The sequence below is a fragment of the Nicotiana tabacum genome, chromosome 11 (genome assembly GCF_000715075.1).
Source record: "Nicotiana tabacum cultivar K326 chromosome 11, ASM71507v2, whole genome shotgun sequence".
In the NCBI taxonomy this organism is placed as follows: domain Eukaryota; kingdom Viridiplantae; phylum Streptophyta; class Magnoliopsida; order Solanales; family Solanaceae; genus Nicotiana; species Nicotiana tabacum.
This window is the reverse complement of record NC_134090.1, coordinates 95,030,433-95,174,611: the sequence shown is the minus strand read 5'-3', so window position 1 is coordinate 95,174,611 and position 144,179 is coordinate 95,030,433.

The window sequence follows — 144,179 nt, the reverse complement described above, 5'->3', positions numbered from 1 at the left end:
GATAGAGATATGGGCTGGCATTTTGTTCAACTGATCAATGACTGAATACTCTTTGGCCTGTATCTTCCTCCAGAGGTCGTCGGGCCCAGCTTCAGTAATGGATGGCTGTCCAGATGCCTGCTTACTCGACTCAGCCAAGTGTTCTAGAGTATAAACCCTGTCGGTCCTTGTCATACCCTGTGCCGCAACTGCTTCTCCGAATTTGGTTTTCCCTTTCCTTCTTGCCTCAACTGTGTAATCCCATGGTATGGCTTTTGTGTGGAACAGTGTTATGGCTGTCATTGCTACCGGAATGGGCACCCTTGCTTTGGAAGGTAATACAACAACCTCAAATGGTACAGGTGCCTTTGGGGACCCAAACTCGACCTCAATTGGTGTTGGCATCTTTGCAGGGGGTGGTGATTCAAACTCAAGTGGTACAGACATATTCACCTCGGTGTCCCCAGAAGGCTGAATCTGGACCACAATCGGGTTAAGGGTGACTGTTGATTTCTTTGGCTTGTCACCCTCTATGATTAATCGGATCGATCCTTTGGGGTCACAATTATCCTTTGTCTCAATCATGTGAATGCCTCCACCCTTTTGGTCTGGTAGAGGGTTGCTGCAGACGTTCGGGGCAGGCTTTTTTTCCACGATGATCTTGTTGTCGATCAAATCTTGTATCTTATCCTTTAGAGATCGGCACTCATCAATGGTATGCCCTTTCATGCCGGAATGGTATGCACAAGTTTTGTTTGGGTCGACCCATTGGGAGGTCTGCGGTCGAAATTTGGTCGGGGTATAGGAAAGTTTTGTCTAGGGGGAGGTGATTGATAGTGGGCTTGTTGGGTGTTGTAGGCTTGGTAGACGTGTGTGGGTTATGAGTATCTGGGTGAAGTAGGTTGATGTGTGGGTGATGGAGGTGATTGGTAAGTAGGTGGTGGAGCTTGGTAAGAGGGCGAGGATGCTTGGTAATTTGGGGTAGGTTGATATGTGAGTGGAGGTATTGGGTAGGTTCGGTATTTGATTAAGGATTTTATTCTCTGTGCAACCATCACGACACTTACGTCCCTTTTTTTGGACGTGCCACCAGACTGTAGAGCCTTGTTGGTATCCTGAAAAGCTTCAAGGTTTATGACCATGCCACTTTTGATACCTTCCTCGATTCTCTCCCCCAGCTTGATGATGTCAAAAAATTTCTGGCTTTCAATTAGCATCAACCTTTCGTAGTACTGTGTGTCTTGAGCTCGGACAAAAAACCTGTTCATTTGTTCTTCTAAAGCCGGTCTGACCTTAGCAACCTCTGATCTCCAACGAGTGGCATACTCGCGAAAAGTTTCTATGGGTTTCTTCTTTAGGTTCTGGATGTAGAATACATCTGGCGCATTCTCCGTGTTGAACCTGAACCTGTCCATGAAATCGGACGCCATACTTACCCAATTCGACCACTTCTTCGGGTCTTGGCTAATGTACCAAGACAGAGCATCTCCTTTCAGACTTCTCATAAAAAGCTTCATGCGAATCTTTTCGTCCTTCCCTACTCCGACCAGCTTGTCGCAGTATGTCCTTAAATGGACTCTGGGATCCCCTGTACTATCAAACATTTCGAACTTATGAGGTTTTTACCCCTCGGGCAGTTTGACATTTGGTTGTATGCAGAGGTCTTCGTAGTTCAATCCCTCTATTCCCTTACTTCCTTCAACACCCTGAACTCGGCTGGTCAACTTCTTGAGTTCTGCGGCTAGGTTCCTGATAAGGGAGTCTTTGTTATAGGACTCAGGTGTGCTTGAGACGGGTGGAATAGAGTGTAGTATGGTTTTCACATAGATGGGGGTGTTATGGTGAGTGTGGAAATGATCATTTGCGGAGTTCAGTGGTTCAGGGATGAGTAGCGGGGTGTTGTTGGAAGTGTGGAAAGTGTTACAGTGGTGATGGGGAGCGGGATGGTTTTGTGGTTTTGGGATGTTTTGTGGAGGTGTGGGAGTTTTGAGTGTTAGGAAAGTTGACATCTGGGGTGGTGAGGGAAACGACAAGCTTGCCAAATTCCGGACTTGATCAAGTTCCTCCTGAAATTTTAGCAGTTTCTGCTCGAGTTGGGATGCACCTTCTTTGGAGACATGAGTACCCTAAATGATTTCTACCCGTTCAACCGAGTTTTCCTTTCTGATGTTGCTCAAATCTTCCATTTTTTCCTTGTTCCTGTTTCTGACGGGACTAGGAGGAGGAGTGGGTGGAGGGCCCTTGGATCTTGTGGAGTATGATGACGTTGCCAGAGTGCACGAACTAACCTTTAGGGAGGGGAATAAAACAAAAGTAAAAACAAAAAGGTAGCAAGTTAGTGCGGATTATAAGGAAAAGATGTTGCGATATTTAAACACATAGTGCGAGAATATAAGCCGTGTCCTAATTTGGGAGCCTTGTTGTGCCCGAGGTAGGCCTAGTGACAAGTTGATTTGGAGAACTTATAATGCTAAATGCCTCATTTTATTGATAAAAACAAACGAATCCTAAAAACTAAATAACAAGGAATAAAATGTCACTAGTGGCCAGTGGCCTTATTACATTTCATAAAGTAAAAGAAAACTCCTATCTATTTGGTCCCAGAAGGACCTTCCTCAGGTTGAATGCTCTCGTTAATCAAATCCTCCAGCTCGCGTAGGTTCACCAGTAGAAATGCCTTTTCCATGTGTTCTCCTTTGTTTCCTTCAGCGTTCTGGCAGTCGGTGACTCTTTTCCTCACTTTCCCTTCCAATTTCAGCAGACTGTACTCTAGATATTCCAACTTTTCGCTAGCTTTGGCGGCCCTCTCTTTCCACTCGTTGATTTGGTCATTTGATGGAAGACTCCTCCACCAGTCTAGCAAGAGTGAGGGTGTGCTAACTATACCGAAGTTGGGGGACCTCATTCCTCATTTTCTGCAAAACAAAAGGGTTAGACCTTACCCCCGTCGGACTCGACTATTTAACTATCAATAATTGGCATAAATAGCATTTAGTTCTCCAAATAAATGCACAGAACATGGTAATGTCTGTTTGGGTTCCAAGGAAACCCAATGGACTTTGGACAAGGCTATCTTAAAGAGTCATTATGTGGACAACTTAACTGACTCGGCTAGGTTTTGACAGTGATGCATGCACAATTAAACAGAGTAGGGTTTCTATGGGGTATTAGACTGGTACCCTTGAGCAGACAACTCAAGTGGGAAAGGCATGGAACCGTCGACTACATCGTTGATCGACTGGTTTTACCGCAAATACTCCTTTGCCAAATTTAGGGGTAATAATATCGGAAGGGCGCAACCACTCATTATAAGCGTTGCTATGGTATTTTGTTTGGCAGGAGTGGAATATGATGTTGAATATGCAGTTACAATAATTAAACAAATTGTCATGTATTTGCACATTCATAAGGTAATAATTACAATAATTGCTCAAAATTACAACAGTATTAAAGGAAAGTGGTAAAAGAAAGCATTAAGAGAAATAAAGATAAGAAACGAAGAGCCAAGTCAGTTTTCGAAGTAGGAGAGCAAAATAAATACTTAAAGGCATTAAAGACATTCAAGGAAGCATAAAGTCACAAATAGCATGAAATGGTAAAAGCCTTAAAGAAGTCCCCAGCAGAGTCGCCACGCTGTCGCGCCTCCTTTTTCTCGTGAAATCGGGTTTATGATATTTGGGAAGACAACTCATTCCCTTTTGGGAATTGGGTTTATTGATTTGAAGAGTCGCCACCTAATGATTAAGTGCATTAGGACACTAGGAGGAATTTGTTTAGGAAAACCAGAGTTTGGGTAAGGGCTAGAAATTATCTCGAGGGGAAGGTGTTAGGCACTCCTCAAGATCCACTAGTATGGTTCCCGGCCATGCTACAATTATGACTTAAGTACAAACAATAAATAAGCAATTAAGGGTTTCAAATATGAGGGGTTGTCACATTGTAATTGCAAATAAGTTAAAGTTTGAAGAAACAATGAAGTTGAAATTTGAGAAAAAAGAGTTTGAAATTTTGAAAGTAATAAAATAAACAAGTAAAGGGAATGACGGTACTAGGTTTATAAATAATATGGATCACATCAATTCAATACCCGGTAATCACTCCTCAGAAGAGGGGTTACACGTGATATTAGCGCACCGGTCATCATATCCATATCTACCACCCCGTTGAGGTATTTAAACGCGGAATGGTTTCATTACTTATTGCATGCTAGTACCCCACCCAATCCTATCAGTCTCGGAGGTATTTGGAACTATTAGTCCTAAAGGGAAGGGAGATTTGGGCTTTGCATGGTTTAAAAGGATAAAATTCTAAAGCAACAAACAAAAACACATAAGGCAGATATGGGAAACACATAACAATATAAGAGGCTCAGATGGACCTCCTCACTTAATGACAAATTGTTTAGCATGTCTTGCAGATACTGGTTATGGTCTGAATTAAAATTAAACGTTAAGGAGGCAGACTGGTCTATTACACATTTCAGATAAGAAACCGGAATCAGACCTGCCTACTGGTTGGAATTAACAGAGTCTGATTCAATTAGCTAATTTTACCTTATAGCTTGCCTAAGTGAAACCTACAGGCATGACATCTAATAATGCAGAAGTGTATTGATTTTTACAAGAAGAAGGCCTGTTGATTATAGAAAACATAAGTTTTGCAAACATTGAGTAACGTTACTACTGATTTTAGACTTGTAAATGATTCAGACCAGTTGGTTACTCCTATAGACATGCTTTCTAAGCGTTATCGAGTTTAACCTTTACGAAAATGCAGAAGTCCTATAGGCATGGTGTTTAAAACGCTGATTTTTATTATTTAAGCCTATAAATGCATTTGCCTAGTGATAGATGTATATGCAGAATTCAGAAAACTCTATAGACATGTTCTCTATGTGATAGGCAGAGACGCAGAAACCTATAGACATGGTCTCTATGTAGGAAATGCAGAAGCTATAGACATGTTATCTATGTATGAAATGCAGAGGCTATAGACATGGTATCTACGTATGGAATGTAGAACCTATAAACAAGATTTCTATATGAAATGCAGAACCTGTAGGCATGGTTTCTATATGAATAATGCAGAAATGCACGACTTGTAAACATGATTTCTATATGAAAAATGCAGAAGTGAAAACAGGACATGATTGCAACAGTAAATACCTATGAACATGATATATACCCTTATGCATACATGAGTGACCCTTCCCTTTTCACTAAAACCCCATAAGTTATTACAAATTATTACAGCCTAGAATGAATAAAGAAAAGTAAAATAAAATTACATCAGAAAGCTAAAAATCCCAACCAAGGAGAGCCTGATTCGGACTTTTATCTGAAACATGAAATAAACCAACTTAAAAGATCAAATTCCAAAGCCTTTCTCTTATTTGGGATGTGTCAAAGTTCCCTAAGAGTCTCAAGTGGACTCCGGACAGTGCTTACACCCAAATATATTACAGAATTGGATTATAGTGCAGTGTGGAAGGGCCAGCCCTCAAATGTCCAAGTTTAGAGGGAGCTCAAGGTCCCAAAGCAAGGCTCATAGGAGGGGGGAAGAACTTAGAATCTAAGAGAGAGTACAAGTGCATAGAGGGGATTTTGGGGAAAGCCAAGACAGGCTGGTGGTCATACCTAGCAATTGGAAGTGCTGGCACACCCAACCGGCATGTTAGCCACATTGTTTGGGAGTTAGGATCCATTAAAGGTTCAAGTCCAGACATGAGAAACAATTTGGATGTTGCCATGCTTTGAACTTTAACTCAAACACATAGAAGGGAATAAGGGTATGAAGGATTCACACAGCAACAGATGCAAAGAGACATTATATTCAATACAGAACATAAATAGCAAAATAGACAAGATTGTTGAAACTGTAAAGCAAACACATAGGGACGAAGCTGAAAGTTAAATTAGAACATACCAGTTTGAGGGGAATAAGAAGAGAAGAGCAGTAGTAAAGCCAAATTGCAAACACACAGCTAGAAGATTTCAGAAGAGAGTAGAGTGTTGAATTGAGAATGTAGGATTATTGAAATTGAAAGTGTTCAATAAGTGTTGTCAGAGTATTGAACTCAAGGTCTTAAAGAGTATTGAATTGGAAGTGTGTAAAAGTGCAGAAGGGTCGTGCCCTTTATAGTGTAGAAAGCAAGTAAGAAAAGGTAAGAAAATAGTTTCGAAATCAATTACATAAGGTCTCCCTTCAATTAAGGGATTCTGATTTCAAACAGGCAAGATAATTAAGGAAAGTGTTTGATCAAAATCTTTTCCAAAGTAGCACAAGAAGGGTAAATACACAGAAGTTATTTAAGGCAAAAGTCTAGTGGTACATGGTTTGTGAAAATAAGGAAAGGCGATCACTCAACAACCAGTAAAATCAAAATTGCAGGCTTTGTTCGAATGAACCAAGTCAGGAAAAATGAGGAAAGGGTTTTACCTAAGGAAAATCAGTAACAATCAATCAAACCTTATTAAGATGAATTCCGAATCAATCACAAGTTGACAAAACCTTTTGAAGGCAAAATTTCTCATATATAAAGCATACATACATATCGAACAAGAAAGAAATATCATGCAAAAAAGCCTAGTATAGAAGAGTTTCGGGTCATAACAAAGAGGCTCAAATCTAGTACATAGACTCAGAATAAGTTTGAGAGTGTCCAGGGTCCCAAATAGAACCCTAGTCCAAACATAAGATAAAACTCGCCAAAAACCCCCAAATCCCAAGGTTTCAACTCGAGTCAGATACAGAGAAGAGAAGACAAATAAGTGAAACAGGCTCAGAGGTCTCTTTCAGGGATTCATGTGAAAACAAATAGATAAAATAGCAGGTTCAAGGCAAATAGAATGAAGAACTGATTTGAAGCATAAAGAACACATTTTAAGAATGCTCGGAACTTAAACAAGTTTCAGAAGAGAAACGAGATAGTATAACACTTAAGAGAACAATAGAGGAAACATGTTTAATAAAGAACTTAAACAAAATCCAGAAAAAGGCAACTAAAGGCCTAAAAGCTTAGTAGAAAATACAGTAGAGGAACATAGGGGTAAACGAACACATAAGATAAACATGTGAAAGCATGATATAGAAACCAATGGAAGAAAGAACGGAGCACAATAGAAGGATATGCAAAATAAGGCAAACATAAGAACACAAGAGAAGGACATGCGAGGTAGAAAAGAGAACATAAAAACATAGCATAGACAGATTCACACAAAGAGAAGAAGAAGAGGAGTCAGAAAACATTTTAAAACCTTTTCAGAGACCCTAAATCGAAGAGAAGTAATTTTTGAAAGAAAATTAGGGAAAACGTTTAAGAGCTCAAGTAGAGCACAAACATAGCATAGATATAAGAAAACAACCAGAGAAAAACCTCGAATAGCTTAGGGTTTTAGAGAAACCCTAGAAATGAGAAAGGCTTGGAAGAAGGTCCGATCTTGAGTCAGAGAGGTTAGAAATAGGCTTCTGATGCTTGAATACACCGGAGCCAGGCCAGAGAGTCCATAGAACCTTGGATCTGTAGAGATATGAAAGGACACCATCGAGGTCGTACCTCGAACTTCGAACACCCAGGGTTTAATGGTGGAGGAGGGTGAGTACAGACCATCCATGGCCTGAGAAGCCATGGGTTCCGGTGAGATTGCGGTTGAAGGGGGGTGAGAGAGGCTAGGGTTTCACGAACCTTCGAGAGAGTTTGAGAGAGGGAGAGTATTCAAAGGCGGCTGAGAGATGGAAATGAGGGGATCGAGGTAGGGTTAGTGAATTAAAAAAGGTAAGGGGTAATCGTGGTCATTGATCTAAATGATCAACGGCCTAGATTGAAAGAAAGGGCCATGCGGGTTAATTGGTTAGGTCGGGGGTCGGGTTAGATTAGAATTGGGCCGATCCAATTGGGTTTCAAAATTGGGTCAATTAGGGGGGGGTCAATTTGGCTATGATTGAAATAAAAATGGGTCAGATTTTAAATAGCCAGTTGTTCCCTTTTTATTTTATAAAAAGTAGTAAAATGATTTTGAAAGTAAATTAAGAGTACTGGATCAGTTAATAACATATAAATATTGATTTAAAAATGTTGGAACCAATTTTATAATTATAAAAATGCTATTAAATCTTAAAGTAGGCTAGAATTGCAATTATATGAAATTTAGCTTTAAAATTACCAAATAAATTTGTAAAAATATATAAAAATTACCTTAATATATTTTGGTATAAATATGGGAAATAAAACAAATTATCCACCAAAATAATAATTTTGGGAATAATTATTGGTTTTTATACTACTAAAATGAGCAATACATATGTCATTTTGAAAGTATTTTGTATATATGAAAAATATACAGGGAAAAATTGGGTATCAACACATATCAAGTAGCTTCTTTACCAGCCCATGCATTACTTGGTGTGCTTTTCTAGCTTTAGCTATTGTGATTGGCCAGATGGTAAATATAGATCCTTTATTGCAATTTCGTCGAGCATGCTCGAATTAGCCTTGATCTCGGCCCCAGCCCCTACTCCCGGTAGTGTCTACAACCTGGGGCTTCGGCTCCTGACCAGCCATGGATACCATGCGTGTCCTCACCATCTTTGAGAGAACAAGAATAAAATGGTTCAAACTTCAATGATAGAATAATGTCGCACGATAGAGAAAGAAAGAAGTGACCTTTCCTAAATTAGTATAGCCTCTAGAAGGTAAGTACATGTCTCTATGCCGATCCTCTAGACTCTATTAAGCTTGCTCATGACTCGTGAGACCTAGGCAACTTAGTGCTCTAATGCCAACTTGTTACGATCCAAAATCTCCAACCGCGGGGCTGTGAAGGTGCCTAACGTCCACTTGCTAGGCAAGCCAACATTAGTACACAACTAATCATTTTTAAACAATTGAATGCAGTATAATAAGAGTTAAACTTATAGAATTTCAAAATAGACATAATAATTTCAACACCGACTAACCGAAACTCGGAATTTGGTGTCACAAGTACATGACCATACTAAAAGGTTCTACAACAAATGTCTCAAGGAATCAACTTTTCATATAGAATAAATAGTAAAACTTGATAAGGAAGGGGACTTCAGGGATTACGATCATCATGCAAGTCTACCTCAAGTATTCAAATGCAGATGTAATTCGGGCAGCAACTCCACTAATTAAATGCCGCTAGGACCAACTCTAGAATCTACACAAGAAGTGCAAAAGTGTAGCATAAGTACAACTGATCCAATGTACTCCGTAAGTGTCGAGCCTAACCTCGATGAGGTAGTGACGATACTATGATAAGACACTTACTAAAAACTTGTGCAGGTATATATATAACAATATCAGAATTAATAGGCAGAGCATTTAAATATTAACGGGGAGGGAACATGTAAAGAGGGGGAAAGATCAGAACATAAGTGAAAATCATCGATTATCCTCTTTCGAAAATAAACATAAATGCAGCCAAATAATTCACAAATCCGTAAACCAAGTAAAGCAATGAAAGCATCAATGGCACTATATTACCCTTCATGCTTTTACTCTCATCCTCACTATATAATAAGATAAATGCAATGGCATGGCATAATCCTTTGTGCTTTTACTCTCATCTTTACCATATGTTAATGATATGATAAAAGAAATGACACGGTATCACCATTCGTGCTTTTACCCTCATGCTCACATGATATAAAAGATGATAATAAAGCAATCAAGTGCACGACATCACCCTTCGTACTTTTATCCTTACATTCGCTCATTCAATAATAACAATATGCAAATATGGTACGACAACACCCTTCGTGCTTTTCACTCTTTCTCACCAAGCAACAATAATAACCCAAAGTATCAAGTAACGTAGAAAACTGATTTCAACTTCAATCATGGTATTATGATAAACATATTCAACTTCCATATCATAAAAAATTCAAGTTAATCTTTAACATGAAAGCGAACAATCAAGAATTACAATCTAACAAAAGCATATAAGGCATAGTAAAAGAAGCAACATGGTACAATAAATCAATTTTTACCCGCATGCTTTTAATCTATAACGATGCATATATACTCGTCACCTTGCATATACACCGTCCCCGCACATAATTCACATAGCTAATAGACTAACTAGGCCTAATTTCCTCAAGTCAAAGTTAAACACGATACTTACCTCACTCCACAATCAAATAGATCAATCCACCACGACCTTGTGTTTTGAACAAGCCTCCAAACTAACTAAATCTAGCCAATTAATGATTAAAAAATCCAAAATAAGCTTTAGAAACTACCCACGAATGAAAAGGTTAAATTTTGATCATTTTTAAAGTCAACAAAAGTCAACCCTGAGCTCCCTTGGTCAAAATTTGATCCGAGATTTTGTAATGCCCCGACTAGTCATTTTGTGTATTTGCACCCTATTTCTCTTTTTTATGCTTCACACATGTGTATTTGTATTTTTATGACTTTCGGGGTTGGTTAGTTTCGTTTCGAGAAGGTTTTAGGTTGATTTGGACCCTTTGGTTTTTGGATTAGAAGGCTATTAGAAATATTGACCGAAATTTGAATTTTGTTAAAATGATTCCGGAACGGTATTTTGATGGCTTTGATAGGTTTGTATCATGATTTTAGACTTAGGCGTATGCCCGAAATTTAATATGGAGGTCTCTAGGTTGAATTAACTTGTTTGTCGAAAGTTGGCACTTTGAGGTTTAGAAGTTTTTTCAAGTTTGACTAGAAGTTAACCTTTTGGCTATCAGATTTGGGATTTGATTTTGGGATTTAGAATAGATCTGTTATGCTATTTGGAACTTGTCTGCAATATTTGGTGTCATTTGGAGTTGGTTTGATAGGATTTGGACGCTTGATTGCAATTTTAGAGGTTCTTGAGTTTTTGTTGAAATTCATGTATTTCGATGTCCAAAAAGGTTTCGAGGGCTCGGGTGAGTTTCGGACGTGTTTCAAAAAGGTTTGGACTCAAATAGAGGTTGCTGGTGTGCTGGCACTACAATTGACGCAATTACGAGCACCAGCATCGCAATTGCAAACTTGACAAGGGGGACTGAGATATTGTAATTGCGATATCTGGTTCGCAATTGTGAAGGCTAAGCTTAAGTTGGGCAGGTTGCAATTGCGACAATTTGGTCACATTTTTTAGGAGGGTAGACTTCACATTTGCGAGGTCTATATCTCAATTGCTACATCTCCTGTGCTTGTCAGCCACCGCATTTGCAAAGATTTCTTCGCAATTGCGAGGGTTTGCAAATACAAATCCAGTGTCACAATTGCGACATCTGAAACTGAACAAAAGGGTTGGGAGTCGAGATTTCATCTCATTTTCTCTTATTTTAGAACCCTAGGCTCGATAGGAGGCGATTTGGAGAGGGGATTATCATCTACAATCATTAGGTAAGTAATTCTAATCAATTTTCAACTAATTTCATGATTATATATTAGATTTAACATCAAATTTATGATAATCAAAGAGGAAATTGTGGGGATTTTTGTCAAAGTTTTGGAAAATGAAAATTTAGGTTTTGAGAGTCTATTTGGACTCAAATTTAAAAATAAAACACATATATGGACTCGTGGGGTTATAGGTAGTCGGAATCCACCCTTGGACTCGAGTTTTGACCGAGCGGGCCCAAGGTTTGACTTTTGTTGACTTTGGGGGGATTATGTAAAGATCATAGCTTTATCGATTGAAATTTGTTTCCCTTGCATTGTTTGATGATATTAAGTCATTTTTTGTTAGATTTGAGCCATGTAGAGGCAAATTTTAGGGGAAAAGCTAATTTTGAGGGTTGATTCGGTCTAGTCGAGGTAAGTATCTTGTTTAACTTTGTATGAGGGAAATACCCCTTATGACTTGGGTTAATTTGTGTTATTTAGATTACGTGAAAAACGTGCACACGAGGTGACGAGTGTGTACACATGCTTATATGTGGTATTTTTACCGGTTTAGACTCTTAGGATCTTTCATACATTTGATTAGAAATAGTAATATCATGTTATATCATCCATTGTTAAATTGCTATTACATCACATGCTCTATTTGCCGTTGTTAACACTTGTTCTATCTTTTATTGTTATATTTTCTCTTATATGGTTCAGTTGAAGTTGTTACCTCTCTTATTATCTTATTACCTCGTTCATTGTTGAATTACTCTTACTTGAAGTTGTTATTTCGTGGGAATATCTTCTTGTTGGGTTATTGATGTTGAAGTTGTGAAAGCTACTATCACATTGAAGTTGAAGTTGTTGATAGTTGATTTCGTTATTATTGAGATTCTTGTTCACATTTTGGTTGAGCCATGGCTATATGTAATGGTAATATTGGTATTGTTGATTTTGGCAAGTGTTGTGGCATATGGGCATGTGTGGTGCGAGTTTATTATTGTGTTGAGATATTAATACGCATGCGGTGGTATAAAAATAGTGGTTGATACACATGCGGTGAGTTTAAGGATAAGGGTTGATACGCATGCAGTGAGATTAGGTGGGATTGATACACGTGTTGCAAGTAAGGTAATTACTTGAAGCCACGCGATGAAATAAGGGGCTAAAATGCGTGTAGCTATTTCGGGAAAAATATTTTTAAAATAAATGCAAGGCTCATACAGTGATATAAGGAAGATTGTGATTGTGACTTGTGAAATAGGATTATGAGGTGCGGTACCTCGGTTGTGATTTTGTTGTACTTTCTACATTAAAAGGCTTATTGGTTTAACAACTCTTGTTGTTTCTTCATTTGTCTTACTTGACATTTTCTGTATTTGATTACTTGTTGTTCATATCATGTGTTCACTCCTTATTGCCTTTATTGCCCTATTCTGTTGTTAGTCTACATTTTTTGTACCACTTTGTTATCATTCATTTCCTCCATTTCCATTATTAGTCTATATTATGCTCTACTCAGTTTTTCTTGTCCTAGTAGGTGTCTTGATCTGGCCTCATTACTACTCTACCAAGGTTAGGCTTGATATTTACTAGATATCGTTGTGGTCTAATTATGCTACGGTTTTGCATTTTTTTTTTGCAGATCCAGGTACATCTGCTCTAACCGAATGCTAGTGATCGTTCAGTTATTTTCGGAGACTTCAAGGTATACCTGCTCAATGCTCGTAGGCCTCGAAGTCACCTTATGTTATTCCTTTTTCTACTTTTTATTCTATTATCAGACATGTTGTATTAGAGATTTTTAGTATAGTTCTGTAGGGCTTATGACTCAGTTCCACTGGTTTTGGGATTTTATTATTGATGTACTATTTTGGAGTTGTTATGAGCTTACTCAGGTTATTTTATTATCTTAGTTTGTTAGTTCTGTTAAACTATCAATGAATGTTAGGCATACCTAGTCTTAGAGACTATGCACTATCACGACATCCTAGGTAGGAAATTGGGGTCGTGACAAGTTGGTATCAGAGCTCTAGGTTCATAGGTGTTAAGAGTCATAAGCAAGTTTAGTAGATTCTTGCGGATTGGTACAGAGATGTTTGTACTTATCTTCAAGAGGCTACGAAATTGTTAAGAAGTTCCACTTCTTAGCTTCTTTATCGTGCGAATTATTGATTTCGAAATCTGAGTCTTTATCTTTCTATTCTCTCACAGATGGTGAGGACACACACTGTTAGATCAGATGATCAACCACCTGCTCCCCCTGCTAGAGTTGCGCGAGTCCAGAGCTAGATCGGATGATTTCAAAATCTGAGTCTTTATCTTTCTATTCTCTCATAGATGGTGAGGACACACACTGTTAGATCGGATGATCAGCCACCTGCTCCCCCTGCTAGAGTTGTGCGAGTCCGAAATCTAAGTCTTTATCTTTCTATTCTCTCACAGATGGTGAGGACACACACTGTTAGATTGGATGATCAACCAACTGCTCCCTCTGCTAGAGTTGCACGAGTCTGGAGCTAGGGCTAGGGCTAGGGCCGGGGCTGAGGCATAGGCCAAGGAGAGGCACATACTACAACCCGAGTACCACCCTCGGCATCGACTGAAGAGCCACCAGTAGATCCGGTTGTGGGAAAATCACCCGAGATGCCTATTACCGCCCCTGGAGTTTAGGAGACCCTAGCATAGTTTTTGAGCATGTTCGACACTCTAGCTCAGGTGGGATTGATTCCCCTTACACCAGCTACATCTGAGGCCGGGGGAGGAGCTTAAACTCCCGAAACACGCACCCCAGAGTAGTTGGTCCACATTAATCAAGTCCCGGGTGTCATCCCAACATAGCCCGTTATACCGGTTCAGCCTGAGGTCAGGTTAGAGGCATGTGAGGAGGAGCAGAGGATACTTGACAGGTTCAAGAAGTATGATCCTCCTACTTTCAACGTCACAACTACTGAGGATGCACAGGGTTTTCTAGAGAAGTGCCACCGTAATTCTCTGCACCACAGGTATTATGGAGGTAAGTGGAGTTTCTTTTACTACATTCTAGTTGTCTGGCACAACGTATAGGTGGTGGCAAGCTTACGAGGAGGGTAGGCCAGCTGAGGCAGTCCTACTCATATGCGCTTAGTTTTCAAAGATGTTCTTGAGAGAGTTTGTTCCGCAGACCCTTCGGGATGCATGGTGCACAAAGTTTGATCAGCTCGTTAAAGGACCATGTAAGTGTTAGAGTATGCTATCAGGTTTACTAAGTTATCCTAACATATACCTGCCTTGGTTTCTATAGTCAAAGAGCGAGTCTGCAGATTCATCGAAGGGCTTAGTTATGGTCTTAGGTTTAGTATGGATCGGTAGCTGGAGACGGATAATCCATTTCAGTAGGTAGTAGTGATCGTGTAGAGGTTGGAGGGTATGTAGGGCCGAGAAAGAGTGGGCAGGGAGGCCAAGAGGCCTCAAGATTCTAGAGGATATGGTGGCGACCGTACTCCGGTTGTAGCCCATCATGGCAGAGGCTATGTGGGCTGCCTAGTTCATTCAGCAGTCTCAGCTACTAGCAGTGCTCCGGCTATTCTGAGGTCTCAATTTGCCCGACACGACCATTTGTAAACTCAAAACATAGGCCGACAAGGCCATACAAGTATCCATATACCTGACATCTGTCTACAAGCCTCTAAGAGTAAATAAAATCATAAAGGTCGGGACAGGGGCCCTCAATACCAATCAATACATATCCAAAACATACTGACCAAATAGGCAACTCCGGAGCAAGTGGAGTGCACCAACACCTTCTGCTGAGCTAATAGCCTACTTGGAGGACTGTCAACCTATCAATCAGGACCTGCGTGCATGAAATGCAGTGTCCCCAAGCTAAAGGGATGTCAGTACAAATAAAGTACCGAGTATGTAAGGCAGGAAAACTGTCACGACCCCAATCTTGGTTGTGATGGCGCCCAACACGATGCTAGGCAAGCCCGGCCAATTACCACTCACAATCCCTTCTTATTAGAATTCATTACCAATTTTCAGAAATAGATACCAATTTAATATAAGTAGAAGTCTGAAATAAAAGATTGAAATATGTGGAAGGCCATAATGAAATCTCTACAAATGCCCAATGATCTGGTGTCACAAGTTTGAGCCTCTAATACAAGGTTTCAACAGCCTAATGCAGAAATATGTCTAAAATGCGGAATAGTAAAGAAAGATAGAGGGAGAAATCGGGTGTGCAGACGCCATGCAGCTACCTCAATAACTCCGATGAAAAACTGAACGTCAGGAAAGCTCGCTCTACACCTCAGGGACACTTGTACCTGCACACACGGTGGAGGAGTAATGTGAGTACTCCGACCCAGTGAGTAATAACAATAAATAATGGCTGACGGTATGAAATCACGTAAAGGCACTAAGCAGTTCTATATCAAAGCAGTAAAACCATTTAAAGAGCAAGTAGTAGAAAATTGAATGAAACTCTTTGAACCAGGTGAAAACAGGTAATTTGACAGGCATTAATCCAGTATAAATTCGCTCATCGAGCATTTCTGTTCATTTACTTATTTCTTACCCTCAATACTCAATTCATATACTTCTCACAATAACCGAAATCGAAACATATATATATACCGCTGTGGTGTATAGCCCGATCCGTATATCGCTGTGGCGCACAACCCGATCCATAATAATAATAGTCAAATGCGCTCACTGGGGTTGTGCAGACTCAGGAAGGGCTCCTATAGCCTAAGCGCTATATCGCTGCGGCGTGTAGCCCGATCCATATATATATATATATATATACATATTTGTCGCGACGCGCAGCCCGGTCCATATAAGTATTTGCTGCGGTGTGCAGCCAAATCCAATATATGTATTTGCTGCGGCGTGCAGCCCGATCCAATATCATATATAATATCCTCACTATTGGGTCCTCAACCCCTCTCAGTCATTATAATGACAGCCTCTCGGGCACAATAATATAAGGTAGGGATCTCAGCCCACATATTTCTCTCATTTATGGTTAACATTTCATAACCCGATTCATATTATTTTTAAAAAATTAGAAACATGACTGAGGATATGATTTTTAGCAAATAAGTGGGGAAAACCAGTCAAAAATCACATAAGGGTTCTACAGGTCGGCACAAGTCCCCAAACATGGCAACTAGCCCAAGTCAGGATGACAATGCATAAGTTTCAGTCAAAATATAGTGAAAATATCAATTGGGATGGACCAAGTCACAATCCCCAGTAGCAATGAACCCCACGCTCATCACGCAGCATGTGTCTCATCTCAGTATAGCACTATGTTGTGCAAAATCCGGGGTTTCAAACCCTCAGGACATCATTTAAAATCATTACTCACCTCAAACTAGCCAAAACTCTAGCTCGCTATGCCCTTGCCTCTCAAATTGGCCTCCTCGCGCGTCGAATCTGACCAAAATCACAACGAACATGTCACATTATGCTAAATAAACAATACCCAATCGAAAACAATCAAAAAATATCAAAATTCTCGAAATTGGAAAAACCCGAGCCCCGGGCCCACTTCTCGAAATTCAATTTTTTTTTACATCAACAGATTCCTTATCTCTCCACGAGTTCATACATACCAAAAGTTCTCAAATCCGACCCCAAATGGTCATCCAAATCCCCAATCAAAATCTCAAAATCCCAAGTCCTATTTCTTCCATTTTTAGCAAGAATTCAATGATTTTCTAGGTGGATTTCACAATATAAATGAGTTTTAGGTCCGAACTTCTTACCTCCAAACGTTTTTCCTTGAATACCTCTTCAATCTCCTTCAAAAAGCTCTCAAAATGATCAACTATGGCTGAAAAATGGACCCAAATCTCGGACAAGAGGACTTAAAAACATTCTGCCTAGGCTTCATCGAGGTGTACCTTGCGCTGTGCAGGTTGTACATCCTCTTACCATTTTCCCTGCTGTACACCTTCTGTTAAAATGCCTATAACTCCTTGTGGAAATATCCAAATGACAAACGGTTTGAATATTTAAAAACTAGACTCGAAGATATTTCATTTGATAGGTTGTACACCATATAACTCTTTATATATTCCGAGATATGAGCTTCTAAATTGCATCAGAAAATTCTGTCAAAACTGATCCACTAGCCATATTCGATTCATCATAACTTTCTGATAGAATATCCAAATCATAAATGGTTTAACTTTCTGGAAACTAAAATGCAAGAGCTACAACTTTCATGTTTTGCACTTTTTCTGATTCCTTATATATTTCAAGATAAGATTCCAAACTGGACTCATCGCACTAGAAATTTTCTGGTGCACAGCGGAAGCTAAACAAAAATCTGCAACTTTTCCAAAGATGAAATAGTCTGTTTAACCACCCGAAACTCACCCGAGGCCACTGGCACCTCAACCAAAAGCACCAACACATCCTAAAACATCATCCAAACTTGTTCCAATCATCAAAACACCTCAATTAACACCAAAACCATCAAATTACATCAAATCAAGCTTAAGTTCTTCTAAAACTTCCAAAACACGCATTCGATCAAAAACCCAACCAAACCACGTCCGAATGACCTGAAATTTTGCACACATATACCAAATCACCTAACGAAGCTATAGAAACTCTTGGAATTCCATTCCAACTCCCGGATCAAAAATCTCTCCTATCAACCAGAAATCGCCAAAATACTAACTTCGCCAATTCAAGCCAAATTCTACACCGGACCTCCAAAACCACTTCCGATCACACAAGATATGGATAACGAAGCATGAAGAAACAGAAAATGGGGGAAATGGGGAGGTAACTCATGAGACGACGGGCCGGGTCGTCACATCCTCCCCAACTTAAACAAACGCTCGTCCTCGAGCGAGTCAAGAAACATACCTGAAGCCTCAAACAGGTGAGGATATCTTCTCCACATCTCCCACTCGGTCCCCAATAGCCTAGCCTCGCCGGGCTCGAACCAACTAACTGGAGATCTACACCGCCTCCTATACAAAGCCTCATACGAAGCCATCTGAATACTCGACTGGTAGCTGTTGTTGTAGGCAAACTCTGCAAACGACAAAAACTCATCCCATGAACCTCCAAAATCGATGACACAAACACGCAACATGTCCTCCAATATCTGAATAGTACGCTCGGACTATCCGTCTGCCTGAGGATGAAACGCTGTGCTCAACTCCACCTGAGTACCCAACTTTCTCTGAACGGCTCTCCAAAACTGTGAAGTAAACTGAGTACCTCTATCTGAGATGATGGAAACTGGAACATCATGCAACCGAACAATCTCCCGAATATAAATCCCTGCCAACCGCTCTGAAGAATAGGTAGTACATACATGAATGAAGTGCGCGGACTTGGTCAGCCAATCCACAATCACCCAAATAGCATCAAATTTCTTTGAAGTCCGTGGAAGTCCAACAACAAAGTCCATAGTGATCATCTCCCACTTCCACTCGAGAATAACCATCTGGTGAAGTAAGCCACCCGGTCTCTGATGCTCATATTTCACCTGCTGACAATTGAGACACCAAGCTACAAATCCCACAATATCTTTCTTCATTCTTCTCCACCAATAGTGCTGCCTCAAATCTTGATACATCTTCGCGGCACCCGGATGAATAGAATACCGCGAGCTGTGGGCCTCCTCCAGAATCAATTCTCTAAGCCCATCCACATTGGGCACACAAATCCGACCCTACATCCGCAACACACCATCATCACCGATGGTCACATCTCTGGCATCATCATGCTGAACTCTGTCCTTAAGGACAAGCAAGTGCGGATCATCATACTGGCGCTCTTGGATGCGATCATATAAGGAAGACCGAGAAACCACACAAGCCAACATTCGATGGGGCTCCGAAATATCTAGTCTCACAAACCGATTGGCCAAAGACTGAACATCAATTGCAAATGGTCTCTCCCCAACTGGAATGTATGCCAAACTCCCCATACTTACTGCCTTTCGGCTCAAAGCATCAGCCACTACATTGGCCTTTCCCGGATGATACTGAATAGTAATATCATAATCCCTAAGCAACTCTAGCCATCTCCACTGCCTCAAATTAAGATCCTTCTGCTTGAACAAATGCTGAAGACTGCGATGATCCATGAATACTTCACAAGATACGCCATACAAATAGTGCCTCCAAATTTTCAATGCATGAACTATGGCAGCCAACTCCAACTCATGAACATGGTAGTTCTTCTCATGGGGTTTCAACTGACGAGAAGCATAAGCAATCACTTGTCGACGCCCCCTTTTTCTACGGGTCAAAATCGAGTATACGACATTAGGAGGACAACTCTATTCCCTTTCGAGAATTGGGTTTTGGAATTTTGAAGAGTCGCCACCTAATGATTATAGTGCATTAGGACACTTTAAGAAAGGTTTGAGTTGGAAAAACCAGAGTTTGGGTAAGGGCTAGAAATTATCTCGAGGGAAAGGTGTTAGGTACCCTTCAAGATCCACTAGTGTGGTCCCGACCATGTTACAATTGTGACTTTACAAGTAAACAATCAAGGCTCAAATAAGGACTTGCATACAACATTGCAATTAGGTTGAAAATTTTTGAAGGTAAGTAGAGAGGACAGAAATTTATGAAAAAAAGATTTGAATGGTCTCACGAGAAGAGATGAAAGCAAATAAGGGGAAGGGGTCCTAGGTTTACGATTAATATAGATCACTTCAATGCAATACCCAACAATCACTCCTCAAAAAAGAGGGGTCGCACGTGATATTAGTGCATCGGTCATCATCTCCATATTCTACCCATCCCACCCAGTTAAGGTATTAAAGCGCGGAAAGTTTCGTTACTTATTGCATGCTAGTACCCGTCCCAATCCTATCAGTCCTGGAAGTATTTAGGACTACTAATACTAAAGGGAAAGGGATTTGGGGTCTTTTGAGAGCTTTCAAAGGACAAAACACTAGGCGTCAATCAAAACACATAATGCAAGTAAAAGGGGAAGCAGATAAGCAAGTAAGGCTCAAGTAAACCTTCTTAAGTCAGATAAGCCAAAGAGTTTAGCATGTCTTGCATGTGCTGGTTTGGTCTTTAAAATTAAAGCGATAAGTGGACTGGTTCAACACATACTTTTAGACAGGAAGTTCGCATTAGGCTCGCTCGAATGCAGTTCTTAAGGACTAGTCTACTTTCAGCTATGTGTTGGATAGAACTAACGATTTCGAAAAGCGAACTGGTTATGAAGAGTTACCAGTTTTTATCAGAGTGAAACGAGTTTCAGAAAAAGAATGTACCGTTTTGAAAAAGATTTAAAAGAAAAGAAAGGAGCTTCAGAAGACATGCAGACTAGTTGGAAAAAAGAGTTTCACGAACTTTATCGGAAAAAAGTGAGTTTCAGAAAATGCCAGTTTGGTTTAGAAAATGTTTGTTAACTTACGAGGTTCAGAAAATCACAGAAGACTACCAGTTTTACCAAAGTATATATTAATTTAAACGGTTGGTGCTGTTTTGAACAAATGAGACAGTTCCGACTCGAAGTTCCTATAGGCATACTTTCTGTACGTTAACTGATTTCAACACTTTTTTAACAGGAGTCTTACAAACATGGTATCTATATGCAACTTTATAATTAAGTCTATAGTTTGCCTAATGGTATCATTATGTGCAAAAATGTAAACCCCTATGAGCAGGTATCTATATGCATAGGTGCAGAAAGTTTAGAAGTTAAATCCTATAAGCATGGTCTCTACGTGTGAAATTGCGCAGTGTAGAAATTAAACCTATAAACATGATTTCTACCCTTTTGTGCATGAAAAGTAACCCCCTCCCCTTTTCACTAAAATCCTATGAGTTTATATAAATTATTACAGACCAGTAAAAAATAAGACAGAAATTAAAAATACATCAGAAATTACAGCTACATCCGAGCAGCCTAATTCAAACTTAGTATCAAACAATATGAGATTGAACTACTTCCGAGATCCAGATTTCCAAAGCCTTCTCTTATCTAGGGTGTTTCAGAGATCCAAGGAGTTTCAGGAACTCTAGGCAGTGCTTACACCCAAGATGTTAATTAGAAAGAGTTACATTGCAGTGTGGAAGAGCCAACCCTCAGGTGTCCAAGTTAAGAGGGAGCTCATGGATCCCAAAGCAAGGCTCACAAAAGAGGGGAAAAACTTAGGTTCTAAGAATGAGTGTAAGTGCAAGAGAGGGGGTTAGGGAATGCCATGATAGGCTGGTGGTCATGCCTAGCCACAAGGTAGGCTGGCACACCCCTGACCAAGCCTGTTCAGCCAACAAATAAGAGCACATACCTATTGAAGGTCTGACTATGGTCTGGGCAGTGATTAGGACACTGCCAGACCATGGTCTCAAGTTCAGAATACATATAAGGGGGAAAAGGAATGGGAATTGAAAGAGTTTAGGACTCAGGGAGTCCAGTCCATATACATGAACAACAATGTCAAGGGTTGTCATGTTTTCTGAACCATAACTTAGCAGACAAAGGGTTCAGGGATGTGGATTCATATAGGAGCAGGAATAACAGGCTTGCAGAAAGCAGCAAGATAAACAAAGAAAAGACTGAAGCATAAACACATAAGAGAGGGGGCAGAATTTAAACAAGAAGAGACATACCAGTTGCAGAAAAGTAAGCACAAAGAAAAGTAGGATACTTGCAACCAAAACACAATCAGAGAAGAGAGCTTATGAGTTCAGAGAAAACTTGAATGCTTTTTAGAAAACCTAAGTGTATTTGAGAGAAGAAGTGGGGACTTATGCTGTGTGTTCGAACTTGTTTTTTGAAAGAGAAAAGGTACGGGTATTTATAGTTTTGAAAACGAGTAGAGAATAAGGTAACAAATAAGATTTCAGCACAAACATGGAAATAAACACAGTCAGAATCAATTAACACAGGTATTCCCCTTTAATCAAAGGATTACTGCTCAAACGGACACTAACAAGATTAATATAAGGAAATAAGATCAATTTGTAAGTAGAATGATTGTTACCATAAAAGGAGCAGTAAAACCATATAGTAAGGGACTAAGTCTAAATACAGGAATGTACTTATTTTGGAAAGGATCTGGTAAGGCCAAACAAAGAGAGACAATCAATTAACCCTTAACTGGCGAGTAAAAAATTAGAATTTCATAAGGAGAAGGTTTGAAAATCAATCATGAGTTTGAAAATTAATCATAGAAGGGACTCAGTATATAAATGAAGTGCACAAGTAATAAGCATGTGAGGCCAAGCTATGGCTAGAAGGAACAACATATAGTAATAGCATAGAGCAAGCATTCATAGAATGATAGTCACGTAGGTCAAGTTTCAGTGATTTAGTAGTAGAGGAAAAGATCAGAAGCATGCGAAGAATCAAGTAAAAACCTTTCTGAAAACACAGTCGAGTTTGACAGATAGTCGGAACTCAGAACAAAAAGGAATCACATAAGGAAGAGAGATGCTGAAACAAAAAGAATCAGGCTGAGCAACTTCAGACAGACGAATTGCATGAATAAACTCAAGGGACTCGAATAGGCCCCAAAGAACTAGGGTTTTTGAAAATTAGTCAAGTTTAGAGGCGATAAACAAGTGAAACAAACAAGCGAATTCAGAATCTCAAATAAACCCCAAAAATTAGGGTTTTCAACGCTAATCAGGTGTAAACAAGGTAAATCAAACTAATACAAACATACAGACTAAGAAACTCAAACAAAATTCCAAAAATTAGGGCTTTTAACATGAACTCAAATAGAAAAACAACACAAGCAAAACACAACAAAACATGTCGAGAATCAGAGAAGAGATTCGAAATAACTTAACATGAAACCCTAGTTGAAGAATAAAGAGTTTTGAAAGCAAAATTAAAGAAACTTCGAGAAAGAATGCTTAGCAAGTTCAAAACACACATAGATCCGAAGCAGATCTGAAATAAAATCGGAGGAACCTTAGAGATTAGGGTTTCGTAAGAAACCCAAGTGATGAGGAAAGCTTTGAAAACCATCGATCTAAGCAGGAGAGTCGAAGGTCGAACTCGGATAGCCATGGCTGACCGGACAAAGGTTGAAGACGACTGGAGAACAGTCATCAAGCAAAGGATTGGTCGAAACCTTTCAAGATCTGGTCATAGGACCTCAGAAACGAGTACGTAGAAGCCATGAGAGGATGGTATAGGCCTCCAATGAGCCTGGGAAGCCATGTATTAGGGTTTCAGTGAGAGGTGACGGCTAGGGTTTGAGGTGAGTTGAGAGAAAGAAGGGATTCAAAGGCGGCGTCTCTGAAATAATGAGGTAGGGTTTAGGGTCGTTTGGATTAAAAAAGGTAAGAAACAATGGTGGCCGTTGATCTAAATGATCAACGGCCGGGATTAAAAGGGGTTATGGGCTGGGTCGGTTGAATAGGTGCTGGGTCGGGTTAGAGTGGTAATTGGGCTGGTCCGAATTTGAGTTTGAAATTGGGTCAATTTTAGGCTAAAATCGAAATGTAATGTGGCTACAATTGAAACGAACTGAGGCCAAATTTTAAATAGTCAGGTTTCCCTTTTTATTTTATAAAAATAGTAAAATATGATTTTGAAAGCAAATTAAAAGCACTGGATCCGTTAATAGTATATAAATAATAATTAAAAAATATTGGAACCAGTTTCATAATTATAAAATGCTATTAAATCTTAAAGTAGGCTAAAATTGTAATTATATGCAATTTAGCTTTTAAAATACCAAATTAATTTGTAAAAATATATGAAAAGTAACCTACCTATATTTTGGTATAAATATGAGAATAAAATAAGTTATTCACCAAAGTGATAATTTTGGGAATAATTATTGAGCAATAAATCAATTTAAAAACTCTTTTAAAAAATTGGAAAAATACTAAAGCACTTGGGCATACTTATATATGTATGTATATGATATTTGAAAGTATTTGCATGTAAAAGAAATACATAGGGAAAAATTGGGTATCAACAGCTGCCCCTCTTTACCCGGGAAGGATGAAAGAGTTGTCGGGTAAAGATATGATGGCCAATTTTGACCGAAAGAGACGATTTGCAAAGAATTCTGACCGAGCTCTGGCTCTTGATCTGCCTACATATCCCTGGTCTTATAGGAATCAAGCCATATGTAGTTCAGGATCCATCGGCAGAATATGCCGATAGAGTTATTGAAAGGAATGAACGCGATGCCTAAGTTGAGAAGGATAGTTGAAGTATTATAGGCTGCAAGAACCGGAGCGGGATCACTACTAGTGAGACAGCCGTTTTGCTAGCCGGTGTACCTGAAAGTGGGCAATACAGCATATATTGTACATAAATTTCAACGTGATGCAAGTTCCCATTGGACCATGAATGCTGTCTTTGGACGGTTAGGATGACGTCCTTGGACCATGATGTCCCGGGCTATGAAGAGCGTAAATAAAAATTCGCAGGCCATGAAATGATGTTCTCGGGCCATGTAGATGGTGCCTCCAAACTATGATGCCTTTGAATAGTTTGGCGATCTTTCAACCCATGAAATGCAAAAGGTGGCGATCTTTCAGCCGGTACAGAATTTAAATGAAGGTGGCGATGTTGCACCCGTGCGAGAAAAGTAAAGAGGCGATATTTCAGCCATGCAGGATGGAGACAATGCTTAGTCTCTAAAGGCAGATAGAGTAGCCTTATGCAGATGGAGACATGGCTTAGTCTCGAAAGGCAGATAAGTAGCCTTATGCAGATGATAATGGAGGTAGAGCTTAACCTCGGAAGGCAGAAAAGTAGCCTTATGCATAATGCAGATGGAGACAGGGCTTAGTCTCGAAAGGCAGAAGAGTAGCCTTATGCAGATGATGATGGAGGTAGAGCTTAACCTCGGAAGGCATAAAAGTAGCCTTATGCAAATGCAGATGGAGACAGGGCTTAGTCTCGAAAGGCAGATAAGTAGCCTTATGCAGATGATGATGGAGGTAGAGCTTAACCTCGGAAGGCAGAAATGTAGCCTTATGCAAAATGCAGATGGAGACAGGGCTTAGTCTCGAAAGGTATATAAGTAGCCTTATGCAGATGATGAGGGAGGTAGAGCTTAACCTCGGAAGGCAAAAAAGTAGCCTTATGCAAAATGCAGATGGAGACAGAGCTTAGTCTCGAAAGGCAGATAAGTAGCCTTATGCAGTGCAAGTATGTAAAAGGACGATTAGTAGTAAGATCTCTTAGCTGATAGCCGATTACGACAATATGACTGCTGGGGATATTGTGTACGGATAGTAATTGCTGGCAAGTGATGATTCTGAGAAGTTGCATTCTTGGGAAAGTATGCGTACATAAATATACTTAACGATACTGCAAGTCGAGTGCCTGCATCCAAAGAAAAATCGTGAGTTCTGTAAGGGGAAAAGGTTAGTTCGTCTTCCCCGGGCTCTTGATGTTGTGTATCATTGGGGTAGCGTCGCTAAACAACAGCAATTCAGATAATAGTTATGCATGATTTAGTAAATATAACGTAAGTATATAATCAAAAATAGTTTTCTTTAGATGAACCAACGACTGCGACGTGGTTCAAGACATTGCAACCTCTTTCGCTCCGGAATTTTGAGGGTCCTCCTCAAAATTCTGCCCTAATTTGCTAAGCGGACATTTCTGACGGCTATGCTGAATGACTAAAAAAATCGTCTTTGGAATTTTGAGGGTCCTCCTCAAATTTCTGCCCTAGTTTACTGGGCTGGCGCTTCTGGCGATGCATGGACTAAAATCAACTTCGGAATTTTGAGGGTCCTCCTCAAAATTCTGCCCTAGTTCCAATAGCGGGGAAAAATGGAAGTTTTATTAAATTGTGACCGAACCCATAGGGCTGCCTATGTATCCCCTCTTAAACGGGAATCAGGTCAGGCGTAGTTCAAATTACATCATAGAGGGAATCATAAGTGGTTACACATAATATCATTTTACTGCATCTGAATTGATCGACTTTGGCCAGACTTCTCCGTCCATTTCTGCAAGAATAAGGGCTCCTCCAGTTAGAACCCGATGAACTATGTACGGACCTTGCTAATTGGGAGAGAACTTCCGCTTGGCTTCATCTTGATGTGGAAATCTTTTCTTCAACACCAGCTGCCCCGATGTAAACGTCCTTGGCTTAACTCTTTTGTTGAAGGCTCTGGACATTCTATTCTGATACAACTGACCGTGGCAAACTGCATTCATCCTTTTCCCATCTATAAGGGCTAACTGCTCGTAGCGTCCTTTTACCCATTCTACATCATCCAACTCTGCTTCTTGTATGATCCTTAAGGAGGGAATTTCTACCTCGGCGGGGATGACCGCCAGCATGTAGGGAGTTGCTCCGGTCGATGTGCGGACTGTGGTGCGGTATCTCAATAAGGCGAATGATAATTTCTCAAGCCATTGTTTGTGCCTTTCGACCATCTTCCTTAGTATCTTCTTGATATTCTTGTTGGCTGCCTCCACAACTCCATTCATCTGAGGCCTGTAGGCTGTAGAGTTCTTGTGTTTGATCTTGAATGTTTCACACATTGCTTTCATCAAGTCGCTGTTGAGATTGGAACCATTATCGGTGATGATTGATTCCGGAATTCCGAACCGACAAACAATGTAGTCGCGGACAAAATCCGCCACAACCTTCTTAGTGACCGCCTTGTATGATACTGCTTCGACCCATTTGGTAAAATAATCGATTGCCACTAAGATGAACCTGTGCCCATTTGATGCGGCAGGCTCGATAGGTCCGATAACATCCATTCCCCAAGCGGCGAATGGCCATGGTGAGCTTGTTGCAGTAAGCTCGTTTGGAGGCACCTTTATCATATCTGCATGTATCTGACAGCGATGGCATTTGCGAACATACCAGATACAGTCTGTTTCCATAGTCATCCAAAAATACCCTGCTCGGAGTATCTTCTTTGCTAAGACAAAACCATTCATGTGCGGCCCGCAGGTCCTTGCATGCACTTCGTCCAATAGCCTGGATGCTTCTTTTGCTTCGACACACCTTAGTAAACCCAAGTCGGGAGTCCTCCTGTACAGGATTCCTCCACTGTGAAAGAAGTTGCTGGATAACCTACGAAGTGTGCGCTTCTGAGTAGCGTTGGCAAGTTCTGGATATTCCCCTGTTGTCAGGTACTCCTTGATGTCATGGAACCATGGTTTTCCATCCACTTCTTCCTCAACGTGGGTGCAATAAGCTAGCTGATCATGAATCTTTACTGGGATGGGATCAATGAAATTTGTATCTGGATGCTGGATCATGGACGATAAAGTAGCTAATGCATCAGCAAACTCGTTCTAGACTCTGGGGACGTGCTGAAATTCTGTCTTTGTGAACCTTTTCCTCAACTCCTGTATGTGATGCAAGTAGGGAAGTATCTTAGAGTTCTTGGTTTCCCACTCTTCTCGAACCTGATGTATGAGCAAGTCTGAATTCCCGATCACTAGCAACTCCTGAACATTCATGTCAATGGCCATTTTGAGCCCCAAGATGCAAACTTCATATTCGGCCATATTATTGGTGCAAGGGAACCTGAGCTTAGCGGATACCGGGTAGTGCTGGCCGATTTCTGATACTAGGACTGCTCCTATGCCAACTCCTTTGAAATTTGCAGCTCCGCCGAAAAACAACCTCCAACTATCATAGGATTCTGCAATATCTTATCCTATGAAAAATACCTCTTCATCGGGAAGATACGTTTTTAGTGGCTCGTATTCTCCGTCCACGGGATTCTCGGCGAGATGATCCGCCAAGGTTTGCCCTTTGATTGCTTTCTGGATCACATAAACAATGTCGAATTCACTTAGCAGGATTTGCCACTTGGCGAGCTTGCCAGTGGGCATGAGTTTCTGGAAGATATACTTCAAAGGGTCCATTCTGGATATGAGATAAGTAGTGTAAGCACAGAAGTAATGCCTCAACTTCTGCGCGACCCAAGTCAGAGCATAATAAGTGCGTTCTAAAAGAGAATATCGGGCCTCGTACGGTGTGAACTTCTTACTGAGATAGTAGATGGCTTGCTCCTTTCTCCCCGTTTTATCATGTTGTCCCAGAACACAACCGAATGCTCCATCCAATACCGCAAGGTAAAGCAATAGGGGCCTTCCTGGATCAGGCAGAACCAAGACTGGCGGCGTTGATAGGTATTCCTTAATTATATCAAAAGCTTTATGACAATCATCAGTCCACTTGGTGGCAACGTCCTTTTTCAACATTTTAAGTATAGGTTCACAAATGACCGTGGACTGAGCTATGAACCGGCTGATATAGTTGAGTCTCTCCAGGAAACTCATCACGTCCTTCTTGTTCTTTGGTGGCGGCAATTCTTGGATAGCTTTGACAGATCCAATTCTATTCCTCGACGACTCACGATGAAACCCAATAATTTACTAGCAGGAACCCCGAATGCACACTTGGCGGGATTCAATTTCAGATTGTACCTCCTCAGTCTGTTGAAGAACTTTCTTAGGTCTTCCATGTGATCTCTGGTTCTTGGATTTGTTGATGACGTCCTCCACATATACCTCGATCTCCTTGTGTATCATGTCATGAAAGATGGTAGTCATGGCTCTCATGTAGGTGGCACCAACATTCTTCAAACTGAATGACATCATTTTGTAACAGTACATTCCCCATGGTATGATGAAAGCCGTTTTCTCTGCATCTTCCTCATCCATCCATATCTGATGATACCCAGTGAAACAATCAATGAAAGACTGTAACTCATGCTTGGCGCAGTTGTCAATTAGAATGTGTATGTTTGGCAAGAGGAAGTCGTCTTTAGGACTGGCCCGGTTAAGATCCCGGTAGTCAACACAAACTCTAACTTTCGCATCCTTTTTTGGCACTAGGACGATGTTGGCTAACCATGTCGGATACTCTACTACCCTGAGAACCTTGGCTTTGACTTTCTTGGTAACCTCTTCTTTGATTTTCAAACTCATGTCAGGTTTGAATTTCCTGAGCTTCTGCTTTACCGGTAGACATGTTGGATCTGTTGGCAGTTTGTGAGCTACAATGGACGTACTGAGACCAGTCATATCATCATACGACTAGGCGAATATGTCTTCATATTCCTTTAGGAATTCCATGTACTCTTTCTTTTCTGATGGTGACAGGTGAACACTGATGCGCGTTTCTTTGACATTCTCTGTATCTCCCAGATTAACGACCTCAGTTTCGTCCAAGTTAGACTTAGGCCTATTCTCAAAATTCTCAACCTCTCTGACGACCTCTTCTGGTATATCATCCTCTTCTGAATCCATATCCGTTTGTTGCGTTGTCTCGTTGCAAGTCACAATCGTTGGTTCATCGTCAAGGCAAGTAATATTAATGCTGTGTAAAATAAAGTGAATGATAAAAAAAATAATAAGAGCAAGATATATAATAAACTGAAATGCTTCGATTGAATTCATAATTGTTTTGAATATCAGAGCTCTTTTCAAAATTAAAGACAATGCGGAAATAAAATCAGCTAGTAAAAAGTAAAAATTTGATGCATGGTGCTTTTGTTTAGCCTTGCTACCCCGAAGCTTTTCGGGCCCTGGTGGTTCTAATTGACCAATTACTGAGGTGTTCTCCTCGGTTCACAGCTTGTATAGAAGGGTCTTCCTCCCCTTCCTCCTCGAAAATAACACAGCAGTCCATATCATCGTCTTCCAGAAACAGATTCTTCATGGCTGCCAATGCTTCATCTTCCTCTAATCCATATATGATGTCTGCCGGCTGGAAAGTCTGCTCCAGGCGAGGTATCAGATGCTCCAGTGGATAGTAGGGACCGCGCCATGGTGGCGACCAGTCATTGAACTCCTTCCAAGTGTATTCATACCCCAAACCAAATGTAGTACCATGTTTCTTCGGCTTGATGGGTTTGGTGATTCCCCGGAGGTTTTTCCCGAGTCTCTTTCCAGGTTCGTACCCACACCAATTCAAGATACTTTCAATATTGTCATCCCACAATTTATCCTTGTCTATAGCATTGACCCTTTCAATGTGGTGGTATATTTCTCCGCCTATTCTCCTTTTGCCTCCAATCATCGGGATGGTCTGGCAACTATATATGGGGTTGCTACCATCGCCATGAATAATCACCTCTTGGTGATTCCATTCTAACTTTACTGCCTGATGCAGGGTCGATGCTACAGCTCCAGCGGCGTGGATCCATAGTCGTCCCAACAACAAGTTGTAGGATGCTGGGACATCTATCACTTGAAAGTCAACATCGAACCAAGTTGGTACCATTTGCACGCATAGGCTAATTTCTCCAATAGTAGACCTTTGGGACCCATCGAAGGCTTTGACATTGATGGCTCCATCTTTGATCTCGTGCAGGCTCTTTCCCAATGTTTTAAGAGTGATCGGCGGACAGATGTTGAGGGTGGATCCTCCGTCGATCAGGACTCTAGTGATGAAGTAATCCTCGCATTTCACGGTGATGTGTAGGGCCTTGTTGTGACTCAGTCCTTCCGGTGGCAGCTCATCTTCGTGGAAGGTGATTTTGTGGCTTTCCAGTATTTGCCCTACCATATTTGCCATTTTGCCTCCAGTTATGTTGCTGGGCACATAAGCTTCGCTCAATATCTTCATCAAGGCATTTTTGTGTGCGTCAGAGCTCTGCAGAAGAGCTAGGATGGAGATCTGCGCTGGTGTTTTGTTCAACTGCTCAACGACTGAATACTCCTTAGCTTGTATTTTCCTCCAAAGATCATCGGGCCTAGTTTCAGTAGTCCGTCCAGAGGCTTGCTTAATGGACTCAGCTAGGTGCTCTGGAGTGTAAACCCTGCCTGTTCTGGTCATACCCTGCGCAACAATTGCTTCTCCCATCTTGGCCTTCCCTTTCCCCCTTGCTTCAGCTGTGTAATCCCATGGTATGGCATTTGAGTGGAACGGTATTATGTCTGACATTGCTACAGGAATATGTACCCTTGGTGGTAACACAACAACTTCGAAAGGTTCGGGACTCCAAACTCAACCTTAATTGGTCCGGGCGCCTTTGTAGAAGAAGGTGCTTCAAATTCGAGAGGTATAGACATATTTACTTCATCGCCCTTTGAGGGCTGATTCTGCACAACAATTGGGTTAAGCGTGACCGCCGGTTTCTTTGGCTCATCGCCCTCAGCAATCAATCCTATCGACCCCTTGGGGTCCCAGTCATCTTCGATCTCGATCATGTGAATGTCTCCACCTTTGTGATCAGGCAGAGGATTGTTGGGGACATTAGGAGCAGGCTCCTTTACTACGATAACCTTATTATCAATCAGAGTTTGAATCTTGTCCTTCAACGAGCGGCACTCATCAATGGTATGTCCCTTCATGCCGGAGTGGTACGCACATGTCTTATTAGGGTTGACCCACTGGGAAGGATTTTCTAAAGTTATGGCAGGGATAGGGGAGACGTAACTAGCAGCTTTAAGTTTCTCATACAACTGGTCAATTGGCTCAACGATGACTGTATATTGTCTGGGAGGTCTGCGGTCAAAATTTGGTCTGGGTCTAGGGAAATTTTGGTGAGTGGGAGGTGATTGGTAGTGAGAGGGTTGGGCATTATAAGCTTGGTAAACAGGTGCAGGTTGAGAGTATCTGGGTGAAGTGGGTTGATATGTGGGAGGTGGAGATGATTGGTAAACGGGTGGTGGATTTTGGTAATCGGGATAGGCTGATATGTAAGTGGAGGTGGCGGGTAAGTGTGGTATTTTAGTGGTGATTTGGCTCCCTGTGCGACCATCACGGCACTGACATCCTTCTTCTTGGACGTGCCACCAGACTGTAAAGCCTTGTTGGTGGCCTGCAATACTTCAAGATTAGTAACCATACCATTCTTAATACCTTCCTCAATTCTTTCTCCCAGCTTGATGATATCGGAGAATTTCTAGCCCTCGATCAGCATCAACCTCTCATAATATTGTTGATCCTGAGCCCGGGCGAAGAATCTGTTCATCTGTTCCTCTTTTAAGGCTGGCCTGACCTTTGTAGCCTCTTATCTCCAACGAGTAGCATACTCGCGGAATGTCTCGGTAGGCTTCTTCTTCAAATTCTGGATGTAGAATACATCCGGTGCGTTCTCTGTATTGAATCGGAACCTATCCATGAAATCTGATGCCATACCTACCCAACTTGTCCATCTCTTGGGGTCCTGGATGATGTACCAGGATAAAGCATCCCCTTTCAGACTTCTCATGAAGAGTTTCATACGGATTTTGTCATTCCTTCCGACTCCGGCTAGCTTATCACAATATGTCCTCAAATGGACTCTAGGATCTCCCGTGCCATCGAACATTTCGAACTTGGGAGGTTTGTACCCCTTCGAAAGTTCAACATCTGGCTGAATGCAGAGGTCCTCATAATTAAGCCCCTCTATACCTCTGTTGCCTTCCACGCCCTGGACTCGGCTGGTCAACTTCTTGAGTTCTGCTGCCAAGTTTCTGATAAGAGAGTCCTTGTCATCGGACTCAGGTGCACTTGAGATTGGTTGAGTGTAGTGGGGTACAATATCTACGTAGATAGGAGTGTTGTGGAGGTGGTCGTTTGTGGTGTTCAATGGTTCAGGAATGAGTAGTGGAGTGTTGTTTGGAGTGTGGCATGTGTTGTAGTGTTGAGCATGAGTGGGTTACATCTGTGGTTGTGGGGTGTTCTGTGGAGGTGCGGGATTTTGAGCATTTGGAAAGTTGACATCAGGAGCGGTGAGAGAGAATGATAAATTTGCCAAGTTCCGAACTCGGTCCAGTTCTTCTCGAAACTTCAATAATTTCTGCTCAAGTTGGGCAGCAATTTCCTTAGCAATCAGGGTACCCTGAGGAATCTCAATTCTTTCAATTTCCTTTCTGGCGCTTGAATCTCCCATTCTACCTTTGTTCTTGTTCCGGATAGGACTCGGAGGAGGAGGAGGTGAAGGGCCCTTGGATCTTGTACTGTATGATGATGGTGTCAGAATGTACGAACTAACCTTTGGGGAGGGGAATAATAAAAGAAAAGAAAAACAAAAAAAGGTAACAAGTTAGTGCGGATTATGAGGAAAAAATGTTGCAATATTTAAACATATTGTGCAAGAATATAAATCGTGTCCTAATTTGGGTGCCTCATTGTGCCCGAGGTAGGCCTAGCGACAAGTTAATTTGGAGAACTTATAATGCTAAATGCCTCATTTTATTGACAAAAATAAGACGAATCCCAAAACGACACTAAAATAGCGGAAAGTAAAAATGTCACTAATGGCCATTGACCTTATTACATTAAAAGCGAAAAGAAAGACTCCGAACTACTTGGTCCCAGAAGGACCTTCTTCAGGTTGAATGTTCTCGTTGATCAAGTCCTCTAGCTCGCACAGATTTTCCAGTAAAAATGCTATCGCCAGACATTCTCCTTTGCCTTCTTCAGCATTTTGATAATCGATGACTCTTTTCCTCACTTTCCCTTCCAATTCCAGCAAGCTGTACTCTAGGTATTCTAGCTTCTCACTAGCCTTGGTGACTCTCTCTTTCCATTCGTTGATTTGGTTGCTCGATGGGAGGTTTCTCCACCAAGTCTGCAAGAGTGAAGGTATGTTCACCATACCGAAGTCAGGAACTTTGTCATTCATTTTCTGCAAAACAAAAGGGTTAAGACCTCACCCCCACCAGACTCGACTATTTAATACCAATAATTAGCATAAAAAGCATTTAGTTCTCCAAATAAATGTACAAAATATGGTGGTGTCTGTTTGGGTTACAAGGAAACCCAGTGGACTTCAGACAAGACTATCTTAATGAGTCATTATGTGGACAACATAACTGACTCGACTAGGTTTGACCATGATGCATGCACAGTTAAACAGAGTAAGGTTTCTATTGGGGTAATAGACAGGTACCCTTGAGCGGACAACTCAAGAGGGAAAGGCACGGAACCGTCTACTGCACCGCTGATCGACTAGTTTTATCGCAAATATGCCTTTGCCAACTTTAAAGGGTGATAATATTGGAAGAGCGCAACCACTCATTATAAGCGTAGCTATGGTATTTGTTTGGCACGAGTGAAATATGATGTTGAAGATGCAATTTACAAGAATGAAACAAATTGACATGTATTTCCACGTTCATAAGATAAATGATTACAATAATTGCAGTAATCACAACAGTATTGAAATAAAGCAGTAAAGGAAAGCAGTTAAAGGAAAGAAAAGACATGAAGAGCCAAGTCAGTTTCGTAGTGAAAGAATAAAAGACAGTAAATAAAGCAATTAATGAGATAGTAAAGTCACAAGCAACATGCAATGGTAAAAGCCTAAAGAATTTCCCCAGTAGAGTCGCCATGATGTCGACGCCCCCTTTTTCTATGGGTCGAAATCGGGTATACGACATTAGGAGGACAACTCTATTCCCTTTCGAGAATTGGGTTTTGGAATTTTGAAGAGTCGCCACCTAATGATTATAGTGCATTAGGACACTTTAAGAAAGGTTTGAGTTGGAAAAACCAGAGTTCGGGTAAGGGCTAGAAATTATCTCGAGGGGAAGGTGTTAGACACCCCTCAAGATCCACTAATGTGGTCCCGGCCATGTTACAATTGTGACTTTACAAGTAAACAATCAAGGCTCAAATAAGGACTTGCATACAACATTGCAATTAGGTTAAAAACTTTTGAAGGTAAGTAGAGAGGACAGAAATTTATGAAAAAAGATTTGAATGGTCTCACGAGAAGAGATGAAAGCAAATAAGGGGAAGGGGTCCTAGGTTTACGATTAATATGGATCACTTCAATGCAATACCCAACAATCACTCCTCAATAAAGAGGGGTCGCACGTGATATTAGCGCATTGGTCATCATCTCCATATTCTACCCATCCCACCCCGTTAAGGTATTAAAGCGCGGAAAGTTTCGTTACTTATTGCATGCTAGTACCCGTCTCAATCCTATCAGTCCCGGAGGCATTTAGGACTACTAATCCTAAAGGGAAAGGGATTTGGGGTCTTTTGAGAGCTTTCAAAGGATAAAAAACTAGGCGTCAATCAAAACACATAATGCAAGTAAAAGGGGAAGCAGATAAGCAAGTAAGGCTCAAGTAAACCTCCTTAAGTCAGATAAGCCATATAGTTTAGCATGTCTTGCATGTACTAGTTTGGTCTTTAAAATTAAAGCGATAAGCGGACTAGTTCAACACATACTTTTAGACAGGAAGTCCTCATTAGGCTCGCTCGAATGCAGTTCTTAAGGACTTGTCTACTTTCAGCTATGTGTTGGATAGAATTAACGATTTCGAAAAGCGAACTGGTTATGAAGAGTTACCTGTTTTTTATCAGATTGAAGCGAGTTTCAGAAAAAGAATGTACCGTTTTGAAAAAGATTTAAAAGAAAAGAAAGGAGCTTCAGAAGACATGCAGACTAGTTGGAAAAAAGAGTTTCACGAACCTTATCGGAAAAAGTGAGTTTCAGAAAATGCCAGTTTGGTTTAGAAAATGTTTCTTAACTTACGAGGTTCAAAAAATCACAGAAGACTGCCAGTTTTACCAAAGTATATATTAATTTAAACGGTTGGTGCTGTTTTGAACAAATGAGACAGTTCCGACTCGAAGTTCCTATAGGCATGCTTTCTATACGTTAACTGATTTAACAGGAGTCTTACAAATATGGTATCTATATGCAACTTTATAATTAAGCCTATAGTTTGCCTAATGGTATCATTATGTGCAGAAATGTAAACCCCTATGAGCACAATATCTATATGCATAGGTGCAGAAAGTTTAGAAGTTAAATCCTATAGGCATGGTCTCTACGTGTGAAATTGCACAGTGTAGAAATTAAACCTATAGACATGATTTCTACCCTTTTGTGCATGAATAGTAACCCCCCTCCCCTTTTCACTAAAATCCCATGAGTTTATACAAATTATTACAGACCAGTAAAAAATAATTCAGAAATTAAAAATACATCAAAAATTATAGTTACATCTGAGCAGCCTAATTCAGACTTAGTATCTAACAATATGAGATTGAACCACTTCCGAGATCCAGATTTCCAAAGCCTTCTCTTATCTAGGGTGTTTCAGAGATCCAAGGAGTTTCAGGAACTCCAGGCAGTGCGTACACCCAAGATGTTAATTAGAAAGAGTTACAGTGCAGTGTGGAAGAGCCAGCCCTCAGGTGTCCAAGTTCAGAGGGAGCTCATGGATCCCAAAGCAAGGCTCACAAGAGAGGGGCAGAACTTAGGTTCTAAGAATGAGTGTAAGTGCAAGAGAGGGGGTTGGGGAATGCCATGGCAGGCTGGTGGTCATGCCTAGCCATAAGGTAGGCTGGCACACCCCTGACCAAGCCTGTTCAGCCAACAAATAAGAGCACATACCTATTAAAGGTCTGACTATGGTCTGGGCAGTGATTAGGACACTACCAGACCAAGGTCTCAAACTCAGAATACATATAAGGGAGAAACGGAATGGGAATTGAAAGAGTTTAGGACTCAGGGAGTGCAGTCCATATACATGAACAACAATGTCAAGGGTTGTCATGTTTTCTGAACCATAACTCAACAGACAAAGGGTTCAGGGATGGGGATTCATATAGGAGCAGGAATAACATGCTTGCAGAAAGCAGTAAAATAAACAAAGAAAAAACTGAAGCATAAACACATAAGAGAGGGGGCAGAATTTAAACAAGAAGAGACATACCAGTTGCAGAAAAGTAAGCACAAAGAAAAGTAGGACACTTGCAACCAAAACACAATCAGAGAAAAGAGCTTATGAGTTCAAAGAAAACTCGAATGCTTTTTTAAAAAACCTAAGTGTATTTGAGAGAAGAAGTGGGGACTTATACTGTGTGTTCGAACTTGTTTTTTGAAAGAGAAGAGGTACATGTATTTATAGTTTTGAAAACGAGTAGAGAATAAGGTAACAAATAAGGTTTCAGCACAAACATGGAAATAAACACAGTCAGAATCAATTAACACATGTATTCCCCTTTAATCAAGGGATTACTGCTCAAACGGACACTAAAAAGATTAATATAAGGAAAGAAGATCAATATGTAAAGAATCAATTAACACAGGTATTCCCCTTTAATCAAGGGATTACTGCTCAAACGGACACTAAAAATATTAATATAAGGAAAGAAGATCAATTTGAAAGCAGAATGATTGTTACCATAAAAGGAGCAGTAAAACCATATAGTAAGGGATTAAGTCTAAATACAGGAATGTACTTATTTTGGAAAGGATCTGGTAAGGCCAAACAAAGAGAGAGAATCAATTAACCCTTAACGGGCGAGTAAAAAATCAGAATTTCATAAGGAAAAGTTTTGAAAATCAATCACGAGTTTGAAAATCAATCACAGAAGGGACTCAGTATATAAATGAAGTGCACAAGTAATAAGCATGTGAGGCCAAGCTATGGCGAGAAGGAACAACATACAGTAATAGCATAGAGCAAGCATTCATAGCATGATAGTCACGTAGGTCAGGTTTCAGTGATTTAGTAGTAGAGGAAAAGATCAGAAACATGCGAAGAATCAAGTAATAACCTTTCTGAAAACACAGTCGAGTTTGACAGATAGTCGGAACTCAGAACAAAAAGGAATCACATAAGGAAGAGAGATGCTGAAACAAAAAGAATCAGGCTGAGCAACTTCAGACAGATGAATTGCACGAATAAACTCAAGGGACTCGAATAGGCCCCAAAGAACTAGGTTTTTCGAAAATTAGTCGAGTTTAGAGGCGATAAACAAGTGAAACAAACAAGCGAATTCAGAATCTCAAATAAACCCCAAAATTTAGGGTTTTCAACGCTAATCAGGTGTAAACAAGTTAAATCAAACTAATACAAACAAACAGACTAAGAAACTCAAACAAAATTCCAAAAATTAAGGCTTTCAACATGCTAACTCAAATAGAAAAACAACAAAAGTAAAACACAGCAAAACATGTCGAGAATCAGAGAAGAGATTCGAAATAACTTATCATGAAACCCTAGTTGAAGAGTAAAGAGTTTTGAAAGCAAAATTAAAGAAACTTCGAGAAAGAATGCTTAGAAAGTTCAAAACACACATAGATCCAGAGCAGATCTGAAATAAAATCGGAGGAACCTTAGAGATTAGGGTTTCGTAAGAAACCCAGGTGATGAGGAAGGCTTTGAAAACCATTGATCGAAGTAGGAGAATCGAAGGTCGAACTCGGATAGCCATGGCTAGCCGGACAAATGTTGAAGATGACCGGAGAACAGTCATCAAGCAAAGGCTTGGTCGAAACCTTTTAAGATCTGGTCATAAGACCTCAGAAACGAGCACGTAGAAGCCATGAGAGGTTGGTATAGGCCTCCAATGAGCCTGGGAAGCCATGTATTAGGGTTTCAGTGAGAGGCGGTGGCTAGGGTTTGAGGTGAGTTGAGAGAGAGTTGAGAGAAAGAAGGGATTCAAAGGCGGCATCTCTGAAAGAATGAGGTAGGGTTTAGGGTCGTTTGGATTAAAAAAGGTAAGAAGCAACGGTGGCCGTTGATCTAAATGATCAACGGCCGGGATTAAAAGGGGTTATGGGCTGGGTCGGTTGAATAGGTGCTGGGTCGGGTTAGAGTGGTAATTGGGCTGGTCCGAATTTGAGTTTGAAATTGGGTCAATTTTAGGCTAAAATCGAAATGTAATGGGGCTACAATTGAAACGAACTGAGGCCAAAATTTAAATAGCCATTTTTCCCTTTTTATTTTATAAAAATAGTAAAAAATAATTTTGAAAGCAAATTAAAAGCATTGGATCCGTTAATAGTATATAAATATTAATTAAAAAAAATTGGAACCAGTTTCATAATTATAAAATGCTATTAAATCTTAAAGTAGGCTAAAATTGCAATTATATGCAATTTAGCTTTTAAAATACCAAATTAATTTGTAAAAATATATGAAAAGTAACCTACCTATATTTTGGTATAAATATGAGAATAAAATAAGTTATTCACCAAAGTGATAATTTTGGGAATAATTATTGAGCAATAAATCAATTTAAAAAATCTTTTAAAAAATTGGAAAAATACTAAAACACTTGGGCATACTTATATATATATGTATATGATATTTGAAAGTATTTGCATGTAAAAGAAATACATAGGGAAAAATTGGGTATCAATATCACTCTACCCTCCTGCATCAATACACAGCCAATCCCAACTCTCGAAGCATCACAATATACGGTGTATGAACCTGAAGCTGATGACAAAATCAACACTGAAGCTGTGGTCAAAGCTGTCTTGAGCTTCTGAAAGCTCTCCTCACACTCGTCCGACCATACAAATGGTGCACCCTTCTAAGTCAACTTGGTCAAGGGCGATGCAATGGATGAAAATCCCTGAATAAACCGGCGATAATATCATGCTAACCCAAGAAAGCTATGAATCTCTGTGGCTGAGGATGGTCTAGGCCAACTCTGAACCGCCTCTATCTTCTTTGGATCAACCTGGATACCCTCGCTGGACACTATATGTCCCAAGAATGCCACTGAACCGAGCCAGAACTCACACTTGGAGAACTTCGCATAAAGCTTCTCCTCCCTCAATCTTTGCAACACTACACGCAAATGCTCTGCGTGCTCCTCCTGACTACGCAAGTACACATGAATATCATCAATGAATACAATAACGAATGAATCCAAATAAGGCTGAAATACACTGTTCATCAAATGCATGAACGCTGCTGGGGCATTGGTCAGCCCGAAAGACATGACAAGAAACTCATAATGACCATATCTAGTCCTGAAAACAGTCTTAGGAATATTTGAATACTTGATCTTCAACTGGTGATAGCCCGAATGGAGATCAATCTTGGAGAACATACTCGCTCTCTAAAGCTGATCAAATAAGTCATCAATGCGAGGCAAAGGATACTTGTTTTTCACTGTTACTTTATTCAATTGCCTGTAATCAATGCACATTCTCATTGTGCTATCTTTCTTTTTCACAAATAAAACTGGCGCACCCCAAGGTGACACACTAGGCCGAATGAACCCCTTATCTAAGAGTTCCTGAAGCTGCTCATTCAACTCTTTCAATTCTGCTGGTGCCATACGATATGGTGGAATAGAAATGGGCTGAGTGCCCGGCACCAGGTCAATACCAAAATCAATATCCCTATCTGACGGCATGCCCGACAGGTCTGTAGGAAATACATCGGGAAAATCCCTCACAATTGGGATAGAATCAATACTAGGAGTCTGAGCTCCAACATATCGCACAAAAGCTAGATATGATAGACAACCCTTCCCAACCATACGCTGGGCTTTCAAGAAATAAATCCCTCTGCTAGGAACATAATCAGTCACACCACGCCACTCAATCCACGGTACACCCGACATAGCCAAAGTAACTGTCTTAGCATGACAGTCTAGAATAGCATGACACGGAGATAACCAATCCATGCCCAAAATAACATCAAAGTCCACCATTCTTAATAGCAATAGATCAACTCGGGTCTCCAGACCCCCAATAGTCATAACACATGACCGGTACACACGGTCTACAACAACAGTATCGCCCACCGGGGTAGATACGTGAACAGGTAAAGAAAGAAACTCCCGGGGCGTACCCAAATAATGAGCAAAATATGAGGACACATAAGAATAGGTGGAACCGGGATCAAATAATATAGAGGCATCTCTGTGGCAGACTAAAACAATACCTGTGATGACAGCATCTGAAGCAATGGCATCTGTCCGGCCTGGAATAACATATAAACGGGCCTGGCCACCGCCTGATCGACCTCCCCCTCTAGGGCTACCCTTGACTGCCTGACCTCCACCCCTAGCTGGCTGGGCGGGTGGTGAAATAACTGGAGCAGAAGTCGAGGGCTGACCCCTCTACTGATACTGAACATTATGAAGTCGAGGACACTGTCTCCTCATATACCCAAACTCTCCGCACTCGTAGCAACTACCCGGTGCTGGAGGTAGGGACTGAAGGGAACCTCTGGCACTAGAAGGACTTGTAGAATGACCTGCCACAGAATAACCCTGTACTGATGGAGCACGAGATGAACTCTAAGATGAGAGGGCGCTTAGTGAAGGCTGAGCCTGCTGAGAACCATGATAACCACGACCTGAAGATCCCCCGCGATACTCTGGACGGGCCGACTGAGCGAGCCTGAAAGAACAGCCTCTACCATGCTGGAACTGGCCCCTAGACGGAGCACCACTGAAACTACCAGAACCTCGAGGACTCCCTCTCCTCTTTATCCTGCCGGCGAGCCGTCTCAATCTCCCGAGAAATATCAACCACCTCCTCAAATGAAACACCCAAAACTCTCTCTCTAGTCATCAAGATATGGAGATGGTAATTAAGTCCATCAACAAATCTCCTGATCCGCTCACGATCGGTCGGAACCATCCAACTAGCATGACGAGCCAACTCAGAAAATCTTGCCTCATACTGAGACACAGTCATATCTCCATGCTTTATCCACTCAAACTGCCTACACAGCTCCTCCTTGCGGGACTGCAGTACATACCTCTCCAAGAAGAGAGTGAAGAACTCCTGCCAAGTAAGGGGCGCTGCACCAACCAGCCTATGCCTCTCATATGCCTCCCACTAAGTGAAGGCAGCCCTAGTAAATTGAAAAGTAGTAAATGCCACACCACTAGTCTCAAGTATCCCTGCTATACGAAGCATCCGCTGACACTTGTCAAGAAAACCCTGGGCATCCTCGCCCTCAGCACCACTGAATGACGGAGGCTGAAGCCTGCCAAACCTCTCAAGATGGCGCTGCTCATCATCTGGCATAACTGGTACTACAAACTCCTGAGCTGGTGCAATCGGCTGAGCTGGAGGTGCCTCCGGGGTCTGCAATCCCTGTACCACCTGCTCAGTTGTGCGAGCGGCAGGGGTCTGGTTGCCTCCCCCGTCCTGTGAAGTAGCCGCTGCTGTGGTAACTGAAACTGCCTGAGCTAGGCCAGTGCAAACTTTTAGGATCTGAGCCAAGGTATCCTGTAGACCCGGAATCACAATAGGCACTGCCGGTGCCTGGACTGGAACTAGGGCAGCTGGTGGATCAACAGGTGCTGCCCTCACTACCCTGCCTCTACCACGACCACGACCGCGTCCATGGCCTCTGGTGGCCTCAGTGGGTGGCACTGGTGGTCGTCCACCTCGTCCAGTAGCACGAGTCCTCGCCATCTACGAGAGAATAAAATAACAGAAGTTTAGTTCTCGGATCAACCAAAGTCGCACGACAAGAATTTCAAGAATATAAAGTTTTTCCTAAAGGTTCTACAGCCTCTCGAGGATAAATACAGACGTCTCCGTACCGATCCGCGAGACTCTACTAAATCGGCTCATGACTCGCGAGACCTATGTAACCTAGGATCTGATACCAACTGTCGCGACCCCAATCCCGGTCGTGATGGCGCCCAACACGATGCTAGGCAAGCCCGACCAATTACCACTCACAATCCTTTCTTATTAGAATTCATTACCAATTTTCAGAAATAGATACCAATTTAATATAAGTAGAAGTCTGAAATAAAAGATTGAAATATGTGGAAGGCCATAATGAAATCTCTACAAATGCCCAATGATCTGGTGTCACAAGTCTGAGCCTCTAATACAAGGTTTCAACAGCCTAATACAGAAATATGTCTAAAATACGGAATAGTAAAGAAAAATAGAAGGAGAAATCGGGTCTGCGGACGCCATGCAACTACCTCGATAACTCCGACGAAAAGCTGAATGGCAGGAAAGCTCGCTCTACACCTCAGGGACACCTGTACCTGCACACACGATGCAGGGAGTAATGTAAGTACTTCGACCCAGTGAGTAATAAGAATAAATAATGGCTGACGGTATGAAATCACGTAAAGACACTAAGCAGTTCTATATTAAAGCAGTAAAACCATTTAAAGAGCAAGTAGCAAAGAAAATTGAATGAAACTCTTTAAACCAGGTGAAAATAGGTAATTTGACAGGCATTAATCCAGTATAAATTCGCTCTTCGAGCATTTCTGTTCATTTACTTATTTCTTACCCTCAATACTCAATTCATATACTTCTTACAATAACCGAAATTGAAATATATATATATACCACTGTGGCGTACAACCCGATCCGTATATCACTGTGGCGCACAACCCGATCCATAATAATAATAGTCAACTGCGCTCATTGGGGGTGTGCAGACTCCGGAGGGGCTCCTACAACCCAAGCGCTATATTGCTGCGGCATGCAGCCCGATCCATATATATATATTTACATATTTGCCGCGGCACGCAGCCTGTTCCATATAAGTATTTGCTGCGGCGTGCAGCCCGATCCAATAGATGTATTTGCATATTTGCTGCGGCGCGCAGCCCGGTCCATATAAATATTTGCTGCGGCGTGCATCCCGATCCAATATATGTATTTGCTATGGCGTGTAGCCCGATCCAATATCATATATAATATCCTCACTATTGGGTCCTCAACCCCTCTCAATCATTATAATCACAGCCTCTCGGGCACAATAATATAAGGTAGGTATCTCAGCCCACATATTTCTCTCATTTATGGTTAACATTTCATAACCCGATTCATATCATTTTTAAACAATTAGAAACATGACTGAGGATATGATTTTTAGCAAATAAGTGAGGAAAACCAGTCAAAAATCACATAAGGGTTCTACAGGTCGGCACAAGGCCCCAAACATGGCAACTAGCCCAAGTCAGGATGACAATGCATAAGTCTCAGTCAAAATGTACTGAAAATATCAATTGGGATGGACCAAGTCACAATCCCCAGTAGCAATGAACCCCCCCCTCATCACGCAGCGTGTGTCTCATCTCAGTATAGCACTATGTTGTGCAAAATTCGGGGTTTCAAACCCTCAGGACATCATTTAAAATCATTACTCACCTCAAACTAGCCAAAGCTCTAGCTCGCTATGCCCTTGCCTCTCAAATTGGCCTCCTCGCCTGTCAAATCTTACCAAAATCACAACGAACATGTCACATTATGCTACAGAAACAATACCCAATCGAAAACAATCGAAAAATATCAAAATTCTCGAAATTGGCAAAACCCGAGCCCCGGGTTCACTTCTCGAAATTCAGAAATTTTTACATCAACAAGTTCCTTATCTCCCCACGAGTTCATACATACCAAAAGTTCTCAAATCCGACCCCAAATGGTCCTCTAAATCCCCAATCAAAATCTCAAAATCCCAAGCTCTATTTCTTCCATTTTTAGCAAGAATTCAATGATTTTCTAGGTGAATTTCACAATATAAATGAGTTTTAGTTCCGGAATTCTTACCTCCAAACGTTTCTCCTTGAATCCCTCTTCAATCTCCTTCAAAAAGCTCTCAAAATGATCAACTATGGCTGAAAAATGGATCTAAATCGCGGACAAGAGGACTTAAAAACATTCTGCCCAGGCTTCATCGAGGTGTACCTTGCGCTGTGCAGGTTGTACATCCTCTTACCATTTTCCCTGCTGTACACCTTTTGTTAAAACACCTATAACTCCTTGTGGAAATATCCAAATGACAAACGGTTTGAATATTTAAAAACTAGACTCGAAGATCTTTCATTTGATAGGTTGTAGACCATATAACTCTTTATATATTCCGAGATATGAGCTTCTAAAGTGCATCAGAAAATTTTGTCAAAACTGATCCACCAGCCATATTTGATTCATCATAACTTTTTGATGGAATATCTAAATCATGAATGGTTTAACTTTCAGGAAACTAGAATGCAAGAGATACAACTTTCATGTTTTGCACTTTTTTTGATTCCTTATATATTTCAAGATATGAGCTTCCAAACTGGACTCATCGCACTAGAAATTTTCTGGTGCACAGCTGAAGCTAAACAAAAATCTGCAACTTTTCCAAAGATGAAATAGTCCGTTTAACCACCCGAAACTCACCCGAGGCCACTGGGACCTCAACCAAAAGTACCAAAACGTCCTAAAATGTCATTCAAACTTGTTCCAATCATCAAAATACCTCAATTAACACCAAAACCATCAAATTATATCGAATTCAAGCCTAAGTTCTTCTAAAACTTCCAAAACATGCATTCGATCAAAAACCCAACCAAACCACGTTCGAATGACCTGAAATTTTGCACACATATCCCAAATCACCTAACGAAGCTACAACAACTCTCAGAATTCCAATCTGACTCCTGGATCAAAATCTTGCCTATCAATCGGGAATCGCCAAAATACTAACTTCGCCAATTCAAGCCAAATTCTTCACCGGTCCTCCAAAACCACTTCCGATCACACAAGATACAGATAACAAAGCATGAAGAAACAGAAAATGGGGAAAACGGGGTGGTAACTCATGAGACGACGGGTCGGGTCATCATAAAAACATAAACAGGAACAGTAATGTAATGAGAGATAGAGGAGATACAACATGTCACATTTGAGTGCCTCTTAGGGGATACCGACATGAAATGCATAATACATAAACTTTTAAAAACATACGCCTCTGTGGGCATAATCATCATCATCATATCATACCCAGCCTCAAAGAGGGCTCGGTAAAAACGTACCCGACCATCATAAGGCTTGGTAGAATAGCCGGCCACGTGGAGCTCGGTAAACCCAAACTTGTCGACTTTTAACGGAACTTATTTTCTTTAATTTGTTTAGCGTCTAAGCTTTCCAACCCTTTTGATACTTGTTATTCATGATCTTAAAGATTTGTAACCTCCAAGATAACATGATGAACTGATGTTATATACTTTCAAAAACGATCTCATTTCCTAACTTGCATCAATTGGCTTACGGCGTACTCTCACATACGAAAACATGGGATGCAACATCATTTCCCCCTTTGGAACATCCGTCCTCGAATATTGACTGATGCATTTATCAATCTCATAACCTGTTGCTCTTACGAATACTTTAATATTGTCCTTGACATCTTGGAAACTGTTCTATAAATAAATCCAAAGGCTAGGGTATTCCCCCCTTTAGGCCTCTTTCTCATACCACAACCTGTGGTCGGAATTCTTCCAATCTCGTAACTATTGTTACCTTCTGTCATGAATCATGTATAACTATGTACTTGTATGTGTGCCTATGCGACTCTTCTCTCCTCTGTTCCTCCAACTCTTAGCCAATCTCTAGGCCTCACTTTGTGAACATATACAGAACTATGGCAAGATGTCCCTCTAGGCATCTATAGGTGTACTAAAGTTCTTTGCTTGGTACTTTGTCGAACTTACGACTATTACTATACCTTGCTTTATAGCCTTGATTATCTATGCTTATGGTTTTATTACATCTAGGTAGGTCATACTATATCCTAACTCTTACTTAAATTTATTATTACTGAGGTTTGCTACCTAACTCTAGGTTACTCTCTCACCGCTGATCCTATATGTATAAATCTAAGCCCTTTAATACTTGCTAATTACTGTTCATCTTAATAATGACGGTCTAATCTCATCTCATACTTTGCAACTTTTATCCATCCATTGGCGATTCACCTTAATATTGATCCATAATCTACTACTGATAACTTGAAACCTCTTAAGTAATACATTATCACTAGGGCGCACGTCTCATCGAGGAACATCTGAAGTGGCTTTCCTTATCTACCTAGGGATGATACCATACTTAAATAACCGTATTTCATAGCATCCCAATGTGATTCATCTTATAGGGGTGTTCTAATCCCGTGCCATCCATAAAATCTCTTCTCTTTGAATCATTACTCAATTGAAGGCCTAAACATCATCCTTTTATAATTTACCACAATTACACCGTTATATTACAACTAGGGCAACATTCCATCTCTTCTAAATCTTAGACTCCTCCATGTTAATTCAAGCTATACTGAGCTTTTTGTAACATACATAAACCATCAACTCTCTTGTTTGATGGGCTTAATACCGAGATCTTACCTATTCTTGTCAGCTTCTAACTCACCTTTTCTTTTCCTTACTCCCATATACCTAAAATCTTGTCACTCTGCCATACTTTAGCTTGCGACCTACACATATCTATTTGTACTACTCACATCCTTCCATTAACTTGCTAGCACCACAAATTTCCTTTTGTGCCTTCTCAGTTGTCTTTAAATGTAAGCAATTATTTTTCCTAGTCGTTCTGCCACTTGTTGCATGAATACTTGGCTTGTCTTATTGCCCACAAATACTATAATTTCCTATACCTCATATGATCTCAAACATTAACTTTGATTTTTTTTCCATTCATTAGCCACTATAGGCACCACATTCTTATGGAGTGCATCCAATGTTTTAGTGAGACTATTGTTACCCGACCGATTCTTCTTCAAGTTAATATTCTTAGGTTGAAGCCCTCTTCCTTATTTCCCGAGCTAGTCTTTCATGGTAGTACTTAAGGGAAATCCTCTGACTCCTGTAAAAATACAAGCTTATTACACCGGATACCTGAAGAAATTTTTTATGTTGACAATTATCCTTAGTTACTTACCTTCGTGCCCTTGTGCTCGTAGGGTTGCTTCTGAACTGAAATTGTCTTCCTAGTGGCACCGTTTTTTATTTTCATAACACTTATACGGTACCTTTAACAACCCCAAATCCTATCTGAATATTTTTCAAGGATTACGACGTCACATCTACGAGATTGAATTCACTATGCTGGGGTTCACTACGATTATCTTGCACAATCTACTGATTTGTCTGTATCCTCTTGTCTAGCCATAACTAGGCCCTTTGTCAATCAACTACTACCTACTCATTGGTCCATTCTCATATCTATATTCTATGTAATGTCTCTTGAGTTATGTCCTTTGTCTTAACTTACCTTTCACAGAGGCTCTTTATGTGTCAAGTGTTCATTCGCACTTATTTATCAATAACATCTTGGGCGGGAAAACTTACTGCCCCGGTGTCGTGCTTGTATAATGTTCTGGAGTTGTATCATATTTGTAGGATCTGAATAAATGCAACCTCATCCCTTTTGTTTTTTTACCACATTCTTCCTTTACTATTCCATAGTTACCTAAACCACATATCTCCGACTTAATACCATATCACACTATCTTCCCCCTTTAGGGGAGTACAAACATTTAATGCTATGAAGATTTACCAATAAATGTTTTACCTCTTCATCTTTGGTGTCCTTTTACATCTTCACGGACTCTTACTTGCCTTGGGGTAACCCTTCTATACCAGCGATAATTGAATTTCTTCCGCACGAAGGTGACACCTAGTGTAACTGGCACACTTAGTCCCTTATGCTTAGCTCTACTCACAGTGCTTGCTTTAGTGAAACATCTTTCTTAACGACCTTTAAAGGTTATTCTTGTGTTGTCCATTCTACTACTGTCGGAACGCGGTCTCTGAAATTATCACAATGTCGACTATTATCAAATCCTCTGGTCCCTAATTCATGTTCGGTTTTATCTTGTTTACTAGACCATACTAATTTCTGTTACTACATGGGGTCTAACTTAGCCTTCTGGTAATCACGTTAGACTCACCAACTCATTTCTCAAAATGAGGATATGCCATTTGGCCTATACTCTATTATTGTCTCAAGGCCTGTCACCTCTTGTCTTTTCCTTCACTTGACTATAGACTCTATTATCGTGTCATATTTTGATTTACCGTTATCACCCATTTATCACATCTTACTCATAATACTTTATTTACTCTCTTCTTATTCTCGTGCTAATATTTCTATTTATCACATTATCCTAAAAACTTCAACAAATTATTCTTTTGCTTTTAGCTCCCCTTGATCTATCTACTAGCTCTTCGGGTCGCCTAACATTCTTTCTTTACTAGCTACGAGAGCCATACAAAGGTAAATATTTATCTCTTCTAGGATTGTGCCGATCATCTAAATTTTTTGGACATTCTAGTATTTCATATCTAAATGTACTATTCTAGAGTGCACCATCGAGCTCTCTCACAAGGAGAACTATTACCACATTTGCAATATCCTTCGGAAATGTCAGCTAATGCTAATAATCCATCCACCATTTTGGGTTACTCTAACTCCAACTGGATCCTGATATCCCATATTTCTCTTAAATAATATCTGTTAGCTCCCATAGGGAATAACTTAGATGGGTGTGGCCAATTGTATAGATCTCTGTTATTGTTGAAAGTAACTCATAATACTTATGTTTCTCTGCCTGAATTGTAAAAACTGATAACCTTCACTAATTGGATACCTCGTACCCTTCTTCACCTTGCTTCTTTTGCTTGTTGAAACTTGTATCTACCTTCTGATACTCTTATTGCTTTTTACCATATGGGTGGATATATATTCATGCTTTAGGGATCCTTATCAAGAAGCTTACACGTCTTAGTACACACATAATCTACTGAAGACCTTACATTTACTCAACATAAGCGTGATGCAAAATTGAGTTCCTCTAATTCAGCTCTTCCAGAGCCACATTCAATCTCTTACAAAGTGTCTTTGTAGATATAGGTATCGTTGTATTATGACTAAAGTTGAATTTAGGAGTTCTAAGCTCTACCATACGATCTAGAATAAGAAGAAAGAGTGACAGTCTTAAATGCCCTGTAGCCTCCTACTTATAAGTGTGGTGCACAACACACCTATAAGCAAGACTCTACTAGACACGGCTTGTAGACTCTCTAGGACAAAACTACTTTGATACCACTTTTGTCACGACCCAAATCGAAGGGCCGCGATGGGCACCCGGTGCCTTACTCAACCGAGTACCAATATAACATATCTTTCTTATCATACTATCATGGGTAAATGAGCTAGAAAACCCTTCATGAGATAACAAGAATAAAACATAAGGGAATACTCAACATATGACGACCCAACATGATATACAAACTTATACATGTGATATACGGGCATATAAGGCCGACATGACCATTTGTAAACTCAAAACATAGTCCGATAAGGCCATACAAGTATCCATACACCTGACATCTATCTACAAGCCTCTAAGAGTACATAAAATCATAAAGGTCAGTACAGGGCCCCACCATACCAATCAATACATATCCAAAGCATACTGACCAAATAGGCAACTCCAGAGCAAGTGGAGTGCACCGACACCTTCCACTGAGCTGATAGTCTACTTGGAGGATTGTAAACCTATCAATTGGGACCTGCGGGCATGAAATGCAGCGTCCCCATGCAAAAGGGACGTCAGTACGAATAAAGTACCGAGTATGTAAGGCAGGAAAACATAAACAAGAACAATAATATAAAGAGAGATAGAGGAGATACAACCTGTCACATTTGAGCGCCTCTGGGGGGCTACGGACATGAAATGCATAATACATATATATACATAAACTTTTAAAAACATATGCCTCTGTGGACATCATCATCATCTTATCATACCCGGACTCAAAGAGGACTCGGTAAAAATGTACCTGGCTATCATAAGGCTCGGTAGAATCGTACCCGGCCACGTGGATCTCGGTAAACCCAATTGATCAGTGGTTTCACAATAGATGCCGTACCCGGCCGACTGTAGCGCGTCTCAGTAAAGTAAAATAAATACTATATATAATGCATGATGGACTCATGAAATCATGTTCTAAACCTTTCAGAGTGACGTAAGGTTGTTGCACCTTCGATTAACATTATGTACATCCATACTATCAATATGAACCTCAGTAGGATTTAAGGATCATACATACTTGCTTAGAATAACTTTATAAGGAAAGAACAACATGGACAACCTTAGTTGCTAAGAATAGATCCGTTATTAAATAGTGTATCGTTTATGTTCATTTCATTTTAGATCATGCCAAAAGAAATAAGAAAGTGCCTTAACATACATTTGAAATCTTCTATCTAATCGTCAAGCAATCTCAATATGATCTTCTTACATCTACAATGAGTAAACCGACTTCGTTGTCATCATATAAGTGTTGTAATTGTCATATTTGGAAACCAATATTCTACAAGAAAATGGAAAGCATCTCCCCTATTTGTACTACATCCCATTTGTTACCAAAAGTCACCAAACAGCCCAAACAACAACAATATAATTCACAATAAGCTCTCCGATTAGTTCAACAACCATTTTTAGCGGCAAGCTCGATTTACGATTAACAAAATATGGTTTGAATCCAATTCCTTTTCCATGAATCTGCCTAAAACATATATAACATCATACTTATGCTTACCATATCATTTTCAACACAAAACATCATAAGCATAATCTTCAAATATAGTCCACAGGCCTAGCACCTTAACCTTTACCGTCAACATCTTATTTTTCATGTTATCTTCTTTAGTTCACTGAATTAGCACATAGATAAGATTAACAACAACAGCCACAACATAATGAAACTATTTATAACAATTTCCAGCCACAACAAACCATATATATAGCCTCAATACAACCCACAAAAAAGATAACGATTCCTTATGCCATGTCAATTACTATCTTGTAGATTTTCACTCAAATAACTCAACCAACACATGATTGATCTTAAACACAACCAATAACATGATTTAATTAACTTAGGATGTAGATAAAATGTGAAATCCCCAGCTGGTGTAGCTCACAACAACCCTCAATCACACTACAACACTATAGGAGTTGTATTCTCTTCTTGAATCAACTTTTGTGTTCATGCTGGTGTGTAAACACTTGTATTTTGCCTTGAACTCTAATATACATGAAGGAGGTACTGATTATTAGCTTAATCATAAAGAACAACACGAAGTCTGAGGTTACTTACCTTTGAAGAACCCTCCAAAACAGCCACAAGATGAAGAATTGTGATCTAGCAAGCAACACGGGATTTCTAGCGTTAGATTCATGTTTTTATCTTATATTTTTACCCTATAATTATGGAGGAACTCTTGGAGAGAATTTAGGAGGGTTTAGGAACTATTGTGGATGAGACAAATGAGTTAAAACGACATATAAATAACTTAAATACAAGCTGAAGTTTAAACCGATTTTGTGGGTCCCATGGGAGTTGCTTGCGCAGTTTCGCAAAAACGCGAATATCTATATAATCCGATATCATATAGATGAACGGTTTAATGAGTTAGAAACTAGACTCATAGATATTCAATTTGATATATAGATCATCCCTTGATTCCAAGTGTATTGGGAGGAAAATGCAGCTACATTTGACCTAAATCTCAGCACATTATGAATGCAACTTGTGATGACCTTTGCCAACTTTTGTTCCACAACTCGCTTGACTTAAAAACATAACACAAGACTATCATACAACTAAAATAACTCATAACGTAACCTACTCATCATGTTAATAACCCTAGTCTCACCCCAGAAGTATATGTTATAACATTCCAAACTTGTCGACTTTCGACGAAATTTATTTTCTTCAATTCGTTTAGCGTCTAAGCTTTCCAACCCTTTTGGTACTTGTTATTCATGATCTTAAATATTTGTAACCTCCAAGATAATATGAGGCATTTGCATATGACTCAATTATCACAGGTATTATTTCAGTTTGGCATAGAGAGGCATTAGCCTTGTTTGATCCAGGCTCCACCTATTCATACGTGTCATCTTTTTTTGCCCCGTATTTGGGTGTATTCCATGATTCTCTGAGTTCTTCTGTATATGTGTCCACTCCTGTGGGAGATTCTATTATTGTTGACCGTGTGTATCGATCGTGTTTAATTATTATTAATGGTTTTGAGACCAGAGTCAATCTGTTGTTGCTCAATATGGTGGACTTTGACGTGATCTTGGGCATGGATTGGCTGTCACCATATCACGCTATTCTGGATTATCACGCCAAGACTGTGACATTAACTATGCTAGGGTTTCTACAATTGGAGTGGATGGGTCCATTGGATTATATTCCTAGAAGCGTCGTGTCCATTCTAAAGGCACATCGAATAATTGAGAAGGGTATGAAACATATTTTAACTTTGTGAGGGATGTTAGTGCTCATACTCCTACTGTTAAATCAGTTCTGGTAGTGAGAGATTTCCTATATGTGTTTCAACAGACCTACCAGGCATACCGGCTGATAGGGATATCGATTTTGGTATTGACTTAGTTCCGGCCACTCAGCCCATTTCTATTCCACCATATCATATGGCAGTAGTGGAGTTGAATGAGTTAAAGGAACATCTTCAGGAGTTGCTTGATAAGGGTTTTATATGGCCAAGTGTTTCACCTTGGGGTGCTCCGGTTATTTTTGTGATGAAGAAGGATGGTACTATGTGGATGTGTATTGATTATAGGCAGTTGAACAAGGTTACAATGAAGAATAGGTACCCATTACCGCACATTGATGACTTGTTTGATCAATTTCAAGTTGCTAGAGTGTTCTCGAAGATTGATTTGAGGTTATGGTATCACAACTGAAGATTCATGATTCAGACATTCCGAAGACTACTTTCAGGACTCGATATGGTCATTACGAGTTCCTTGTAATGTTATTTGGGCTAACCAATGGCCCAACAACATTTATGCACTTAATGAATGATGTACTCCAACCATATCTTGATTCATTCATCATCATGTTTATTGATGACATTTTGGTGTATTCTCGTAGCTGAGAGGATCATGCTCCAAACCTTGAGGGAAAAGAAGTTGTATACAAAATTCTCCTATGTGAGTTGTGGATTGATTTAGTGGCATTTTGGGTCATGTGGTGTCTAGTGAGGGGATCAAGGTAGATTTGAAGAAGATTGAGGTTGTTCAGACTTTGCCTAGACCATCTTCAGCTATTGAGATCGGGAGTTTTTTGGTTTGGCCGGGTATTATCGCCATTTTGTAGAGGGTTTATTATCCATTGTTGCACTACTAGATTGACCCAAAACGGTGCTCCTTTTAGATGGTCCGACGAGTGTGAGGTGAGCTTTTAGAAGCTCAAGACTGCATTGACCACTCCGCAGTGTTGGTGTTGCCTATGGGTTCGGGGTCTTACACTATGTATTGTGATGCATCGCATATTGGTCTTGGCGCGGTGTTGATGCAAGACGGTAGGGTGATTGCCTACATGCCTTGGCAGTTGAAGGTTTATGAGAAGAATTACCTGGTTCACGACTTGAAATTTGCAGCTATTGTTCATGCATTGAAGATTTGGAAGCACTATCTGCATAATGCTCCATGTGAGGTCTATACCGGCCGTCAGAGTCTCCAGTGTCCGTTCAAGTAGAAGGACCTTAATTTGCGGTAATGGAGATGGTTAGAGTTGCTAAAAGACTATGATATTATTATTCCGTATCATCTCGGGAAGGCCAATGTGGTGGTCGATGCCTTGAGTAGAAGGGCATAGAGTATGGGTAGTTTGGCATATTTACCGGCAGTAGAGAGGCCACTAGCCATGGATATTCAGGCTTTATCCAATCAATTTGTGAGACTGGATGTTTTGGAGCCCAGCCAGATTCTTGCTTGTGTGGTTTCTTAGTCTTCTTTGTATGAGCGCATCAGAGAACGCCAGTTAGATGACCCCCATTTGCTTGTTCTTAAGGACACAATGCAGCACAGTGATGCCAAGGAGGTTTCTATTGGATATGACGGGTTGTTGCGGATGCAAGGCCGAATATGTGTGCCCAATGTAGATAGGTTGCATGAGTTGATTCTTGAGGAGGCCCACAGTTCACGGTAATCCACTCATCTAGGTACTGCCAAGATGTATCAGGATTTGAGGCAGCACTATTGGTGGAGGAAAATGAAGAAAAATATAGTGGAGTATGTGGCTCAGTGCTTAAACTGTCAACAAGTGAATTACGAGCAGCCTCTCGACGGTTTGCTTTAGAGAGTAGAGATTCCCGAGTGGAAGTGGGAGCGTATCACCATTGATTTCATTGTTAGGTCCTACGGACTTTGAAGAAATTTGATGCAGTATGGGTTATTGTGGATAGGTTTTCTAAGTCAACACATTTCATTCCGGTGGTGACAACATATTCTTCAGAGCAGCTGCTATGATCTATATCTGGGAGATCGTCCGCCTTCATGGTATGCTGGTTTCTATTATCTTCGATCGAGGCACGTAGTATGCATCGTATTTCTAGAGATCCATGCAGCATGAGTTAGGCATACTGGTTGAGTTGAGCACAACATTTCGTCCCTAGATGGACGAGCAGTCTGAGTGCACCATTCAGATCTTGGAGGATCGGGGGTTCATGGGATCAATTTCTACCACTTTCTAAGTTTGCCTACAACAACAACTACCAATAGAGTATTCAGATGGCTCCTTATAAGGACCTATATGGGAGACGGTGCCCTTCTCTAGTTAGTTGGTTTGAGCTAGGAGAGGCTAGGTTGTTGGGTATTGATTTAGTTTAGGATGCCTTGGAGAAAGTCAAGTTGATTCAGGATCAGCTTTGTACAACACAATATAGGCAGAAAAGTTATGGTGATAGGAGGGCTCGTGGTGTAGCATTTATGGTAGGAGAGAGGGTTTTGCAGCGGGTTTCACCCATGAAAGGTGTGATGAGATTCAGGATGAAGGGCAAGTTGAGCCTTAGGTAATTGGCCCTTTTGAGATCCTTGAGAGAGCTGGCAATGTGACCTACAAACTTGCATTTTCACCTAGCTTATCGGGAGTTCACCCGATGTTCCATGTTTCTATGCTCCAGAAATATTATGTGGATCCGTCCCATGTATTAGATTTCAGCTCAGTACAATTGGATAGGGATTTGACTTATGCTGAGGAGCCAGTAGCTATCTTGGACAGACATGTCCAAAAGTTGAGATCAAAGAACATTGCTTCAGTGAAGGTGCAATGGAGGGGTCATCCGGTCGAGGAGGCAACCTGGAAGACCGAGCACGACATGCAGAGTCGTTATTCTCACCTTTTCGCCACTTCATATACATCTCAATGCACGTTCAAGGATGAACATTTGTTATAAGAGGGGGAGAATGTAATGACCGGACCGGTCGTTTTATGTATTTGCGCCCCGTTTCCCCTTTTGATGCTTCACACATGTGTATTTGTGGCTTGACTTATGGAGTTGGTCAGTTTCGTTCCAGGAAGGTTTTGGATTTTTGGACCCTTTGGTTCTTGACTTAGAAGCCTAAGTTAACAATTGTAAGGCCCCGTAAAAATTTCTACTCAAAAACCCGAATCCCGTGGTGCCAAGCTAGGATCATGTGCGCGGTTCGGACCCTTTGGATTGATCTGTTCACTAAAAAGTTAAGAAATTATGTTTTCCAGAAAAGTTCATTTCTTCTGTCCATTATACGGTCTCATAATAGGTATGCGGACCGCATAGTCGCCGCAGAGTTAGTCAGTGTGATGGTTAATTTGAGGTCAACTATGCGGCTAATTATGCGATCGCATAATCAATATGCGGGCTACATAGTCATCGCATAATCTCCTTGGAATTTTTGTGAAGGGCAGTTCTACGGTGCATTATGCGACGACAGAACAGGTATGCGGACTGCATTTTCGTTGCATACCCATACAGTTTGTCCAGGTTTTGGGACCTTTTTTGCGGTCCATTTTGCGAGCCGCATGTCGATGCAATCACAAATCGTGTCGGGGCTCCTATTTTCTAACTTTTAAAACCCGGCCCCATTCTATTAAAAAACACCCATTAGACCATTTTTCTGTTATATCATTGCATTTAGAGTGAGAGAGGAAGTTCTAGAGAGAGAGGAAGCGATCTTCATCAAGTCCCCACTTAATTCTTGCCCCAAATCTTTGAAGTTTGTCAAGTGAAATTGTTAGGTCTTCACCCTAAGAGGTAATAACTTGTACCCTCATCTATAATTTTGAAATTTTCATTAAAATAAGTGATTGGCAAGTGGGTTCATGGGTATAAGAGCTGATAATCTTGCATGCATAAAATGATAGTGGGGTATGGGGAGATTGTGAACCAAAAGAGATAACAATTGTGGTATAGGATGATAAAAATCTCTCACAAAAGGGTCCTAAAATCACTGTGCATGCTTAGTGCTTGATAATTTACTTAAATGAGCTAGAATTCTATTCATGCATCTAATTCTTGGTTCAACTTGTAATTTTCATAAAATAGATCGAAGTTGCTAGGGAATTTCTGATTTTTTATAAGGATTTAAGGAAAGCTCTATTGAGATATGTATGGCTAAAACCCCCTCCTCTTAGAAATTGAGCCTCCATGGTGCCCGTGCAAATATTGTAAGTCCGAAATTTGATTGATGTGGTACTTGTTATGCCAAATGAATTGATGTGGTGTAATGTGTTATTCGTTGTAAATTGAGGATGTGTGGAAAACATGAGCTATGTACTAAATGTCTAAATGTCAAGTCAAGGTTACATGGTGATTAATATGCCGAACTAGATGAATTCCTCTCTGTGCTTATAACTTAAGTTGCTTTTGTATGTGCCTATGATCTTGAATGGCAAGGTAAATGTTGAAAATGGGAATAATGTGAAATGTGAGTTATGGAACGTGGTAATTGTGGCCCCAAGTGCTGAGGAACTAATACATGTGAAACCAAAGATTGAAGTGAGAATGAAATAAGGGTAACGTCTTGGTAAGACGGCTTAGCCGATCGGGCCGTGATCGGATGCCATATTATACATACATGGTGGTAATGTATTGATAATTAAAATTGGAAAGTGAGAATGAAATAAGGGTAACGTCTTAGTAAGACGGCTTAGCCGATCGGGCCGTGATCGGACTCTGCTCAAGGAAACAGTGGTAATGTGGATGATGATGCAACGATATGGAATGCCCCAATCTACAAATTTTAGAAATTATGTTAGAACTATGTGAATCTCTTATATTGTTGACGTGGTGCTTATTTGAAGCTTTGTTGTTCTTATGATTTCCTTGTACTCTTGTGTGGTTGTTCTTTCTAAGTAGATGGCATTTAGTTATACATACTAGTACTATTCCTTGGTACTAACATCCCTTTTGCCGGGGGAGATACATTTTAAATGAATGTAGGTGGCTCCATAGCGGATAGTGCCGATCGCGCGTTGTGGAGCATCCTCATCTCAAAGTCTTGGTGAGCCCCTTTCTCCTTCAAGGGGTTATGTTGTACATCTTTTGGTTATAGATATCCACTTTTGAGGTATAGTCGGGGCCTTGTCGCCGACATTGTCATTATTGTCCTTTGTATCCTTAGAGGCTCCATCGATGTTTGTGTGGGTAATGTACGGGTGTTGGATAGGTCAATGAACAATGTTGTAACTTTGTACTCTAGTTCTTTTAAACTATAACTGTATGAAATCTTGAAACCTAACCATGGTTTTAGGTTTGTGACATGAAAATGGATTAATAATGCGAATGTTCGATTTTGCTATTATCTAAATAAACGAAAGCATGGTTCCCTTAACCGTATTGAATTGGGTAGAAATGAATGAGTAAGGCTAGCTCAGTTGGGATTTACTCGATTGAGCGTCGGTCGCGCCTCTCGAGGTTGGGGCGTGACAACAATGTTGACTAAAGTTTAACTTTTGTGAAATCGACCCCCAGAATAGTGTTTTAAGTGCTCAAGTAGGTTCAAATCGTGATATTGGACTTGGGCGTATGCCCGGAATTGAATCAGGATTCTCTAGGTTAATTTGACTTATTTTACCGAAAGTTGGCAATTTGAGGTTTAAAACTTTTCCAAGTTTGACCATATATTGACTTTTTCGCTATCGGGTTTGGTTTGCAAAATTTGGTATCATTTGGAGTTAGTTTGATAGGATTCAAACATTTGGTTGCAATTTTAGATGTTCTTGAGTTTTCTTTTGAAATTCATGCATTTTGATCTCCGATTCATAGTTCTAGATGTTATTTTTATATTTGGATCGCGTGATCGAGTTCATATAATATTTTTAGACTTGCGTGGATTTTGGTTTGGATCCCCAAGGGCTCGAATAAGTTTCAGACGTATTTCGGAAAGGTTTGGACTCAAATACAGGTTGCTGGTGTGCTGGTGCTATAGTTGTCGCAATTGCGAGCACCAACATCACAATTGCGAACATGACAGGGGGGGACTCGGATATCATAATTGCGAAGGCTAGGCTTAAGTTGGGTAGGTCGCAATTGTCACAATTTGGTCGCATTTGCGAGAAGGCAGACTCCATATTTGCGAGGTCTATGTCGCAATTGCGAAATCTCCTGGGCTTGTCAGGCGCCACATTTGCGAGGATTTCTTCACAAATGCGAACCCAGTATCACAATTGCAACATATGCAACTGAACAGAAGGGCTGTGAGTCAAGATTTGGACTCGGATTTGAAAACAAAACACATATAGGGACTCGTGGGGTTATGAGTAGTTGGAATCTGCCGTTGGACTTGGGTTATAACGAGGGGGACCTAAGTTAACTTTTCTTGACTTTTGGGGGATTGTGTAAAGATCATAGCTTTATTGATTGAAATTAGTTTCCCTTGCATTGTTTGATGATATTATATCGTTTTTGGTTAGATTTGAGCCGCGCGGAGGCAAATTTTATGGGAAAAGCTATTTTTAAGGGTTGATTTGGCCTAGTCGAGGTAAGTATCTTGTCCAATTCTGTGTGGGTATGATTTGGATTAATTGCGTTATTTGTATTAAGTGGAAGACGAGTACACGAAGTGACGAGTGTGTACGTGGGCTTATATGTGGTATTTTGACCGATTTAAACTTTTAGACTTCTTCCATGCATTTAATTGAAATTGTCATAACATGTTATATCTTTCCTTGTCAAATTTACTCTCGCATGCTCTATATTATGTTGTTATTACTTGTTCAATCTTTTATTGTTATATTTGCTCTTATATGCTTTAGTTGAAGTTGTTACCTCTATTATTGTCTTGTTACCTCTTTATTGTTGAATTACTCTTACTTGAAGTTGTTATTTCGTGGGAATATCTTCTTGTTGGGTTATTGATGTTGAAGTTGTGAAAGCATTATCACAATGAGGTTGAGGTTGTTGATTGCTGAGATATCTTTCCTTGTTGAGTATTTCTCATTCATTTTGTCATTATCGAGATTCCTGTTCACCTTGTGATTGAGACATGGGCGATAAGTTGTGGTAGCATTGGTATTTTTGATTTTGGCAAGTGTTGTGGCATATGGGCACATGTGGTGCGAGTTGATTATTGTGTTGTGATATTGATACGCATGCGGTGATATAAAGATAGGGGTTGATACACATGCGGTGAGATAATGTGGGATTGATAGGCATGTTGCTAGTAAGGAAATTACTTGAAACCACGCGGTGCGATAAGAGTGCTAAAATGCATGTAGCTATTTTGAAAAAAATATTTTCAAAATAAATGCAAGGCTCACACGGTGATATACAGAAGATTGTGATTGTGACTTGTGAAGTGAGATTACGAGGTGTAGTTCCTCGGTTGTGACTTTTTGTTGTACTTTTTACGTTAAAAAGGCTTATTGGTTGAACAGTTCTTGTTGTTTCTTCATTTGTCTTACTTGAAATTGTCTTTTTTTTGATTACTTGATGTTCATATCATGTGTTCATTCCTTTTTACCTTTATTACCTTAAATTCTGTTATTAGTCTACATTTTGATACTGCTTTGTTATCATTCATTTCCTCACTTTTTGTTATTAGTCTTTATTATGCTCTGCTAAGAAATTCTTGTCCTAGTAGGTTTCTTGACCTGAATTCGTCACTACTCTACTGAGGTTAGACTTGATACTTATTGGGTACCGTTGTGGTGTACTCATGCTACACTTCTACACATTTTTCGTGCAAATGCAGGTACATCTACTCATGACGGACGCTAGTGATCGTTTAGTTATTTTTTGAGACTTCAAGGTATACCTGGGCCATGCTCGCAGGCCTCGGAGTCACCTTCTGTTATTCCTTTTACTACTGTTTATCCTATTATTAGACAATGTTGTATTAGAGATTTTTAGTACATTTTTATAGAGCTTGTGACTCATGTAACGACCCAACCGGTCGTTTTGCTTTCCAGTGCCCGGTTCCCCTAAATAAGACTTTCCATATGTACTTTTACTGGTTTATGACTTGCGGGAATGGTTAGTTCGGGATTTGGATGGGTTTGGGTTGAAATCGGAACACTTGGTTCCTTAAGGTTGGCTAAAAAGGCTAAGTTTGACTTTAGTCAACATTTTAAGCAAACGACCTCGGAATCAGGATCTGACGGTTTCAATAGGTTTGTATGACGATTTAAGGCTTGGGCATATATTCGGATAAGGTTTTGGATGACCCTGGAGCATTTCAGCACCTAATAGTGAAAGTTGGTTCCTTGAAGGTTTTGAAGTTCTTTAAATTTCATTTGGAGTAGGTTTTGGTGATATCGAGGTCCAAGTGGGATCCCAAGACCGGGAATAGTTCCGTATGGTGATTTAAGACTTGCACGCAAATTTTGTGTCATTCTGAGTCTAAGTATGATTCGATGCGTTCAGAGCGATTTGGAAACTTGAAGTTCATATTTTGATTCAATTTGGTTTTGGGGTGTGATTCTTGATTTTGTTGTTGTTTTATGCGTTTTAAGAGTTCGAGCAGGTCCATATTATGTTTATAGACTTGCTGGTGTAGTTGGACAGGGTCCTAATGGGCTTGGGTGTGTTTCGGATAGCCCGGAGCTAAGTTTAGGAAACCAATTTTTTCCAGTTCTGGTTTCATTCTTCGCAAACGTGGGAGGGCCATCGCGTTCGCGAAGAAGGATTTGGGGGCAGTGGGCAATTGCCCTTCACGTTCGCGATCTGGCTCTCGCATTCACGAAGCTTTGTAAACCTAGGCCTACTCATTCGTGAAGCCCCTCTTGCGTTCGCGTAGGGGAACGGGGCAGGGGAGGGCCAGTACGTTGTGCTCTTCACGTTCGCGTAAGAGTTGTCGCTTTCGTGATGCCCAAGCATCTTAGGCCTTCGCGAACGCGAGGCTTCTTCTGCATTCGCGAAGGAGGCAAAATTAGCTGGGCAGAACCTTGTTTAAAATATGGGACTTAGGCTTTTTCCTCTCATTTTTCATACACTTGGGAGATTTTGGAGCTTCAAAAAGGGGGATTTCAACCTAGTTATTGAGGGTAAGTAATTTCTACCTAATGTGAGTTTAATATATAGATTATGGATAGATTTTAGCATGTAAATTTGTGAAATTTATGGGTTAGATGAAAAACCTATGTGTTTGATAAAAGTGAGATTTAACCATGAAACTGGTTATGAAATTTAGTGAAAATCATATATTTGAGTTCGTGAGGTTATGGGTAACAATTTTCTTCGAAAATTTTCGGAATCCGGGCACGTGGGCCCGGGGGTGAATTTTAGGAATCTTACATTTAGGGTTGAGTAATCACTTTAATAGTTGGAATATGAACTTTTGAACATGTGTTGATTAATTTATATACCATTTGATTAGTTTTGGTTTGTTCAGCACCGAATTGAGGGTTTGAGCACAATCTTGGACCGGAAAGTAGGCTTTGAGATGACGTAAATCTCTTTTCTAACCTTGTAAGAGGGAATTAAACTCATAGGTGAATTGAATTATTATGTGCTTCTATTTGTGGGGGGCTACGCATGCACGGGGTGACGAGAGTCCATATGTAGCTACTAATTATCCTTATGTCCGAGTAGTCTAGGGACCAAATCATGTTATACTTGCGATGTTTGCATCCTACTTCTTAATTTAATTGCTTAATCATGTTGGAACTTGATAAAGGAATTATAAAAGGTTAAACTTCATTTATTGGACCGTTGATGAGAATTGGTATTTCTTTGAATATTTGCCCCTTAATAAATCTTGAATTGGATGTTTTAAATATTTTATGTTGGATCGGGTCGTACGACCTCAACATAAATTGCGCGTAATAAATCTTTAGAACTAACTAAAATTGATATTGCTTCATTGGCTTCAGATATAGATTGTTAAATTATGGAAACAAACTTGGGATTTATTATTTGTGAGAGGATTGCCTATTATTTTCCTGCAATTTAGCTTTCAGCTATATTTATGTAATCCATTGTATATGATAAAATTGGAGGGTCAAATTTTCCATCGTTAGGACACCTCGAAGGTTCGAGGTAACGGTCGAGTTTCATCCCTCGAGGGCCATCGACGCTCGACCTCGGAACTGTACAAGGCCGACGGTCACAGAAAGAAAATGGGGAGTTCCCAAGGCATGAAGCTGGAGCCGACAAGATCTGCCAGGCTAGCCTGAGCCCGTTTCTTGGCATTAGTTAGGTGTCCCATATCCGTATCTTTGTAATAAATGCACTTGTACTACGTTGGGATTCCCCCTCTTATATAAAGGGGCTCCGTATCATTTTGCAAACATCTGTTGCTCCATACAAAATATACAAGAACATTCTCTCTGCTCTCTAAAATATTCTCTTGATCTTATTACTTCATTTATTGCTCGTATTATTGTGATTCCATTCATTATTCATCATTTATTACTTATTATTGGCCATAAAGAGCTTCCCTTGATCTATTTGTAACTATTATTCGCCATCGACCGCCTTCGATAGCTCCCAGCCGAGTTTCAGATTCGACCCCGAGGCCTCGAATAGGCAAGCTCGAGGCCTCGAATAGGCAAGCTCAAGGCCCCGATTGGCAGAGATTCGGTTTGATTAACACCTTGTTCTTAAGCTCTTATTTCATTTCTAAGTCTTTCACATAGCATCTACTGCTTAACAACTAGCATAAAAATAGATCACTCATTTTTAGAACCACTAAATCAAAATTAATTGTTGTTACCATTTTCACGGTAAATAGTTTGGTGCCCACCGTGGGGTTAAAAATAATAGTGATTATTTTCTTGTTGGTTTAACTACATAACACAAGTTATCTTTCACGCTTTTTCTTGTCAAAGATCTTTGATTTCAGGTAAAATTATTCGACTCAATGAACAACAATCTTGAGAACCACAGAGAAAATGGCGTAGACGTTCCAGGTGTTGGTGTATCACCGCAAAACCCTGAGAACGCACCAAAACTAATCCCCGTGGATGCGGTGTCATGTGATGCTCAACGCGTTGATGTAAGCTCCCACAATGACAGGAGCGTGCACCAAGGAGACCAACAAGAAGCCCGAAAAACCTCGACTAGGTAAGAATGGGAGGTGAGCCTTCATGTTGTTTTTGAAATATTGCAGGCACAACAGCTAGTGATTGCTCAGCTACAAAGTCACTAGAAAATGCCCAGCATAGTAGCTCTGGGGACGGCTCCCCCGACAGAGCAGGTACCGGGGAGGTCAAGCAACAATGGGTCGGTAGCCGACCCTGCCATCATAAAGATGCTCGAGGGTCTCACAAAGAGGATTGAATTGGGAGAGAAAAAGATAGATACTATTGGGAGGAACCCTTTTTGTTCCGTATTTGTGCCAACAACATCATTCGGTAGTGTGTTCCGAAAGATGAGGTAATTCCAATTCTCAAGGCATGCCATGACTCTCCGGTTGGTGGTCATCATGGAGGAAATCGGATTGTGGAAAAAGTGCTTGAATGTGGCTACTATTGGCCATCGATCTACCAAGACGCAAATCAAATGGTCAAGGCTTGCGATGCAAGGGTCAATATCTAAAAGACATGAGATGCCTATAAATTTTGTGCTAGAGGTCGAGATCTTTGATGTGTGGGGGATAGACTTTATGGGCCCCTTCGTGAGCTCTTATGGTATGACCTACATCATTGTGGCTATGGACTATGTCTCTAAATGGGCCGAGGTAATCTCTTTACCTAACAATGAAGTAAGGAGTGTAACTGCATTTTTGAAGAAGAACATATTCACATGGTTTGGTACTCCAAGGGCAATCCTGAGTGATGGTGGGTCTCATTTCTGCAACAAGGCTTTCGCCGGGCTGCTTGAAAAATATGGTGTAAAGCATAAGGTGGCCACACCCTATCATCCTTAGTCAAGTGGTCAGGTTGAAGTTTCGAATAGAATAATCAAAAACATCGTAGTAAAACCAATCAATGCAAACAGGACCGACTAGCAACGGTATTGAAGTGAGTTAGACTCTACGAGAAAACACTTTAGCTAGTTTTCCTGAAGGTGATTTTCATAGCCAAATAATGAGGAATCAGGTTCTCAATTGGGCTTTAAAAGCCCCAACTTCACTCTTTTTCTTTTAAAATGTTCCCTACTTAATGCTTCGGTGAAGATATCTGCAATTTGGTCTTCTGTGCTATAGAACTTCATACATATCAACCCTTTCTCCATATTGTCCCTCAGAAAGTGATGCCTCACATCAATATGCTTGGTTCTTTTGTGTTTAACTGGATTCTTGGCCATGTTGAGTGCACTGGTGTTATCACATAGAAGGGGCACACTCTTAGTGAGTACCCCAAAATCCTCCAATGCTGCTTAATCCAAAGAAGTCGAGCACAACAGGATGCTGCAGCTACATATTCTGCTTCAGCTGTTGAAAGAGCCACTAAGTTTTGCTTCCTTGTACCCCAAAAGACGAGACATGAACCTAGGAAGTGAGTCATTCCAAAAGTGCTTTTCTTGTCCACAAGATAATCTAAATATTCTGCACCAACATATCCAATTAGATTAAAATTGTCACCTGAGGGATAATAAAGGACCGAGTCCTGTGTTCCTTTAAGATATCTTAGAATTCTTTTGGCAACCTTCAAATAAGATTCCTTGGAATTTGATTGAAACCTTGCACATAGCCCCACACTGAAGTTAATATCAGGTCTACTATCAGTGAGATAGAGAAGAGACCCAATAATTCCTCTATACATGGTTTGATTCACAAGGGATCCAGTTTCATCCATGTCCAGTCGAGTGGCTGTAGCAATGGGAGTGTCTATCACCTTTGATGCTTCCATGTCAAACCTCTTCAAGATCTCCCTGATGTATTTTTGCTGACAAATGAATGTACTCTTTGAGTACTATTTTACTTGAAGACCCAAGAAGAAGTTTAGTTCCCCTATCATGCTCATTTCAAACTCACTTCCCATGAGTTTTGCAAATTCTTCACACAGAGACTCAGTTGTTGCCCCAAAAATGATATCATCAACATAGACCTGAACAATGAGCAGATTCCTTCCCCGTTTCTTTAGGAACAAGGTGTTGTCAATTTTCCCTCTTTTAAAACCATTTTCCAAGAGGAACTTTGACAGCCTTTCATACCAAGCTCGAGGAGCCTGCTTCAACTCATACAATGCTTTGTTCAGTTTAAACAGATATTCAGGGTGTTCATGACATTCAAACCCTGGAGGTTGCTTCACATAGACTTCTTCCTTAAGAGGTCCATTCAAAAATGCACTTTTGACATCCATTTGGAACAAGGTGAATTCCATATAAGATGCAAAAACGATTAGAATTCTAATAGCTTCCATGCGAGCGACCGGAGCAAACGTTTCATCAAAATCAATCCCTTTCTCCTGATTGTAGCCTTGAACCACTAGCCTGGCCTTGTTCCTTATGATATTTCCATGTTCATCAAGCTTGTTCTTGAATACCCACCTGGTTCCTATAATGGTTTGATCTGAGGGTCTAGGTACCAGGTTCCAGACATTGTTCCTTTTAAATTGATGTAACTCATCTTGCATGGCTGTAATCCAATCTGTATCTTTCAGGGCTTCCTTGATATTCTTGGGTTCTATTTGGGAGAGAAAGGCTAAGAAAGCAAGTGAATTTCTAGCTTTTGACCTGGTTTGTACTCCAGAATCTAGAGAGGTAATTATATTGTCAAGAGGATGAGAGCTTTTGTGTCTCCAGTTAGACATCTGAGGTTCATTTGTAGAGAATGTGGGTACATTTAACTAGTTTTCCTATGTTCTTCTCTCAGGTGCTAGTGGAGTACCCTAAACTGTGTCAACCACTCTTTCTTCAGCTTCAGTGGTTGTAATTGAAGTACCTGGTTCCATTGAGGACGAGGCAGTATTGTCTTCACTCAGCTCTTTTACTTGGCTCATCATATCTGCCTTTCCATTTGTCATGTCAATGACTTAACCATGGACTAGTAAGAGTTCTCCATCTTGATACTCTTTAGCACTCTTCTCACAGGATGGGTAAGACTCATAAAAAATAACATGAACACTTTCCTCAATGCATTGAATCCGTTTATTGTATATCTTGTACTTTTTGCTTTGAGAAGAGTAGCCCAGAAATATCCTTTCATCACTCTTGGCATCAAATTTACCAAGCTGATCCTTTCCATTATTGAGAACATAACATTTGCACCTAAATGTTCTTAGGTAAGTCAGCTTGGGTTTCCTTCCATTCAGCAAGAGTTTTGTTCTTCCTTTCCACTACTCCATTTTGCTGGGGGGTTTTGGGAGATGAGAAGTTGTGTGTGATGCCATTTTCATTGCAGAACTCATCAAATTTGGCATTTTCAAATTCTGTTCCATGATCTGATCTAATGCATAGGACTCTAGATTCCATCTTCACCTGGATTTTCTTCACAAAGGCCACAAACACCTCAAAGGTTTCCTCCCCTACTTTGCACTCTCATAGGACCACATAGGTCCATATGCAGAAGCTCGAGTGGCTTTGAGGTGCTCACATCCCTTTTAGACTTAAAAGAGGACTTCACATGTTTTCCTCTAGCACAGGCATCGCAAACTTTTTGTACCTTGAACTTTGACATGGGCAGACCATGGACCAGGCCTTCTGAATTAGTTTGTTCAGAAGAGCGAAGCTTGCGTGCACCAATCTTCTGTGCCAAAGTTTAGCATCATCATCAACAACTTTCAGACAACTCAAATCACCACTTTGTAAGGACTTGAAATCAGCAACATAGATGTTCTTGTATTTCTTGGCCACAAGTACCACTTCACCAGTTACCAGATTAGTAACTGTACATATCTTGGACAAGAATTCCACCTTGTTTCCTTTATCACAGATCTGAGAGACACTCAAGAGACTGTACTTAAGACCATTGACGTAGTACACATTTTTAATAGAATGAGTGAGTGACTTCCCGACTTTTCCAACTCCAAGAATGTACCCCTTTTCCCATTGCCAAAGGATACACTGCCTCCTTGCAGGGCTTTTAGTAAAAGGAAGTCCATGGTGTTCCCAGTCATGTGCTTTGAACACTCACTATCCATGAACCATTGTTGACCGCTTCCTTTCACTGTTCCCTGCACAAGAAGATCAAGAGTTAGTTTAGGAATCCAAGTAAGTTTGGGTTCCTTGTAGTAGGCAAGAGGATGAATAATAACTCTCTTAGTCCATGCAGGTAATATGCATTTTTTGTGAGTAGAACCAGGTCCCTCTTTAGTAGTTACATTTTCAGCAACCATTCTGTTTTTCTGAGTGAACTAGACCCTGGCTTGATAATTTTCCATGAAATGTCCATTGTTCTCACAGTGGGTACACAACCAGTTTTCGGGTACAGTCACATATTTGCTATGTGGGTTGTAAGGGGTTTTCTCCCTTTGGAACCCTATTCCGTGTCTGTTTCCACCATTATTAGTGCACATGGCAGTGATAGCTTCTGAGGACCAGGTCAACTTTAGGGATTTTTCAAGATTATTTTTTACTCTTTCCAGATCAGTTTGGAGGTGCTTTTTTTTCTCAGTTTCAGCACACATCCTAGTTCTCACAGTTTTCAACTCGTTTTCAAGCCTAACGTGTTCCTTGCTGGCTATCTCTTTTTCTTTTTCAATATTTTCAGGTTTAGACTTAGTTCCTTATACCTCCATTATTTCCCTTAGGTCAGCAATTACTACCAATAAATCATCTCTTTATTCCTCAAAGTTGACAATCCTTTTGGTCAAGACATCTTTTTCTTCCTTCAACTCACAAATGGTTTCCTTCAAATCCATTACACACACTGCCAGATCATCTCTGGTTTGTTCAGCTTTCCCTAGTTCTAAGATCAAGACATCCTTATCCTGCACAAGGTTATGATAGGCATCAATAAATATATTAGCTAAAGACATAAGTTTCTTAGGAGAGTAGGATTTTAGATTTTTCTGAACATCCCTGAAATTTACCTCTTTAATGTCATCATCTTCATCATCATCTGATTGGGCCATCAAGGCAAGAGTTGAATCATATTCATTTTCCTCGCTTTCAACTGCCATCATGGAACTATCACCACTATCAGTTTCATCTTCAGACTCACTAGAGGAACCCCCATGCTACAAGAGCCTGTTTCACCACATTGTCAGCAGATCTCTTTCTTTTGAAGTCCTTGAGAGGAACCGAGTTCCTCTTAGCTGCTTTCTCAGGGTTGTACTCGGAGAATTCTTGCTTCAGGAGAGGACAGTCTTTGATGAAGTGCCCAAGTTTTCCACACTTATGACATAGATCATAGGTTTTTGGTTTGCTAGAGCTGCCCCTTTTTAGCATTTCTCCATTTATTCTGACCATCTTCTGAAATCTTTTAGTTAAGTAAGCCATGCCACTGTCCTCCTCACTTGAGTCATTGCTATCAGCTTTGAGTACCAGGTTCTTTTCTTTCTTTGGTTCTCTTCTTTCACTGTCTATCTTCCTCTTCATCTCGTAGGTTTTCAGATTTCCAAGCAGCTCTTCTATGGTCAACTCCTATAAGTCCTTTGCTTCAGTAATAACATTCACCTTACTTTTCCAGGGCTAGGCAGAATACTGAGGATTTTCCTCACTAGACTGTTCCTAGGAATGGTTTCACCAAGTGAGTGTAACTCATTTATGATGGAAGTGAATCTTGTGTACATATCTTGAATAGATTCATCATCCTTCATTCTGAGAGTTCATACTCGGTAGTGATCATATCGATCTTAGATTGTTTTACTTGGGTGGTTCCCTCATGAGCTGTTTGCAAGGCTTCCCATATCTCCTTAGCAGTGTCACAAGTGGAGATTCTATTGTATTCATCAGGTCCTATTCCACATACTAAAATCTTCTTGGCATGAAAATTCTTATCCATAACTTTCCTGTCTGTGTCAGTGTATTATTTACTGGTTTTTGGCATTGAGAATGGAAGTTCTTCAAGTACCTTTGTTGGGACATAAGGACCGTCACATATTACATCCCATAGCTCAAAATCCTCAGCCATGATAAAGTCATGCATTCTTGTCTTCCAGCACCCATAGTATTGTCCATTGAACCTGGGTGGTCTGTATGTAGATTGACCTTCTTCAAAATTTGGTGGAGTAGCCATAATGATCCTTCCTAGGTGTTAGCCTGATAAGAGGAACCTGCTCTAATACCAACTGTTAGTTTGTATGAGTCCACCAAATAGTAGAGTACCTGGTCCTCTATGAGGTTGTACTGAGAATGCTAATAAAACAGTAAGTAAATAATACACAGGATTTTTACGTGGAAAAATCCCAACTCAATGGGACAAAAACCACGACCTACACCTGTAGGATTTCAACTTTACTAACTTGTAAACACCTATTACAAGCCACTTTGTAATGACTCCATTACAAAGAATTCAACTCAACTAACTTGTGATACTCTTACCACAAGCCACTTTGTCACTCTCTAGTTACAAAGACTTTAACTTATTACTAAACCTAGTCACAACATAAACTCAGAGAGTTTACAGATTTTAAACTTAGTTACAACAACACTTCTGGCTAAGCTATTTAGGAGATACAATAAGAACAATCACAAAGTTACAACTCAACTAAGGACAACAAAATACTAACTTTAGGAACTGGTCCGTAGTAGCGTTTAACTTTGTTCTTCAAGCTCTTGAGAAATAAGTTCATAGTTTTGCAAAAGGCTTGAATGAGAACTGAAGTGTTCAAGTGATGTTTTGATATAAACTCCTTGTTGATACACCTCGATGACATCACTTGAATGATGTAAGCATTTTAGTTTGTCAAAGGATAAGTGGCCACTAGAAATAGTGCAAGTAGTCAAGTCGCTTCCAGCTGTGTCCAATTGACTTCGTACTTTTATGAGGGATCCACAAGGGTATCAGGTCCTTGTTTGGTTTTCTATCTCCTAAAGCTATAACAATTCACATTTAGCTGGAATCTGTTGACTTGTAGTGTAGCCCAAGTGTGTCAGGTTCCCTATCTGTCCTTGTCAGTAAGTTTGTTAGATTATCAAAACATAAGACAAAAACATTGAAAACCTACCAATAAGAAAAGCAGAACAAGATAAAAGAATTAACGGAAATAGTACAAATCTAAAGCCAAATGACATAAATAAATTGCATCAATACATAAAATCCCCCAAAACTAGTAATACAGAATCATGAGCTCTACAATAGAAGTGCATGTCTAAAAATACAAAACAAAAGTATTGCCTGAACAATAATAACAATAACTAAAATCGAAAGAGACGTCAAAGAGTGCGAACAGGATGCAGCTCTACCTCATCTCTCAGCAACTCGCAGCAAATCACAATGGCTCCCATTTGGGTCCAACACATGGTTGTGCACAATTAAGTGCAGAGTGTAATATAAGTACAACCGACCTCATGTATTCAACATGTATCATAATTAACCTCGGCTAGGTAATAGCGGTAAGAATTATCAATGAAAATTGCTAATAACCTGCTCAATTCGCAATTTCACAAGTACATAGCAGTGTTACCATATAATCATAAAACTCAGATAAAATCACATCGGTGCACAAAGAGATAATCCGCAAAGTCATGTATCAGTTAACGACCCAACATATAGAGAAGATATGCTTATATATGATCAAGTCTCATGTGCACAGGTAGACATATAAAGAAAATATGTTCAGTGATTTCACTAATAGGACCAAACACCATATAGAGGAGATATGCAAAACGAGGCATGTATACATCCCAGATCTAGCATATAGAGAAGATATGCGAATAAAACATGTATACATCCAAGGAAAATGCAAGTAGAGAAGAAATGCAATAACCAAACATTGATAAGTATTTCCTTATACCGCGTGTACACCATCAAGAGAGAAACATGAGAGGCTTGCACTAGAGGGATAGATCCGCATGCACACACTGCATGGACAACACACGTGCCATATATAACAACCACATGAACCGCTCACGTGCTACATCTCCAGTATCCGCACGGACCACTCACGTGCTACCAATTCAATCCATAACATACAAAAGCATATACAAAAATACATGTACATGAACACTTGATATCAAATCACATACTCAAGGAACAATATAAGTGACATGCTAAGGTGTATGCATGTGCGAAGTGTACTACCACAGCTCAAATCAAGCGATTATATCACAAAAATAGTAATTAACATGTTTAAACAAGAGATTATCCTATATATAACCTGTAATATAATCCAATTAGCTCCCAAAGGGCTACAAACATAAGAATCATAAAGGCATGAATCTTAGCAATTAATTCAAGGTATACCATAGCCTAAGCACTTACCCGAGTATGGATAATACCCAGTGCATGCACATGGGCTCCACCCCTCACATGTATGCCACCTCTAGCACGTAGCCAATACTAATAACTTAGGAAACTAGTGCCTTTACAAAATATAGGTAAGATACTTACTTCAAGCAAGCCAAATCAATAATTTAGAAACTCCGTCCCACGCAATCGACCTCTAAATAGATCGAATCTAGCCAAAACAACTCAATAACATTAAATAAAGCCATAGGAAATCAACCCAAATAACAAATCTTTGATCTTGATACAAATATACAATATCAACCTGGGTCTGCACTCCGAAACCCGACAAAACTCATAAATCTTGAACACCCATTCCAGTACCAACCAAATATATATATATATATATATATATATATATATATATATATATATATATATATATATATATAAATCTGACCTCAAATCGACCCTCTAATCTCTAATTTTTCACTCTCCAAAAACCATAGCCAAAACCCCAAAATTTCTCCTTTAAATCACATACTCTAGGTGTATTAATCCATGGGGAAACAATATATAACATCAAAATCAAGTAGAGATTACTTACCCTTTAAATTGTGGTGAAAAACTCTCCACAAATCGCCTCTAGTCGAGCCTTAAAACTCCAAATAGTGAAAAATAGACCAAACCCTCAAAATTATATTTTGCCCAGTCCAAAATGTCGCTTCTGAAGAGAAATTCTTGCTTATGCGAGCTGACTTAACTTCCCGACCAGCCGCACCTGCTCCCCAACCACCACTTTTGCAGAATCGCTTTTGCGATCAAGACGCGCGTCTGCACAAATATTCCGCATTTGCAGACTCTGCCCCTAGGCCTCCTCTTCTTTATCTGAGCAACATAATCTTATCCCACATGTGCGACTTCACACCTATGCACCTCTTCTTCATAGGTGTGATTGCACCAGATTTGCCACCTACTAGCCATGCTCAACCACCTTTCGACTGGTCTGAAACAGGCCCGAGCACCTCAGGACCTGGCCCAAGAATACAAACAAGACCCAAAACACAACACGGACCTACTTGAGGCCTCAAATCATGCAAAATAACATCAAAACCACAAATCGCACCTAGATTCAATCCTAAGGCACTAATCGACTTCCAACTCCCTAAGACTCATGCCGAACAACATCTAATTAGCTCGGATGACCTCAATTTTTTCCCACAAGTCCCGAGTAACATAACAAACCTATTCTAACTCCCTGAATAACAATCAACTCGATAATATCCAAGTCAACTTTCAGTCAAACCTATGAACTTTCTAAACTTTCAAGTTTTCAACTTTCGCCAATTCAAGCCAAACAACCTAGGAACCTCTAAATCTAAATCTGGACATACATCTAAGTCCAAAATCACCATACAAACCTATTGAAACCATCAAAATACCATTCCGGGATCGTCTACACAAAAGTTAAACTACGTCAACTCTTATAACTTAAGCCTCCATCCATGGAACTAAGGGTTTCAATTCACTCCAAAACCTTCCAGAATCCAAATTGTCACCAAACCAATCTCACCATATGCTGTTATGGCACCCACAACTAGGCAAACCAAAAATTGATTAACACGATAATCGATGGTTCATAACATATTTTATCATGTGACGAAATAAATAAGCGAATTTTCTCCATTTTTATAAAAAGTACTTATATTATATTAAATGTTAGAACATGGTCAGAATACAAATTCAAATATCATAACAAAAATATAACCAAGAACAAGAATATAAATTCCCAAAATTCGATGTCACAAGTGCTTGAGCATCTACGAGAATAAACAGTACTACTACAGCAATTGTCTAGAATAGAAAATAGACAGAATGCAATAAATAGTAAGGAGACTTTGTGTGCTGCGGATCATCTGGAATGCAACTCACCAAAAAGTCTCCTCTGAAGTTGTGCCTATGCGCTTGTGTGACACCAAATGTACCTGTCTTAGTACCTGCACAATTAGTGCAAATGTATAGTATGAATAATAAAATCAACACGTACCTAGTAAGTATCTATCCTAACCTCGAAGAAGTAGTGACAAGGGGTCAACATCGATACTTACTAGTGGCCCAATAATCAAAGCACAATAAAAGTAGGCAGGTATGAAGCATAGAAAGCAAAAGCAATGAATACAGGTATATGTGTATAACGCGATCCTCAACAAAAGAGTAAATATAAAATCCTCAATTACCGAATACTACCTCGAATGGAATACATATATATGACCAATAATGGATATAATGTCAAAACTCGAGTTAGGAAGACATATATATACACTGACTCCAAAATGAATATAATGCACGAGTCTGCCGAGGCAAATGATCTGATCCCATAAGAGTGTTCCATAGAACTACCGAGGCGAGCGGCCTAAACCCATAATAGTACTCATAATCTAGCCGAGGCAAATGATCCGATCACATAATGGTAAATCTTGTCGAATGGCCCGATCCCAAAATGGTACTGCTAAGGGTTTCAGCCTGATCACATAATGATACAGCTGAGACGTTCAGCCCGATCCCAAAAGAATAGTGAATCTTTGATGGGTCATGGCCCAACTCACAAATTTATGCGTGAGTTATGAAATTCAAGAAACATTCAGACAAATACATACAATACAGGAGGAATTCGTAAAAGGAAGTATAATTTCCGCATCTAATCAAGTAGCACGTCAAGTATCTAAAATAACAAAGTTCGATACTCTACGAAAGTCTAGTCTCAGGCTAGAATATAACTTAAAGCCTTTAAATAGGCCATAATAACTTAAGCAGTACAATTGAATCATGATGTGAGTCTAAGTCTACCCGGACATAATCAAGAATCTAGCATACGCACAGACACTCGTCACCTCATAAGTGCGTAGCTCCCAAAACATGTAGCATGTAACAAATATAGCACCTACATGGTATATTCCCTCTTACAAGGGTAGACAAGAGATTTACCTCTCTCTAAAATCCGATAACTGGCTCCAACACCTCCCTAACACCTCAAACAAATTCCAAACGATCCAAAACTAGTCAAAGACCGTGCAAATCAATCAAAATATACTCAAGGACTCATAATTTAACAATTAAACAAAAAAATCAACTCCACACAAAAAGTTAACAAGTCAAAATCTAGTCCCACGCGCCCTGGTTTCAAAAATTCTCGAAGATATATATTATCCATAGCACCACAAATTCAAATATATAATTTATTCCCAATTCCATATCCAATTTCACAGTTAAAACTCAAAAATATCATTTCTAGGTTTTCTTCCAAAATCCCACAATTTTTACCAATTTCCATGTTAAAATTCATATATAATCCATGTATTTAGCTCATAATGAGCAAGAATAACTTACTTTGTAATAGATGATGAAAATTCCCCTTCAAAATAGTCCCAAAATCAGCTCCAATGAGAGAACTGATATAAAAATAAGCCAAGTCCCTGTGAGCACGTGATTTTTGCCCTATATGTATTACTCCAAAAAATTCAAAACAAAATAATTTCTTTCAGTGTTTGCAATTTTGTTGGATTTCGTGGCATTTTCTGTTAATTATTTGCATTTGTCTATGCACGTTTATTTTATTTAATTCATGAAAAATACAAAAATATGTTGCATATGCATTTAGGATTTAATTTTTATTTTTAGATTAATTAGTAAATTAGTTCGTTTATAAAAAAGGAAAATCACAAAAATAATTCATTTTCGAATTTTACTTTTTAATTTTGAATTGTATAGTTTTCTTTAAATTTAGGAATTAATTAATTATTATAAATACCATGATGAGTGATTAATCTAATTGGGTAGGTTAATTTAGTTTTAAAAAAATTATTAATTAATTTATGAGTTATTTTAATTTTGGAAAAAGAAAAGAATTGTGAAATTGAAAAAGAAAAAGAAAGAAAGGAAATCCAACTCTGGTCTAAAACCCATTTAATTGCCCCAGCCCAGACGGAATGACCCAATACCCGGCCCAAACTACCCTAACCCGGTCCGGCTTCCCCCCCAAATGAAACGACGTCATTTCATGGGCAACAGATCAGGACCGTCGAGGTTTCTTGATCGGACAGTCCTGAAGCCTAGGTCCCTTAGTATTTAAATGTCCAAACCTGCCCCCCCCTCATTTCTCGTCTCTCTCACACACCCCATTCCAGAGACCCGGAAACCCTAGCTAGCCACCCCCAAACCCTCCACCGCCGGTGGCGGCGCCACCACAAACCGCCACGAGACTTACACCAAATGTTCCCCTCCACCACCTAATCCCAAATCTCCGTTCAATTTCTCTCAAATATACCCAGAACCTCTCGAATCTCAGTTTACAGGTGGAAACCCTAGTGCCGCCACAGTTTTTCCAGTGGCGATGCCGTCTCCGTTCAACCCCAAAATAACACCCTACAACCCCCTTTACCCCATCACTCCAAATCCTCACCGCGTTTCCTTCGAAATTTGCCCGAAATCTTCGAATCTTAAATCTAAGGTTAACCTAAGCCTATGCATGCAAGTTCATTTCTCTGAGTCGTGATGAGTTCTCAAGACTGATTTCACCACAAATAATGTTGTTCTCCTGTTCTTGATAAAGAACAGGCGTTTGAAATTATTTGAGGTTTAAATCAGTATCAGTTTCGATTTCAAGTTGATAGGTGAGTTTTTCTTTCTTTCTCTGTCCATTATTGTTCGTCCCTTATCTTGTTCTTCCCCTTCTCTCCTATGTCGGTTTGAATGGAATGTCCTCCGTCTGAATTTGTTGAAAAGTTTCGAACCATGCCTTTCCCTTTAGCTTAATTTAGGGTTCATTTTGTTAATTTTTCAGTTCCTCTTTTCAAGTTTTTAATTGCTGTTCTCCGTGTTCTTAATTTTATTTTAGGTTATGACATGTTCTGTTAATTAGCTTAAGTTGGATTTTGTTAATTTGTTAGTTTAGTTTAATTCTAGTTTGGTATTTAGCTTAAAAGAAAATCAATGGTTAGTTTAGATTTTGGGCTTTTGTAGTTGTTCATTTGTTTTCCTTTCTGCTTCTCGTTCGAGTTAGTCAATGGGAGTTCTGATTTTTGGTTTGGGCTTTGGGTCATTTCTAACCCATTTTCAAGAGGAGCCCGCTTAGTTGGGTTTAATTCACTAGGTAGACTTGACCTATGAGGTAAGCTAGGGTAATTGACTGGGGTTTTAAGGGTAGGTTAGGGAGATTGGGTAGGGGAATCTCTTGTAACTGATTGAAGGAAGCTTCCTGGAAGCTGGCTTTGGGACTTCACTGAAAATACTAATTTTAAGCTAGGGATTGAATAACAAAAATGAAAATATCAAAAGGTTTAAAGTGCAAATAAGAATCCCTTTTATGCTGCCCTAATAACTTGCATATAAAGGTAGCTTTTCTTGCCTTTCAAGGGAGACCCAAGACCTAAGAGATAGAGAGAGACTTAAAAAAAGAGTGGACAGCTAAGAATCCAAAGAAGAAAAAATCTACAATGGCTGAAACCTCCAGGAAAAACACTGTTCCATCGAATTGTAGCTTGAGAATCTGAAATCCTTGTCCTTTTAAATCAATTTCCTGAAGGTTTGGACTTCGAAATGGCTTGAGATTTAGTCATTAAGGCTAGGTTTTGGTGTTTGCTTGTTTGAAAATGTATTTGACACTGCAATCTGGTCTGCTGAAGTGCATTTTCTAGGGTTTGAGCTGTTTTTGGTACACTATTCCATTGGATTTGAGTTCCACTCTACGGTTTGTTACTGATGCTAGATCTTTGATTATCTCGCTGTTGTTTTCTTCACTTTTTCAGGTATGTAAAGACATTTGATCCCTAAGTAAATGTAGACCAGAACTTTTATGAAATCAAGCTGAAATGGCTATTTTGTTCCTTCAAACAGAGGCTATTGGTCTTCTTGCGATTCCTGCACATTTTTCTCGTTAATCATTATGAGTAGTTAGTTATATATTGTTTGTAGCCTGTTTCCTTTTCAGACTTTGGGTTTTGCACCTATGTGTTGTAAGTAATGTTGGATTATTGGACTGTTATAGTGCTGTAAGTCAGTGCTAAGTTTAGCCACGTTTATGTCTTGTTCACAAATGACACTCATGTCTTTGGGGAACTGTCAGAATGTGTAGAGTAGTTTAACCTTCCCTTTATCATGTTCTTTTAATTATTTAGCTGTAAACCTGCCCTGTAGCACTAGCTGACTCTTTGATGTTTTGGCTGTGAGGTATGGATCTCAGTTAGTTTCTTGGCTGTGAGTTACTGGGGCTCTTTGATGTTGATGTACGTGTGAGTCCACTGTGAAATGGTCAATTGTTAGTTGGATTTTACTTAAGCGAGACTGGTTTGATTTGTTTTTAAATCTTCAGGCCTTTAAGTTAATCTGGAGGTCTGACAGTAAGCCACCTACTGCTAGTTATTTTAATCAGACTCTCAACTACTTGCAAATTAAAGTATTGTTAAACTGCACATAATCATGCATTGAGTAGTCGGAGGCTGATTTTTAAGGTCGATTGAATATATGTGGGTATTCCATTGTTAGCCAATTGGACTCATGTTGTATCCAGTGGCGTTTTTCAGACGCTACTGGTGGGCCTCCGGGATTCAATTAGGAGTCCCTCTTTCCGCTGATGCCTTGTCTCCCCAAAGTCTTGGGCTCACGCTTGGGCCCAAAGTGTGCGGCCCCTTGTTCACTAAGCTATCGGCTCATTTGGAGTTGGGTTAAACCCCTTGGCTTAAATAATTGACCCTATTTTGTAAGCCTTTAGAGAAACCTTTGATTGCACTTGGCATTTTGATTAATTCGGCCCTTATCAATAACTGAGGTGAATCATCTCTTATAACGCAAGTAGTATATGGCCCTTCATGGATTATTTTTTTTTAAAAAAAATGTTTGGCTAGAAAATTCGAAGTGTACCGTGCCAAACAAAAATCTTAAATGTACGGCCCTCGCTCAATTAATTTTGAAATCCCTAGAATTCGAGGCGTGCCTTTAGCAAATTACCATGGCCCTCACTGAATTAACAACGCGTTAGTTGCTTTTAGGCACGTTACTTAATAATTTTACCTTCTTAAACTCGGGTGCACATTTCATGTGACCCAAATCCAAATCCTAAAACGTTGGATAAATGTGTTCTGGATTGTGGGTGCATTTCATGTGGCGCGATCCAAAGACATGTTTTAAATGACGTTCAATCTTCTTTAAAATTGAATAAAAGTGGTGGAAAGTTAAAATTTGCACATAGGTTTAAAAATGTCTTAAAATCAGATAATTAGGCCAAATATAACAGTTGAGCGACCGTGCTAGAACCACGGAACTCGGGAATGCCTAACACCTTCTCCCGGGTTAACAGAATTCCTTACCCGGATTTCTAGTTCGCAGACTGTTAAACAGAGTCATATTTTTCTCGGTTCGGGATACAACCGGTGACTTGGGAAACCATAAATCTCCCAAGTGGCGACTCTGAATCTTTAATTGCAATAATCCCATTTCGATTATCACTTTAAGTTGGAAAAAACTCCCTTGTATACCCTTTTCGGGGGTGTAGGTACAAAGAAGGTGTGACAGCTTTGGCAACTCTGCTAGGGACGGAACCCAGAATCTCTAGTTCAGGGTTCAAGAATTCGAGCTTAGAATAATTTTTATAGTTGGCTTTATCCATTATCTGAATTTGTTACTTGATTTGGGCCTAATGTGCTAATTGATTGATTATACCGCTTTGATATTCCGTGAACTGTATATAAATTGTTGCAAAATCCCTCTTCTCTCTGAGTCTTCTAAATCATGAAGAAGTGTGCACTTCGGGTGACTTCTTTTCTGTTAGAGTCATATTCCAAATTTAGAACGAGGTTCGGATAAGTTGCAAAGCCGGTGAAGCTTCTGTATTCCCAGTACGCTGCCCCCCTCGGCTCGAGCTGTCCGCTTGGGTAAACCAGGTCTAGAACAATAAACCCAGGTTTTGAACCTAGTATAACAAGACCTCATGCCGGATCCCTAGTAGGAATGTTTGCTTGCATCACGTGCATTTGACTTTGGGGACTCAACACAGGGGTTGAGTCCGTCTAGGACAGGTGCACCCGAAACAAAAGACCATCCTGATGAATCCTACTTGCTACTTGTGCATTTATTTGCTTCGAACTTGCATGCTGACCGGCTTATGAATATTGGGAAAAGTTGAGGAAAGAGAAATAACAGTTTGAGGGTTAAAGAGAGTTAATCGCCTCTTCTAAAAAAAACAATGTCCAAACAGTGTAGAAACTCTGCCGAATTTTTGAGAGAATAAAAAAAAAGAAAAAAGGGGAAAAACAAAAGTTGGTATTTTCAAAAATAGTTTTATTTGCCGATGAAATGTAAAAAAGGTCTTGTTTTCAAATAAAAAGCGTTTGTTTTATTTGCCCGAACTACGCCAGTTTGATTCTCACAGGGCGTGAGATACGTAGGCAACCCCCATCGGGTCCAACTTCCTTTTTGCGAAAGTAGCTAAAAGAACAAAATTTTACTTTAATTTGAAAATAATTAGGTGATGCCATTCTCGTCAGAAATAGCCGAATGTCCCTAAAAGGGTGCCGAAAGGCTGTTTTTGGAAGAACAACCACTTTTTGTCACTTTTAAAGGTTTTGGCTGGTTAGCTGACACAACCTTAAAATCTTCATTTTTTGAAGTGCTGAAAGGCTGTGTTGGCGAGGCCGGATGTTTTGTGGAAATTTTGAAAAATGGCAATTTGTCTTAAGTCAAACGAGTCATGGTTGTCTTTTAATTAAAATCACCTTAATAAATGTGCAGGATGAGCACAAATCAAAATGAACCTTTCTCAGTCCATGAAGAGATCCCTTTGGAGCTACATATGTGGTAGCATGACTTGGGGGGCGACAACAGGAAAATTGTGACAAAAGCATTGGGCGGTCTTATTGGGCTTTTGAAGGTCAAGCCCAGAAAAGATGTGATTGAGGACTTGATACCGTTTTGGGACCCAGCACATAATGTGTTCCACTTTGCGAATTTCGAGTTAACTCCTACGCTAGAAGAGATATCAGGTTATGCCAGTTTCGAAGGGAATCTCAGAAGTCAATACCCGGTAGCACCAAGAACAGTGACCCCCCACAAATTTTTGGATTTGTTAAGCATCAGTCGGGACATCCGAGATGGAAATCTGGCCAAAGGATTTTGTACCTTCTACTTTCTGTATCGACATTACGGGAATCCCCGTGGATTCGAAACACCAGAAACCGGTCTTACTCACGCTGGAAATCAAGACAAGTGGGAAGCACAAAGAGTATTAGCTTTCATAGTGGCATTCTTGGGTATCTTGGTTTTGCCCGAGAAAAGATGGGAACATTGAGATGGGGCTAGTAGGGATAGCCGACTTTATGATGAAAAAGGCAAATGGGACTATAGTGCCGTTGATCTTGGCAGAAATTTACCGAGCTCGCACTCTCTTTCGAGAAGGAGTGAAGTTTTTTGAAGGGTGCAATATGCTGTTACAAATATGGATGGAGGAACACCTTTGCCACCGTCCCGACTACTTGAATTGCGATATGACTGGTCTTGAGTGCATTGAAAAATATGAAAAGCGAGTAGAAGGTTATGAGTTTCCAGATGATACGGAAGCATGGCATGCTCATTTGAGATCTTTGACCGCAAATATGATCGAATGGACATTCGGGTGGCTCATGGTCAACGAAGTAATCTATATGTCGGCTGAGGTGTGTTTTTTGCTATTGATGGATTTGCGGAGTATACAGCCTTATGCTCCGCACAGAGTCTTGCGTCAATTGGGCTGATACCAGACCATCCCACACAATGAAGATTTGAGTTAGCAAGTCATTGAGTTAGATCCAAAAGCTGCCTTCCCAGAAGAGAAAGTGCGCCGGATTTGGCATCAGTGCAGATTCTTAGGGCCTAATACTCAAGTACGAGACCTATCTAGAGGCGAGGTGGAGCCTAGTTATACTGCTTGGTATGGTAAAATATCCCGAGCTCAATATGAACCTGACAGGCCCGCAAAGAGGCCCCATGTCCAACAATTTACCGATGGAGCACAAGTGTAATGGGATTGGCTGACCAAAGAAAACGAGTACCGGGCTACCATAAGCAAATTGGAAAAGCAAGTCAGAGAACTTCAATTCGCGAATAGATTGCAAGTCGCGACGGATGAAGGAGAAAAGAAAAATCTAGCCAAAGAAAATGAGGCCCTTCGAGCTCAAATTCAGAAAATGAAAGTACGGCAGAAAATCCATCCCGAAGCGACAAAGATGAAAAACTCATCGCTAACCTGAGGCAGAAAGTAAATGACTATAGTTTTGATTTGAACAAAGCAGAAAGTGAACTAGCCAAGGCTCCAAAGCAATTGGCTAAAAACGCAGAGGAATGAGTATGCCTGGTTAAGCAGTTGAGAGAAAGGTACGACGATGAGGTCACAGGTTTAAAGAAAAGGGTAATCGCCACAGAAAACAAAATGATCAAACAGGCAAAAGACTTCAAAGTTGAAAGGGAACATTGTTATACAACATTGGCGCAATTAGAAATAGATTTGCAACAACTTCAGGAGAAAAATCATGCGGCTGAGCAAACTTTGGAAGCCAGGGTCCAGCAGATTGGGCGTTTGTTACAAGAAAAGGGTGCCATAAGAGAGAGAATTAGAAGCATTGCCGACTACATCGTTATAAAGTGCCAGATTTATGAGGATATGACTCGCACTACCTTCTTTGCAGCAGTAATGTCATTTTTTAAACAGATAATGAATGACTTGGATCGACTTCAAAGGGAGCTTGCATATAGGCCCGTGGCGAGACTGAATGATGTCCCGCGGGCACCAAGAGCATTGATGTATTCATGATTTTTTCGCAGACTTTCCTTTTTGTTAAGCGTCTGTCAGTCATGTTGAGTTTTCTTTCTGCTAGAGTCCGTCAAATTGTTTTCGAGTCTGTATTTTCTTCTGTTGGAATATGATGTCTACTTTTGGAGTCTGTATTTCATCTTTGCATCGAAATCTGTTAGTCTTTTGGAATTTGTTAGTTCTGAGTTTGTAATGGAAGCATTTGTTGTTTTATTTTGTGAAAACTGAAAATCCCAAAAATATTTTATTTCGCACTTATCTACAAGAACTACGCTTGGTCTGATTTATGCGGGGTCATGATACGTAGGCAATCTCCATAGGATTCGATCGTAACCAAATAAAAGAGAGAAAGAAAAGAGCGGAAAAACAAGAAAGAAAAAAAGAAAATAAGAGAGAGTAAAAACAAAGAGAGAATAGAGGCAAGAATGAAAGGAAAGGAAAGAAAAGAAAAGAAAAGGGGATGTTTGCCATTAAAAGAAAGAAAAGGCCGGGATGATGCATGCAACCGATCAAATACATAATAGAGACGGTTAACTGTTTAGGTGCATTCATGACCAATGTGTGGTTACCAATCTGTTAAAGCCTAATCGCTAACAAGGTTGTTGTTTGATGTATTAAGTCCAGGCAGGTGGTTAGTTGACTGACATTCTGGCAACTCACTCCTACAACACCCGATCAAAAGACAGGCTGAATATGGTCGACCAGGAACCGGAAACAAGTATTGTCGACCCATCGAAAGAGGTGGAAGAAATGGACGTTAATGCGATGAGGGAAGAAATGTATAAGCTAAACCAGCAGATGGCTGAAATATACCAAGCTTGGGCGAAAGGGAATCCACCACCAGTTTATCCCGCCAACCCTGCTTATATCCCACCATCATCCCAACCTCCGGAGCCTCCCACTATGAACTCATCTCTAGCCTTTCCCCTTTATCAACAATGCCATGGCGCCACTTCCCATACTTGTCAAGCTCCACCACCCAAACAAGTCCCATACCCTCCCCCGCCAATTACACCTGTTTTTGTGGCACCTTCACCTGCTACATTACACCGATCTTCCAGTGAACCCCTATTCCAAACTCACGACAACCAGTACTATCCCCCTAAACCCACCTTCAAAGTTCCAGAACCATATCCTTACACCCCTCATCTTGATATCCTGGCAGAGACCGAGAAATCGCCCAAAAATCCCGAGCATGAAGAGATGATCAGAAAGGTCAAAAGCTTAGAACAGTCATTCCGAAATATAAGGGGTATGGAAGGTCAAGTGAGTGTGTCCTATAAGGATTTATGTCTATTCCCAGATGTTCAGTTGCCAGCAGGGTTCAAAATGCCCAAGTTTGATCTGTACAATGGGCATGGTGGCCCGGTAGCACACTTAAGAGGATTTTGTAGCAAAATGAGAGGAGCAGGTGGAAGGGATGAATTGCTGATGGCATATTTCAACCAAAGTTTAAGTGGATCGTCCTTAGAATGGTACACCAGACAAGATTGTCACACCTCCTTTTTTAACTACCTACACCCCGCAAGGGGCGTAAAGGAGTTTTTCCATTTAAAGGACAATCGGAACGTGATTTAATTATTAATTATTCAGAGTCGCCACTTGGGATATTAATGGTGTCCCAAGTCACCGGTTGCATCCCGAACCGAGGAAATTCATGACTCTGTTAACAGTCCGCGAACCAGAAATCCGAGTAAGGAATTCTGTTAACCCGGGAGAAGGTGTTAGGCATTCCCGAGCTCCGTGGTTTTAGCACGGTCACTTAACTGTTGTATTTGATTTTTATCTGATTTTTAATACATGCTAGCTCATGTGCCTTTTATTCATTTTACACCGCTTTTATTATAATTATTGCGACGTCATGAAAACGCGTTTCGAACCACGTCGCAATCAATGCACCCGTAGTTATCAACACATTTCGACTTCGTCGAGATTTGGATTTGAGTCGCATCAATGCGCACCCGATTTTTGAGAAGGTTATTTAATTAAACTGTGCCTAAAGATACTAACGTAGTGTTACTTTGGGGAAAAGCCATGAAGTTCGCTAAACGGCCATCCCAAATTCTAATTATTTAGATAATTATTTACTGAGAGCCCCATATTTATTTATTTTTGCGCGACGAAGCTCGTCTCCATTTGCAAACCTCTTTTATATCATTACTTATTTTATAAGAATTACGATGTCGCGAAAACGCGTTTCGAACCACGTCGCAATCAATGCACCCGCGGTTATCAACACATTTTGGCTTCACCGAGATTTGGATTTAGGTCGCATCAATGCGCACCCGAGTTTAAGAATGTTTATTCAATCAAATCGAACTCAAAGATTCTGATGTAATATGATTTTAAAGAGGACCATGGAATTTGCTAAATGGCCCTCCCAATTTCTAAAATTAATACAAAATTTGAGGGCCCCGTAATTTTGCATTTTACTGGGCGAGGCTCGTCTCAGTATTTTATTAAAAGGTCCATCCTAAAGTAAACTATGATTTTCTATTTTTATTTGTCTCTAATAATACAATAATAGTCCTAATGAATTTGTTACCGGATCAAAGGACAATTTGGCACCATGGTTTCGTCTCTTTCAATAATGAGGGAGAAATAACGTTCTGCTTTCTATGACAGGAACTACAACTTAATTTCAACTATTAAAACCATCCTAATACAGATTGAGCAAAGACATACCAATCAGTAACGAAAAGAGCAAAAGAAACAAAGTAAAATAGCAACAAATTCTCATGCGCACATTGAAAACCAAGCTCCGTGGGAATTACAGTGAACTCAAATGAAGCTACCAGTAAACAACTTTGAATACACTATCACGGGTTAGCAAATTTTATAACTGAAGCTTTCAAATAAATTAGATAAAAAGGTAAATAAAACTGAGGAAATAATGCACCTGAAATGAATATTTCAACCTCTCAAATGTTCGACAGTTGCACGAGCCAAAGGAACAGTGGCTGTAATAGCACTCGAATCAAACATCAACTTGGACGGAGCTGGACCTCACATGTACTCAAAACGTTAGAACCGGTGACGGAATTCAAACCGGAAACCAACCAAACGGCACCTCAACGCAGGACTGAAATGGAGTCTCCTTAGACAATGACCATCGACAAACTAAAAGCTCGACGGAAAGCTCAAACTCATTCAGTCATCAATTCAAATGTCGCTAATCGATATTAATAGCGACGAATCATAGACAAACCAAAACTAACAATCGACCCGCCGAGCATAAAAATCGACAATTCAGAGAATCTGAAATTCAAGCTTCATTCAACTAAAACTTTCAGCAATTACGCAGTCATAATGGAGTGCCAAACGATGAAATTTCAACTTGAACCGGAATCGCAACCTCGAATCGGAACCACGATTCAGACTTTGAAACTCGCCGGAAACGCGACAAAGTTCAACGACGGACCTCGCATCGCAACCTCAGATTCACAAACGGACAGCTTGAACAAACCTAAACCGAGGCTACTGTTCCATTGATTTTTAGAATGTCACTCGCCAACTCCCTCTTACTCCCGATCTCCCACTGTTGTTGTATGTGTGTATGGTGATGTGCGTCGACGGGGGAAGGGGCTGCGATGGTGGTGGTTTCAGTTCGTTGGGGAGAGGGGTGAGGATGAAGATGGAAATGAGGTGATGGCTGGTTCTCGACGTCCGTCGAAGAAGATGACAACGTCAAGGGGTATTGTTTGCGTGTTGTGCAGCCTGTTATAGCTGCTGCTTCTATAAGCTTCTTAAACGAAGAAGGAAAACTCCTTCATACGCAGCAGCTTCTGCTTTTTCCCCGTTTCCCTCCCTTTTCCGGCGAAGTCAGGGAGGGTCGTTCTTAGAGGTAAGGTCGTTTGGGTTCAGGGAGGTGGTGGGGTGCGAAGAAGACGATCCGGGTGGGGGTGGGGATGTTTTTTCGCGCAGCTTTGCTGCTTTCAGCTTCTTCCTCGTTCGTTTTTTTTGCGCAGCCTTCTGCGTTTTTTCCCAGCTCGTTTTCCCTCCTTGTTTAGTCTTTTAGCTTGTTTTATAGTGTAGAGTTTAGGGTTTTTGGGTAGGGTTTTTAGGCTAAGGGGTATGGGCCTAGGAGTTTAGGGGGCTTGGCAATTGTGGGCTAGGTCCAAAATTAGGCCTAAAGCTGGGTTGCTCGAGCCCAAGCTCTATTCTTTTGCCACGAATGAGATTAAAAATACGCGCCCATTTATTAATTAGTCCTACTATTAAAATAATTATTAAAACAAAACTGGCCATTAAAACAAATCTATTTTTTGTATTTCCAAACATTATATTAAAAATAAAAATACGATACTATTTTATATATTTTTAGATTAAGAATGACTACAAATATTAATGAACTTATTATTATATTATTATTATTTTTTGTTGTAATTTTTGTTTTCTTGTACTAAAATAAAGTGAAAGAGTCAAAATTACTTAAAATATCTATATTATGCCTAAATTAAATATTTTACGCTAATATATAAAAGATCTTGGGGAGGGTCAAAAATCACATGTCTACAGCTGCCCCTCTTTGACTGGAAACGTACAGAGTTTTCAGACAAAGACTGACTAGACAGGTTTTTGACCCGACCCTTATTTGGAAAGACTAAGACTAAGAGAGAATGGAGTGTTACCGAGCTCTGGCATTTGAGCTGCCTACATATCCTTGGCTATAAAGGAATCAGGCCACGTGTAGTTCAAAAATGAGTGAGATGACGGAGTATGCCGAGGTGGAGATCCGGTCGAGGTGCCGTTCCGTCGAGGTTCCGATCTGCGGTTCCTGTTATTACATCAAAAATCAAAAGATGAAAAAGACTAGCTAAGCCTATCGACCACGAGCTACAAGATTCCTATCTATAAGTCTTCTGAAGCTTGATCTTGAGTCTTGAATGGTTCTTCATACAGACTTTAGATTTGAACCTTGACACTTGTTAGCTGCAGGTGCTAGCTCGTTCTTCTATAGCTTCTCGGTCAGGACCGGACATGTAGTACTTGTGACCTCGGACATGTCTTGAGCAGCTCACATCCTTCATCAACTTCTGAATTGCATTCTGAATTGAATTCCCTTTTTTAGGTGGGCGCCTGACTGTTGAACTTGAAATTGAATGTATTCCTCTATTATCCAGGTGGGCTCCTGACTCTATTATACAGGCGGGCTCCTGATTTCTGAAACTTGCATTTTATGTATCTATTCTCTAGGCGGACTCCTGACTTCTGAAATTTGAAATGTATTCCTCTATTATCCAGGCGGGCTCCTGATTTCCGAAACTTGAATTGTATACCTCTGTTCTTCAGGCGGGTTCCTGACTTCAAAAAGACAAAGAAATCAATTGAGAACTAAAAATTTGAATTGTATCACCTCTGTTCTTCAGGCGGGCTCCTGATTGCTGAAACTTGAATTGTATGTCTCTATTCTCCAGGCGAACTACTGACTTCCGAAACTTGAAATTGAATGTATCACCTCTGTTATTTAGGCGGGCTCCTGACTACTGAACTTGAACTGAATGTATTCCTCTATTATCCAGGCGGGCTCCTGACTTCACAAAATAGACAAAATAAAGAAAACTTTCTGCCCCAGTTTGGAAAACTGGTTATTATTTACCACATACTAATAAGAACTAAAACTTGAATGGTGATAAGACTGAAATGCAACTTTTTTTTACAAATTTAAAGATTCAACAGACTAAAATTTTTATCTTTATCTTAGGTGAAAAATTCATCAGACTAAGATTTTCATCTTAGGAGAAAGATTCAACAGACTAAGATTTTTATCTTTATCTTAGGTGAAAAATTCATCAGACTAAGATTTTCATCTTAGGAGAAAGATTCAACAGACTAAGATTTTTATCTTTATCTTAGGTGAAAAAATTCATCAGACTAAGATTTTCGTCTTAGGAGAAAGATTCAACAGACTAAGATTTTTATCTTTATCTTAGGTGAAAAATTCATCAGACTAAGATTTTCGTCTTAGGAGAAAGCTTCAACAGACTAAGATTTTTATCTTTATCTTAGGTGAAAAATTCGTCAGACTAAGATTTTCATCTTAGGAGAAAGATTCAACAGACTAAGATTGTGGCTCTAGGAGATAATTCATCAGACTAGGTCCATTTTTGTGTGCTCCCGACTTTCTTAATTTTCCAAATTCCAACTTCCTTTCTTTTCAAATTCGTCCTTCCTTTCTTGTTCCCAAATTATGCCTTCTTTTCTATCTCCTTAAATTCTGCCTTCATCTTTTCCCAAATTATGCCTTCCTTTCATTTTTCCAACTTCTGCCTTTATCTTAGGTGAAAGATTCATCGGACTAAGATTTTTTATCTTAGGTGAAAAATTCAACAGACTAAGATTTCTTTATCTTAGGTGAAAGATTCAATAGACTAAGATTTCATTATCTTAGGTGAAAAATTCATCAGACTAAGATTTCTTTTAACAATTTTCCTTCAAAATTTGCTTTATCTACCCACTAACTTGAATTATCTTCTTTCAGAACTGCTTTCCTAAAAACTAGTGTTATCCCCCTTCATGTTCTTCAGATGGGTACCAGAAAAAACTTTCAACACGACAGAAAATTTTCTGCCCCAGTTTGGTAATCTTCCTGTAGCATATCTTTTTGCTATCAATATCATTTCCATGCCCCTGTTTTAAATCAAAGAAAATTCTGTCAGTTTAAAAGTGCGGTGGTTGGTTGTGGTACTTCCGCTGGAATGGCTTTCCTTTTCTCCTTGCCATGCTTTGCGTCGTCTGACCATCTTTGAAACTTGGCTGATAACTTCCGCCCTTCTTGACGACTATCTCTCAATTATTACTTCTAGTCTTCTTATCTGTCCCCCATATGTTTTCTGTGACAACTGATTCTTCTTGAAGGTCTTGCATGTTTACTAATTAACTACTTTCCCCGTCATCTGTGTCACTGAAATACCCTTTTCCCCGTTCAATCCCAATACCCTTTATCTGTTGCATTATTCCTGAACCGACATCTACCAAACTTTGTGTTTCATAAGGATCCCAAAGTATGTGGATTATTACCAGCTCAGTGCTCTTGTAATATTTCCTAACTTGTGACCCCATTTTGTGCCATTGGAAAGCTGGTGGCCAATTTTGAAGTCACTCCACACTAGTTACGACCAAAAGACTCAGAAAGGGAACATAAACAAAACAAAAGGAACAAAGTAAAGGACAAATAGAAAGAGATGATTCCTAACAAGAAAACTACACAGTAGAAACCTATCAGATGTGGATACCGACTCTAATGACCTTGACATGCACCTGCGACCTATTTTGTTAAGCAAATCTGATGTTCAGCTCTTGTTGTTCCTTTTTGCCGTGAAACTGGGCTTCATTGCTCCGCTTATCCAATTTGATTCGCAATTCTTTATTCGGCTTGTAGTGCCCCAAAGGGTTTTCACCATCAAACCTCTCTCATTTCGTTCTTTCTCTCAACTTACTATCGCCTCAAGGTGCCCGTGAAGGTTTTCACCAATAAGACTCTCTCATTTTTTATTTCTCTCAGTTTTCATCACCTTGCGATACCCATGAGGATTTTTATCAATAAGATTTTCTCATTTTCATTTTCCTTGTTTGGACCGGAGTGTTTCCCCTGACATGAATTACCTTACCTGCTTGACATGGCATTTCTCAAAGACTGATAAGAAGGTCTTTCTTTGGACCGTAATGTAGGCTTTCAGATGGGTTAGAAAGAAAGGGTATAAAAGGCTCAAAACAATTTCAAAATGGGTTAAAATTACAACTTTCGGAATCCAACTTCTCACAACAACCACAATTTTTGCCCTAGTGTCTTGCTTGGGGACTTTTGGATTTTTGTTTTGGTATGACTGAACCTCATAGAGGCTGCCTACGTACCCTTTCGGGATCAAGTCAAACGTAGTTCACATCATAGAAACTACGTTGTTGCGATTTTCTTTCTCTCTCTTTCTTTTTCTTTTTTTCTTTCTTTTTCTTTTTTTTTTTTTCTTTTTCCTTTCTTTTCTTCATTTTCTTTCTTCTCTTTCTTTCTTTTCTTTTCTTTTCTTTTCTTCCCCTTTTCTTTTTTTTTCTTTTCCTTTCTTCATTTCTTTCTTTCTTTCTCCTTTTCCTTTCTTCCTTTTCCTTTTTTTTTCCTTTTTCCTTCTTTTTCCATTTGCGTATCTCCGGTACTTGCATTTCTTTAATTGTGTCGTTGATTCCGAAAGAGGGGTATGAAAGAAAACAAATAAGGCTCAAAGAGGTTGACAAATAGGTAACGTGTTTAGATAGCAAAACAAAACGCCTTCGTCATTTCAAACTTCAAAATATGCCACATACAAACAAGTACAATCAGAATAAAGAAACCATACACATCATCTCTTGACCGCATCAGAATTGACGGCCATTTCCACACATTTTCCTTCTACATCTGTCAGATATAATGTGCCATTCGACAACACTCTTACTCTTATTACCACGACCGACCCCCTATCAATTTGGCCAACTTGCTTTTACGGGGATTTTTATGTTTTACTTGCCCCAGTTTCACATGGTCCGGGCGTCAAACAATCTCAAAATGTCCCAATCTGTTCTCATTTCCTCAAGTGTCCTTATCATTTCAAAATGGTCTCATTGCTTCGCAACTTTTGAAGATTAGACTAAGAATTATGCGTGCATGTCATGTCACTAGAACCGGCAAAAGGCAAAACAAAAAGTGAGAAAAGAACTAAACAAAGAAAATGACTGGGAGTAACAACAGATCGGAATTTGCATTAGACAAACGATGAAATAGTTCGAATAACAAAACAACAAACAAAACAAACTGGATTGCAACCCTAGAATGAACTGAAACAAACCTAGACAACCCTAGACAAACTACTACGACTAAAACAAGCTAGACAAAATGAAAGGATAGGAGGGTTTGAACACAAGACAATATCCGGATTACAACCCTGCAAATAATCCAGACAACAGAAATGACAGCCAAATAGACCACCAAAGCTCCTCCCCAGCTGACTTAGGAATGGAGTGTCTTTCCAATTACAAGCACGGAATCTTAGCCACTAAGCTTCGCATCCATATTGCCATGACCACTATCTGCTTCAGTATCTTCAACTTCAGTCAACAAGTTCCCAAGAGTATTCTCATACCCCATGTCACCGGGCATCATCCCCACCAAGTGTGCCTCTTTATGTAAGGGATGCAACGTGATATTCTGGGCGCCACTGTCTTTAATCAAATTTTCCTGGATCATCCTTTCTATTTCTCTTTTCAAATCCCGACAATTTTCCACATTGTGCCCCAAAGCATTGGAGTGGTATTCACACCTTTTAGACGAGTCAAAGCTTCTCGCACGTCGGTCTACCTGATTTGGAGGAATGGGTGCAATCTTGTCATGTTGTTTTAACTTCTCAAATAAGCTTGCATAGGACTCTCCTATTGGTGTAAAACTATCTTTCATCTTTTGGCCCCTTCTGTACCCCTGGCTTGGATGTGGGTTACAAGGTAATTGAAAATTTTGCAGAGGCTGGTAGAGATTTTGTGATACTCGTGCTCACTTTCTTGGGTGATTTGGTGGCGAGTATGATGGGCTCGGAGGTGGATAGTAATGCTTAGGGGGGTCATGGAAAACCTGATGAGGCTGCACGTACCTTCGAGATGTTCTCCTAGGACCTCTTCTCGACCCTGATATCACCATGATTTCTTCATCCCTCTCATTCGTGTTACCAGATTCAATTTGGACAGCTTGAGCTGCAGCTTTGAGAGCTGTTTGACTTATGATTCTGCCTGTCTTAAGACCGTTCTCCACCATTTCTCCCATTTTGATTGCTTCCGGGAAGGATTTACCCACTGCGGATCTCATGCATTGAAAATAATCTGGCTCTTAAGCCTGTAGAAAGACAGTGATTAACTCGTGGTCATCCATGGGTGGCTTAGCTCTAGCTGCCTGCTCTCTCCATTTGATGGCATATTCCCTGAAACTTTCAGTTGGTTTCTTTTTAGGTTAGAAAGGGAAATGCGGTCTGGGGCGATGTCGATGTTGTATTGAAATTGTTTGACAAAGGCCAGTGCCATGTCATCCCAGACGTACCAGCAAGATGTGTCTTGATCCAAAAACCATTCAGATGCTACACCCGTGAGGCTTTCCCCAAAATAAGCTATAAGCAATTCTTCATTTCTTCCCACACCTCTCAATTGGTTGCAATACCTTTTCAGGTGGGCTATGGGGTCTCCATGTCCATTGTACTTTTCAAATTTGGGGATCTTGAAGCCAGGCGGCAAGTGGACATCGGGGAACATGCATAGATCTCTGAAGGCAACACTCTTTTGTCCTGCCATTGCTTGCGTGTTTTTCAACCGTTGTTCTAATCTTTTCACTCTTTGGGTTATTTCTTCCTGTACTCTCTTTCGGGCAGGCTTCTCGATGTTTACAGGAAGCTCAAACAAATACGAGTGGTACTCGGGATAGTGGTAATGTTCTTGCTGTGTAGCAAATTGTGACTCGTGACAAGGTTGTCCTTGGCCATTGGCCCAGGCTTGGCGCATTTTGGTCATTTGTTGTTTCAGTGTTCTATTTTCCTCAACCACAGTAGACCCTTGTTGAACCCTCTGACCCTGAGTCTCTTGAGCACTCGTAACAGCTTCGATGTCAGTTATTATTTTTCCTCAGATCTTGTGTTTCCAGCTTACCACAAACCAACCACCTCAACTTTCTTCACAATTCAAAACAAAACATGTTAGAATGGATTGAGTCGGTCCCCATTATTAACAACATCTTTTCCATTTTTTTTTCAATTCTTCTTTTCCATTTTTCAATCAAATTTTTTTTGCGTGCGGTCGAATCTTATGGAGATTGCCTACGTATCATGACCCCGCATGAATCAGACCGTGCGTAGTTCTTGCAAATAAAAGGTAAACGACAATAATTTTTTTTTTTGGAATTTTCCATTTTCATAATAACAACAAAACTGACCAACTTAATGATGAAATACAGACTCGAAAATCAAACGACCCATATACTCTAATCAAAAGAAATACAAACCCCAAAAATGACAGATTCCTTCCCCTATATGCCAATTTTGACCCAAAATCTGAACGGTATTCACTTGACCACTGACTCTTTTTCTTGTTTTTCCAAATTAAATTAAACGACCCGGTATTGCAAACACGGCCTTCCAGCGCCTCGGGGACGAAGATTTTAAGGCTGTGAGGGTCAGAATCAAAATATGACCAAAGGTGGCTGTTTGCGCAAAGTCAGCCTTCCGGCGCCCCGTTTGGGAACATTTGGCTATTTTTGACAAAAACGGCATCACCTGGTTTATTTATGACAGAAATTAAAATTTTGTATATTTTTTGGGCTATTTTTGTAACGGGGAGGTTGGACCCGATGAGGGTTGCCTACGTATCTCACGCCCTGTGAGAATCAAACCATGCGTAGTTCGGGCAAATTAACCGAACTATTTTAAAACATGATTTCTATTTTTCCCTGGCAAGACAACCTATTTTCCTTTTCTGCTTTTTGAAAACAAGACAAAATGACGATTTTTCCATTTTCAACAACCAATAACACAATCTATTTTTCCAAATTAAACTAAAAGACTTCTTTTCTTTTTTCTATATATATTTGTTTTAGTAAAACAAAATAAAACACATTTTTTTTCAAAATTTCGGCAGAGTTTCGCCAGTAATTGGTCATTGACTTTCCTAAAATAATCAATTAACTCCCTAACTGATATTTTATTTTTCACTCTTTTCTCTTTTTTTTTAATTTTCCAACATTCCCGAGATTCAAAAACCGGTCAACATGCAAGTTCGAAGAAAATATATGTACAGAGCGAGTAGGATGCATCAGAATGGTCTTTTCATTTCAGGTTGCTAGCCCTAGACGGACCCAACCCCTGTGTTGAGTCCCCTAAGTCAAATGCAACGTGATGCAAATAAGCGTTCCTACTAGGGATCCGGCATGAAGTCACGTTATTCTATATTCAAAACCTGAGTCAGTGTACTAGACTGTGTACCCGAGCGGACAACTCGAGTCGAGGAGGGGGCAACTTACCGGGAACCAAAAGGTCATCCGGCTTCGTAACTTATTCGACCTCTTTCTTATATCAGGGTATGATACTAACAGAATAAGGAGTCTCAACCAGTGAGCACATCCCCGGAGGTGAAGAGAGAAGGGTGTCGACACAATTTATATACAGTTCAGATAATATCAAAGCGGTAACATTTAGCACATTAAGTACAAAACATGTAGGAAAATCAGATACAATTAAATACAACAATTTATCTAAGCTCGAATTCTGAACCCTGAACCAGAGATTCTGGGTTTGGTCCCCAGCAGAGTCGCCAGATGTGTCACACCTCCTTTTTAACTACCTACACCCCGCAAGGGGTGTAAAGGAGTTTTTCCATTTAAAGGACAATCGGAACGGGATTGAATTATTAATTATTCAGAGTCGCCACTTGGGATATTAATGGTGTCCCAAGTCACCGGTTGCATCCCGAACCGAGGAAATTCATGACTCTGTTAACAGTCCGCGAACCAGAAATCCGAGTAAGGAATTCTGTTAACCCGGGAGAAGGTGTTAGGCATTCCCGAGCTCCGTGGTTTTAGCACGGTCGCTTAACTGTTGTATTTGATTTTTATCTGATTTTTAATACATGCTAGCTCATGTGCCTTTTATTCATTTTACACCGCTTTTATTATAATTATTGCGACGTCATAAAAACGCGTTTCGAACCACGTCGCAATCAATGGACCCGTAGTTATGAACATATTTCGACTTCGTCGAGATTTGGATTTGAGTCGCATCAATGCGCACCCGATTTTTGAGAATGTTATTTAATTAAACTATGCCTAAAGATACTAACGTAGTGTTACTTTGGGGAAAAGCCATGAAGTTCGCTAAACGGCCATCCCAAATTCTAATTATTTAGATAATTATTTACTGAGAGCCCCATATTTATTTATTTTTGCGCGACGAGGCTCGTCTCCATTTGCAAACCTCTTTTATATCATTACTTATTTTATAAGAATTACGATGTCGCGAAAACGCGTTTCGAACCACGTCGCAATCAATGCACCCGCGCTTATCGACACATTTCGGCTTCACCGAGATTTGGATTTGGGTCGTATCAATGCGCACCCGAGTTTAAGAATGTTTATTCAATCAAATCGAACTCAAAGATTCTGATGTAATATGATTTTAAAGAGGACCATGGAATTTGCTAAATGGCCCTCCCAATTTATAAAATTAATACAAAATTTGAGGGCCCATAATTTTTCATTTTACTGGGCGAGGCTCGTCTCAGTATTTTATTAAAAGGTCCATCCTAAAGTAAACTTTGATTTTCTATTTTTATTTGTCTCTAATAATACAATAATAGTCCTAATGAATTTGTTACCGGATCAAAGGACAATTTGGCACCATGGTTTCGTCTCTTTCAATAATGAGGGAGAAATAACGTTCTGCTTTCTATGACAGGAACTACAACTTAATTTCAACTATTAAAAGCATCCTAATATAGATTGAGCAAAGACATACCAATCAGTAACGAAAAGAGCAAAAGAAACAAAGTAAAATAGCAACAAATTCTCATGCGCACATTGAAAACCAAGCTCCGTGGGAATTACAGTGAACTCAAATGAAGCTACCAGTAAACAACTTTGAATACACTATCATGGGATAGCAAATTTTATAACTGAAGCTTTCAAATAAATTAGATAAAAAGGTAAATAAAACCGAGGAAATAATGCACTTGAAATGAATATTTCAACTTCTCAAATGTTCGACAGTTGCAAGAGCCAAAGGAACAGTGGCTGTAATGGCACTCGGATCAAACATCAACTTGGACGGAGCTGGACCTCACATGTACTCAAAACGTTAGAACCGGTGACCGAATTCAAACCGGAAACCAACCAAACGGCACCTCAACGCAGGACTGAAACGGAGTCTCCTTAGATAACGACCATCGACAAACTAAAAGCTCGACGGAAAGCTCAAACTCATTCAGTCATCAATTCAAACGTCGCTAATCGATATTAATAGCGACGAAGCATAGACAAACCAAAACTAACAATCGACCCACCGAGCATAAAAATCGACAATTCAGAGAATCTAAAATTCAAGCTTCATTCAACTAAAATTTTCAGCAATTACACAGTCATAATGGAGTGCCAAACGATGAAATTTCAACTTGAACCGGAATCGCAACCTCGAATCGGAACCACGATTCAGACTTTGAAACTCGCCGGAAACGCGACAAAGTTCAACGACGGACCTCGCATCGCAACCTCAGATTCACAAACGGACAGCTTGAACAAACCTAAACCGAGGCTACTGTTCCATTGATTTTTAGAATGTCACTCGCCACCTCCCTCTTTCTCCCGATCTCCCACTGTCACTGTATGTGTGTATGGTGATGTGCGTCGACGGGGGAAGGGGCTGCTATGGTGGTGGTTTCAGTTCGTTGGGGAGAGGGGTGCGGATGAAGATGGAAATGAGGTGATGGCTGGTTCTCGACGTCCGTCGAAGAAGATGACGACGTCAAGGGGTATTGTTTGCGTGTTGTGCAACCTGTTATAGCTGCTGCTTCTATATGCTTCTTAAACGAAGAAGGAAAACTCCTTCATGCGCAGCAGCTTCTGTTTTTTCCCCGTTTCCCTCCCTTTTCCGGCGAAGTCAGGGAGGGTCGTTCTTAGAGGTAAGGTCGTTTGGGTTCAGGGAGGTAGTGGGGTGCGAAGAAGACGATCCGGGTGGGGGTGGGGTTGTTTTTTCGCGCAGCTTTGCTGCTTTCAGCTTCTTCCTCGTTCGTTTTTTTTTGCGCAACCTTCTGCGTTTTTTCCCAGCTCGTTTTCCCTCCTTGTTTAGTCTTTTAGCTTGTTTTATAGTGTAGAGTTTAGGGTTTTTGGGTAGGGTTTTTAGGCTAAGGGGTATGGGCCTAGGATTTATGGGCTTGGCAATTGTGGGCTAGGTCCAAAATTAGGCCTAAAGCTGGGTTGCTCGAGCCCAAGCTCTATTCTTTTGCCGCGAATGAGATTAAAAATACGCGCCCATTTATTAATTAGTCCTACTATTAAAATAATTATTAAAACAAAACTGACCATTAAAACAAATCTATTTTTTGTATTTCCAAAAATTATATTAAAAATTAAAATACGATACTATTTTATATATTTTTAGATTAAGAATGACTACAAATATTAATGAACTTATTATTATATTATTATTATTTTTGTTGTTGTAATTTTTGTTTTCTTGTACTAAAATAAAGTGAAAGAGTCAAAATTACTTAAAATATCTATATTATGCCTAAATTAAATATTTTACGCTAATATATAAAAGATCTTGGGGAGGGTCAAAAATCACATGTCTACAGCTGCCCCTCTTTGACTGGAAACGTACAGAGTTTTCAGACAAAGACTGACTAGACAGGTTTTTGACCCGACCCTTATTTGGAGAGACTAAGACTAAGAGAGAAGGGAGTGTGAACCGAGCTCTGGCATTTGAGCTGCCTACATATCCTTGGCTATAAAGGAATCAGGCCACGTGTAGTTCAAAAATGAGTGAGATGACGGAGTATGCCGAGGTGGAGATCCGGTCGAGGTGCCGTTCCGTCGAGGTTCCGATCTGCGGTTCCTGTTATTACATCAAAAATCAAAAGATGAAAAATACTAGCTAAGCCTATCGACCATGAGCTACAAGATTCCTATCTATAAATCTTCTGAAGCTTGATCTTGAGTCTTGAATGGTTCTTCATACAGACTTTATATTTGAACCTTGACACTTGTTAGCTGCAGATGCTAGCTCGTTCTTCTATAGCTTCTCGGTCAGGACCGGACATGTAGTGCTTGTGACCTCGGCCATGTCTTGAGCAGCTCACATCCTTCATCAACTTCTGAATTGCATTTTGAATTGAATTCCCTTTTTTTAGGTGGGCGCCTGACTGCTGAACTTGAAATTGAATGTATTCCTCTATTATCCAGGCGGGCTCCTGACTCTATTATACAGGCGGGCTCCTGATTTCCGAAACTTGCATTGTATGTATCTATTCTCTAGGCGGACTCCTGACTTCTGAAATTTGAAATGTATTCCTCTATTATCCAGGCGGGCTCCTGATTTCCGAAACTTGAATTGTATACCTCTGTTCTTCAGGCGGGTTCCTGACTTCAAAAAGACAAAGAAATCAATTGAGAACTAAAAATTTGAATTGTATCACCTCTGTTCTTCAGGCGGGCTCCTGATTGCTGAAACTTGAATTGTATGTCTCTATTCTCCAGGCGAACTCCTGACTTCCGAAACTTGAAATTGAATGTATCACCTCTGTTATTCAGGCGGGCTCCTGACTACTGAACTTGAACTGAATGTATTCCTCTATTATCCAGGCGGGCTCCTGACTTCACAAAATAGACAAAATAAAGAAAACTTTCTGCCCCAATTTGGAAAACTGGTTGTTTGTTACCACATACTAATAAGAACTAAAACTTGAATGGTGATAAGACTAAAATGCAACTTTTTTTTACAAATTTAAAGACCGCAATGTATCTTAAAATTTAAACTTTATCTTAGGTGTAAAATTCATCAGACTAAGATTTTCATCTTAGGAGAAAGATTCAACAGACTAAGATTTTTATCTTTATCTTAGGTGAAAAATTCATCAGACTAAGATTTTCATCTTAGGAGAAAGATTCAACAGACTAAGATTTTTATCTTTATCTTAGGTGAAAAAATTCATCAGACTAAGATTTTCGTCTTAGGAGAAAGATTCAACAGACTAAGATTTTTATCTTTATCTTAGGTGAAAAATTCATCAGACTAAGATTTTCGTCTTAGGAGAAAGATTCAACAGACTAAGATTTTTATCTTTATCTTAGGTGAAAAATTCATCAGACTAAGATTTTCATCTTAGGAGAAAGATTCAACAGACTAAGATTGTGACTCTAGGAGATAATTCATCAGACTAGGTCCATTTTTGTGTGATTCCGACTTTCTTAATTTTCCAAATTCCAACTTCCTTTCTTTTCAAATTCGGCCTTCCTTTCTTGTTCCCAAATTATGCCTTCCTTTCTATCTCCTTAAATTCTGCCTTCAACTTTTCCCAAATTATGCCTTCCCTTCGTTTTTCCAACTTCTGCCTTTATCTTAGGTGAAAGATTCATCGGACTAAGATTTTTTATCTTAGGTGAAAAATTCAACAGACTAAGATTTCTTTATCTTAGGTGAAAGATTCAACAGACTAAGATTTCATTATCTTAGGTGAAAAATTCATCAGACTAAGATTTCTTTTAACAATTTTCCTTCAAAATTTGCTTTATCTACCCACTAACTTGAATTATCTTCTTTCAGAACTGCTTTCCTAAAAACTAGTGTTATCCCCCTTCATGTTCTTCAGATGGGTACCCGAAAAAACTTTCAACACGACAGAAAATTTTCTGCCCCAGTTTGGTAATCTTCCTGTAGCATATCTTTATGCTATCAATATCATTTCCATGCCCCTGTTTTAAATCAAAGAAAATTTTGTCAGTTTAAAAGTGCGGTGGTTGGTTGTGGTACTTCCGCTGGAATGGCTTTCCGTTTCTCCTTTCCATGTTTTGCGTCGTCCGACCATCTTTGAAACTTGGCTGATAACTTCCGCCCTTCTTGACGACTATCTCTCAATTATTACTTCTAGTCTTCTTATCTGTCCCCCATATGTTTACTGTGAAAATTGATTCTTCTTGAAGGTCTTGCATGTTTACTGATTAACTGCTTCCCCGTCATCTGTGTCACTGAAATACCCTTTTTCCCCGTTCAATCCCAATACCCTTTATCTGTTGCATTATTCCTGAACCGACATCTACCAAACTTTTTGTTTCATAAGGATCCCAAAGTATGTGGATTATTACCAGCTCAGTGCTCTTGTTATTTTTCCTAACTTGTGACCCCATTTTGTGCCATTGGAAAGCTGGTGGCCAATTTGAAGTCACTCCACACTTGTTACGACCAAAAGACTCAGAAAGGGAACATAAACAAAACAAAAGGAACAGAGTAAAGGACAAATAGAAAGAGATGATTCCTAACAAGAAAACTACACAGTAGAAACCTATCGGATGTGGATACCGACTCTAATAACCTTGACATGCACCTGCGACCTATTCTGTTAAGCAAATCTGATGTTCAGCTCTTGTTGTTCCTTTTTGCCGTGAAACTGGGCTTCATTGCTCCGCTTATCCAATTTGATTCGCAATTCTTTATTCGGCTTGTAGTGCCCCAAAGGGTTTTCACCATCAAACCTCTTTCATTTCGTTCTTTCTCTCAACTTACTATCGCCTCAAGGTGCCCGTGAAGGTTTTCACCAATAAGACTCTCTCATTTTTTATTTCTCTCAGTTTTCATCACCTTGCGATACCCATGAGGATTTTTATCAATAAGATTCTCTCATTTTCATTTTCCTTGTTTGGACCGGAGTGTTGCCCCTAACATGAATTACCTTACCTGCTTGACTTGGCATTTCTCAAAGACTGATCAGAAGGTCTTTCTTTGGACCGTAATGTAGGCTTTCGGATGGGTTAGAAAGAAAGGGTATAAAAGGCTCAAAACAATTTCAAAATGGGTTAAAATTACAACTTTCGGAATCCAACTTCTCACAACAACCACAATTTCTGCCCCAGTGTCTTGCTTGGGGACTTTTGGATTTTTGTTTTGGTATGACTGAACCTCATAGAATCTGCCTACGTACCCTTTCGGGATCAAGTCAAACGTAGTTCACATCATAGAAACTACGTTGTTGCGATTTTCTTTCTTTCTCTTTCTTTTTCTTTTTTTCTTTTTCTTTTGTTTTCTTTTTCCTTTCTTTTCTTCATTTTCTTTTTCTTTCTTCTCTTTCTTTCTTTTCTTTTCTTTTCTTTTCTTCCCCTTTTCTTTTCCTTTCTTCATTTCTTTCTTTCTTTCTCCTTTTCCTTTCTTCCTTTTCCTTTTTTTTTTCTTTTTCCTTCTTTTTCCATTTGCGTATCTCCGGTACTTGCATTTCTTTAATTGTGTCGTTGATTCCGAAAGAGGGGTGTGAAAGAAAACAAATAAGGCTCAAAGAGGTTGACAAAAGGGTAACGTGTTTAGATAGCAAAACAAAACGCCTTCGTCATTTCAAACTTCAAAATATGCCACATACAAACAAGTACAATCAGAATAAAGAAACCATACACATCATCTCTTGACCGCATCGGAATTGATGGCCATTTCCACACATTTTCCTTCTACATCTGTCAGATATAATGTGCCATTCGACAATACTCTTACTCTTATTACCACGACCGACCCCCTGTCAATTTGGCCAACTTGCTTTTATGGGGATTTTTATGTTTTACTTGCCCCAGTTTCACATGGTCCGGGCGTCAAACAATCTCAAAATGTCCCAATCTGTTCTCATTTCCTCAAGTGTCCTTATCATTTCAAAATGGTCTCATTGCTTCGCAACTTTTGAAGATCAGACTGAGAATTATGCGTGCATGTCATGTCACTCTAACCGGAAAAAGGCAAAACAAAAAGTTAGAAAAGAACTAAACAAAGAAAATGTCTGGGAGTAACAACAGATCGGAATTTGCATTAGACAAACGATGAAATAGTTCGAATAACAAAACAACAAACAAAACAAACTGGATTGCAACCCTAGAATGAACTGAAACAAACCTAGACAACCCTAGACAAACCACTACGACTAAAACAAGCTAGACAAAATGAAAGGATAGGAGGGTTTGAACACAAGACAATATCCGGATTACAACCCTGCAAATAATCCAGACAACAGAAATGACAGCCAAATAGACCACCAAAGCTCCTCCCCAGCTGACTTAGGAATGGAGTGTCTTTCCAATTACAAGCACGGAATCTTAGCCACTAAGCTTCGCATCCATATTGCCATGACCACTATCTGCTTCAGTATCTTCAACTTCAGTCAACAAGTTCCCAAGAGTATTCTCATACCCCATGTCACCGGGCATCATCCCCACCAAGTGTGCCTCTTTATGTAAGGGATGCAACGTGATATTCTGGGCACCACTGTCTTTAATCAAATTTTCCTGGATCATCCTTTCTATTTCTCTTTTCAAATCCCGACAATTTTCCACATTGTGCCCTAGAGAATTGGAGTGGTATTCACACCTTTTAGACGAGTCAAAGCTTCTCGCACGTCGGTCTACCTGATTTGGAGGAATGGGTGCAATCATGTCATGTTGTTTTAACTTCTCAAATAAGCTTGCATAGGACTCTCCTATTGGTGTAAAACTATCTTTCAAATTTTGTTCCCTTTTATACCCCTGGCTTGGATGTGGGTTACAAGGTAATTGAAAATTTTGCGGAGGCTGGTAGAGATTTTGTGATACTCGTGTTCGCTTTCTTGGGTGATTTGGTGGCGAGAATGATGGGTTCGGAGGTGGATAGTAATGCTTAGGGGGGTCATGGAAAACCTGATGAGGCTGCACATACCTTCGAGATGTTCTCCTAGGACCTCTTCTCGACCCTAATATCACCATGATTTCTTCATCCCTCTCATTCGTGTTACCAGATTCAATTTGAATAGCTTGAGCTGCAGCTTTGAGAGCTGTTTGACTTATGATTCTGCCTGTCTTAAGACTGTTCTCCACTATTTCTCCCATTTTGATTGCTTCCGGGAAGGATTTACCCACTGCGGATGTCATGTATTGAAAATAATCTGGCTCTTGAGCCTATAGAAAGACAGTGATTAACTCGTGGTCATCGATGGGTGGCTTAGCTCTAGCTGCATGCTCTCTCCATTTGATGGCATATTCCCTGAAACTTTCAGTTGGTTTCTTTTTTAGGTTAGAAAGGGAAATGTGGTCTGGGGCGATGTCGATGTTGTATTGAAATTTTGACAAAGGCCCGTGCCATGTCATCCTAGACGTACCAACAAGATGTGTCTTGATCCAAAAACCATTCAGATGCTACTCCCGTGAGTCTTTCCCCAAAATAAGCTATAAGCAATTCTTCATTTCTTCCCACACCTCTCAATCGGTTGCAATACCTTTTCAGGTGGGCTATGAGGTCTCCATGTCCATTGTACTTTTCAAATTTGGGGATCTTGAAGCCAGGCGTCAAGTGGACATCGGGGAACATGCATAGATCTCTGAAGGCAACACTCTTTTGTCCTGCCATTGCTTTCGTGTTTTTCAACCGTTGTTCTAATCTTTTCACTCTTTGAGTTATTTCTTCCTGTACTTTCTTTCGGGCAGGCTTCTCGATGTTTATAGGAAGCTCAAACGAATACGAGTGGTACTCGGGATAGTGGTACTGTTCTTGCTGTGTAGCAAATTGTGACTCGTGACAAGGCTGTCCTTGGCCATTGGCCCAGGCTTGGCGCATTTTGGTCATTTGTTGTTTCAGTGTTCTATTTTCCTCAACCACAGTAGACCCTTGTTGAACCCTCTGACCCTGAGTCTCTTGAGCACTCGTAACAGCTTCGATGTCAGTTATCATTTTTCCTCAGATCTTGTGTTTCCAGCTTACCACAAACCAACCACCTCAACTTTCTTCACAATTCAAAACAAAACATGTTAGAATGGATTGAGTCGGTCCCCATTATTAACAACATCTTTTCCATTTTTTTTTCAATTCTTCTTTCCATTTTTCAATCAATTTTTTTTGCGTGCGGTCGAATCTTATGGAGATTGCCTACGTATCATGACCCCGCATGAATCAGACCGTGCGTAGTTCTTGCAAATAAAAGGTAAACGACAATAATTTTTTTTTGGAATTTTCCATTTTCATAATAACAACAAAACTGACCAACTTAATGATGAAATACAGACTCGAAAATCAAACGACCCATATACTCTAATCAAAAGAAATACAAACCCCAAAAATGACAGATTCCTTCCCCTATATGCCAATTTTGACCCAAAATCTGAACGATATTCACTTGACCACTGACTCTTTTTCTTGTTTTTCCAAATTAAATTAAACGACCCGGTATTGCAAACACGGCCTTCCAGCGCCTTGGGGACGAAGATTTTAAGGCTGTGAGGGTCAGAATCAAAATATGACCAAAGGTGGCTGTTTGCGCAAAGTCAGCCTTCCGGCGCCCCGTTTGGGAACATTTGGCTATTTTTGACAAAAACGGCATCACCTGGTTTATTTATGACAAAAATTAAAATTTTGATATTTTTTGGGCTATTTTTGTAAAGTGGAGGTTGGACCCGATGAGGGTTGCCTACGTATCTCACGCCCTGTGAGAATCAAACCATGCGTAGTTCGGGCAAATTAACCGAACTATTTTAAAATATGATTTCTATTTTTCCCTGGCAAGACAACCTATTTTCCTTTTCTGCTTTTTGAAAACAAGACAAAATGAAGATTTTTCCATTTTCAACAACCAATAACACAATCTATTTTTCCAAATTAAACTAAAAGACTTCTTTTCTTTTTTCTATATATTTTTTTTAGTAAAACAAAATAAAACACATTTTTTTTTTCAAAATTTCGGCAGAGTTTCGCCAGTAATTGGTCATTGACTTTCCTAAAATAATCAATTAACTCCCTAACTGATATTTTATTTTTCACTCTTTCCTCTTTTTTTTTAAATTTTCCAACATTCCCGAGATTTAAAAACCGGTCAACATGCAAGTTCGAAGCAAATATATGTACAGAGCGAGTAGGATGCATCAGAATGATCTTTTCATTTCAGGTTGCTAGCCCTAGACGGACCCAACACCTGTGTTGAGTCCCCTAAGTCAAATGCAACGTGATGCAAATAAGCGTTCCTACTAGGGATCCGGCATGAAGTCACGTTATTCTATATTCAAAACCTGAGTCAGTGTACTAGACTGTGTACCCGAGCGGACAACTCGAGTCGAGGAGGGGGCAACTTACCGGGAACCAAAAGGCCATCCGGCTTCGTAACTTATCCGACCTCTTTCTTATTTCAGGGTATGACACTAACAGAATAAGGAGTCTCAACCAGTGAGCACATCCCCGGAGGTGAAGAGAGAAGGGTGTCGGCACAATTTATATACAGTTCAGATAAAATCAAAGCGGTAACATTTAGCACATTCAGCACAAAACATGTAGGAAAATCAGATACAATTAAATACAACAATTTATCTAAGCTTGAATTCTGAACCCTGAACCAGAGATTCTGGGTTCGGTCCCCAGCAGAGTCGCCAGAGCTGTCACACCTCCTTTTTAACTACCTACACCCCGCAAGGGGCGTAAATGAGTTTTTCCATTTAAAGGACAATCAGAACGGGATTTAATTATTAATTATTCAGAGTCGCCACTTGGGATATTAATGGTGTCCCAAGTCACCGGTTGCATCCCGAACCGAGGAAATTCATGACTCTGTTAACATTCTGCGAACCAGAAATCCGAGTAAGGAATTCTGTTAACCCGGGAGAAGGTGTTAGGCATTCCCGAGCTCCGTGGTTTTAGCACGGTCGCTTAACTGTTGTATTTGATTTTTATCTGATTTTTAATACATGCTAGCTCATGTGCCTTTTATTCATTTTACACCGCTTTTATTATAATTATTGCGACGTCATGAAAACGCGTTTCGAACCACGTCGCAATCAATGCACCCGTAGTTATCAACATATTTCGACTTCGTCGAGATTTGGATTTGAGTCGCATCAATGCGCACCCGATTTTTGAGAAGGTTATTTAATTAAACTGTGCCTAAAGATACTAACGTAGTGTTACTTTGGGGAAAAGCCATGAAGTTCGCTAAACGGCCATCCCAAATTTTAATTATTTAGATAATTATTTACTGAGAGCCCCATATTTATTTATTTTTGCGCGACGAGGCTCGTCTCCATTTGCAAACCTCTTTTATATCATTACTTATTTTATAAGAATTACGATGTCGCGAAAACGCGTTTCGAACCACGTCGCAATCAATGCACCCGCGGTTATCGACACATTTCGGCTTCACCGAGATTTGGATTTGGGTCGCATCAATGCGCACCCGAGTTTAAGAATGTTTATTAAATCGAACTCAAAGATTCTGATGTAATATGATTTTAAAGAAGACCATGGAATTTGCTAAATGGCCCTCCCAATTTCTAAAATTAATACAAAATTTGAGGGCCCGTAATTTTGCATTTTACTAGGCGAGGCTCGTCTCAGTATTTTATTAAAAGGTCCATCCTAAAGTAAACTATGATTTTCTATTTTTTATTTGTCTCTAATAATACAATAATAGTCCTAATGAATTTGTTACCGGATCAAAGGACAATTTGGCACCATGGTTTCGTCTCTTTCAATAATGAGGGAGAAATAACGTTCTGCTTTCTATGACAGGAACTACAACTTAATTTCAACTATTAAAACCATCCTAATACAGATTGAGCAAAGACCAAGCTCCGTGGGAATTACAGTGAACTCAAATGAAGCTACCAGTAAACAACTTTGAATACACTATCATGGGATAGCAAATTTTATAACTGAAGGTTTCAAATAAATTAGATAAAAAGGTAAATAAAACCGAGGAAATAATGCACTTGAAATGAATATTTCAACTTCTCAAATGTTTGACAGTTGCAAGAGCCAAAGGAACAGTGGCTGTAATGGCACTCGAATCAAACATCAACTTGGACGGAGCTGGACCTCACATGTACTCAAAACGTTAGAACCGGTGACCGAATTCAAACCGGAAACCAACCAAACGGCACCTCAACGCAGGACTGAAACGGAGTCTCCTTAGACAACGACCATCGACAAACTAAAAGCTCGACGGAAAGCTCAAACTCATTCAGTCATCAATTCAAACGTCGCTAATCGATATTAATAGCGACGAAGCATAGACAAACCAAAACTAACAATCGACCCGCCGAGCATAAAAATCGACAATTCAGAGAATCTGAAATTCAAGCTTCATTCAACTAAAATTTTCAGCAATTACACAGTCATAATGGAGTGCCAAACGATGAAATTTCAACTTGAACCGGAATCGCAACCTCGAATCGGAACCACGATTCAGACTTTGAAACTCGCCGGAAATGCGACAAAGTTCAACGACGGACCTCGCATCGCAACCTCAGATTCACAAACGGACAGCTTGAACAAACCTAAACCGAGGCTACTGTTCCATTGATTTTTAGAATGTCACTCGCCACCTCCCTTTTTCTCCCGATCTCCCACTGTCACTGTATGTGTGTATGGTGATGTGCGTCGACAGGGGAAGGGGCTGCTATGGTGGTGGTTTCAGTTCGTTGGGGAGAGGGGTGCGGATGAAGATGGAAATGAGGTGATGGCTGGTTCTCGACGTCCGTCGAAGAATATGACGACGTCAAGGGGTATTGTTTGCGTGTTGTGCAACCTGTTATAGCTGCTGCTTCTATATGCTTCTTAAACGAAGAAGGAAAACTCCTTCATACGCAACAGCTTCTGCTTTTTCCCCGTTTCCCTCCCTTTTCCGGCGAAGTCAGGGAGGGTCGTTCTTAGAGGTAAGGTCGTTTGGGTTCAGGGAGGTGGTGGGGTGCGAAGAAGACGATCCGGGTGGGGGTGGGGTTGTTTTTTCGCGCAGCTTTGCTGCTTTCAGCTTCTTCCTCGTTCGTTTTTTTTGCGCAGCCTTCTGCGTTTTTTCCCATCTCGTTTTCCCTCCTTGTTTAGTCTTTTAGCTTGTTTTATAGTGTAGAGTTTACGGTTTTTAGGCTAAGGGGTATGGGCCTAGGATTTATGGGCTTGGCAATTGTGGGCTAGGTCCAAAATTAGGCCTAAAGCTGGGTTGCTCGAGCCCAAGCTCTATTCTTTTGCCGCGAATGAGATTAAAAATACGCGCCCATTTATTAATTAGTCCTACTATTAAAATAATTATTAAAACAAAACTGACCATTAAAACAAATCTATTTTTTGTATTTCCAAACATTATATTAAAAATAAAAATACGATACTATTTTATATATTTTTAGATTAAGAATGACTACAAATATTAATGAACTTATTATTATATTATTATTATTTTTGTTGTTGTAATTTTTGTTTTCTTGTACTAAAATAAAGTGAAAGAGTCAAAATTACTTAAAATATCTATATTATGCCTAAATTAAATATTTTACGCTAATATATAAAAGATCACATGTCTATAAAGATCACAACAGGTGGTACATATGGGACGATTTGGCCCAAGCCTTCGCCTGTCATTTTCAGTACTACCTCAAAATTATCCCAGATCGTCTGTCGTTGACAAAGCTGGAAAAGAAACCTGGTGAGAGCTTCAGGGAATAGGGATTTCGCTGGAGAGAGCAAGCAGTGAGGGTTGACCCTCCGATGAAAGAAAGCGAGATGGTTGATTATTTCTTGCAGGCCTTAGAACCCACTTATTTTGGTCACTTGGTGTCAGCAGTAGGTAAGTCCTTTAATGAAGTCGTGAAAATGGGAGGCATGGTTGAAGAGGGACTCAAGTCCAACAAGATCATGAGTTATTCAGCTATCAAGGCAACCACTCAGGCCATTCAAAACGGTACCGGGGGTGTGCTCGGGAAGAAGAAGAAGGAGGATGTTGCGACAATTGAGTCGGGAGCTTGGGTTGGATCTAGGAACCTTCCCCGTTACTACAACCAGCCACGACCCTTTCTCCAAACTTACCCCCACACTCCATATAACCCAGTACAACACTATTACCCACCGTTAGATCCCCATTTTTCTGTCCATCACGCACAAACCTATACCCAGCCACCCGTTCACTCGCAATGGCGTGCGCCAGCTGCACAAAACCCATACCAAGCTCCACAAAATAACTACCCACTCCCAAAAGCTCACAGAAATCCTCCTGGAACGGGTTTTCGACCCAACCAAGCCTTTAAGAATAAAAGGTTGCAGAAGCAAAAGACTTTCACTCCATTGGGAGAATCGTATGCTAGCCTATTCCACAGACTAAGATAGTTGGGTATGTTAAATCCGATCGAGGCTAAATTGCCGAACCCCCCTCCCAAAAATCTTGACCGCTCGGTGAGTTGTGAGTATTGTTCAGGGGCCCTGGGACATGACACAGAGAAATGCTGGAAATTGAAAATAGCCATTCAAGAACTCATTGACACCAATCGGATTGAGGTCCAAGCTCTAGAGGCGCCCAATATCAATCAGAATTCCTTGCCAGCCCATCATGAAACAAATATGATTGAGATAGTGCATAGGGGAGGGGAGCCTAAGAAGCCTTCGCAAACCGTCATGATGATTGGGGCTAGTGAAGCCAGGCCATTTGAAAAGTCAACAAGTGAGAAGTATGTGATCAAGTTGAACAGGACAAATACTGAACCATCTGTGGAGGTCAAGAAGGGGTCCTCAAGTGATGTTGCAGGAAAACATGAAAAAGCAAAAGTGGTTGTGCCAGGAGTGACGAATAAACATGTGGTAATTGTGAAGGGCGCCCCCACAGATCCTATCATTATCAAACCGGTAACTCAATTAACAATAGTTAACAGCAAGGCAGTCCCATGGAATTATGAACGAATGACAGTTATTTACAAGGGGAAAGAGGTTAGAGAAGAAGTGTGTGAGACTCATGGTTTGACTCGATCGGGGAGATGCTTTTCCCCCGAAGAGTTGAGAAAAGCTAAGACCTCAAAAGATAATCTAGTGTTGGTGAAGAAAGCGGTGACTGAGGAGGAAGCAGAAGAATTTCTGAGAAAAATGAAAGTGCAAGACAATTCCATTGTGGAGCAGTTAAGGAAGACACCAGCTCAGCTCTCGCTCTTGTCATTATTGATCCATTCAGGCGAGCACCGCCGGGCTTTGATGAAGATCTTGAACGAGGCTCACGTTCCAGACAAAATCTCAGTAAACCACTTGGAAAAGATAGCTAACAAGATATTTGAGGTAAACAGAGACTTTTTCTGATGATGAGTTGCCCGTGGAGGGTACCGAGCACAATAAAGCCCTCTATCTGACGGTGAAATGCTAAGATTCTGTGGTTACTCGGGTACTAGTTGACAACGGGTCTAGCGCGAACATTTGTCCTCTCTCCACATTGAACAAGATGCAAGTGGATGATGAAAGAATTCACAAGAACAATATTTGCGTTCGGGGATTCGACGGTGGAGGGAAAGATTCAGTCGGGGACATAGTGCTTGAGTTCACAATAGGGCCAGTTGAATTTACCATGGAATTCCAGGTGCTCGATGTGGTTGTTTCGTACAATCTGCTGTTGGGACGACCCTGGATCCACGCGGCCAAAGCTGTCCCGTCTACTCTGCATCAAATGGTCAAGTTTGAATGGGATCGACAGGAAATTGTTGTACACGACGAAGATAATTTGTGTGTGCCCAACGGTGCCATTGTTCCGTTCATAGAGGTTGACGATGATAAAGGGCCATGGGTTTATTAGGTTTTCGACACAGTATCGGTAGAGAAAATTTCAGAAGGAAAGTGCGTTCCAACTCCAAAGATGGCTGCTGCATCAGTCATGGTAGCCGTTGAAATGTTGAAAAATGGTTTTGTACCGGGCAAGGGTTTGGGTGCATCTTTGCAAGGTATTGTGCAACCAGTTTCTCTTCCAAAGAATCTGGATACTTTTGGTCTGGGGTTCAAGCCTACCGTTGCAGACGTGAGAAGATTTAGAAAAATGAAACAGAAAGCATGGGCATTGCCAAATCCAATCCCGCGTCTCTACAGATCATTCGTCAGGCCGGGTATCAGAAATCAACTGTTGTCAAAAGTTCCTAGATCACTGATTGGTGCCAATGGAGACTTGGAGAAGTGGTTCAAAAGGTTATTCGCCGAGGTTAACATGGTTGAGGCTGGGTAAGGGTCAAGCAAGGCAGATGTGCAATTCGTGGGACCACGTGCAAAAATGAACAACTGGGAAGCTACTCCTCTTCCTATCCGGAGGGAGTCTTGGTAGTGGGTTTTGATTTTCTTTTAGTTGTCTGTATTATTCCAGGGTCTGTAATTCAGATATTATGTTCCGTCAAGTTGGATGTGTTAAAACTCTGTTATCTTTAAATTCAATGAAATGCAATTGTTCCTTTCCCTTCATTTCTTTTAATTTTATTTTTGTTTTCTTCTTTTGTACAGTTCTTTTTATGCTGATATCAATGACATGTGAGGAATCTTTGGCCCAGTTTTAAAGGCTAATCTAACTCTGAAATAATAATACAAGAAATTGATAGTGATGACGACTTAGAATTTGAGGATGATGAGGCCTATGAAAAATTAGTAAGGAACTAAGTCATTTTGAGGAAATGCCCAAACCTAATTTGAATGACACATAAGCAGTTAATCTAGGGGACCAAGAAAATATCCGTGAAACTAAAATAAGTGTCCATCTGGAACCTCAACTCAGGGAGGAGATAATTAAAGCATTGTTCAAATACAAAGATGTTTTTGCATGGTCCTATGACGACATGCCGTGCCTAAGCGCTGATTTAGTGGTTCACAAGTTGCCCACTGACCCGACATTCCCTCCTGTCAAATAGAAGCTGAGGAAGTTCAAAACAGATATGAGTGTAAAGATCAAAGAAGAGGTCACCAAGCAGTTCGATGCCAAAGTCATTCGGGTCACCCGGTATCCCACCTGGTTAACCAATGTTGTGCCTATGCCGAAGAAGGATGGCAAGATCAGGGTGTGTGTCGATTATCGGGATCTCAACAAGGCGAGTCCGAAAGACAATTTCCCATTGTCGAACATCCATATCTTGATTGATAATTGCGCCAAACATGAGATTGGTTCTTTTGTGGATTGTTACGTGGGTTATCATCAGATCTTAATGGACGAGGAAGATGCAGAAAAGACGACATTTATCATGCCGTGGGGAACGTACTGCTATCGGGTCATGCCATTTGGCTTGAAGAATGTTGGGTCAACTTACATGAGGGAGATGACAACAATATTCCATGATATGATACACCAGGAAATTGAGGTGTACGTGGATGATGTGATCGTGAAGTCTAGAAAGCAGTCTGACTATGTCAGGGATTTGAAGAAGTTCTTCTAAAGGCTTCGCAGGTACAATCTTAAGCTTAATCCTGCAAAGTGTGCTTTTGGGGTGTCGTCTGGAAAGTTGTTGGGGTTCGTAGTCAGCCGCCGAGGCATTGAACTGGATCCATCAAAAGTCAAGTCCATTCAGGAATTGCCACCTCCGAGGAATAAGACCGAGGTGATGCGTTTGTTGGGGAGATTGAATTATATCAGTAGGTTCATCGCTCAGCTCACAACAACCTGTGAGCCAATCTTCAAACTGTTAAAGAAAGACGCTGCAGTTAAGTGGACAGATGAATGTCAGGAGGCGTTTGATAAGATAAAGGGGTATTTGTCAAATCCACCTGTGTTGGTCCCGCCAGAGCCAGAGCGACCTTTGATTCTATATTTGACGGTTTTGGACAACTCATTCGACTGTGTATTGGGTCAACATGATATCACTGGTAGGAAGGAGCAGGCCATCTATTACCTCAGCAAGAAATTCACGTCGTACGAGGTTAAGTATACTCATCTTGAGAGGACATGTTGCGCCCTAACTTGGGTGTCACAGAAGCTGAAACATTATTTGTCATCTTACACTGCCTATCTCATATCTCTCTTGGATCTATTGAAGTATATCTTTCAGAAGCCTATGCCCACAGGGAGGCTTGCAAAGTGGAAGATCTTGCTCATAGAGTTTGACATTTTCTACGTGACTCGAACTGCAATAAAAGCACAGGCCTTGGCGGACCATTTGGCCGAGAACCCGATTGATGAAGATTATGAACCTTTGAAAACTTATTTCCCTGATGAAGAGGTGATGCACATTGATGAGTTGGAGCAAGTCGAGAAGCCTGGATGGAAACTTTTCTTTGATGGAGCCGCAAACATGAAGGGCGTGGGGATAGGAGTAGTACTTATTTCTGAAACAGGGCAACACTACCCTGTTACGGCTCAGCTTCGTTTTTACTGCACCAACAACATGGCTGAGTACGAGGCATGTATTTTGGGTTTGAGGTTAGCTGTGGATATGGGTGTCCAGGAAGTCTTGAGCTTGGGTAACTCGGACCTCCTAGCGCACCAAATTCAGGGAGAATGAGAAACACGGGATTTGAAACTCATACCATACAGACAATGTTTGCATGATCTTTGTCAACGGTTTCAGTCAATAGAATTCAGGCATATCCCAAGGAACCATAATGAAGTCACTGATGCTTTGGCTACTCTTGCGTCAATGTTACATCATCCAAATAAGGCTTATGTGGACCCTTTGCAGATTCAGGTCCGTGATCAGCATGCTTACTATAATATGGTGGAAGAAGAACTTGATAGGGAGCCATGGTTCCATGATATCAAAGAATACATCAGAATGGGGGTATATCCGGTACAGGCCACAGGTGATCAGAAAAGAACAATTCGAAGATTAGCAAGCAGATTTTTCTTCAGTGGAGGGGTGTTATACAAAAGAACTCCGGATCTGGGATTGCTAAGATGCATAGATGCCAGACATGCCGCAATTATCATGACTGAGGTACACTCTGGAATTTGTGGACCGCATATGAGTGGATACGTTCTGGCAAAGAAGATTCTCCGAGCAGGTTATTACTGGCTCACTATGGAGCGAGATTGCATCAGTTTTGTGCGCAAGTGTCATCAATGCCAAGTGCACGAAGATTTGATTCATTCCCCACCATCTGAATTGCATACAATGTCGGCACCATGGCCCTTTGTTGCTTGGGGCATGAATGTCATTGGGCCAATCGAGCCAGCAGCATCAAACGGACATAGGTTTATTCTAGTAGCCATTGATTATTTTACCAAGTGGGTTGAAGCGAAAACTTCCAAATTTGTGACCAAGAAAGCAGTGGTTGATTTTGTGCATTCAAATATCATCTGTCGGTTTGGGATTCTGAAGGTAATCATCACGGACAATGGCGCTAATCTCAACAGTCATCTGATGACAGAGACATGTCAGCAGTTTAAGATTATACATCGCAATTCCACCCCATACCGCCCTAAGGCGAATGGAGCAGTCGAGGCAGCCAACAAGAATATAAAGAAGATACTTCGAAAAATGGTGGAAGGTTCTAGATAGTAGCATGAGAAGTTACCTTTTGCATTGTTGGGTTATCGCACTACTGTTCATACTTCAGTAGGGGCCACTCCTTATTTATTGGTGTATGGCACGGAGGCAGTAATACCCACAAAATTGAAATCTCATCCCTTCAGATTGTCGCTGAGGCAGAAATTGATGACGTTGAATGGGTCAAAACCCGCTTGGAGCAATTAAGTCTGATTGATAAAAAGAGATTGGCAGCAGTATGTCATGGCCAATTGTACCAACAGAGAATGGCGAGAGCATATAACAAAAAGGTACGTCCACGGATGTTCGAAGTGGGTCAGTTAGTGTTGAGAGGTATCTTGCCTCATCAGGTTGAAGCAAAAGGAAAGTTCGCCCCAAACTGGTAGGGACCATTTGTCGTAACTAGAGTGTTGTCCAATGGTGCATTATATTTGACAAATGTAGAAGGGAAATGTGTGGAAATGGCTATCAATTCCAATGCGGTCAAGAGATACTATGTATGATTTCTTTATTTGTTTGTACTTGTTTGTATTTGGCATATTTTGAAGATTGAAATGACGAAGGCATTTTGTTCTGCTATCTAAAATACTTTATCCCTCGTCACCCCTTTTGAGCCTTATTTATTTTCTTTCTTACCCCTCTTTCGAAATCAGTAGTGAATATCAGAAACACAAGTGCGAAAGATAAGAAAAAGAAGAAAAGAAAAAAAGAAAGAAAGGAAAGAGAAAGAGAAGAATGAAAAAGGAAGAAAAAGAGAAAAGAAGAAGAAAAACAATAAAAGAAAAAAGAGAGAAAAGCAAAAGAGAAAGAAAAGAAAGAGGAAAAGAAAAATCACAACAACAAAGTAATTTATATGACATGAACTACGTTCGAACTGATTCCTTTTAAGGATACGTAGGCAGCCTCACGGTTCGGTCTTATCAAAACAAAAATCCAAAAATCCCCATGCAAGAAACTAGGGCAGAAGTTGTGGTTGTTGTGAGAAACCTGATTCCGAAAGTTGTAATTTTAACCCATTTGTATTGTTTTGAGACTTTTATACCCTTTCTTTCTAACCCAGTCCAGAAGCCTACATTATGATCCAAAGAAAGACCTTCTGATCAATCTTTGAGAAATACCAAGTCGAGCAAGTAAATGTAATTCATGTTAGGGGCAACACTCTGGTTCAAGCAGGAAAAATAAAAATGAGAGAGTCTTATTGGTGAAAACCTTCACAGGCACCGTAAGGAAACGAGAGTTGAGAGAAATAAAAATGAGAGAGTCTTATTGGTGAAAACCTTCACAAGCACCGTAAGGCGACGAGAGTTGAGAGAAAATAAATGAGAGAGTCTTATTGGTGAAAACCCTCACGGGCACCGTAAGGCAAAAGTGAGTTGAGAGATGAACGAATGAAAGAGGTCTACTGGTGAAAACCTTTCAAGGCACCGCAGAATGAACAAGGTCAAGGTTTGGGTAAAGTAATCAGGTCATAGAAATTCTAGGGCAACAAAGTACGACAACTGAGAGTTGATTGGTTGGACGGATTGGGCCGATTAATCCGAAATGCATGTCATGATCATTGGTACTAGCTGTTCCACTCAGATAAGTTTCCTTTTCTTTTCCTTTTGTAGCAGTCATCTGGTTTTGGATTCTTCTTATCCTTAACCCGCAAAGTCATTGCATTTCATTTTCTTTTGGGTATTTATCTAAAGATGTTTCAATGTCAGTCTTATTCAAAGCAAGTCGAAGCTCACTACCAACTTCCAAAATTGCAAAGCATATTGTGGTCAGAGCATACTAAGGATAACATGATGTAAGAGGGGGATACAAGGAATCACCAGAAGTTTCATCGATGGAATGGTTTGGTAATGTCATGGGAGATGCAAAAGTTCAGATAAAGGGGTCAGAGGTAAAACAACAGCGAGGGTATAGAACACTCGGCTCGTCAAAGGTCATGGGGTTTGAAAGTCAGTCAGAAAGTCAAAGCAGTTCAGGGCCAGTTCAAAGAAGCCAGTCATAACAAAATATTGCAGCAGAAAGATCTTCAGCAAGAATGCCATCAGCTAACCACCACTTTAAATTGACAAAATTTTCTTTGATTGAAACAGGGGCAGAAAATTCGTTTGACTCGGAGAAACTCTCCGTAGGGGAAAAGAGCAAGCACCAAAACAGGTTTGATCGTAAACTTTCAGGACCCTCCTGGAAAATGGGACCTAGTTTAAAATTCAGAAATATCATAATCTATCATAAATGTATCCCAAAAAAATATAAGTTAGCTTAGAAGTTTGCATGTTCGAGATAGGATTCAATTAGGAGTTTCCAGGACCCCCCTGAATAATGGTACTTAGCTTTAAGATTTCGATTAGATAACAACATTTAGCGTAAACTCTGTTGTAGGGTAGTATAATTCAGCCATGAAAGTTGTCACTCTTAAGATAGAACTCGACTTTTGATTTTTAGGACCCTCCTATATAATGGGGAGTAGTTTAAAGATTCTCTTAGATAGCAATATTTAGCAGAAGTCACACCTGTAAAAGATATAACTTAGATTTAAAATTGTCGTTTAGTTAAGATTTGTCAGGACCCCCTACATAATGGGACCTAGCTTTCAAATTCATAGTAATATTTGGTAATATGATTCAGTTTAACACTCACATATGTGCCCGGTTACCAAACTGGGGCAGAAAAATTTTCTTTGTTTTTGTCTATTTTGTTGAAATCAGGTACCCGCTTGGAGAACAGGGAGAAGACATTCAAGTTTAGTAGTCAGGAGCCCGCCTGGATAGTAGGGAATACATTTTAAGTCAGCAGTCAGTAGCCCGCCTGGAGAGAAGGGAATACATTTCAAGTTGAAGTCAGGAGCCCGCCTGAAGAGCAGGGAATACTTTCAAGCGCAGCAGTCAGGAGCCCGCCTGGAGAACAAGGGAGTACAATTTAAGTTTTAGTTTTCAAATTCTTTGCTTTGTTTATTTTGAAGTCAGGAGCCCGCCTGGAGAACAAGGGAATACATTTCAAGTTGAAGTCAGGAGCCCGCCTGGAGAGCAGGGAATACTTTCAAATGCAGCAGTCAGGAGCCCGCCTGGAGAGCAGGGAATACTTTCAAGCGCAACAGTCAGGAGCCCGCCTGGAGAACAAGGGAGTACAATTTAAATTTAGCTTTCAAATTCTTTATTTTGTCTATTTTGAAGTCAGGAGCCCACCTGGAGAGCAGGGAATACATTAAAGTTTAGCAGTCAGGAGTCCGCCTGGAGAGTAGGGAATAGATTTCAAGTAAGTAGTTAGGAGCCCGCCTGGAGAGCAGGGAATATATTCAAGTTCAGAAGTCAGGAGCCCGCCTGGAGAGCAGGGAACACATTTCCAGTCAGCAATCAGGAGCCCATCTGGAGAACAAGGGAGTACAATTCAAGTTTTAGCTTTCAAGTTCTTGTTGATATTCGGTAACGTGATTTGTTTTACACTTACACATGGGCACACATACCCAAACTGGGGCAAAATATTTTCTTTATTTTTGTCTATTTTTGTTGAAGTCAGGATCCCGCCTGGATAGCATGGGAATACATTCACATGTTGAAGTCAGGAGTCCGCCTGGATAGCATGGGAATACATATCAAGTTCAGCAGTCAGGCATCCGCCTGGAGAAAGGGAAGCATCTTAGTTTACAATTCAAGACGGCAACAAAGGAATTTTACCAAGAGAATACAAAATAACAAGGCAAAAAGAAACACAAGATCAAGTTTGAAGATCTAGATAGGATTTTGTAAAGCGTAGATCATAGCCTAGTCTAGCTTCTTTTATTTTTGACATGGTGTAATAAGGGGATCAGTGAGCAGCAACAGCAACAGTGCAATCACAGCTCCATGGTAGTCCCAGCTACCAGACATTCCTGAACTACACCGACCTAATTCCTTTTTAGCCAAGGATATGTAGGCAACATCGGAAGCATGGTGCGATCAAATCTTTCAAAAATGCTTCCCACGGAGTATTGAAACGGGCAAAAATCGCTCGTATCCGCTCACTTATCTTTGCACGAAAACTCTTCATGTTTCCGGGCAAAGAGGGGTAGCTGTGAGCACGTAATTTTTTCCCTATATGTATTACTCCAACAAATTCAAAATAAAATAATTTCTTTCAGTGTTTGCAATTTTGTCGAATTTCGTGGCATTTTTTGTTAATTATTTGCATTTGTCTGTGCACATTTATTTTATTTAATTCATGAAAAATACAAAAATATGTTGCATCTGCATTTAGGATTTAATTTTATATTTTTAGATTAATTAGTAAATTAGTTCGTTTATAAAAAAGGAAAATCACAAAAATAATTCATTTTCGAATTTTACTTTTTAATTTTGAATTGTATAGTTTTCTTTAAATTTAGGATTTAATTAATTATTGTAAATACCATGATGAGTGATTAATCTAATTGGGTAGGTTAATTTAGTTTAAGAAAAATTATTAATAAATTTTGGAGTTATTTTAATTTTGGAAAAAGAAAAGAATTGTGAAATCGAAAAAGAAAAAGAAAGAAAGGAAATCCAATTCTGGGCTAAAACCCATTTAATTGCCCCAGCCCAGACGGAATGACCCAATACCCGGCCCAAACCACCCTAACCCGGTCCGGTTTCCCCCCCAAACGAAACGACGTCGTTTCATGGGCAACAGATCAGGACCGTTGAGGTTTCTTGATCGGACGGTCCTGAAGCCCAGGTCTCTTAGTATTTAAATGTCCAAACCAGCCCACCCCTCATTTCTCGTCTCTCTCACACACCCCATTCCACCTCATCCCAAATCTCCGTTCAATTTCTCTCAAATATACCTAGAACCTCTCGAATCTCAGTTTACAGGTGGAAACCCTAGCGCCGCCACAGTTTCTCCGGTGGCGGCGCCGCCACAGTTTCTCCGGTGGCGTCGCCGCCTCCGTTCAACCCCAAAATAACACCCTACAACCCCCTTTACCCCATCACTCCAAATCCTCACCCCGTTTCATTCGAAACTTGCCCGAAATCTTCAAATTATAAATCTAAGGTTAACCTAAGCCTATGCATGCAAGGTTGTTTCTCTGAGTCGTGATGAGTTCTCAAGACTGATTTCACCACAAATAATGTTGTTCGCCTGTTCTTGATAAAGAACAGGCGTTTGAAATTATTTGAGGTTTAAATCAGTATCAGTTTCAATTTCAAGTTGATGGGTGAGTTTTTCTTTCTTTCTCTGTCCATTATTGTTCGTCCCTTATCTTGTTCTTCCCCTTCTCTCCTATGTCGGTTTGAATGGCATGTCCTCCATCTGAATTTGTTGAAAAGTTTTGAACCATGCCTTTCCCTTTAGCATAATTTAGGGTTCATTTTGTTAGTTTTTCAGTTCCTCTTTTCAAGTTTTTAATTGCTGTTCTCCGTGTTCTTAATTTTATTTTAGGTTATGGCATGTTTTGTTAATTAGCTTAAGTTGGATTTTGTTAATTTGTTATATTAGTTTAATTCTGGTTTGGTATTTAGCTTAAAAGAAAATCAATGGTTAGTTTAGATTTTGGGCTTTTGAAGTTGTTCATTTGTTTTCCTTTTTGCTTCTCGTTTGAGTTAGTCAATGGGAGTTCTGATTTTTGGTTTGGGCTTTGGGTCATTTCTAACCCATTTTCAAGAGGAGCCCGCTCAGTTGGGTTTAATTCACTGGGTAGACTTGACCCATGAGGTAAGCTAGGGTAATTGACGGGGGTTTTAAGGGTAGTTTAGGGAGATTGGGTAGGGGAATCTCTTGTAACTGATTGAAGGAAGTTTCCTGGAAGCTGGCTTTGGGACTTCACTGAAAATAATAATTTTAAGCTAGGGATTGAATAGTAAAAATGAAAATATCAAAAGGTTTAAAGTGCAAATAAGAATCCCTTTTATGCTGCCCTAATAACTTGCCTATAAAGGCAGCTTTTCTTGCCTTTCAAGGGATACCCAAGACCTAAGATATAGAAAGAAACTTAAAAAAGGAGTGGAGAGCTAAGAATCCAAAGAAGAAAAAAATCTGCAACGGCTGAAACCTCTAGGAAAAACACTGTTCCATTGAATTGTAGCTTGAGAATCTGAAATCCTTCTCATTTTAAATCAATTTCCTGAAGGTTTGGACTTCGAAATGGCTTGATATTTAGTCATTAAGGCTAGGTTTTGGTGTTTGCTTGTTTGAAAGTGTATTTGACACTGCAATCTGGTCTGCTAAAGTGCATTTTCTAGGGTTTGAGCTGTTTTTGGTACACTGTTCCATTGGATTTGAGTTCCACTCTGTTATTTGTTACTGATGCTGGATCTCTGATTATCTCGTTGTTGTTTTCTTCACATTTTCAGGTATGTTAAGACGTTTGATCCCTGAGTAAATGTAGACCAGAAGTTTTATGAAATCAAGCTGAAATGGCTATTTTGTTCCTTCGAACAGAGGCTATTGGTCTTCTTGCGATTCCTACACATTTTTCTCGTTAATCATTATGAGTAGTTAGTTATATATAGTTTGTAGCATGTTTCTTTTTCAGACTTTGGGTTTGCACCTATGTGTTATAAGTAATGTTGGATTATTGGACTGTTACAGTGTTGTAAGTCAGTACTAAGTTTATCCACGTTTATGTCTTGTTCACAAATGTCACTCATGTCTTTGGGGAACTGTCAGAATGTGTAGAGTAGTTTGTCCTTCCCTTTATCACATTCTTTTAATTGTTTAGTTGTAAACCTGCCCTGTAGCACTAGATGACTCTTTGATGTTTTGGTTGTGAGGTATGGATCTCAGTTAGTTTCTTGGTTGTGAGTTACTGGGGCTCTTTGATGTTGATGTACGTTTGAGTCCACTGTGAAATGGTCAATTGTTAGTTGGATTTTACTTAAGCGAGACTGGGTTGATTTGTTTTTAAATCTTCAGGTCTTTAAGTTAATCTGGAGGTCGGACAGTAAGCCGCCTAGTGCTAGTTATTTTAATCAGACTCTCAACTACTTGCAAACTAAATTATTGTTAAACTGCACATAATCATGCATTGAGTAGTCGGAGGCTGATTTTTAAGGTCGATTGAATATATATGGGTATTCCGTTGTTAGCCAATTGGACTCATGTTGTATCCAGTGACGTTTTTCAGACGCTACTGGTGGGCCTCCGGGATTCGATCAGGAGTCCCTCTTTCCGCTGATGCCCTGTCTCCCCAAAGTCTTGGGCTCACGTTTGGGCCCAAATTGTGCGGCCCCTTTTTCACTAAGCTATCAGCTCATTTGGAGTTGGGTTAAACCCCTTGGCTTAAATAACCGACCCTATTTTGTAAGACTTTAGAGAAACCTTTGATTGCACTTAACATTTTGATTAATTTGGCCCTTATCAATAACTAAGGCGAATCATCTCTTATAACGCAAGTAGTATATGGCCCTTCATGGATTATTTTAAAAAAAATAAAACGTTTGGCTAGAAAATTCAAAGTGTACCGTGCCAACAAAAATCTTAAATGTACGGCCCTCGCTCAATTAATTTTGAAATTCCTAGAATTCGAGGCGTGCCATTTAGCAAATTTCCATGGCCCTCGCAGAATTAACAACGCGTTAGTTGCTTTTAGGCACGTTACTTAATAATTTTACCTTTTTAAACTCGGGTGCGCATTTCATGTGACCCAAATCAAAATCCTAAAACGTTGGATAAATGTGTTCCGGATTGCGGGTGCATTTCATGTGGTGCGATCGAAAGATATATTTTAAATGACGTTCAATCTTCTTTAAAATTGAATAAAAGCGGTGGAAAGTTAACATTTGCACATAGGTTTAAAATGTCTTAAAATCAGATAATTAGGCCAAATATAACAGTTGAGCGACCGTGCTAGAACAACGGAACTCGGGAATGCCTAACACCTTCTCCCGGGTTAACAGAATTCCTTACCCGGATTTCTGGTTCGCGGACTGTTAAACAGAGTCATATTTTCCTCGGTACGGGATTCAACCGGTGACTTGGGACAGCATAAATCTCTCAAGTGGAGTCTTTGAATCTTTAATTGCAATAATCCCGTTTCGATTGTCACTTTAAGTTGGAAAAAACTCCCTTGTATACCCTTTTCGGGGGTGTAGGTAAAAAGGAGGTGTGACAGCCCCAATTTTGCATCTTATAAACTTCCCGGTCATATCTCTTCGCGATTGCGGAAGCACCCTCGCAATTGCGAAGGCCAAACCAGCCTCGTCCAGAAATCCCTCTTTGTGAATGCGAGGTCACCACCAACGATCGCAAAGCTCAACCTTCCAAGCCTATGGGAACACGAGCCTAGCTTCGCGAAAACGAAGGCCAAAACCTTCAAGCCACAAAAAATCCCTTCCGCGATTGCAAACTCCCTCACAGATTGTGATAAGAAACTGTCCAAACAAGTACGCTAATGCGAAGAACAACCGACCACAGTAATGCGATCACAGTGCCTTTCTGTGATCGCAAAGAACATATTCTCCTATAGAAACACACAACCCTTCGCGATCACGATATCTCATATGCGATCGTGATGCATGTCCCTAACACCAGAAACCATCAACTTCAAGTTAAAGGGAATTGGTCCAAAACTATCCCGAAACACATTCGAGGCCCCCAAGACCCAGTCCAATCATGCCAACAGGTCCCCATATCTTATCCAAACTTTTCCAAAGGCTCGAACACCATGAATAACATCAAAACCAAGAATCGACAATCAAAAATCCTTTTCTTAAACTTTAAACTTCACCAAACGCGTCTGAATCACACTTAGATATCCTGAATCACGACCAAACTTCACACACAAGTTCCAATAAACTAAATAAACCTATCAAAGGATCCGAAACACCACCCAAAGTCCGACAACACCAAAGTCTCCTCCAAGACAAACTTAGCAAATTCAATACTTTAAAATGCAAACTTCCAACAATAAGCATTGAACTGCTCCCAGACCTTCCAATAATTAACCCGATCATATGCTCAAGTCCGAAATCACCTTACAAGTCAAAATGACTGGTCATGTAGTTACACAAACCAACCATCCCTGCAAGTCTTATAGCTCCAAATACACTTTGGGGAGCATCAAATTGAGGAACGAGGATAGAATACGCAAAACAGCCAACCAGATCATTACATTCCCCCCTCTTAATCAAACGTTCATATACAAATGGGTCTAGAATCAGACCTGGATATCAAAAAAATGAGGGTATCTGCTCCGCATATCATGCTTGGTCTCACAAGTCGCCTCGTTGATCGGTTGACCTCTCAATTGAACCTTCACCAATGCAATATTCTTTGACCTCAACTTGTGAACCTACCTATCCAAAATGGCCACTAGCTCCTCGTCATAAGTCAAATCCTTCTCCAACTACACCGAGATGAACCCCAACACATGTGACGGGTCCTCATAGTACTTCCGAAGCATAAAAATAAGGAACACTAGGTGAACTCATGATAAACTAGGTGGAAAGGCAAGTTTGTAAGCCACCTCTCCAAATCTCTCTAACACCTCAAAAGGATTAATATACCAAGGGCTCAACTTGTCCTTCTTCCAGAACCGCATCACACCTTTCATGGGCGAAACTTTGAATAGAATCGTCTCACCCACCATGTATGACACATCACGAGCCTTCCTATCATCATAACTATTGTTCTTGGACCGTGCTGTATGAAGTCGCTCTTGAATCAATTTCACTTCTCCAAAGAATCACAAACCAGATTAGTGCCTAACAACTTGGCATCCTCAAGCTCAAATCAACCAACCACAGAATGACATCGCCTCCCATATAAGGCCTTATACGGAGCCATGTGGATATTCGACTAATAGCTGTTGTTGTAGGCCAACTCTACTAATGGTAGAAACTTATTCCACTATCCCTAAAATAAATGACATAGGCTCACAACATGTCCTCCAAGATCTGAATAGCACGCTCAAACACCCTATCCATCTAGGGATGAAATGCCGTACTCATCTTAACCTGTGTGCGCAACTTACATTACACTTCTCTCCAAAAATGTGATGTAAAATGAGAGCCTCGATATGAGATAATAGACACATGCACACCATGTAGGTGAACAATCTCTCTAAGATAAATCCAAGTCAGTTGCTCAATGTAGGTAGTCATGACTGGAATGAAGTGTGTATATTTGGTCAGTCAGTTCACAATGATCCACACAACATCAAATCTCCTCAAGGTCCATGGTAGCCTAACCACAAAATCCATAGTGATACGCTCCCACTTCCACTCCTATATATCTAGCCTCTAAAGCAAACCACCAGGTCTCTGATACTCATACTTAACCTACTGACAGTTCAAACATTATGCAACATACTAAAAATGTCCTTATTCATCTTGTTCCACCAATAATGCAACCTCAAGTCAAGGTACATCTTAGCGGTACTCGGATGAATGGAATACCACAAAATATGGGCCTTCTCAAGAATCGGTTCTCATAACCCATCTATATTTGGCACACAAATCCGGCCCTGAAGCCTCAATACACCATCATCAGAAATAGTGACCTCCTTAGCACCACCGTGTCCCTAAGGACAAGCAAGTGGGGATCATCATACTGATGCACCTTGATGAACTCAAACAAGGACGATCGTGATACAACACAAGCAAGAATCCCTCTAGGCTTCGAAATATCCAACCTCACGAACTTCTTAGCCAAAGCATGAACATCCAAATCTTACGGTCTCTCCCCAGCTAGAATAAAATCAAGACTTCCCATACTCCCCGCCTTCCTACTCAAGGCGTCAGCCATCACATTGGCTTTCCCTGGATGATAAAGATATCATAGTCTTTCAATATCTCTAACCATCTCTGTTGCCTGAAGTTCAAATCCTTTTGATTTAATAGATGTTGAAGACTAAGGTGATCCATGTACACCTTGAAAGATACGCCATAAAGATAATGCCTCCAAATCTTGAGCGTGTGCACAATAACTACTAACTGTGAATCATGAACTAGGTAGTTCTTCTTATGAGGCTTCAAGCGACGCAAAGCATAGGAAATCACTCTATCATCATGCATCAACCTACACCCAATAAAAACCCTTGAAGAATCACAATATACTATATATGAACCCGATCCCGAAGGCAAAACCTGAAACAGAGCTGTAGTCAAGGCAGTCTTGAGCTTATAAAATCTCTCTTCACAATCATCACACCACCTGAATGGGGCACCCTTCTGCGTCAGTTTAGTCAATGGGGATTCTTTAGATGAATAACCCACCACAAAGTGGTATTAATATGTAGCCAACCCAAGGAAAACCCAAATCTCCACAGTGGTAGAAAGTTTGGGCCAACTCTGAACTGCCTTAATCTTTAGATTTACCTTAATCCCCTTATCGGAAACAACATGACCCAAGAAGGCCATCGATTCTTACATGAACTCGAATTTGAAGAACTTAGCATATATTTTCTTCTCCTTCAAATTTGGAGCATGATCCTCAAATGCTGCTCATGCTCCTCTCAGCTGCGAGAATACACCAATATATAATCAACAAAGATAATGATGAAGGAATCCAAATAAGGCTGAAATACGTTGTTTATCAAATTTATGAAAGATATTGGGTCATTGGTCATCCCAAAAGACATCACCAAGAACTCATAATGGCCATAACAGGTCCTGAAAGCCGTCAGAAGAATATCTGAAGCCCTGATCTTGAACTGATGGTACGCCAATCTCAAGTCAATCTTTGAGAATACCCTAGCACACTGATACACTTGGAATTATGGGATGATCCACCCACCAAATTAAAGATATATGAATTTATTTCTCACGCATTAAACCGTTCACCGATAAGATATCAGAGTAGAATGATATCCATATTTTCGTAAGACTTCACAGACTGGTAGGTGACAAGTAGGCGGGTCACCTACTTGTTTAAATGAAGGGACCAAATAAATCCCCAAAAAGGGGCGGCCAAGGGTCCTTTTAAGGGATGAATTAAATCATTTCTTTCACTCATATTTCAGATTAAGAACTTCAGATTGAAACCCTATAACTCCTCCCCAAAATCTCACACACATCCTAGGTGATTTCGGGTTATACGAAGTGATTCTAATGCCGCAAAACCTGGACAACTTGCTAGTTTCCTTTTCTCCTTCTTGTAGCTGCGTTAGGGGACTAGTTTTGGATGAACATGGACTAGGTTTCATGGGTTCTACTCAGTCTATGGTAAGTTTATGCTTCTCTTTCCATTTTCTAAGCTTCTACAAGTTGTAGCTCGATCGTAAAGACTAGTACTTGTGAGTTTCAAAAGAGTAGTATGATGTTTATTATGGCGTCACTGTTGGCTAGTCGCGAACATAATTTTAAGATAAATTCATGACTGTTTTATATGAGAAGAGGCTTAATTATGTACCGTTAATTGTGTTTCTCGATTTGAAAGAAAAGACAAGTCTGAAACGTGTTTTGGTAATCTGAAAAATAAGTTTTGAGTTGATGAACTTGTAGGACTATTATGGGGTCTTTTTAAAGTTGTATTGTGGCTGAAAATTAGTAGGGATAATTGAATATGTGGCGGTTAATATTATTGATAAATTCTGGAAGGAAGAAGGGGTTTAAAACTATAGTTCTTTAGTCACAAACCGAGCTTGCCACTAGTCAGGATTGTTAAACTATTTTGAAAGGCTTATTATGAGAATGTTGATATTGTTTGGGATATTTTTGGTTGTTGTAACTTGTGGAAGGTCATATAAATAGCGTAGGTGCTGTCCATTTTATCTTAGAATAAAGTGTATCGTTCTGCGGTAAGTTATGACATTTGTATTATGACGAAAGTATTGCTCATTGCTTGTAGATACAGGAGCTGCAGGTTAAGTTATCTTGACGATTGGACGGGATATTTTGAGGTATGTATGGTCTTCCTTTATTTTCTTTGTCATGATTCTATAAGTTATGTTGTCCTTATAAGAAATTCAAGTGGACGAGGCTATGTATATGTATTATACCGACAACTAAGGTTCGTTCACGAGTATAGTCATACGAATGTTGAAATGGATAGTGTTGATCACTATTTCATGTATTCTTAAGGAGTAAATAGAGCCTTCCAAAATGTTCTTGTCTTTTATATATAAAAAGACGTCTAGATGCTAATTAAATATTACGTACGAATCGTTTGACGAATCAGAAGCAATACAGTGTCTGTATAATGATGGATAGTTATGTATATATAGTTCAACAAGGTAGTAGAATAATAAGAATGCTTCAACCTAAAGAATGGCACAACTTCAGTTACTTACACGTTTGTGTTCACGAAACTAATAAAGACCCACGAAGATAGTTACGTTGCTCTCAAGTTGAATAAGGTTGATTATATATGAGGGTGATGTTAAGAGACAATATATGTTACCTATGGAGACATAAATTATAGAATATGATAAGTTTAGCAATAAGAATATAAGTGGATAGAGTGTAAATCCCGCAACTCTTGTAACGTATTAATGAATGTATATATATATATATATATATATATATATATATATATATATATATGTGTGTGTGTGTGTGTGTGTGTGTGTGTGTGTGTGTGTGTGTGTGTGTATATATATACATACATATAAGTAGAAAGAATCATTTAATCCCCAGAAAAGAGTCGTGATGTGAAATAAGTATAGAAGTGCTATTTAAAAATAGGTACAATGTTCTTCATAGCTAATAATATAGAATACAAAGGATGACGTAGAATGTGCCTAAGAAATAAGGATTGATTATTGTAACGATTTACTCACGAACTTGTATGTTTAAGAATACAAGTTTATCTATTGATGATTGAATGATGTCTTCATGAATGATATGAAATGAATATGTATGAGACATGATCCCTACAGATGGTTTATGAACGCATAGGTGTACCATGAAGCCTATGGACGGTCTATGAATGCATAGGTGCATAATGAAGGTTGAGTATGTACGGTCTCAGTTGCATGCATAGCCATACCTCAGTATTATGAGTCGTATGGACGGTCTACTATGTTACGCGTACGATCCACTAGTTATCCATGTTTATGAGTGAGCCTTACGGACGGTCTTTTATGAAACACGTAAGTGCCAATTTTATGTTTCAGTGTAGCCCTATAGATGTTTGACTGTTTGAGGTAAATATTATAATATAAGGTATGATAGCTAGATGAATGTTATAGATGAAGTTCCATAATATGATGGTTTTTAATACAAATAGCATATGGTAACAAGTTCATGTATATCATGACATGAATTAGATGTATATACAACATTAGATGTTCTCGGCCAACGGAGTCTCCCCTTTTCAGTCTACATCCTTTGTAAGGTAAGTTGGATAATTCAATACTTAGATATGTTACGAGTCAAAATAAGGTAACTATGATTCCTAGATCTCATTGACCCTATCGATTTATTTCAGTATATCATATATACATGTTAGTTCAGTTTCAATCAAGTTATTCATATGTTATCTGCCTTACATACTTAGTACGCTTCTTTGTACTAATGTCCAATCGTCAGGGCACTGCATTCATGCTTGCAGGTTTTGTTATCCAGCCTGGCAGACTCTTATCATAGACAAAGTTGATATCCAGCTAAGGATTGGCAAAGCTCCATCTGGAGTATAGCTGAGTCTAGAGGTTATCAGACTATCATATGCGTGTATATATATATACACACACACACACACATTTGTGTCGGTTGGATCCCTTTACCGACCATCTTTTGATGTCAAATAATCTTAGAGGCTTTGTAGACACAGGTTCATTATGTACAATATGTCTGAGGACTTGATGGCCCGTATGTATTCATGTTTTGAGTATGATGGTTCGCTGATACAATGTTTTCCCACTTACAATTATACATTATGAGTGGTGGCCATGTGGGCCCATGATTGTTACAGGAAGAATATGTTTTTCCAAGTCAACCTACACATGTTCTAGTTTTCTTCGAATGATCATAAGCTATATAGTGGTTCGCTCAAGCCAGTACGGCACCAGGTGCCATCCACGCCTCCCCAAGTTGGGTTGTGACAGAAACATTAGGTAATGCTAACAATGGGCTAAAATGACTGAACACCCCTCCATAAGGCAATGATAATAGTCTGCCCAAATGCACAGGAAAAAACATTTTGCACCACATCTGCAGCACCATTACAACTCCTCGATGCCCAATCTATGACAAGCGCTCTACATCGTATAAGAATGGGTAGGAAGGAAATAAAGAGATAAGTTTCAATGGAATCAACCCGCACGAGGAGGAATCAAGAAGGGAAGTTCTCCTAATAACCCTGTAGCCTCTCGAAGATAAGCACAGACGTCTCCGTACCGATCCGCAAGGCTCTACTAGACTTGCTCATGACTCGTGAGACCTAAGTGCACCTAGAGCTCTGATACCAAACTGTTATGACCCAAAACCACTTTAGGTTGTGATGGCACCTAACAATACTGTTAGGCAAGCCAACGGTGAACCATCTAAGTAACTATTCATTTTATTACTCTCACGACCCAAACCGATGGGCCGGAACGGGAACCCGATACCTTACTCAACCGAGTACCTATGTAATGTATCTTTCGTATCATACTATCATAGGTAAATGAGCCAGAGAGGCTGTCATGAGATAAGTACAATAAAACATGAAGAAATACTCAACATTGGATGATCCAACATATAATCCAAACTTATATATATGACGTACGAGCCTATAAGGCCAAAATAATCACTCATATACTGAACATAGGCCGACAAGGCCATACAATATTTTACGTACATGACATCTGTCTACAAGACTCTAAGGATACATAATTGTCATAAAGGTCGGGATAGAGCCCTGCCATACCAATAATACACATCTAAATCATATTGACCAAACAAGAAACTCCGGAGCAAATAGATTGCACGAACATCTTCCGCTGAGATGATCACCTACTTGGAGGACTCTCGACCTTTCTATAGAGACCTGTGGGCATGAAATGTAGCATCCCCAGGCAAAAGGGACGTCAGTAGGAATAATGTACCGACTATGTAAGGCACATAAATAATTACATAACAGACATAGAAGGAATATAGAGTAAATGACTCAACCTGTAAGTCTTGATAATTCCATAAATCATGAAATAACTATTGTGTCATGCATATGCGTATGAATGTCATGTCGTGCATAGGTACATGTTTTATAACATCATTAGGCCTATAAGGGCATCCCATCATATTATCTCGGCTACTGTGGGCAAAATTATTAACGTATACCAGTTGATCAGGTGGTGGTGCGTATATAACGCCGTAATCTTTTCCCATATCCCATATAAATATTATATACATATATACGCGTGTATAACGCCATATAGTCATGGGTCAATGTACATATATAAATGCATGAAATACGTAAGGAATACGTTAATAAAATTTTCTTGGAATGCCATAAAAACTCATATGCCTTTCAGATAAACTTTATCAAATACATATTTTTCTAAGACCCATGAACAGAAGATATAACAATAATCCACATGGGGAATCAAGAATATAGACACCCCTGGTACTTCTATGAATAGAGTCATTTATGAAAGTTGTGTATTTTGCTCATCTCATTTGTATTATTTGGATCATGCCAAAAAGAAAGAAGGGATAGCCTTAACATACTTGAGCCGATTTTCTTGACAATGCCTCTAACCCATGTCTTTGTAACAACATGTAACGACGGATCGGAGTAGGGGAAAATCCGTATGATATTCTTAGAAAATATTGCACCGTACTTCCTCAGAATCGCAAAATCTCGTCGTTATTACGTAGTATAATTTTGTATGAAATTTTCTGCATAGAGGCATTACCTTGCTGAAATTTATACACCTTGGATTCATTAAGAGAATCCATCTCTTAATGAATTAGTCCTATACACCCACTAAGGTGATCACTAAGACCTTAGGAATGACACATTATCAATTAGTTTGAAGAGTCACTTAAGTTAATTAGGTAGCTTCCACGTTAGTTCTTAGCCCTTCCCAACCAATTAGATACCAACATCTTAATTAATTGTTAATCTCCCACTAAAATTAGTAATTACCCGATTATCCACACAATTAAAAATTATCTCAAATTACTTAAAATATTACTTATTTTTAATACACTTTATACATCCTACTATCATGGTCATATGGTACCTTGTATGGTACTAGTCCATAAATATCGGGTATTAATGCTTGGCTCGAATTGCATCCCCAACATGGCAAACTTGGACGAAAATTCATTTTTTTACTTGCTTCCCCTCTCACCTTCACAAATTTACTCATCACTTGTTTGAAATAGTATAATCCTTATAATCTCCAAATAATCTTTTCCTTGGACTGATGCCAATTACCTTACGACAAATTCAACGTACCATACTACAGGATGCAACATCGTCATAATTTAATACTGCAAAGTGTAACATCATTGTAATGTAGTACTGCAAGGCGTAACATCATCGCAATATAATACTATGGGACATAATATCGACGTAATATTGCGGGGCGTAACAATTGCTTTTGATATCATAAGTTCTATTAAATAAAGAATCTAATGCATTTAATATCATGGATACATGCAATTTTAGTAAAATATATATAAAAAAGGTGACAATGTTATTGCAAAACCATTAACATCTACTAGAATATCCCAAAAACTAGTGTCACAAGTACATGAGCATCTACTAGAAATTATAGTAATAATACAACATCTGTCTAGAATGTAAAATAGATAGGATGACATAAATGAATTTTATGAAGACTCTGTGTGCTGCAGATCGTATCATGGGACGCAGCTCACCTTAAAGTCCCCTCAATAGTTGCACCCTTGCGCCCAAATGAACATCAGAGATATACCTGCACAATAAGTGCATAAGTATATAATGAATACGTAAATCAATGCATACCCATTAAGTATTTAGCCTAACCCCAAAGAAGTAGTGACAAGGGGTCGACATTGACACTTATTAGTGGTCTAATAAATCAAATGTAGTAAAGCAGACAAGTATGAAACATGGTAAGTAAACAGTGAAAACAGATATATGCAAATAATATAATCTATGATTGAATAGTGAACACAAAGTCCTCAAATACCAGATACCTCCTTAAATGGAATACGTAATGGTCATCACCAAATCAACGGTCACATCTCAAGTCAAGAAAACTCATGAGTATATGGACTCCTTATCAAGTATTTTGCACAATTCTGCCGAGTCGAGCGGCCCGATCCCATAAGAGTAAAGGCACGAGTTCCTGTTGTGGTGTATGGCCCGATCCCATATTAGTACATCTGAGGCATTTTGCCCGATCCTATAATTGTGTACATTATCGAGGATAGACCGGCACGAACCATAGATGCATCCCATAATACTACCGAGGCGAATATATTGCTAAGGTGATTAGTCTGATCCCATAGGAATAGTGAAGACTTGACGAGTCACTGTCCCCACTCACGGATATATGTATGAGCTGTGAAATTCAAGAAAACCTCTGGAAAAATACATAAAACACAGGAGAAATCCGTAATAGGAATTGAAATCTATACTGCTAATCAATTAGCTCTCCATACATCATGAATCGTAAGTCCGATACTTTACACAAGTCTAGTCTCAGGTAAAATGTATATTAAAGCAATTAAATAGGAAACAATAACTTAAATATTATAATTAAAGCATAGCGTGAGTTTAAGACTACCCGAACCTAATCATGAATTCTATCATACGCATGGACACTCGTCACCTCATACGTGCGTAGCCTCCACAACATGTAAAACATAACAAATATAACACCTATGGGGTAAATTCTCCCTCACAAGATTGAACAGGTGACTTACCTCACTCTGTAGTCCACTAAGCAGATCCAACGCCTCTCTAACACCTCAAACCGATGGCCATCGATGTGAAACTAGTCAAATAATGTGCAAACCAATACAAATATACTCCAATACTCATAATTAATAAATTTATAATAATTCCTAACTCCGCTCGAAAAGTCAATAAAGTCAACCCCTATCCACGAGTCCGGATTCCAAATTTTTTTAAAGATAAACATTATCCATAGCACCACGAACTCAAATATGTAATTTATTCCTAATTCCATGTCAAATTTAGTGGTCAAAATCTAAAAAAAAACTACCATTTCTAGGGTTTCTTCTGAAAATTCCACAATTTCTATCAAATTCTATGTTGAAATCTATATATAATCCATGAATTTAATTCCAAAAAAAGTAGGAATAACTTACCTTATGATATATGGAGAAAATGGTCTTGAAGAATCATCCCAAATCACCCAACATGTACTCCAATAACTTAAAAATGAAGAAATGAGCTCAATTTCCCGAAATTAGATGTTTAATACACCTGCTAGGCCTCCTTCTTCACAATCGCGCTCATTAGCCATGCAGTCGCAATTAACAAATGTTCCAGCATCATTTTCTTCATCGCGATTGCATCCAAAAACCGTGATCGCGATATACAAATTGTGCTTTCTTCTTCATAGACACCCTTTTGTATAATAGTCATAAACTTTTGTACAAAATTCCAAATGATAAATGGTTGGATTTTCTGAAAAATTCATTCAAAGAGCTACAACCTTTCTTTTTAGATCATCCCCAAATTCCCATACAGATTACATGATATAAGCTCCCGAAGTCAGACCACTGACAGTAGAAATTCCTTCTACGCGATCGCGACCTTCCTTCCGCGATCGCGATTCACAAGGCCTGGAATGCACTTTGCTCTTTGTGATCGCGGCCCAGACCTATGCGATTGTTAAGAGAACCCCTGGCATTAGATATTAGCAATTCAAAAGGGTATAAAAGTGGTCCGAAACCACCAAAACTCACCCGAGATCCGAGGAACCCCGTCCAATTATTATAACAAGTTTATATACCCTATGTAAACTTGTTCAAAGGCCTGACACACGAATTACAACATCAAAATCAAGAATAAAAGATTAAATTCAATTTCTTAAACTCTCTTAACTTACATACCTTCATGCTTCGTTGAATGTGTCCGAATCCCACTTAGACATTTTGAAATGATGCTAAATTTTACGTACAAGTCACAAATCATAATATGAACCTATTTTAAGGCTCAGAATCCCAAACAGACATCGATAACACCAAAGTCCACTTCAAATCAAACTTAGGAAATTATAAAATCTTCAAAATGCCAACTTTCCACATTAGGCGATGAAACGATCCCAAACCACACGATACTCAACTCGAACATACGCCCAAGTCCAGAATCATCATATGAACCTATTGGAACCTTCCAATATTGATTCCGATGTCCTTTACTCAAAAGTCAAACCTTGGTCAACTCCTCCAACTTAAAGATTCTAAATTGAGAATTATCCTTCTAAATCAACTATAAACTTCCCAAATATCAAAATCGACCATATGTACATGTCATAATTCATGAATTGAAGCTACTCAAGGCGTCAAATGGCCGAATGATGTGCTAGAGCTTAAAACGACCGGCTGGGTCATGATAACAAGTTTGTATCAGAGCACTAGGTTTATAGGTTCTACAAGTCATGAGCAAGTGTCTAGTAGAGTCTTATGGATCAGTATAATGATATCCATACCTATATTTGAGAGGCTAGAGGGCATTTAGGAAACTTCCCTTCTTTGATTCCTTATCGTGTGATCTTGTTTCATCTTGAAGCTTGCAACTTCAATTTCTTTCCATTCGTTCGTATGTGATGTTGAGCACCAAGTACCACCGTGCACCTACAACTTTTCATTTTGCATGTGAGTTGCGAAAGGGTGTGGATGCTTGATCATCTCTCCATGTGTTTGGTTGCCGAGTTGTCGTGACCATGGTGGAGTCATGGGAAGGTGTTGATTTGTGTCTAGCCAGTGGGTTATATCATGCGTGAAGATTTGAGGTCGTGTGTTTTGTATGAGGCTTCTATTAAGTGGAATTCATATCTTATCATTTTAGAGCATTTGAAGAAGGTGGATTGACTATCACAAGGACGAGTATCCACTTGTCAGAACCCTTGGAGTGTTTTATGACTAGTGTTACATGAGTTTATGAAGTATTCAGCTGACTAACAGTGTAGGACTGTGGCAGCTATGAAGTAAGGGTAATATGGGTTACTGACGATGTGTTATATGGCTTCGAGCCAAGTGGGGGAGTTTGTTATTGATGATCTGATTGTAGGATCATGTGTTATATTAGTTTCTAGACTAAGGGACGCTTGTGGATTCGCTAAGACTTGAAAAGGATGAGTTTGGGAATGATTCAAGATTGTTATTCATTGTTGAGTGTGTAAGGAAAAGGAATCGCTTAGTTGCTTCTTCGTATATTCATATGCTGGTGAAGTGTGGGTTATTCGGTGTGTATTTTCTGTGTATTGGATTGGAGCAATGTTAATGTCTATCGAGAAGCTACCAATGAGCTCAAGATTCACACGTGGTATTTAAGAATTTTCGAATTTGTGTATGGCTAGGGATTGAGTTTGGTGTTGGATGGTGTCTGGATTTGTGGTAGTTCTATATCAATATTGACTTTACATGGTAGCATTGGAGATATGTAAGAAACAACTTCAGGTTCACATAAGGTCCTTTCAGAGCGAGCATTTCGGGGTGAGTTACTTTTGGGTTTGGCAGTCTGTGTGATTCAGTTGAGTTAGAGGCAATCAGTCCCGATGATCTAATTATGTGTTAATGGTGTTTGAATAATTCACGATGGTTATGGCCACGGTTCGGGGTTGATGTCTTCTACAGATATAAGAGGTCAGCTGCGTTGTGATGTTATCCCTGATTAGGTTAAGTAGAATGTTTATGATCGATGTGATGTTTATCTTACCGGAGGTTCAGAGTTGATTATGAGATTTTTGTATTTCCACTAGTTGGTAATGATAGTTCCGGTGACCCATGCAGGATTGCGATTTGCATGGACAAGGTTGCGGTTTAGTTTCGAAGGAAAGGTCATGAGTTCTTGAAGGCATGGAAGATTTCATATGTATAAGAGAATGCTAGTACTATTTGATGTCTCCTGAGTAGAGTGTGCTGTCACGCCCCAAAAACCGAGGGGCGCGACCGGCGCTCGACCGGGTAGCCCCCAGCCAAGCGGACCTAGGTGCCTTTCCTATTCCACGTGATACCCTGCGTTTCCATTACCCATTAACCAAGTGAAATAGCCATTTATAAATTTAAACACATTCTTACGAGATTTACATAACATACATAGTTACTTAGCGTGTTTTACAAGTTATACTGCCCAAAATACATAAGTACATAACCCACGTTTCCTGTCTATGGAGCCTCTAGAGATACAGAAGAGTGTTACAATACTTTCCGATAACAAGGTTTCGGCTATACCTTACGCAAATACAAAAATAAAATTTTCGGGTGGATAAGCGGCATGAGCCACGCAGGGCCCCGAGAGGAAAGGGGCTCACGAATACAGCTGACGGAAAGTGGAGGAGGTGCTACTGCCGGTGGACTGGAGTACCTGCTTTAGAACCACCTACAATCATAACACGAATGTAGCGCCCCCGGCAAAAAGGGACGTCAGTACATTTAAATTGTACTGGTATGTATGTACAAACTTTACCCCAAGTAAAATCAAACAATACACAAGTAACAAACAGTAATAGGATCAACAACCAAATGCACAAGAAAGGAACAACCAAAGCCAAACAAGTTTCACAATCTCTCCTTTTCCCTTTTCAACATTATTTCATCACATCGACGATTTTACAACTTTCACATATTTTCAATTCAATAGTGATTTCGATCACTTTTCCACCCTTATTACCTCGGCCACCCTTATTACCTTGGCCACCCTTATCACCACAACCCACACCTTATAACTTCGTGTTGCGGCGCGCAACCCGATCCCACCGGACAATTACATTTCACACAACAACAGTAGTTCACAGTTCAATCACATGGCTTCAGGCCATCCAGAATATCAATTCACAACAACAACAATTCACAAGAATTTTCATAAACATCAATACCAATTCACTCATATACAATAACCCGTATACAATTCAAGTCACAACGATAATTGCCCACAACAAGTCACCGATGATATTACCACCGTTGTTTCAATTGCATCAATTACGATTTCTTTTCTATCATTTGTTACACAGCTCTTACCACATAACCATATTCACACACACACACTTGGTTTGTTGCCATTTATTTATGCCACTATACACATTCCCACGTTAGGACACATTAAGATTCTTTCATCCGTTAACACGTACTTCCATGTCAACATCATCACGCATTTACAAACTTTGCACATAATAAGATAGGCACATCAAATCACTTCTCATAATCACATATAACTTGGTGGTATGTAAATCAACTAAGTCAATCAATTCACATATTTTCATAAAAGGTACACATACCGTATGCTCGTCATAACAAGGGGATTCTACAAGAGTTAAAGTTAGCCATACATACCTCAAAGAGCTTTTCCTTAAGTTACTACAATGTTCTGAAAATTCTAGCCATGCCCATCTACTTCGAGATATAACAAAATTGAACACAAATTAGGAAGATATTCGTAATTCTAGCTCATTTGAGCATTTTATCAAATACTAGTTGAGCATATTGATTTCTAATCTCTTTTACAAGATTTCCTTCATTCCCTAACCCAATCTTTACTTATTTATGTTCAATAATCTTCCCATAAACCTAAGTTGTACATGCATTTATACATAATACTAATATACCCAAGAATCATACCTCAATAACCCATCTTATACTGCAAACTCGAAATTAAAGTCTAGGGTATAGAACCTTACCTCTTAGATGAAGAACTTATGATTGGGTTCTTTGATTCTTGAGGATTGATGCAAGATTTGGATGATTTAAATGTTGGGTTCCTTCTTCTCTCTCTAAAATGCTCTCACCTCTCTCTAGTTTTGTTCAGAAAATATGTTAAAATAAGGGGTTGGGGTGTTTTATTGAAGAAGGGGTCGGATTTAAAATTTAGAAAAATAGGAGCCCGAGTTAGGTATGCGATTGCACTTTGCAATCGCAGAGAGGAAATGAGGTCCGCAGAATGGACCGCAAAAGTGTTCCCAAAATCTGAACACACTGCCTGGGTATGTGGCAGAAATGCGGTCTACATACTCATTATGCTGTCGCATAGTGCACCGCAGAACTGCCCCTCACAAAATCCCAAGGGAAATATGCGACGACTATGAGGTCTGCATATCCGTTATGCGATCGCATATTGGACCGCATATTTAACCTCCAATTCGACCAACACACTGACTCACTTTGCAGCGATTATGCGGTCTGCATATCTGTTATGCGACCGCATTCTATACCGCAGAATTACATTTCCTATTTTCCAATTCGACCAACACACTGACTTACTTTGCGGTGATTATATGGTTCACATATCTGTTATGTGACCGCATTCTAGACAGTAGAATTGCATTTCCTGGAAAACAATATTTCTTGACTTTTTATAACATAGACCAGTACCAAAAGGGTCTGAACCGCGGCTCGCTTAATTTTACACATTCCTAACATATATTCGGGACTTGGCACCACAAGCTACCCGGTTTTGAGTACAAGTTTTCACGGGGCCTTACATTCTCCCCCACTTAAAATCATTTGTCCTCGAATGAGGATTTTGGAAATCGGTTGGTTTTAAAAACATGATATGCAAACTCCCAATTTTTTTTGGAAATATTTTGCCAGAGTTTCCTTTGTAATTAGACTTATCTACCTGTCAGAGAGCCCCCGAAACATTATTTCCAAGCACAATTACGCTGTTCCTATTATCCCTACAACTGGTATACAAATCATTACCTCAACACCTGCACATAATTTGGTCACTTCAATGAGTTCCATACAGTTCAACCACTCCAATACACTATACGTATTCCAGTTAATCATTACCAATCTACACTGCCTTTAATCATTCACTTATCACATGAGTTCTTACAAAACTTTCATTTACCAAAAAGGGGCTTGCGCATGATGTTACAACCCATATCCACACGCGTTAGTTCATGCCTTATATTAGTTAACATAAATCCAAGAAGGAATTACCTTTGAGATGATAAGAAGTTAATCCTATTGGTCTTAAGTGATACAAGGGTGTATAAGGGTGATTAACAAGTATAAGAAGTTAAACGAATCAAGGATGTTGTAACTCGTATTTTCAGGTAAACCTAGAGGTTCTTAATACACTCAAGAGGTCATGTATTAAGGTATTTGAATCATATAATATCCGTATCATAAGTCTTGAAGTCAAATGAGTTATAAAACAAAAGTCGACAAACGTTGTCGCAACTTAGGTTCATAATTTTACTTAAACATTAGGTTAAATGTTTCTAAGCCTTTCTCCTAATTTACAAGGAATTACGGGGTGATCTACACACAAAATTAAATATCTATGAGTGTAGTTTCCAACTCAATAAACCTATTGTAAATACGATCTCAGAGTATAGAGATATTCATATTTTTGCAAGCCTACGCAGATTAGTAGATGACAAGTAGGTGCATCACCTACTTGCCAAAATGATACGACAAAATTAAAAGACCTAAGTCGGACAAGAGAGGACTTTTAAGGGGTTATGAACTCAGTTATTTCATCCATATTTCATACCCTCAAAACCAAAGTTAACCCCTGCAACTCCTCCCCAAAAATCCCACACAAACCCTAATCGATTTTCCCTCTCTTTCAAGTTCTATTTGAAGGTAAAACCTAGAGTTTGAAGAACCAAGGGAAGGGATGAGTTATCCAACAAGTAAGGTAACATACTGCCATCTTTCATACATTTTTATCTGCTGTGAATTCATGGTAATTCGTTCTATACATGTAAGAACTCACGGGACGGTGATCGGAAGCCGTGAGATCGAGTTATTCACTTGTAGCGGACTGTTTTGTGGACTGTTTTGTGTTTCTATTGGGCTGCGTGTTTTACTACTATTTTGTGGAGTTTTGGAGGTGTAAGGGTGTGGAGAAATACCATATATATGTAGGGTTGTGGTATGATAGTTATTCTTAACATTTCCGGGTCATTTGACACGACTACGGTGGCCGTCGTATGTATGATGTAATTAGGTTGTGCGTGGACTATTTTTAGAGGCTCAATATGTTAATTATTGATGTTGTTTGGGATGTTTGGTGATTTTTTTGAATGGTGTGAAGTCATATATATAGGGGAGGTGATGTCCGTTTCAACGTAAAATAGGTTGTGGTCGATACATAATAGTTATGACGCTTAAATGATAACGATAGTATCGTTTCTCTTATTGTAGACTAAGGAGTTGTGACAATTTCATAGCTTGTGATTGGGGAAGTATATACAAGGTATGTGAGGCTATCCCTTTTCTTCTTTTGCACGATTCCGATTGTACATAATGTAATGAACGAGCTTCCAAAGATACTCTACTCTTAGAAGCTAGCAGTATTTACATTGCTTTCCCTCTTATGGAATGATTGATGTTAATGTTGCTTCTCTTATTCTTATTTTATCAATGTTGTTGGTACTTCCTAATTCTTATAAGGTTCGTAATGAAGAGTTGGTCCTAATAACGTGTACATAGGATACCGACCTTACGTCACTCCGAAGTGATTCCTTGAGTCGAGCATGCATTATGTATATGTATCTATTTTACTCTACCGAGCCGCGCTATAGTTGGCCGGGTACGACATATATTGTGCAACCACTGATCAGTTGGGTTTTATCGAGCTCCACGTGGCCGGGTCGATTCTACCGAGCCTTATGACGGTCGGGTACGTTTTTACCGAGCCTATTATGGCTGGGTACGATATGATGATGATGATGCCCACAAAGGCGTATGTTTTAAAAGTTTATGTATACATAAATATGTATCATGCATTTCGTGTCGGTAGCCCTCAGAGGTACTCAGAAGTTCCAGGTTGTATATTCTTTATCCCTGCTTACATTACTGTTCTTATTTAAGGTTCCCTGCCTTACATACTCAGTACTTTATTCGTTCTAACATCCTTTTGTTTGTGGACGCTGCATGTTGTGTTGCAGGCCCTAATAGACAGGCAGGTGCAGCTCCCCCACCACAGTAGGTTGTCCAGTTCAGCAGTGATTGGCGAGATCCCTTCTCCGGACTTGCCGTGGTCTTGGTATGCATTTTTGTTATAGACATTTTGGGTATGTCGGGGCCCTGTTCCGGCTATATTGCAGCACTTATGTTCATTTAGAGGCTCATAGACAAGTGTCGACTCATGTATAGTTTGGTATGCCTTGTCGGCTGGTTTTTGTTGTATAGTCTTTCATGGTAGCGTGGTAGCTCGTACCTTATATGTAGTTTCTTGATTGTCTGGTCATCCCCTGCTATGTATGTTCATGCCATCATATTTTATTTTTGGTTGTCCATGATCCATGTCTACCATTTATATTGATCTCGTCAACCCTAAAAGATAATAAAAAAAGGTTAGATAAAATGTACGTTGGTGCTCAGCAAGTATGGTCGGGTGCTAGTCATGGCCCTCTAGTTTGGGTCGTGACAAACTTGGTATCAGAGCAAGTCTGTCCTAGGGATTGTCTATGAGCCGTGTCTAGTAGAGTCTTGATTATGGATGTGTAGCGCGCCACATTTATAATCAGGAGGCTACATGACATCTAGGGTTGTTACCTTCTTCCTGAATCTAGATCGTGCGTAGAGTTGAGTCGTAAGTGTTCGTCTCTAATATTCACCTTGTTTTCTTTCAGCGATGCCTTCGACTAGGAAGAAAACAATTAGTAGACGGCTTGATACAGCTGCGGGAGAGGGTACCAGTCAGGTGCCCCAAGCCAGAGCAGGCCAAAGTGAGGCTTAGAGTGAGATGCCATCTCATACCTCATCTACCCCGTCTCCTCCAGAGGATATTAGGAGGCACCCAACACCTCCAGTTCCTCCGTCTGGCACTACAGACCAGGATAGGCGGAGTGCTTTGCAGTTATTGACTAGCTTGGTAGCTGCTCAGGATTAGAGGCAGAATACAGGTGCTGTTGATAAATCAGTTAGTACGAGAGTTCGTGATTTTATTAATTTAGACCCTCCAGTGTTTACTGGATCAGACCCCAAGGAGGGCCCGCAGACTTTTATTGACCAGGTTCATCGTACACTATGGGTTATGCATGTTAGTGATATATAGGCAGTAGAGTTGGTTTCTTATCGGCTACGGTATTTAGCGATTCTCTGGTATGATAGTTGGGAGAGATCCAGGGGTCCGAACGCTCCTCCAGCTGTGTGGAAGGAATTTTCTAAGGCCTTTCTTCGTTACTACTTGCCAGTTGAGATACGACGAGCTAGAGCTGATAAGTTCTTGAACCTTAGACAAGGTAATATGAGTGTGCAAGAGTACAATATGCAGTTCGATTCTTTAGCAAAGTATGCTCCCCATATGATGGCCGAGATGAGTGATAGGGTGCATTTGTTCGTGAACGGATTGGGACCACATCTGATAAATGAGTGCACAACAGCCTCCTTGGTGGAGGGCATGCATATTTCCCGTATGTAGGCTTATGCCCAGACCCTAGAGGATCATAAGCGCCAGCAGAGGGTAGATAGGGAGCAGGATAGGGGCCAACATAAGAGGACGAGATTTGCAAGGTATTCTAATGCATTCAAAGGCAGAGTCAGGCCCCAGTCTTCGAGGAGTTCGGCGCCACCTATAGCTAGTGCTCCTCCAAAGTTTTAGAGGCCTTTATATGATCGATTTACCCATTCTGGTCCAGGTCAGAGTTCGCAGGCATCAGGCTCGCAACATCACAGGGATACTAGTCAGACGAGACCCATAACACCACGTTGTGATCAGTGCGGGAAGACCCACTTTGGACTCTGCCGTCGAGGTTCTGATGCATGTTATTCTTGCGGACAGCCTGGCCATATGATGTGGGATTGTCCTAACAGGGGAGGTGATGGTATGGCTCAGCCGACTAGATCTGTGTCTGCTTCTTCCTCATCAGTTCGACCTCCAGCACGGGATTTTCAGCAGTCGACAGGTCGTGGTAGAGGTAGAGGTGCAGTGCCGAGTTTGAGTGGTGGTCAAAATTGAACCTATGCTCTAGTAGGTCGACAGGATCTCGAGTCATCTCCAGATGTTGTTACAGGTATATTATCTGTGTTTTTTCTTATGATGTATATGCACTGATTGATCCGGGATCTACATTATCATATGTTACACCCTTTGTGGCTAATAAGTTTGGCATTGAACCTGAATTGATAAGTAAACCCCTTGCGGTATCTACTCCGATAGGAGATTTTGTGATTGCTAGAAGGGTATATAGAGGTTGCACTGTGATGATTTGTAGTCGTCAAACCTCGGCAAATTTA